We start from the raw sequence: 144,179 nt of genomic DNA, 5'->3' as shown, positions 1-144,179 counted from the left end.
TATATAATACATCTCTATATACAACTATATGTTTTACCATGATCCTGTAATAACTGTGTAAACCATGACACTGTGATAAATTGTATCTGTATCAACTGTATTTCTGAAATGAACTGTAAAACTGTATGTCATGGTACTGTAAACTGTATCTATATCAACTGTATTTCTATAATAAACTGTAAATCTGTATAATCATGGTATCTGAAAATGTTGTAAAACATATTCACTATCTATATATTCTGTATAACATACTTTGAAAATACTGTAAAACATAATCCTGTACTACATCTATATTCTCAAGCCACACAGTAATTTAAAACATATTAAATATACTTGATAAACTGTATAATTTCTGTTGTGAATAATAATCTAGTAAAATAGACATTTCGTACTAAATATCATTCTAAACTGCCTAACATAGTATATTTACCTTACCTGACAATTAAAAAGCCCTTATCGTATACCGGTCCCACCCCCGCAGGGCTTCCTACACGACACCCTGAAAACAACATTCACTAGAATAGAATATCAATATTTCTTTACTTACATCATTTCCTACAACTTCCAGAAGGCCAAAAATTGGCTAAAAGACCTTACCCTGATTCTGGGAAGAAATTTGTCTCGATCCCATCGATGATCTGCCCTAGTAGACTTGAAGAGAACTCCTCCAGGAGCATCGTGGTGGCCTCAGATCGTTGATCTGGCGACTAACGGGGCCGAAATCAAAGAGAGAAGGGGGAAGGGCCGTAAAGAGAGGAGAGAGAGAGAGAGTCTTTGCTAGAATTCTTACTTAAAAACTGAGTTTAAGCACTATTTATACTGCGGGATTCATTGACGAGCCACGTCACCTCGTCGACAAGTCCTCTAAAAAGTTTGTCGACGAACTTGCACCCTCGTTGACGAATTTTAGACTTCCAAAAATCTTCTCTCGGTATCTTCTCGTCAGCAAGACGGGACCTCGTCGACGAGATACTGAAGAACCCTCGTCGACGAAACCCCTATGTTCGTCGACGAGGTTTGAAAATTTTCTTGGAATTATCACCTCCAAAATGCAATGTCGTCGACGAACGCTTCGAAGTCGGCTACCTCCTTCTGTTAATGTTTCCATTTTCCCCCCCTCTTTATTATTTAAATATCATTATTTTTCAACTCGTTACACATGTAAATTGTTTCCTTGTGTATGTCATACTTATTTACACATACTAGCATGGTTAACCAATGATTTCATATTATGTATAATTGGCTCAACCAAGTGAGACTTGATGTCATCACAATGTCAAGATGTTGTGTGAACTTAGGCCTTGTGACACCTACCCACATGTTGGCATCACACTTATAGTAGAGTTTTTCTCAGGTCACTAGCTCAAGGCTCGAAGATTCAATTATTATATGTCATCAAAGTTCCATCCTCTTAACCGAACTAGCTCGCTTTGCCCCCTCTATCATCTTCATGAGATTTTGAGCAATTGGATCTTTGACAAAGTTCTTACTAGACTCCCACATTACCAAGGTAACATTATTTACAATCAAGTATGTTATCAGTTGTAAGGTCACAAGCTTGGTCTTCCTACTTAGTGCATATGTAACTTGTTTCATCTGCGCCACCTTGTGCATGAAAAATAAGTCAAACTTCATTGAAAATTCTTGCCATTGAGCTTGCTTGGAGAATAACTTAGGTTGTGTACAGAAATAAATAGTATTTGAGATATTTGTCTTCACCAAGAATTTGGACCCAAAGTAGCTTCCATTCTAGCTAAAAGAGCAAAAGTCTCATCATAATCTATTCCTTCTTCCTAATTATATCCTTGAGCCATGAGTCTTGCCTTATTTCTTACTACAATACCATTTTCATCATTTTTATTCCTAAATACCTATCTTGTTCCAATTATTGAATGATCATTGCGTCTAAGAACTAATTTTCGTACTCTATTTCTTTAAAACTGATTTAGTTCTTCTTGCATTGCTACTATCTATGAATCATCACTTAACACTTTTTCAATGTTCTTAGGTTCTTCTTGGGATAGAAATGCATAATTATTACATAGGTTTTTCAATAAAGATCTAGTTAATACTCCTCGTGATGGTTTTCTTGTGATTCGATCTTTTGGATGATTTCTTACAAATTTCCATTCTTTATGTAACTCGGAATTTTCAGTAGAATCATTATTTGGAGTTACTTTATTTTTCTCTTCTTTCACTTCTATGATTTCTAAGTCTTCTAGTTTTTGTGTAGCATCAGCTTTAACTTCTTCAATATCAATTGCTTGTGTAAATGGATTTACTTCATCAAAGGTTACATGAATTGATTCTATAATTGTGAGTGTTCTCTTATTATAGATTCTAATTTTTTTTGCTATTCAACGCAAACCCTAAAAATATTCCTTCATCTGATTTTGCATCAAATTTTCTTAAGTCATCTTTATCATTTAATACAAAGCACTTGCATCCAAATACATTAAAGTAAGCTATGTTAGACCTTCTTCCTTTCCATAGTTCATAGGAGTTTTATTTAAGGTTGATCTTTTGGAAACCCTATTCATTACATAACATGCGGTATTAACTACTTCAGCCCAAAAGTACTTAGGTAACTTGTGTTCATTTAATATGGTCCTTGTAATGCACCCCAAAAAAAAATTGTTACAGGAGAATGTAGTGATTTCAAAATCAGAAAATACCATTGGACTCCATTCTCCACCACCAACATTTCTACCAGAGCGAATTTGTCATAAGAGCAACGTGGACATATCTCCTGGGGTAAGCTCAATTCTCACTTTTACCTCAATTTCACGTAAATCTTAAGCCCAATTGATGATCGGACACCACCACAAGAATCTAGAGATGATTCTCTACAAGTCTAGCGGAGCGGATTTCTCGTGGGATAGTCGTAGGCAGAACCCCAAAATTAAGCTAAGGGGATTATTAAGGGGCTAATTATTATTTAATTATTTTAGATTTAGAAATGTTAAACATTGAGCATTCTGAGGTTGAATTAGGGTCATTTAATTCAGAGCTAGGGTAAGCGTCGTGGGTGTAATTTCATGACCTTGCGGGCATAGTTCAAGATAACCAAGGTAATTTGATTATTTTGCACTTTAACAATTTATTTAGGTTATTGGGAGCCTAGGAAATGTTTTATGGAAATTATGTTGGAATTCTATTGAATGTTTTGGGGAAATGAAAATTGTAGATTTTGTACTGAAAATGCCACGGGCTAAGGATTGAATTGTGTAGACATGTCAATAAGCCAGGTAAGGGGATAAACTAATTCAGTATTTTTTTTTTTCATAAAATTAATCATTATTTTATAGCATTTAATTTCAGGCGAATATGTAAACTATATAATTCTGTTTGGAAAATACCGCAGTTGAACAGAGATATGATTTTAATGGGTTACCATAAAATATGATTTTAGAATAAGTTTTATGTTCAGGATATTACCCATTTCTATGTGCATGAGTATTATTTATCATGAAAATTATGTTAATGGAATATCACGTTTTCCCAAAATTATCATGTATTTTCAGTTTTTAAGAAAATTATTAAACAGTGCAAGAACCATGAAATTATGAATACTACGTAAAATAGTGCAAGAAATTCATGTTCAGTATATCACGATATGCCGGCGCAGGTGTCGAGATTACATGCTATGTTATATTGGCACAGATGTTGTAATTCATGTTGGCACAGATGTCATATTCATGTATGATATTACAAAATTCATGAAATATTATCATGTCAGATATTATTATGAAACATGAAACAGTTATGTTTAGTATATGAAACATATTATATGTTATCAAAACTTAGATGGTATGGTATAGTTCGATTTTCAGGATCACGGTACCGTAGCTATATGTTCAGAATTGTGATAGTGTTACCACACAACCAGTAGTGTGGGAAATGGTAGTCGATGTGACTTTAGTGTAAAGTGGTGATGTCCCTTTGGCAGTCTGGGACCAGGTGGGGCAGACCCATCGTACTTACAAATTTATGTTTGATGTAGCATGGTCGACTAGTCATTGCTAGATCCCGCCTTCGGGCCGCACAACCCAGTCATGTGAGGGTAAGACATGACATCAGTTAGCTATCCATCATAGGTGTTATTTCAGTATAGTATAGTTATATAAGATGTTTTCCATGTACAGTATGCAATATGTTATATTATGAATTGACATATCATGTTTTACTCAATTTAGTACAATCAAACTTTTCCAATTATGTTTTATGTATTATTTGTATGTACAACACGAAAAATACTTATATTGCCACACACTGATACTAGTTTATTTCTCTTACTGAGAGGTGTCTCAACACAACATTAAAACATTTCAAGAAATTCGGGTAGAGAAGTAGATAGAGCTCTGCGACAGTAGAGTTGGACTGTGCTACCTTGTTAGAAGGGTGAGTTGTTGTACTGGGTCAGATTTATTTTGGGAATTGGCCCTAGGATACTTCCAGTATTTTGGTGGATGATTGTATATATATAATTAGCGGATTTAATAGAACTATGGTATTGTGATAGATTGGATGGTTGTATGTAAATTACGTTTCTTATTGCTTAGGTGTCAAAGTTGTTTGGTAGGTATGTCCCCAGTACCCACGGGTCTGGGTGGACCATGTTTATATCAGTATAACAGGAAAACAGGGTAATTATGAATAATGTTATGTTTTCACGTGGAAGAAAAAAAAAAAAATATATATATATATATATGGGGTAAAATAGGCAAGTTGTTATAGTTTGGTATCAGAGCTTAGGTTGCTAAGTTCTGTAGACTTTAAAGTGTAATGGAAACAATACCAGATTATAGGAAAGGAGTTGAGGTTTGGTTATGCAGTCTGGAGGTAGGACTTTCGTGATGGTTTCTGTGTCTTTCATGGGAGTTTCGTAGTTCCCCTGGTAGTCCGGCATAGGTGGAACATGGCCATCATACTTTCAATATTACCAATATTGACTTAGCATGGTTAGCCAGTCATTGCTAGGTCCAGCCTTCGGGCCGCACAACCCTGTCATGTGAGGGGTAAGACATGACAATAGCTAACTATTTATCTATCCTGGGTAACAATTTAAGTATGATATATTTATATAAGATGATTTTCTAGTACATGAATTTAGTACATTAAAATATGTTATGTTAAATCATGTTTTATTCAAATATGATACAATTGTTTATACCTCTTATGAATTATGTATTGTTTATATGTATATCAAGAAAAATACTCATATTCCCACACACTGATATTACTTTGTCTCCCATACTGAGAGATGTCTCACCCCAGCATTACAAATATTTCAGGAAATCTAGGTAGGAGGGCGGATAGAGTCCCGTAGCAGTAGAAGTGAACTGAGATACCCTATCTGTAGGGTAAGTGAGTGAGCTAGGGTCAATTGGATTTTTGGATTGAGACCCTAGGAATACATTTTGGTCTTTTGTGGATGACTGTATATATATAAATAACATATTTAGTGGAACTCTGGTATGGTTTTAGGTATTTTATGGCATGTATATGATTTTATGTTTTCCGCTACTAAGGTGTCAGAGTTGTGTGACACCTATATCCCTGGTACCCATGGGTCGAGGTTGATCATGATTATGACAGTTTAGTTGGATGTTAGAATTATTAATATTAGCTTTATGTGGAAAAAAATATATGGTAAATTAGGCAGGTCGTTACATGTTCGGTTGACCAAATTCAGAGGTTCGGTTGACTAGGTCATTTTTCAACTAGAAGTTTGCTCAACTAGGGCATTGGGAATCAGTCACGTGCTAATTCGGTCGATCGTGGATGATCTGTTCAAAAATGGTCATTCAAACGTACTAAGTCAAATTTTTGACTTCCATACAGTTCGATTGACCAAATCTTTTATACTGTATATGTTTGCTTGACCAAAGCTTAAGTTCCTCAATTAATAGTGCTTCGATTGACTAGCACATTATAACTAGGTCGATCGATGTCCTTTCAATGTTCATTTTAGGTCCTGATTTTGTATTAAAGGTCACCTCTGCTATTTTAAGTTATGGGGTACTTATCAAAGTGATGTGCCAGGACCTATGGTCAGTCTATGGTCTAGGCTTTTTAATTTAGCATAAAAACCTGGTGTCAGTCAATGGAAGTCTTTTCTATAGTCATTGATTTCCCTATGGTCATTTGAGTTTATAGTCCTACCATGCATGTCATGCATTAATTATTACAAACCAAGGACTTTTATAAACCCAAAGAAAATATAACGCAATACAATACAACTTGAAAGAAAAGTGAAAGAACTTCATGCTCCGCTTCTTTGCTATAGCATGAATTGCACTGAAATATGTGCTCATTTAAGTGCTTCTCTGCTTCCATTTCTTAATTGTCATCCGTGCTTAGAAAAGTAAACATATTCATATACTTAGCACACATATGAGATACTATGGTTTGTCATAATCAAAATAGGAAACGGACTCAAAAAGTCAATCAAGCCCCAAACATTGGAATGCACATAATCAAAAATACCTTTCGTATTGTGTATAGCTGGCTTGAATTTTGCCCTGTTTTGTTATCGAAGAACACAAATCCTGCAAAAGTCTAACTGATATTGTAACGACATCAAAATTTATATATATATATATATATATATATATTACCCTTTGCTATGAAACTCAGGCCTTAGCAGGTACAGGGGTAATCCTGTATACAATATTCATACCTACACAGTGGAAACATAAACCATACTTCCATACATACTATACAATACCAGAGTTCAATGCATTTAAACCATAGTCATATAAAACAACTCCCTCAAGTATCACCTATCCCAAAAATATAAAACTCAGTCACAAACTCACCCTAAAACTAGGGCTATCAAGAAATCACTCTATCTGCGAGCCTGATCTGCTCACCTAGCTGGCTCACCTGAAAAATGGTAAAATAATAGGATGAGACGATGCTCAATAAGTGGAAATAAGCTATTACTAGTGTGTGGCTATCGAGTCATAAAACTATAATAATAGTATGTAAAACTGCATAATCTGGTAAATCTATAAAACACATATATCACATGTATAGTAGCTTAAAACATATGTATCATTTGAACTTTCTATCATTCATACTGCTAATATCATACTATATACAACAAAAGCTGTAAAACTGCATACATATACATAACTGTGCTTTATTCCTAGAACTCTGTATGTCATGATTTGACCCTTCATGACAGGGTTATGCGGCCCGTAGGTGGGACTTAACTTGGTAGGCCCTCCAGGTAAGTCACTATACTCTACATTACCTCAGCTCGGCCAAACTACATACTCTCCTAGGCACGGGACTGGCTGCTACCTCGTCAAATCGGCCCCCTCAACCCGGCAAGTTAGGGAGCTGCATACTCTCCGAGCACGGTTGACGGTACCCACACACTATCTGAGATATATGGTTGCACTTTATCTATATTAGCAACGGTACCGTGCTCTGTATTCTGTATCTGTACTGTATCCGTATGTAATCTTTTCACAGGGATCTGATATCATATATATATATATATATATATATATATATATATATATATATATACTATACTCTTTATACTTTTTTTCATTATGTTTCCAAAATAACCATAACACCATAACTCTGTACCATAAATTCTATAATATCTGTAGCATCTTGATGCTATAACTGTATACTCTGTCTATACTTTCTATCCATATAATCTGTCTGTACTTTCTATTTGTATAATATGTCTATACTTTCTATCTGTACAATCTGTCTATACTCTCTGAGTGTTATGGCATTTAGCAAAACATAGCTTTCTATATACACCATATATACCGTTCTATCTGTATACTGTTAAATATCTATCTGTGTAATCATCTGAGTAAAACTGTATATGTATACATATTCTGTTTAAATAAAAATCTGTAAAATATCTAACTATATCAATATAGCTTGCTGTACTGAAAACTGTACAAAACTTCATATTAGGTAATATCTACTCCAACCACACATACTTTAAAAATTCATATTCTGTAATATAACTGGTATACATGCATATGTATAAATGTATAAAATTTTTGATAACATAAATGAATCTCCTAACATAGCATATTTCTCTTACCTTATTTCTGAAAAGTCCCTACTGTACTCTAGCCCTATACCCGTAGGGTTCTCCACTCAATACCCTAAAAACGATATTTCCCAAAACAAAACATCAGTATTTTCCTACATACATCATTTTCTATAACTACAAGGAAAGAATATTATGAATAAAACACCTTACCCTGAATTTGGGATGAATTCCAAACTAACTTTTCCAACGATCAGCTCCAACAGACTTGCAGAGAACTTCGCCAAGAGCGTCGTGGTAGCCTCAGATCTTCAATCCGGTGAGAAACGAACCCGGAATCGAAGAAAGAAGGAGTGGGAGGCATTTTAAAAAGAGAGAGAGAGAGAGAGAGAGAGAGAGAGAGAGAGAGAGAGAGAATAATTTTGCACTAATTTTTCGCTAAAAGATTTGGCTTTTCACTATCTATAGAGCCGGATTCGTCGACGAGACACATCATCTCGTCGACGAGTCCTTAAGGAATTTCATCGACGAAATTCCTCCCTCGTCGATGAATTTCAGACTGCCCTAAAAACCTCTCTCCATATTTTCTCGTTGACGAAACCTGTCCTCGTCGACGAGCTCCTCTTATATCCTCGTCGACGAATCCCTTGTATTTATCGACAAGAACCCTTCTAATTTTTGGGTTATTATAGATATGATTTTAAACCCTTCAAGAGTTTCCTCGTGTAATTCCTCCATACCATATTCCCCCATATGCCCAAGATGCATATGCCACAATATGATCTCATCAAATTCAGCATCTACGGCTACAGCTCCACCTATAACAGTAGTTCCCTACAATGTGTAGATATTCTCATCTAGCTTTTATCCTTTCATCACCGTCATATTTCCTTTCCATACTTTTATAACTCCACCTTCGAACTTGTAATTGAAACTATTACAATCCAAGGTTCCAAGTGATATCAAACTCTTTCTTAACTCCGAAATATGTCTTACTTTGCTCAAGGTTCTCACAGCATCATCAAACATTTTTCTATTAACATTTTCTATGCCAAGGATTTTTCAAGAAACATCATTACCCATAAGAACTGAACCTGAACTCACTAACTTGTAAGTGCTGAACCACTCCTTGTTTGGAGTCATATGGTAAGAACATGTCAAGTCAAGTATCCAAGAGTCCATAAGGTTATTCGACCCCGATGAAATTGAAAGAACGTCACCATCACCACAAACTGAACCTCCTTCTTGAACCACATTTGCTGATTTCGAAATCCTCTCATGCTTTTCAGCATTACTTTTCTTCCAATCCGGACACTCCGGTTTGAGATGCCCCTTTTTACCTCATTTATAACACCAGATATCCTTCTTCTTGGATTGATTATAGGATTTCTGACTTGACCCACTTTTAAACTTTCCTTTACCATGCTCATTGTTACCTTTCACCACAAGTCTTTTTCCTTCATCACATATTTTTAGCCTTTGATGAAAATTCAGTAAGGCACTTGCCACCTCTTCTAAATCAAGAGACTTTTTTCCCCACGTGAGGGTGGTAATTAGATTTTCATAAGTATGAGTCAATGGTAAGGAGTTTAACAATATCAAAGTCTTATCATCTTCATCAGACTTAACATTAACTCTCATCAAGTCACTTATGATTTGATTAAAGGCATTTATATGTTGATCTAAGTTTGATCCTTCAATTATCTTAAGCCAATAAAGACATTGCTTGAGAAAAAGTTTATTATTGAGTGATTTGGACATGTATCAGCTTTCTAGCTTTCATCATATAGCCGTTGTAGAATCCTCCACCATCACATGATAGAACACTTTGTCAGCCAAACAAAAGTGTATTGTAGAAGCGACATTTTCTTGCAATTCTCCCTATATTGCCTCATCCATTCCATCTGGTTGAATGCTGAGTAAAGCCTTTCCCATTCCTTATTGCACAAGTATGTCCTTAACTCTCCTTTTTCATAAACCTAAATTTCTAATTCCATCGAATTTGACAATGTCAAATCTTGCAAAAGATAATCCCGATATCATGACAACAATCGCTTTGATACCAATTTGTTGTATAATGATTGGATATAGGATGCACAGCTGAATAAGTAAATCAACAACAAGCAAATGAAGCACAACCAGAAAATTGAGAAACAAACAAGAATCAACACAAGGTTTACATGGTTCGACAAAGCCTACATCCACGATCAGCACAAGAATTTCACTAAGAAATGTCAAAGTACACATTAAACTTCACAATGATCTCTCTCTTATCTCAAAATATGCCCAGAACAACATATTTATCGACCCTTCGAAGGTTTCCCTCCAAATACCCAACCACCCCAACATTCAAATTTGAAATTCAAATATTTTCTCACAACCCAGGAGCACTCGTCGACGAGAACAGGGCACTCGTCGACGAGTCAATGAAGACCACTCGTCGACTAGTATGGCCACTCGTCAACGAGCCCATTTTTTTGCTCTCGGTATCTTAAAAACTTTGAACTTTTGGTCCTATCGGTATCTACTCATTGACGAGCACATGACACTCGTGGACGAGTCCCTGCTATGCATCACCCTTATGTTTTTCTTCCTTCCTTTGTTTATGAAACCTCAAGTCTAAGAGCCACACCATAAACAACAATATTTAATAAATATTTCTCACACCAACATATGCAATATTGCAAGATATCCAATATATTATTCATGTACTCTATTCCCTTGTAACATTCTTGACTAATGGTGCTTGCATAGAAGCATACAATTTTTTTAACTATATCCAAATAATTTTTTTTTCAAAACTTGCTCATTTACTCTCTTCTCCCATTCCTTTAAACATAATTTTTAAAAAAAAAATAAAGATAGAGAATGCAACCTAAAATTCATCAACAACATGCCTATCATCAAATTTGTTTTTCATTGCACAATCAAAAAGAAAATTTCAATAATAAACTAATTTTGTAATATGAAATACAATTTAGTTTGCATTTTGCACAATTTGTTTAAAGTTAATTGATTTAAGGACAAAAATATAGTTAAGATTCAAGTCCCTTCAAGTACGAATTTCAATTAAAATCAAACTTTGATAATTAATAATTAATCAAGTTGAGCGAAGGAGAGTAATGGACTAGTTGTTTGAATGAATTAGTTGAGTGCTCAAAAGACTTTGAGCATCAATATATTATGCTGAAAAATAACTATAATATAATGATAAATACGTTTCAAACAAATAATATAATTATTAATATTAAGAATATATTATGCACAATATAAAATAATATATAATATTTTAAAATATTTACTATAAAATATTTAATTTAAATATTGTGCCTTGAGCGGGTCTTCGATTTGAATCTTGTCCATGGGAATGTAATACTCATTATGAATATATATTGATGATATATGTATATATATAGACACACACATTCTAAATGGTTGTTTAACCAATTATAATATATTATTACATTATTATTATTATTATTATTATTATTATTATTATTATTATTATTATTATTATTATTATTGTGTGTGTGTGTGTGTGTGTGTGTCTATATATATGCATTAGGCAAGTCTATATTGTTAAGGAAAGAAGCAGCTTCCAAAATTTTAGGTAGGGAAGAAAGCCAACGAAATTTGTGTCACATGATCATTGGTTTACTAGGGTACCAACTGGAACACTGATATGGTACATGCTTGGTATCCAGTATTTTCTCATCTTCTAGAGGTAAGACAAAACTTTAAAAAAAACAAAACAAAACAAAACAAAACAAGACAAATAGAGAGCTCTAAGCCACACAAAATAGAAGTTAGTATGAAATAGAGAAGACCAGTAACATCAAAGAATGTAGAGTTAGAAGAAAACACCAAAATTAGTTTAAGTGGGAGCTCAAAGATTAAAGTCATGATCTTGGATCATCTTAACTCAATGGGATTGATAAATATTAATAACAAAGCAGCAATCTTGATCATGCCATGATGAAACTTGTAAATCCTAATTTAGGAAAAGGAAAATGTGCTAGTAAAAATCTATATATAACCAAACACTAGTTTAATCGGAGACTTGCATTGGCGTGCAATGTGTTTGATTATAAAGGTGAAGAGGTCAACATGTTCTTGTATAGAAGCCTGTTGATAAAAAGAAATGCTCTCTTAATTATGAATTCTTACACTAAACTTGGTTCCCACAGGAAACATAAAAAAAAAAAAAAGGAGAAAATCTATAGAAAGGGAAACAACATAACTGTAAAATGGTGAAAAATAAGGAAAACATAATTTTTGATATGGAAATAAGAGTGGTCACTACTATAATGAGATTCTTGACCAATTTCAAAGACATTGATAAGCTTTGGGCTTTTGTTGCTCAGTTATTGGATGCAATTTTTTTAAGAAAAGAGTGAAGCAGATATAAAGGTACACCACTCAATCTTAATTAGGAGACTATTGATGCTTAAGTAGTATGTTATTCATTTATTCTTTCAGAATATTGAGTTTAAGAAGTTTTAAGTTATTGTAGCTAGCTCAAAAACTTTATCAAAATGCACATTATAAAAGGAAAAAGAGAGATACTCCAAGGAAAAAGAGAGATACTCCATTTTCATTTTATTGATTTATTTTTTTTAAAACAATCACCCTATTTTTGTCATTCATACTATCACTTACACCATTATAAGTTTTATTTCAACATTATATCCTGAAGTAGTCAAGTGTATTTGCATATGCATTTCAAGTCTAGAGTCAATCAATTCACCAAATGCAATACAAAATCAAAATGAATAAAACTGTTTTGAAGATGGTGGTGGTGCTTAGACTTGAATGATGCTTAATGATATTTTCTTAGCTATTAATAATTTGGTAATGGTGCTTGTGCGTAATTCTAATAGAAGGATGATCAATACAGAACAACAAATGTTGAGGTTCACCTTAAGGTTGGTGATTATATTGTATGCAGATATTGTGAGACTAAGAGGATGAGAGCAAGTTAGTGGAGGGGCGAGAAAGAGGAGTTTAAATGGCTATCAAAGCTTAGGTTAGAAGCTATTAGATGATGAAAGAATCTAAAAATCTAAACTTTCCTAACTTAACATGCATCTTTTCTGTAATGTCACTTTAAAAATTTCTAACTCCGCCTATGATGCACTTAATGTCCTAATTTTTTCACACACAGTCGGTCCTAAGCCCGGGGAAAGGAGGAGGGTTGCGTTAGGTAGTTGACAGCCAGCGTAAAATTTGTTAAATCACTATGATATGAATCATTACCGAATATTTGTTAGGGCATCCCCTACAAGTGACGCGTTGCACTTGAACCACCCGGGTATAGCAAAAAGTGGGCGAGGGTAGGCTAGGTTGTCACCTCGAAGTGACGCACTGTGTCGGCACCCAGGTATGGTGTCAAATATGCAAGGATTCCTGCATCATTCTGGACGTGGGCAGGTAAAGACGTTAGTTTAGGAAACTAGGATTAAATTAGCAACTTGGAATATAGGGACACTTATGGGTAAACATGGAAATTGTGAATACAATGATCAGAAGAAGAATTAATACAATTTGCTTTCAAGAAACTAAGTGGGTGGAGGAGAAAACTAGAGAAATTGATAAATCAAGATTTAAATTTTAGTACATTGGAAAATAAAAACATAAGAATGAAGTAGGCATTATTATAGAAAAAAACTTAAAAGATAGAGTTGTGGATGTAACTAGAGTAGGGGATAAAATTATGAAAATCAAGATGGTATTAGGACAAGAGATAATAAATATCATTAGTGCTTATGCTCCTCAAGTCAACTTAATAGAAAATCTTAAGAGACAATTTTGGGAAGATATTGATAGTATTATACAAGGCATATCAGAGATTGAGAAAATATTTATAGGAGGAGATCTGAATGAGCACATTGGAAGAAATAATAAAAATTATGAGAGGATACATAGACGATATAGATATGGAGACAAAAAATGAGTCTTGGGAGATGATTTTAGACTATGCTATGTCATATGATTTTAGTATTGTTGGAATTGGTATAATCCCAAGATAGGGGGTGAATTGGGTATTTAAAATATTTTGGCTAAATTTAAACATTTCACCGATTCACGACAAATCATATCTCAGTCAATCTACACGCGTGTATGTAAAATAATTAAACTATGAGTTAAGGATACATGTGTGCAGTATATCTCATTTAATTTAAATGTGTGCATGCAAATAATTGTAACCGTGAATAAACAAACATACACATACAGAAATTTAAGTGCAAAAATATAAATGAAATAGAGAGAGAGTGACACATAGATTTGTTATCGAGGTTCAACCAAACCAGCCTACGATCCCGCCTTAGGCATACCCCCCAAGGATTCCACTATCCTTGCTCACTTAAACGGGCAAAGCAGAAGCCGTTACAACTTTTCTGTTGGCCTCACAAGGCTTTCACATCTTATTTTGATGGTAACAAATAAAGGATGGTTTAATAAGTTTGTGTTCAAGTGATGATATTTCAGGAACTCTAAAGTGACAAAGTACAAAAAGATCAAAGAGGAATATCAATCACCAAATGCTTAAAGCCATACTATATTTACAAAGTGATCAAGTGGAAGCTCAAGGAGACTCAAGATAGTCAAAGCAAATACAACTCAAAGAATGATCAAATTTAGGGAAAAAGAAAGGAGATTCATGAAGACTTCAAAGATCAAAAGAGTTTTTAAAAGTTTTAGGAAGCTTCATGTAAGTACTTCAATTCTAAATATCATTTTGAATGAGAAGAAGCTCTTTAAGGGTTATCATGGACTTAGAGGCTTTGTTTTAAAACCTTGGAAAACGTTTTTATAATTAATCAATGCAAGAGAACAAAGTGTTTTTGAAAACTGAACTAAAAATCAGAAATTATAATTGTCCAAACGATTGACGTATAAGTTCAGGAGCCTGAAAAATTTCCTTAGGTGACTGAAGATTAAGTACAGGCGCCTAAAGATTTTTTTGAAAGAATTCTGAAAAGGTAGTGTAGACTCAGGCGACTGAATTTGATCTCAGGCGCTTGACCCTGTTTTCAATAGAAAAAATAAAACAGTAGGATGAAGCCTCAGGCGACTAAACCTGTAGTTCAGACGACTAAACTTCGGCAATGGCCATATTTTTTAAAAGTTTTGATTTCAAATTCAAATTACATGGCCCCAATCTTTCTAAAAACTTGGGGGACACTCCAAGTAATCTTGGGCAGCACAAATTTCACTTGATATTTATATCATAATAAATTTCACGTAAAATATCATAATACCAATTTTTACTTAATAACTCAATCAGTATTTCTCAAATCGACTGCAATAACTTATTCCCCTTACCTGACTTACTCAGAGGTCCTCTAACACCTTAAATCATACACTCCTTAGCATTCACAGCCCAAAATCCTAAAAATCACATTTTTCCCAAGTTAAACAACTAAACTCCCAGAACATTTATCATTCAAAAATCACTAAACTCTATATTCTCCAAATTTACTTTAAAACCCTTAAAGTATCTGGCTTACCCTGGTTTTGGGATGGTGCCCCGAAACTCCAATATGAAAATATACTCCGGGCTATAACGAAGTTGGAAATGAAGAGAGAAGGTGAGGGTTTCAAGTTTCTAGAGAGAGAGAGTGAGAGGAGAGAGAAAACAATGCTAAAATGAGGGTTTCCACTATTTATAGGCCGACGTTCATAGATGAGTTTAAGTAATTCGTAGACAAACCCATGAAGGCACTTCGTCGACGAGGAGGCTATTTCATCAATGAACCTAAAATTTCTGTAAAACTCCCAAAACTCTCGGTATCTTCTCATCAATGAAACACGTGTACTTCATCGACGAGAACTATAAGTGCATTCGTCGATGAGGTCTCTAAGTTCGTCGATGAATCTCTGTTGTTCTCCCATCCCTTTTTCCTTCTCTTTCATTTCTTTTATTAATTTAATTTTTCGAGTCTCTACATTCTCCCCTCCTTATAAAATTTCATCCTCGAAATTTGTCATTTATCACATTTTCACTCTTAAAGAAAAACATCACCATTTTATTAATCACCCTCACTTATGGCGGAGGAATACCGTGGTTACATAAGGGTTCTAGGAGATTACAACAATTGAAATAAAATTCTCCTCAAAACCATTAAAACTAAAATACTACCTATACTATATTATGCAAATCCAATTACATCTTAATCCTAATTCCCACTGAACAGATGTGGGTATCTTTGGTGCATCTGCTCCTTTAATTCCCAAGAAGCTTCCTCTACTGCATGGTTTCGCCATAAAAATTTTACTAGTGGTATGCTTTTATTACACAGTTCCTACTCTTTTCGATCCAAAATTCGCACTGGCATTTCCTCATAAGACAAAGCAGCACTGAGTTCTAGTGTCTCATATTTGATCACATGGAAGGGATCTAGGACGTATTTCCCCAATATAGGAACGTGGAATATATTGTGAATTCTCGATAAAGCTGGTAGTAACGCCAGCCTGTAGGCAACTGGACTCACTCTTTCAAGAATCTCGAATGGTCCAATATACCTAGGGTCTAACTTGCCCTTCCTCCCAAATCTCATAACTCTTTTCAATGGTGCCACCCTCAGAAATATGTGATCCCTAATGCCAAACTCTAACTCTCATTGGCAAGTATTTGCAAAACTCTTCTGCCGACTCTGTGTTGTTCTGATCCTGTCTTTAATGAGTCTGACTTTATCCTGAGTCTGCTGTATCAGCTCTGGCACCAATATCCGTCTTTCCCCAATGTCATCCCAGTACAATGGGGTTTGGCACCTCCTACCATATAATGCCTCAAATGGTATCATCCTAATGCTAGCCTAATAGTTGTTATTATACGCAAACTCAACTAGTGGTATGTACCATATCCAACTACCTCCAATGTCCAGCACAACTACATGAAGTATATCCTCCAATATCTATATCGTTCTCTCTGTCTATCCATCTATCTGAGGATGAAATGTTGTGCTAAATGATAACCGAGAACCTACGGCTCCTTGCAAACTCCTCCAGAAATGGGATGTGAATCGAGGGTCTCAATCTGAAACAAAGGACACTAGCACGCCATGCATTATAACTATCTCCTGTATATACAACTCTGTAAGTATGTTTAAAGAGTAGTTAACTCTGATAGGTAGGAAATGAGCAGCCTTCGTCAGTCGATTCATGACTACCCAAATGGCGTCTTGTCCATGTAGTGCCGACGGTAATCCTATAACAAAGTCAATCGCTATATGTTCCCACTTCCACTTAGGAATATACAGCGGCTGCAACGACCCTGCCAGTCTCTGATGCTCAGCTTTCACCTGCTGGCATGTCAAACACCGCGCTACAAACTCAGTGATCTCTCTTTTCATACCGCTCCACCAAAAAGACTCTCGAAGATCCCTATACATTTTAGTGCTACCAAGAATCACTTTCTTAATCTCAGGGTTAGCAGGTACACACAGCCTGGTACAGAATCTCAAGGCTCCATCATCTGAGATACTGAAATCTGCGCCTCCTGACCATCCTGTACTTTCTCTATAAGCTTCACCAACTCTACATCACTCCTTTAAGCCACTTTAATTACTTTTTGTAGAGTCGGCTGCAACACCAGATTGACAATAAACACATGATGATCACCCTTTACGAGTTCTATCCCAAGTCTCTCCAAATCCATCTGAACTGGATGATGTATCGCAACTGTAGATACTGATGCACCCACTGATTTTTGGTTTAAGGCATCAGCCACCACATTAGCCTTTCCAGGGTGGTAACTGATGGTGCAGTCATAATCTTTAATCAGCTCCAACCATCTCCTCTACCTCATGTTTAATTCTTTTTGCGTGAAAAAGTATTTTAAACTCTTATGATCAGTGAAAATTTCACACCTACTCCCATAAATATAATGTTTCCAAATTTTCATCGTATAAACCACCAGTGCTAACTCCAGATCACGGGTAGGGTAATTTTTCTCGTATTCTTTCAACTATTAAGAGGCATACGCTATCACTCTTCCCTGCTGCATCAAAACACAACCAAGTCCTTTATGTGACGCATCACTGTAAATCACGAAATCCTCTTCGCTTGAAAGAATAGTCAATACTGGTGCAGTGATGAGCCGCTGCTTCAACTCTTGGAAGCTCTACTCACATTCATTAGACAATTCAAACTGCATCCCTTTCCTAGTCAATCTCATCAAAGGACTCAACAATTTAGAAAAACCATCAACAAATCTGTGGTAGTACCAAGCCAATCCTAGGTAACTTCTAATTTCTTGAACATTCTTTAGTCGTACCCAGTCTACTACGACTTCAATCTTACTCGGATCTACTGAAATACCACCCTTGGATACCACATGTCCAAGGTAGGTAACCTGCTCCAGCGAGAACTCGCACTTCTTAAGTTTCGTATACAATCTTCTTTCTCTCCGTACTTGTAGCACTATCCTTAGACGTCCCTCATGCTCTTCTGGGCTCTTCGAATATACTAGTATATCATCAATGAATACCACCACAAACTATTTCAGATACTGGTGAAAGACCATGTTCATCAAATCCATAAACACTGCAGGAGCATTTGTCAGTCCAAATGGCATAACCAAGAATTTGTAGTGGTCATATCGAGTCCTAAATGTCGTCTTTGAAACATCCTCAGCCCTAACCTTTACCTAATGATACATAGACCGTAAATCTATCTTCGAAAAAACTTGTGTCCCTTGTAGCTGGTCAAATAAATCATCGATGCGGGGAAGCAGGTATTTATTCTTGATAGTCACTTTATTAATTTCTCGGTAGTCGATGCACATTCTCATCGACCCATCTTTCTTTTTCACAAACAATACCGGTGCTCCCTAGTGTGACGCATTGGGCTGAATAAATCTCTTGTCCAACAGTTCCTACAACTATTCCTTTAATTCTTTTAATTCCACTGGTGCCATTCTGTATGGTGCTTTCAAAATCGGCACTATCCCCGAATTTAAATCAATAGTAAACTTTACCTCACGGTTAGAAGGTAGTCCCAGCAAATTCTCAAGGAAAACATCAAGAAAATCTCTCACTATTGGGATATCCTCTAACCTCAACTCCCCTTTTGATATCTCCTTTACACAAGCCACATAACCCTGACAACCCTCTAGTAGCAACCACCTCGCATAAAATGGCAAATAACAACTGTGGTGGGGTGCGCACACAAGACCCCACAAACCTGTACTCCTGTCCCCCTGGAGGTTTGAACACTACCTCCCTCTGATGACAATCTATACTGGCATAATAAGTAGCTAGTAAGTCTACACCCAGTATCACCTCAAACTCATGCATATCAAAGACCACCAAATCAGCTAATAAAGATCTTCTCTAAATGCATACTAGACAATTCTTGAGTACCCTCTCATATATCTCTACAACCCTTGTCGGCGTAGCCAACGAAAAACTGACCCCCAACTACTGTGTTTCTAACCCATAGAATTTCACAAACTCTCGGACGATAAAAGAATGAGTCGCACCTGAATCAAACAAAGTAGTAGCTGTAAATGACAAAATTGAAACTGTACCTGTCACAACATCTCCTATTGCCTCTACATCCACTAGTGTCAGCGCGTAGACTTGTGATGGGGCAATATTCCTCTATTGTCTGCCTCGGAGTGCCTGATGACCTCCTTGGTATGGTCTATAAGCAGGTGCAACAACTGTCGATGCTTTGCAGTCACTCGCTATATGCCCCAACTGACGACACTGATAATATACGATCTCCCTAACCCGACACTCTCCCAAGTGTCTCCCGTAGCATATAGGGCAAGAAGGGGGCATCTGCCTTCCCTGCCCTGCCTAATTTCCTCCTCCCTGTCTCCGTCCACCTCTGTTATCCTGCCTCCTCCAAGTCCCTCGGCTGGACCCTGCCTGAACATCCGAAGGCACAAATTTCTTTCCCTGGCTCTGTGCTACAGTGCCTCTTTGAAGGTCACTCTCTATCACGACAACTCTATCCACTACCTCTGTAAAGGTATGAGCTTGAAAAACTATAACTTGCTCAAACAGACTCTGCCCCAAACCCTCCTCGAATTTTCTTACCTTTCTTTCCTCATTCAGTACCAAATATGGAGCAAACTAAGACAACTCAATGAATCTAGTTGCATACTGCTGTACTGTCATTAGTCCCTGCGTCAAGTGCAGAAACTCTACTGCCTTCGCACTTCTGACTGTAGCGGGGAAGTATCTCTCAAAAAAGATATCCTTGAAGCGGCTCCACATCACTGCTACAAGGTCCGGTCTGGTCTCTTCTCCTCTAATAATCTCGCTGATCTCCACCTACGCTTTGCCTCCCCGATCAGCTTAAATGTCGCAAATAAAACTTTCTGCTCATCTGTACATGGAAGAACTGCCATCATATCCTCTATGTTCTGGACCCACTTCTCAGCCACAAGTGGGTCAGCTCCTCCAGAGAATGATGGAGGTCTCATACGCGTGAACTGCTCAATTGTGCAACTCTGCTCTCTTGAACCTCTAGTCATCTCTACCATCACCTGCTGGGTAACACTACGTAGTACAACATCAAGATCTCCGCTACCTATACTAGAAGGGAAGGCCCTGCATCATCACCCCCAACATGTGCACTACTACTCCCTAGATCCATCATACAAATGGAAATAAATGGTTTTAGAACTCTTTCATCATAACTCACTAACTCACCGAGTATACTAAAAACCCACAAAATACTCTGCTACAGACATTTCTCTTAACATTCTCAATCCCCATTTCAGATTCAATCCTATCACTTAGAATCAAGAATCAGTGATAGTATCTACGGTTTTCCTGAAATCGTCACCTTAGGAAAAACACAGAATTAACCACGAAACTCCTACCTCTAGGTCGCAAGATAGAATCCTAAATTCTAATCTCTTCCTTTAACAATGACTAACTCACTTCTCAATCTATCCATCCACAATTTTCATCAAAATTCATTCCTATACTCTGGTATTGTATTCCTTTGTTTACTAAATTCTGCAGAACCTAGCAACTTAGGCTCAAATACCAAATTGTGATGCCCCGATTTTTCATACCATTTTTTTTCATATAAATAACACATATAATCACATATCGGCCACGTTAATATATGATACTACAATACATAACCTGACCTGAAACTGGGTACCGGGTACACAATCATACTCATATACACAAACCTAATGGCAGAAGTCATTTTATATATATACATACCACAGCGAATACACATACCAGAGTGCCAATCATCCATAAATACAAGTTTACCACAAATCCTCTAGGGGAATCAAACCTCCCTAGCTCAAAATACTTACATTGTCTATCTAGGGTATCTACTCCCCTTTATCTCGGAGCTTTATCATTGGGTCTATCTCGGTTTTCTAAAATATTTAAATGTTGGGTGAGACACATCTCAGTAAGACGGAATACATTATCTACAGTGTGTGGCAGTATGAGTTTCATTTTATCATAACATATATTCATTTTAGTGATAATATCTTCTGAGAAATATACCATTTCCACATTTACAATCATATAGATATACAACACAAGATTTCATAAGCTTTTACTTTCATTTCCAAATATGTTCATATACAACCCATGTTTACCAGCGAAGTTCTTGAGAATAGGGAAGCTTACTCACCCATACAAGCAGCTTCCCTCTACCCTGACATCGTTTGTATTCTTACTCAAATAACTCGGGTTCGGCAACAATTGATACTTATCAGGGCACTCACCTTACTCTGTAAGCCCACAGGCGGAGTGTTTTACTTCACTTTAATTATTTATATTACTTACTCACACTATTTCATTTACATTTCCATTTTCATTTTCATTTCATTTCATTACAATTTCCATTTCATTTCATTTCACATCTAGCTCATGAGTATCCTTGATAATCAATACATCCGTGTTTGTAACTCATGGCTACCCTGAGGATATCACTCCTCATGCTTCCTCCTATGAATAAGCTTGTGCAACCTGAAGGCTGAATCTAACCGCAGTTGGCCGACCTAGTTAGATCAAAATATCATGTCATATATCTCGTGTTTGTAGTACGACTGGCCGACTTATAGCCTTGATTCGGACTCAGGGGGCACAACAACTCTACTAAATAGCTCAGTCGACCATCACGCCACATGCTTCATAAGTCTGTGTGGTTACACTGTCTCTAATAGCAACGGTACTGTGCTCAATATCATAACCCATCATTAGGGGTTCCATATCCATTATTAGGGTTATCACTACCATATACCCATAATCATTACGCGGTATTGACATTTCATCATTCACATTTCTGTACTCATATTGCAGAATTTTACATTCCAATATTTCCCATTCTCATATTCTCATATTCATATTTACATACCAGTATTCACATATCATTATTCTCATTGCAGGATTATCATTGCAATGTTCACATTTTCAGTAATCATAACTCATTTCATCATTTCAATGGTATTTCATCAATTCAATACTAATTGCATTTCATAAATACATATACATATCTCATTTCACATAATTCACATTTCTTAATCAAACATTTCCATATCTCATGTTTCATCATTTCTTAGAAGATATATTTTTCGGTACATAATCACTTTTTATCATTTCCCCATTTCAAATTTCATATCTCAATTTACATTTCATAATCTCATATTCACAGACATTTAACCTAGATTTAAATGTATCTCAATATAAATCATATGCCACATAAATTTCATCTGGTATTTATATCATACTAAATTTCAAATAAAATATCATAATACCATTTTCACATAATAACTCAATCAGTATTTCTCAAATCTACTGTAATAATTTATTCCCTTTACCTGACTTACTCAGAGGTCCTCTAACACCCTAAATCATACACTCCTCGGCGTTCACAGCCCAAAATCCTAAAAATCACACTTTTCCCAAGTAAAACAACTCAACTCCCAGAACATTTATCATTCAGAAATCCCTAAACTCTATATACTCCAAATTAACTTAAAAATTCTTAAAGTATCTTGTTTACCCTGGTTTTGGTGCCCTGAAACTCCAATATGAAAATCTACTTTGCCTAGGATGCAGAGAATCTTCCTAGGAACTTCGTGGCGGTTCTTGATTGTCAAACTGGGTTGTAACGAAGCCGAAAACGAAGAGAGAAGGTGAGGGTTTTGAGTTTCTAGAGAAAGAGAGAGCGAGAGAAGAGAGAAAATGACGCTGAAATGAGGTTTTCCACTATTTATAGGTCGATGTTTGTCGACGAGTTCAAGTAATTTGTCAACAAACCCATGAAGTCACTTCATCGATGAGGAGGCTATTTCGTTTACGAACCTAAAATTTCCCTAAAACTCCCTAAACTCTCAACATATTCTCGTCGACGGGACACGTGTACTTCGTCCATGAGAACTATAGGTACATTCATCGACAATGTCTCTGAGTTTGTCGACAAATCCCTATTGTTCTCCCTTCCCTTTTTCCTTCTCTTTCATTTCTTTTATTAATTTAATTTTCTGGGTCTCTACAAAAGTGTCCTCCATATGATGAGGGATGGCAATGATGAAGAATGATTTGCATCTCTTCTTCTGGCACACATTTTCGGATGATTTGATCAGGGGATATTTTGAATAGCAAAGGCTCATCCCAAAAATAATATTTCACATCTTGTAGAAACTTCTTGCGTTGATGGTAAGTGAGATCTGTTGGCAATACTTTGCAAGGTAGGTAGTTTACAATATCGGCGTACCAAGGAAGCTTGATCTCACATGCAAACAATTGCTCATCAAGGAATGCTTCTTGGATCATTGAATCTAGTCTTACTTCCTCTTGTTACAACCAAGAGAGATGATCAGCAACTGAATTTTCGCTTCCTTTCTTATCGCGAACCTCCAAATCAAATTCTTGCAGAAGTAGGATCCAACGAATCAACCTAGGCTTAGCATTGTTCTTGTCAAACAAATAACGAAGTGTTGCATGATCAATGAACACTATCACCTTTGTACCAATGAGGTAAGACCAAAATTTGTCACAAGCAAATACAACAGCAAGCATCTCCTTCTCAGTTGTTGTATAATTTAATTGAGCTTCATTCAATGTCTGACTTGCATAATATATGGCCCTAAATAGTTTGTCTCGCCATTGTCCTATCACTGCTCCAATTGCAAAGTCACTTGCATCACATATGACTTCAAAAGGTTGACTCCAATAAGGTACAATCATAACTGGTGCTGAAATTAGTTTCTCCTTGATTGCATTAAAGGCCTGCAAACTAACATCATTAAAGTCAAATGCAGAATTTTTTTCAAGAAGATTACATAAAGGTTTAGAGAGTTAAGAAAAATCTTTTATAAATCTTCTATAAAATCGCGCATGTCCTAAAAAGCTTCTGATTCCCTTCACATTCTTTGGGGGTGGTAGTTTTTCTAGGTTGCAATTTTAGCTCGATCAACTTCAATTCCTTTAGATAATACTTTATGGCCAAGCACGATCCCTTCTTCAACCATGAAATGACACTTCTCCTAGTTTAGGACTAGATTTTTATCTTCACATCTCTGTAAAACAAGAGCCAAGTTATGCAAACAATGATCAAAAGATGTACCAAAAACTGAAAAGTCATCTATGAAAATTTCCATTATCTCTTCCACCATATTAGAAAAGATAGCCCTCATGCAACGTTGAAATGTCGTTGGGGCATTGCACAATCCGAAGGGCATCCTCCTAAAAGCAAATGTTCCATAAGGGCATGTGAATGTAGTTTTCTCTTGATCTTCGGGGGCTATGGCAATTTGGTTATACCTCGAATAACCATCTAAAAAGCAATAATAGGAATATCCGGCCAATTGATCCAGCATTTGATCAATAAATGGAAGTGGAAAATGGTCCTTCCTTGTTGCTTTATTCAACTTGTGGTAATCCATACATGCACGCCACCCTGTGACTGCTCTAGTAGGAATAAACTCATTGTTGTCATTTTTCACCACTGTCATTCCACCTTTCTTTGGTACAACCTGCACTCGACTTACCCATGAGCTGTTTGAAATAACATAAATAATTCCTGCATTTAGGAGTTTCAAAATTTCAGCTCTCACAACTTCCTTCATTGTTGGATTTAATCTTCTTTGGTGCTCAATCAACGGTTTGTAAAGTTCCTCCATTAAAATCTTGTGCATGCAAATTGAAGGACTTATACCTTTTATGTCAGAAATAGTCCATCCCAAGGCTATTCTATGCTCCCTTGACACACGCAACAACTTTTCCTCTTCTTCAAATGTGAGTGATGTCGTGACAATCACTGGAAAGGTGTCACTATCCCCTAAGAATGCATAGTGAAGATGCTCAGGTAATTGCTTTAACTCTGGAGTTGTAGTTTGCTGCATCTTTTCTTTAGAAACTACAGAATCCGTCTTTGCTACCATAGGTTCTATCCTCCCCACTTCATTGCTAAGTGTTATAATCTGCTGCAAGGCTCCCAAGGCAAATACATAGTGGAGAAATTCCTTACTAGCAAAAGGTAAATCAGATTCACAAATAGAAAAGTTATTACAATCATAAGCATGAGATGAAGTGGTGATACATTGTTCTAAGTGATCAGCTGGTACATCTTCTTGAAAGGCTTCTTCTATACATTGTTGAAAGACATCTACCCGAAAGCAAGTGATTGGATCTTCTGGGAATCTCATGGCTCGGTAGATGTTGAACATGACCTCTTCCTTGTTTACTCTCAATGTTAGCTCACCCTTTTGAACATCAAATAAAGTCCTTCTAGTGGCCAAGAATGATCGACTAAGAATTAGTGTGACTTCTTGGTCTTCCTCCATATCTAACGCCACAAAATCAGCAGGAAAAATGAATTTGTCCACCTTTACCAATACGTATTCTATGATTCCACGTGGATACTTGATGGATCGGTCTAATAATTGCGAAGAAATGGTTGTTTGTTTCATCTCTCCAAGTCCTAATTTCCTACAAACAGATAGTAGCATAAGATTAATGCTAGCTCCAAGATCACATAAAATTTTATCAAAAAATGAATTTCTAAAAGTGCAAGGCAAAGTGAAACTCCCTAGATCTTTTAATTTTTGAGGTAATTTCTTTTGAAGAATAGCACTGCATTCTTCAGTAAGCTTCACTGTTAACTCATCCAACCTTCTTTTCTTGGAAATGATGTCCTTCAGGAATTTGACATAGTTTGGCATTTGTTCCAAGGCATCTGCAAAAGGAATGTTTATGTGATTTTTCTTTAAAATATCCAAAAACTTAGAAAATTGCTTATCTAATTTTTTTTTTTTGAAAACGTTGAGGATAAAGAAGTGGAGTAGAGAGGATAGGAGGATTTTCAGGAAATGAAATTGCTGGAGGCATGCCCGTCTCTCTTGGTGTATCATCTACAATCTCCTCTTCTTCCACTTTATTCTTACTTTAGCCATTATTTTCAACTGTAGGTGTGGACATAGTTTCCTTTGATGGTTATCTCTCAATTTCTTTTCCACTCCTAAGTGTGATGGCCATGCATTGTTCCTTTGGATTCACTTCTATGCTGCTAGGAAAAGTTCCTCTTTGTTGGGAATTTATGGTCGTGGCCAGTTGCCCAATTTGCATTTCAAGATTCTTCATAGTGGCTCCCATATTGCTACAATGAGTCTCAATGTTATCCAACCGTAAATCAGTTTTTTTAAACCTTGCTTTTGTTTCCTCAACAAATGATACCATAGCATCCTCAAGTGACATCTTCTTCTCGCTTTGTTGACTATAAAGTCCTGGAGGAGGTTGAAGCACATTATTTGTATTTCCATAAGACAAATTCTAATGATTTCGAAGCCCTGGATGGTAATATTATGGCACAGGATTACCACAATAGGTTTAGTTCCGATTGTTGATGTATTGAACCTATTCTTGACTCGTTTCATTGCTCGGATCTGTCCTACTTGTAGTTGCCACATATTTTGCACTTTGTGGTATCCTTTGGGTGGTCAAAGATGAAATTTGTTGGGATAAAGAAGCAACTTAGGCTGAAAGGGCAGCAAACAGCTCCAAGTCATAAATCTCAGCAACTTTCTTAGCCATAGTTCTTTCGGTTGGCCATTGATAGTTGTTTGAGGTAATTTCTTCCAAAAGAGAAGTAGCACCCTTAGCTGTCTTTGACATCAAAGTTCCCCCAGACGCAACATCAACTAATGTCCGAGTTTGCCCATTTAACCCATTATAGAACATCTGAATTTGCAACCAATCTGGCAATCCATGTTGTGGGTAGCGTCGAATCAAATTTTTATACATTACCCATGCTTCATAGAGTGATTCAAAATCATTTTGCTTGAATTGACCAATCTCACTCTAGAGTTGGGCTGTTTTTGCAGGTGGAAAGAATTTAGCCAGAAACTTTTCTGCCATGTCCTGCCAACTAGTGATACTTCCCAGTTGTAGAGATTATAACCAACCTCTTGCCTTATCCCTTAGAGAAAAAGGGAACAATCTCAGTCTAGTGGGGTCTTCAATAACACTATTGATCTTTACAGTGTCACAAATCTCCAAAAACATCACTGAATGAATATTGGGTTCATCAAGTGATGATCTGTTGAATTGGGCTTGTTGCACCATGCTGATCAAGGCAGGTTTGAGCTCAAAGTTGTTGGCATTAATGGTCTAGCGTTTAATACCCAAGTAGTTGTCATTCACAACTAGCCGTACATAATCCTTCAACGCGTGTGGCTGTACATTCTCTTTTCCGCTATCTATGGCTAGTACCTTCTTCTTTCTTAGTGCTATGAGAGTTCTTTCAATCTCCAAATCAAAAGGAGTAATGTCACGAGTTCTAACACGACACATCCAACATCAAAAGCACACATGAAATAAAAATAAAAATAAAATTAAATAAATAAAAAAATTCTAAATTAAAACCAAGATTACTTTGTACCGATATTGGAAAAAATAAGAATAAATCAATCATTGGCAATGGCGCCAAAAACTTGATCGGTGCAAAACTGCAAGTGCACAATATCATAGTTTTATAGTAAAGTGATGAAAAGCGTATCGTCCTTAAGGATTGGTGACTTACTTTTGCCAAGTACCAAAATTATACTAATCTTGACTTTATTTAGAAAAGAAATAAAGATTTTTGTAAGTGCAAATTGAAATAAAATCACTTTAAAGAAACTATTTAAAGGAAAAATAAAACTGTTTGCCAAATATCAAATTAATGAGAAAGAAAATTTTTAAGAAATCGATTTCACCTAATTTCTCACTATGCTTTACTCGTCTAACTAATAAGATTTCATTTTCTTTGTTTGTTAGCAATTCTCTAATTCTTCTTTCTTTCGATAGTCAATTAGAAACTATTTTTATTCATTATTTACATAAAAGTATGCAAATTAATAAAGTAAGAAAGCATTAAGACCCGCGATTTTAATACTACATAGGTTCATATAAGGCTTTCGATCTCTATATTTACCTATGCTAAAATATCCTCTATCTATCCTATAATTTCCCCTTTCGGTAGCAAATCACAAGATTAAGATCATCTAATTAATAGTCAGTTAGTCGAAAGTAATAAGCTCAGAATAAATCAGACGAACATAGAAGAAAATTACTTCAGATTAGTACAAAAAAAGCAAGCATAATTTAAAACTAGATTACATCGTTTTTCTAGAATAAAGAAAATTAATTCATGCTGAAAATTAAATTCCGCATAAACGAATTCCTCGTATTTTATTTTCTCATGGGGATGGAAGAAGAATCAACACATAGAGCAGCCATCGCGTGCAGCCCCTGTTCCTTTAATGATTATTATTATTATTATTATTATTATTTTTCTATGCAGCTAGCCACTCCCCCAAGCTGCTATGCGTGTTTTTCCTCATTTTCTTCAGCGCTCCTCTCCAGAAAAGAAGACCTTTGCCCCCCTTCGTAAGAAAACCCTAAGCAACCGGTCTTTATTAGTGCATGGCTAGGTCAAATCAAACCCAGTGCATGCCCTTTGTCTCCAGTGCACACACGCACAACCCAACTCCAATTTCATTTTCCCCTTTAATTCCAAAACCCAACTCACATCTTATTTTAATTAAAAACCCAGCTACCCGAGGCCCTTCTTCATGCATGGATATGTTCGGATGCCTCCAATACCAAGCCCAGCTAATGTGAATCTCATGGTTTTCCCACGTGCATGACCTATCTTCATGTTTAAATTCCGAATTTAATTTCCAGAAAAAATCTTCTTTCTTTTCTTCAAATTTGCGATAAAATTAAATGACCGTAGTGAGACCTAAAATCGGCAAAAATAAATAAAATTAGGCCAAAGTTTAAAGTTAAGCATTGATAATTTATTCTAATATATGCCAGTCATCAGTATGATCACTTGCAAAGTAGGTCACATAGTGCACCAATGAGGAAGAGTGACTTAATTACTGTGTGGGATAATAGAAGGGGTAGGGGTAAACCTAAAATAACTTGGGAGGAGATAGTGAGTAAGAATTTAATATCCTTGAATCTATCAAATGAAAAAGTTGATGATCGCATAAATTAGTTGAAAATGATTCATATAACCAACTCCACCTAGTGAGATTAAAGTTTGGTTTTATTGTTGTTGTTGTAACTTAAAAAAACTTTCTAAAATTTAGAAACACTTTAAAAAACTAACCTTCAATTCCCCTTATAATCAACATGTACCGTCAAAATAAATTTTAAACTTGTAACAAAGCACAACTCTAGTCAATCAAATTTTTAGATTCTTTTTGCATAGAGACGAGTTAAAAAATGAAATTTTAGTAAACTAAACTTTCATTTATGATTTTAATGATGGAATATTTTGAAAGATTATTATTTAGATTACACAATTATTAGTTAGAATTATGGAACTTTAATTTTGACATCTACTCTTCTTTTTTAATAAATTACACTATATTTAGTTATAGTTATTGAACAATAATTTTGACATCTACTCTTATCATATTTAATAAAATACTTACAATCATATATATTTAAATCACAGTATATACTTTCATAAATACAATCATTCAAATGCATTTTATAAAAGTGCACATCATTTATAAAATAATACTTACAGGTAATTATGTTCATAAGTTGTGAGAGTCGCACTAATAGCACTTCCATGTGCCTTTTCATGCACCATATCACTGCCTGCTGACTACTGAGTTTAAAAAGATGAAAAAATGAGAGTAAAGACACAGTAAGTTCCTGGCACTCTGCACACGGTTCTAGAATGGGAAAGCGAGTGAAATAGAAACTGATCAGGAGAGAGGATTATGACGATGGCCATTATCCTTGACAAAGAACTGTACCCAGATGGTCTGGGAGGGTATATAGGGAAGCGGTGGATGGTTTGATTCTTCATTCTTCACTGATCGCGATCTCCAGATGCTCTGCTGCTCTGACATACGCTGATGGCCCGTGGTGGTAGTGATGATGTGACAGATAACGGAGTGGAGGAGGAGCTGGAAGCCATGCGCGAGGAGGACTCGTCTTGGCACCCTTGCCGGGTGTCTCTCAGGTGACCCTTTTCTCAGATATCTGATGTAATCTTCTACCTTCGATTTAAACCTTTGTTTTGTCTTATTGAGAATTTGTGTTCCTTGATGCTTTGTTTGGCTGCCGAGAAAACCGAGGCAATGAAAAGGGAAATATTAAATTTTAGGCCTTTGTGTAATAGTAGGAATATGCTTTTGCTATTATTGGTGTTGGTTGTCTGGTTCATTAGGGAGCGGACACTCAGCTCACTTGAGCTGAGCATTTGCACAAAACTGGGTAGCTTTTTATTTTTTTAAAAGGTAGACAAAGCTATTAGAGTCTGATTTCATTCCCTTTATGGTTTAACTTGGACTACCTGAACAACTTTGACCCTCTATATGGAATGAGATTATCAATGTTCATTTATTATTTGATTCATTTTTGGTTATTGTATCAGATTATCTTCGTACATTAATTATTTATTCATTAATTCCTTGGTTGCTTGTTGCTCATATTTTAGTGTTTAGAGAGATTAAGCCTCTTTGTGTATTGATTGTGAGTTTTGACTGTGCGCGTGCGTGCATGCATGCGTGCGTGTGAGAGAGAGAGAGAGAGAGAGAGAGAGAGAGAGAGAGAGAGAGAGAGAGAGAGAACTAATAAACTTGAACACTGTATTGAATGAGATCGCTATTACTGATTAATTATTTGTTTCACTTTAGGTAACAGTATTGGATCTTCTTAGTTGTTTCCTTTTAGAAAAAAAAAAACTAATTTGGCTATTGTTCTTAGTTTGGATACATTTGAGATGACTTGGAAAAGTGAGTTGTATATTTTTTAACTCCAATAAATTACTTATTTTTATCTGTTTTGCTGAAGAAAAGTTTTGTAAGCTATAAGTAGTACAACTCATTGTCGTAAGAGATTCCAAATGCCTCCTTGTTTTGAACCTCTTTTTCTGTATTGAGTATGATCATTGAATGTGCTTGCAGCTCCACTGGAGTTGGTCTTGTTGTAGACTTTGGGGATCAGGAACCAGAGAACATGATATTGGACAAGGAAGAAGAGCTTTCATGCCTTCGTTTTCGCTCTGTTCCTCTACAAGGTGGTGATTGTTCTCACATCAAAGAAGGTGATCGTGTGCTTGCCAGCCATAAGTCACACTACAAGACCCTCTTCCTTGATGCGGAAGTGGAAAAAGTAAACTCCTCTCTCCCTTAATTGTAGTTTCAAGGGAAACTGTTTTCTCAGCCTTAGGCAATGTTTGGTTCACTTGATGAGCAGGTACTGGGATTTTAATCATATACTGTGGTAACATACTATCCAACTTACACAAAATTTGGTCAATGAACGCTAGATCAACTTGGACAATATAAATTCGTGACATCGCAGTAAGAAATGAAGGATTGTAGTGGATTGTTTGTTTTGTAAATGATTGATGACAAAGCCCCTATTAATGACCCTCAACTTTCTTGTAACAAAATATTTTAATAAATATATTAAACGCTCCTTACCTCTAGTCAAGTGCTCACCTTAGTCCATACTGAATAGGTGATTGCCTAGGTGGCTCTTGAGCCAAGAAACCTTGTCTCGAGTCTTCATGAGGCACCTTGATTAGGAAAGCAAACCGGCTGCACTCTGTACATGTGCATTCATGCACAAACTCAAGAAAGAAAAATGGAAAAACTGATCAAATTCAAGGTATACGCTGACCGACCAAGGTCAATACCCTTGAGATATCTAAGTAGGAAAAAGTAAATTTTTATACTTTTCCCTCAAGGAGGCTGTAATAGGAAAGACCTCAAATAGGTACTCTTCAGTTTAAAAGAAGGAAACTCCACATTTTTTAAACATCCGAAGGTGTGTTCCTTCCACATGCAATGAAAAAGAAAGGGAAGATTGATGCATGAAACTTTACTAATATGTCATATGAAACCTTCAACCACCACTTTAATCTGCACCCTCTGTAATTCTGAGTCAAAATTAATATGAATGCTGAACTGCATCAAGTATTATCTCATGTTCTCACTTGTATTTTGAAAGGCGAGACTGGGAAAGTTTGATATGAAGTCTTTCTCCCATCTTTTGCTCAAGGAATTATTGTAAAGAACTCATATATTTATCGATAGATCTCTTACCTAGTTGCATTGAGTTTTAGTTTCTTTTAAGTTACCACGCTTATGAGGCGTTTAACATGATTTCTGCAAATTTACTTTTACTCACGACTAGAAGTTATGTTGTTTTAATTTCTATTTTTGACTCCCATAAATTAAAATTTCTGTCTCACTTATTAATAAGTCAATTTTCATTAGTGAAACAAACATCACTTATAAAAAGGTAACTCTTTTGAATTCTAGGCCATGTATGTGTTTTGGATAAGCCATCCCAAGCACCTGTTCATAGCATGATGTTTGGTCAATTATTACTAAATTACTTTTTTGTCTATATTCCTTTTTTATCATATTGAACTTGAAGTGAATAATGCTTCCTTTTACGTTGAGATGTTGCCTCTCAAATTATAGACTGAGTAACTAGCTCTTTTTTGTTAATTTTTCATCCCTTTTCACTTTCCAAAGTCATTGGTTTAGAATAGAACATATAGTCAACCACTTTCTTTTCAAGGTAGTATGTGTGCATGCTTTAATTGCAGACAAGTATACGCTCTTTTAGGTTAGAATGTGAAAATATTGAAATCACATCAAAATGGCCATAAATGTTTCATTTAAGAAAAAAGATGAAGAATGTTCTAGCTTAATTTGAAGTTTGAGCTATTTTACTAAGAAGTGACTGTGCATTAGACACACACTTAACAAATATATGATATGATATGAGCGTATTCATATTTTTATAAAATAGGACACAGTATGCAGTTGAACTAGTGACATCAATAGAGAGAGAAATTTGCGCTCGCATGTATTGTGAAGATTTCCAAGATATATTTTCCTTGTTTAAAGTTTGAAAGAAGGAAAGAAGAAGAAGCTAGTCTGATTTGTCTCATATAGAAAAAGGAACAAACTTTTGGTTTCCCTATATATATGTATAGGTATATGCGGGGCAGTTTCTAAACATCTTTGTACAAAAGTATGGCCTTGTATGAGTACAATCATGTAGTCACTAATCACACATCTGTATATAGCATCATGAGACACATGCAAGTGCGTGGCACAATGTTTTTCAGATGGCACATTTTGCACTTTGCACGTGTGTCAGCGTGAGCTGTTGTATAGGTGCTTAAATTTATGCACTTTGGTTGATTTGCAATCCAATACTGCAAACACCCTGTTAAACTAGTCTATTGACTCAGTGGGTCCCAGTGACTGAATAGTGCGAGTTGGTGGTGCCAAAGAGGTGTGATCCAAGGGGGGTCTTGAAATGGTGTAGGCAGTTTAGTAACTGTCAGATCTGATGGCACACATTTAAAATATTCTAATGACTATAGCTACATGAAGAGCCATAATTAAGCCTATGAATGGGCAACAAACTGGGCATTGTAAAACTTAGTTAAATTCAGAGACTCAGAGCAAAATGCTACAATCAAAGTCTTTTCATTTCCTGCAAATTCTTCTTGTTTTCTTTCTGTAGTCATCCAAACTATTGTCTGTTGTGGGGACAATTTATTTGCTTGCAATTGTCTGTCAGTCCATCTCTGTTGGTGCAAACACAAGTGGACAAGGATTCACTGCATCTTAGAGAAGATTTGCTTGAACTGAACACACATGGCTTGTGTGGAGTGAATAAACCATTAAGGAAAGTGACTTATGTACTGCACCTTGAAGCGACTTTCTACTGTAAAAATTCTTCAGTGATTCACCTTCTGCATGTCAGTTGGATATTTAGTGTATTGAAGGTTGCATCTTGTATAGGTTTCTCTTTTGTCCCATGTTGAAGAAGCTAGATAAGATTTCATCAACTTATGTAAATTTGCACTAGTGATGGGCTAGAATGTGGGATTTAGGCTAGCTTTTATAAAACACATGCCTGCTGCCCAGCCTGGCTTCAATTGACATGTGTGAAGTCTTCTCATTTTTATTTATTGTTATTATTACTGTTGAAGAGTTTCTGATTACTAGAAAATCTATAAAATATTTAGGTCTCCCAAATTATAGTATACCTATGTAAATGAAAGGGCGATAGTACTAAAATAACACGGAGACTTGTAACACTCCCCCACAAGCTTGAGCATATACGTGCACACATGGTCGACACACGCATAGACACACACTCACACACGCATACACACACACACACACACACGCGCGCGCGCATATATATATATATATATATATATCGTATTCTTCTAGGTTGTTACGAGTTAACTTAATTTGGGTACCCCAAGAGTTGGTAAAGAAACTACCAATTGATATACAAACTTAATATGGGTGGTTTTAATGAGCTGTTGCAAAATCTTTTTTCCAAAAAAATGACAATCAAATTTGATGTGTTTTATCCTTTCATGAAAAGCTAGATTTTGAGCGATAAGAGCTACTTGATTATCAAACATCAAATACATAGATTGTGAATGTTGAATCCACATTCTTCTAACCTTTTCTTTTAATCAAATCAATTTACAGGTAGTGTGAGCCATGACCCAAATTAAAATTCTGCACTTAACCTTGCAAGCATTGTTTGGTACTCTTTCAAGACACCAAGTTGCCACCAACAAATACATATTTCTTCTGTTGAAGGGTAATCTAATGCAATCTGCAGTTGTGTATCCTGGAACATGAGTATTACCCTGATCTTGATGCAAGGGACTTTCTCTTAGCCCATCTTTTTGATATATAGAATAACAACACCCTTGGGAGAATCAAGGAATTGACTCAGAATGCCGGCTGCAAAAGATATCTAGCCTAGTGATAATAAGATAATTAAACTTTTGCAAGCCTCCAAAAATTAGCTAATAATTTAGCCCCACATTAGTTTAGTGTTAGGATCCATTAGTGGGTTTGGATCCCAACAAACCTATTTCATCCAACATATTGAAAACATATTTCCAATGATAAAATAGCCCCCAAATGAGATTTGGATACCTCAATTTCCAAGAAGTGCTTTAATGGGGCCACATTTTTGTTTGGAATTTGTTTGTAGAAATTGCTTTAGATGCTATATGCTTTGAGTATCATCATGCCTGATACAATGTCATCCACAAAAACGTTGGGGAAATTTTCCCTTCATCAATGGAACATTAGTGGAATGTTTTTTCCAATTTGTGAGATTTGACATGGGGAATGGAACCAATGTTTTCTTTTGGCATGATGTGTGGCATGAGAACAGTAATATTATAGCTTCCTTTCCTTCCTTCTACAACTTGGCTTGTGACAAAAATGCCTTTATTCGTTCTTGCTATTTGGGCTAGTCAGTTGTGTTTTCTTGCAAATCTGTTTTTGAATTTTTGATTCATTCCAACTCTTCTTTCTTGCTATACTCCACTATTTGGAAAGCTAAGGTTGCCCCTAAAATAAAGGCTTACACTTGGTTGGTTGTGCTTAATAAGATAAACACCAATAACTTGTTGCAAATTAGGAGACATATGAAGGCTCTCTCTCCTGATGTATGCGTGCTTTGTTACAAGAACTTTGAGACAACTTCACACCTTCTTTTGCAATGTGAATTTGCTTGGACTATTTGGAATATGCTTTTTGGCACTATGGGAGAAATCTGGGTTAGTCCTCCCTCGATGGAAGACCTTTTAGTAATTTCCTTCGCAGGTTTTGGCAGAAGAAAGGACTAGGCAACTTTATGGAAGTGTGGCTATTTCTCAGTATTATGGGGTTTATGGATGGAGCATGATACTCGGATATTTTCTGGGAAAAAAAAAAATCAGATATTGGTTTGGGAAAAAATAAAATATTTGGCTTCTTTGTGGTGTGTTTGGGTGTGGATTTTTTGAAGAGGCAAGTTTTTAGGAGTTTCAAAGAGATTGGGGGAACATGTTGATTGGATGATTTTTTCTTGGGCATTTTTTTGTGTTTGATGTTTTTTGTTTAGTTTTGGAGAGTCTCAGTTTGTCTTGAGAGATTTCTCATTCTCCCTCTTGTAAATTCTTGTTCCATTAATGGTATCTTCTTTTGTTATAAAAAATCCTTTTACCAGGAACGTGACAGATTGGGAACTTCATGCACTCTCTGACTTGGACAGAAATCTCTAAAATTTCAGTTACCAAAACATCCCCAATGAACCAAAATGGGCTTTCGAAAAAAATGGTGTTTCCACTGTTAAATCTTTCTACAAGAAGCTCTCCTTGATGAGAACAAATTGCAACAACTCCCCTTTGATTCATATTTGGAGAACAACGGCCCCTTCAAAAGTTGCTTTTTTTTTTTTGGGAGTCCACACATTGAAATATTTTAACCCTTGAGAATTTGCAGAAAGGGGGCTGACTATCACAAATAGATGTTTTCTTTGTATGGCTGATGCATAATCAGTCAACCACAATCTTCTCCACTGCCCCTAGATGAGGAACTTGTGGATTATGGTTCTATCCTTGACTAGATATCAGTGGGTTACAACAAATTACATTGGAGGGGAGATTTGGGCTTGGAAAGGCATTAGAGCCACCATGGAAAGGCGAAATCCTTTGAATCTCATCCCCCTTGACATCTTTTGGCGTGGTTGGAAAGAAATAAATAAGAGAGCCTTCAAAGATACAGCTACTCCGGTTTATATTTGCAAAGAGCAGTGGATTGCTGTTGTTTCCAGCTGGTTTAGTGGGCAAATTGTTATGATTCTAATGTGATCGTTGATGTTAGCAACATTTTACAGAGTGGTAGATAAAAAAACATAATATTATAATAAAAAATGATCTAGCTGGCATCTATGAAGACCAAAATCAATCGACACAACACTGAATTCACCAAGCCATGCTCTAGGAGATTGTTTCAAGGCATAAAAGACTTTTTCAATTGACAAGACCTTGACTAACCCTGAACAACGAACATAGGAGGTTGCTCCATCTAAATGTCCTCGTAAAGATTAAAGGAATTTATATATTAATAAAAATTAAAGGAATTCTTAAAGTACAAAAGCAAATATTTGATAATATTCTTTCATTATAGTAAACCAAGTTATCCTGAATAATCATCGACAAAGGTAACAAAGTAGCAAAATTCAAATTAGAGAGAGCACATCTAGGACCTTGAAGACTGGGTTCTTGAAGCGAGAGGAGATGCCACCTTGTACACGAGTATGTGGCATTCTAAAGAGGGCCCATCAGCCCAGAGATTAGAACTAGGCTGCCCTTTTGCAGCTCAAATGTGAATGGTGGCAGGTGAAACGGGTTCTAATGACTGGAGGTGTTGTGGTAGTACATTGCAAGACTGAGGTGGATGTGGGAATGATGTGATTGAAGGTGGTCAGTGCTGCTAGAAGTATTTTATAGAACACCAAACACCTTCTCTTGGGGACATCTGCATCATTTAGGCCATGGAGGAGGTGAATTCTGTTAAAGCTTGATATACTTTTCTTACCAATTTCTTCAATAATAAGGTCTATGCAATGAGCTGCACATGCTATCTAGTAGAGATTGGACCTCTTTTGCATTAATAATTTCCCTCCTGCCTTCTTTGCAGCTTCCTTATTAGTCACTAGGACCACATTTTTTTCTCTAATTTCTTCAACTACCTCATCCAATAATTTGAAATGAAATTATAGATTTAACAATTACTACTATTTAATTAAAAATATGCAAGTCATCAATTGACTCAAGTTAATCAAAATTAGAAAATTACCTGAAATAATATTTAGCTGTTCGACTCGGTACATCAAAGGCATCAACTGACTTGTGGAAAAAACAATGCCTCTATTACAATAAACTAAAAAGTTTATTATGTGTTTTCTTGTGGGCCCTGACCAACCATCACGCATAATGGTTACACCTTTCTCTTTCCAAATGCCAGCAAATGAACATATATAAATTTTCATTTCGGGATACTCTTGCTCCAAATATACTTCAGAGATCTCATAGGGTGATGGGCCCTTCACCCCCTTTCCAACCTCTGCAACGACATCAAGCATCGACTATATAAATGGAGAGTAAGCTACGTTCGTTGGAATTTGATTATAAATTAGAAATTTGTCCACTGCTTTTCCTAATTTACTCTTTAAACCCTTCAAAATTTTGGTATGTATTTTTGGTTGCTTGGCACTCCTACTTCTTTCTAGAGTAGGGTCCATTGCCCTTAATCTGGCTTCAGGGGCATCAAGGTTGATCCATTGTCGACCACTACGTCCAGCTTCTCGAACGCTTTGTGATCAAGCTCTACCAAAACCATCGACACTGTCACTACTAGAGCCACCGCCTTGTTCATAATAACTACCACTTCCACCGGTTCTTTCCCTAAATCTTTGCCTCTCTTCCCATTCTCACTGTGCTCATATGCTTTCTTGTCGAGCAAATCTCATTCTTTACTCATCTGAATCTTTATCATCGCTCAAATTTTCATAATCTCTTATAATTTGAGTGTCTAGTTCCTTGTGCCTTTTTTTTTTTTTGTTTATCTTTCATCTTTTCTGCATATTGTTGTAGGTGTTTCATCATTTCTTCTCTAACCTGCATGGTTACATTTGGATACGAAGACACCTGACTTTTTTTATGTGCCAAGTGTTGTGTCAATCATGTAATTCTTCCTTTAATTGTCTTTCCGCATAATTTACATAAGACAACATGTCTACTACCCTCCACTGGAGTAGCAAAATGCCAACCAATGTCTTCACTAGGTAGCTCTTCACTTCCTTTTTTATCATGCGGCATCTTGATGCTTGATTAGATGACTTCTACACTTCAATAAAAATAAAAAGTTATGGTCCTTATATAAGAAATTAGGAATAAAATGGTACATAATTAGCTAATTAGTAATTACATAACAATATAACATAAATGATGGATTAAATTTAAGGCTTTAAGTTGCTAACTATTAAAAATTTTGGTTGATTTATACATATATAATACAATTATTAATATTAGAATTTACAATTTAACAAAATAAATATAGAATTGTAGATCTTACAATTTAATTATTTAAAAGGTAGCGTACTTGAGTCACTTGACTAATTGTGTAGAAATTAGAATATATTATAAATTGTAGATCTAATATAAAATTATTAATTGTCAAGGTATTTAAAAAAATAAATATGTAGATTTATAATTTGCAGAAATTTTATATTAATTAATAATTTTTTACTCATATATTAATTGTAAATTTGTACTCTATAGATTCTATACCTTATACTAATTTTTTAATATTAATTAATAAATTTTACTTATATAATTATTTACAAATGAACATACATAAAATAAAATAAAATAAATTAAATAAAATAATAAGTATAAACTTACAAGTATAAAATAAACTAAATTGCTAATTTATTAGTAATTTAGTGGGCTACACTAGCATTGTATTAGGTTGGAGTGGCCTATTTGCTTCAAATTAAAAGAAATAATAGTAAAAAAAAGAAGAAGAAGAAGGAAGACTGTGTTGGCCTTTGTGGAGCGTAGTTGTGTTTGATTCGGATGATGACCCGACCCGAAATAATGTTGCGTGGTTTTTTAATGGGAGATTTTTCATCAGCCCAAGCCTCCGCTCCATGGAGTAAGTCTCCTGGGGGTCCGAGGGCAACACTGGGGGGAAGAATTTTTTGGCTCTTTTAGTAGTCCATTGTGAATCCTGTGCGCAGGATATAGAGACCGTTGTTTTGATGATTAGGGTTTTTTGACGCCGTTTTTTGAGAGAGAGATAAAAATGTACTGTCGCACTTTGTATTTTTTCCTTGATAATAGTGAAATCCCTGCAACTCTGTAGACGTAGGCAAATTGCCGAATACTGTCTTGTGCATGTGATTAGTATTTTTATTATTATTTCTTTGGCGTGTGTTTTTTTCCATTTTGTTTCTCACAAGTTTTTGGGAATTTCGTGATAATTTCCCTACAAATTGGAGTCTGGAAGAAGGCATACCGAAGTCTCGACAGCGGCCAAACCTACCAAATGGAGTGAGTTTGAGCTGCAAGCATCCAAATCCTCTATTTTTTTTCTTGATTTCAAGATTTCCTTGTACAATCTACGCTAAACTTTTCCAAATAACAGTAATTTTGCCTACAAATTGTGAAAATCTCCACAAATTGAAGAGCCGACTTAGCCAATCTGCGGAGCACAGCTTCAAACAACAAATCAAAGCTGATTTTTGGGGTTTTGAAGCTTTAGATCAGTAAATCTAAGCTAGACGAAGGAGACAAAGGGGGAAGAAGCAGCAACATGTGAAGAGAAACACAAAAAATGAAGCATATACGAGGAGATAAGGTTTCGAGCTTGTTGGCAGCAGTAACTTGGTGTAACGGCCTTTACGACCTGTAAAGTGGTATAACGGCCGTTACAACTTGCAACATAAGTGTAACGCCCGTTACGAGCTATTATGGTTCTGTAATGGTCCTTATGGCCATGAATTTCTCGCTCACCACATTAGCGGCCTTTAATGGTATTGGAGGCCTGATAACATAATGGCCGTTATTTAATACCATAGTTCGTGTCCTTAGTCTTCAACCATAGGGCCCTATATTTTTGCCTCCAAGATATTCCTCTACAGGGATGACCTCAGAAAGGGCTTTTTTAAAGGCAATTATTTTGGATATATTCTCAAAATTTAGGCTTCCTCTAATTTCTTGGTCATCCAACTCCCTTAAGTCATTTAGGATCTCATTCTTCCTTAGGGTGACATTACCAAAGACATTTTTGTTGCACCACTTCAATTTCTCTTTCTATAATTTTAATTTTGGCTTTCTTTCAAATTTTCAATCTACATGGAATGCCACCAATTCTTGATTAGATTGCCAAAACCTTCATGATTAAGCCACATGTTCTCAAAATTGAAGGGGGTTGAACCCCACTTAATTCCTCGTGTCAAGTATGATGGGAAAGTGATCAGAAACGGGCCAAGGGAGTAAGAATTGTGTAGCCTTAGGATCGGGAAGGGTAGTTATTAAGGTCAACAAGACTCAAGGAATTAGAATGGTATAGTGCAGACTCAAAGAAGGTGATATAGGAGACAAAGAATTAATGTAAATAGGTCTATAATATCAATATCTCTTTTGAGTACAAAAGTAGCCTATAGCCTAGAAAAATACATTTGACAGCACGAGGATTTAACTTATCCATTCTTGGACTTAACTTATGGGCAAAGGGGACACAACCAAATATATGAGGAGAAAGTTAGAACAAAGGAGCGTTTGGGAAGATATTGAATGTGGAATTTTAGCACCAAGGACAGAGGATGACATTTTATTGTTGAGAGAGCAGTGAGCATAGCATCACCTAGTACGAGTGAATTGGAGAATATGTGTATTTGCAGCTCCATTTGTGTGGAGCGTGAGCACAATATGACTTTCATACCATAGTTAGTCATATAGGTAATGACTCGAGTGAAGTAGCAGTATCAATACTAAGTATCCCGACTGTTACATCAGAGAGTCCTTATTTGAGAGCAGCAGGCACAAATGATATTAAACAAGTGAGAACAATCTCTTATTTAGTGCAAACTAGTCATACTAGAGAGTCATCGACAAATTGACAAAGTATCAAAACCCCAACTTTGACATGCCATGACTAGGAAGCAAAGGGTAATTGATGGTGCTTTCCTAATTGACAAGATTCACATTTAAGATTAGATGTAGAACTCAAAGCTTGAACTAGCTGTTTTAACTTGTCCAAGAAGGATGATCAAGGTGACAATGGTTTTGAAGTGGTGTTGCAGTGGCATTGCTGGCAATAGGAGGAGAGAACGACTCAAAGTACTAGAATCCACCTGGCATACATCATATGCCAATCATCTTCCACAAAATGAGGAAAGAAGGTTACAGAACAATTACTGACTTCATAATCTTAGTAGCAGACATGAGATTGAGGAAGTAGGATTTACTGAACCTATCCCCATAACTCTAGCAGTGGACCCACCAGCAAGGGTAACTTGAGGTAGATTTTAGAATACTGAGGACAGAAAAGAACTTGGTCACGCTTGTCATATGATCAGTGGCAGTGGGATTAATACTAGAGTTACTATATGGCATGACTGTAGGATTACCTTTCTGAGTTAAAATGCAATGTGATGAGATGCTTGTTGGGATGCTTGATACTGCACATACCTTAAATACTTCTCCTCTAAGATAGTTATAGTACGTTGCTCAAAATGGCTGAACAAGTGATTAACAAGGAAATATACTTTTGGGATTTAGGGACTCCATTCTAACACACAAAACCTCAACTACAGAAGCAAATCAGAAATACACAGTGAATGATATTCTTTTGGGATCCGTGGACTCCATCCCAACGCACACAACCTTCGACAACCAAAGAAAACATCAAACACATGACAAAAAAGATAAACAACTGAACAAATTGCAAACACAGCCATAATCACTGTTTGAGGCCATGATGAGCTCAATAAACATTCACAAAAAACTTTGGGCAGTACCAAACAATCATTATTGTAGTGCCGCACTTAAGCAAATAAGAAAGTGAGATCTGTGGACAAAAAACCATCACCAAAAACTCAATAACGTGTTTATAGAGGGATTTGAACCGTGTAGGATCAACTCAGGCCAAAAACATGTCTGTAAGAAGCTTCACCCGCCGATGATGGGGTCAGCCCTGCCTGCTTTTGGCTGGAATGTGAAGGTACGTGAGAGCAGCTCGAGCAATGGGATTTCAGTGGTGGGCAGTAATATATGTGGGTGGTTATGGTGTTGATTGAGCAGACTATGGGTTCTTTTTTACATTCCTAAACTGGCAGTGTCATCTGGGGAATTTCTACTGATTACTATGGCTTCTGGCAGCTGCTTGCTGGTTTTCAGGCCTACGGTGGTGCTGGCAATTATCCAACAATGGTAGATATGCAGCAGATTTAGGGCTTTAGGCTTTGGTATGATGGTGTTGTGGCAATCAGGGTTTATGTCTCAGAAAAATGCTCTGATTCCATGTTGAAGAATTCGGTAAATTGAAAGACCTAACGGCTGATAGGTCTCTCCCTCTACTTATTACCCTTATTAATTTATGCACTAAATCACATTTACTAACAGCAAAAACACACAGCACACACAGCAGTAACAGTAAAAAGCTACGGTAACTAATAACAGGTTCCAAGCTGTTCCTCTCTCCCAAAAATAGCTGTTGTTTGTGAGCAGCTCATCTTTACTCCTTGTGAGGTTAAACAAAGCTTGGAATATGTTTTTGATGGCTTTGTCACCACATCAAAACATCCCATTAGAATTGAACTCTATTGTCACTGGTCACAAGGAAGCCCACAAACTTAAAGAAATCTTTTTGCCAAGCATAATCCCTTTCCACAACCCAAACCTATAAGAGATTTTGGATCCTCATTTATTCATCCATTCATGTCTATCCCATATTTCATTGTGATTACTACCTCCCAAAGTCCATTTGGTTCTGCTGCAAACTTCCTGAGTCATTTCCTCAGCAAAGTCCTGTTAAATCTCTAAGTTCTATGATTCCTAGTCCTTTGTCCTGGATAGGGGAGTAGATTAAGCCACATGTAATAAAATGGAGCTTTCTTTCCTCCTCAAGTGCTACACCAAAGGAAATCTCTTCGTAATTTTTCAGATTTTCTAGCTACAGCTGCTGGAATGGTCAAACGGGACGTAAAACAAGTTGGCGAACCTGAGAGAGTCCTCTTTTTAAGTCTGAGCCTGCCCTCCTTCGAGAGCTATTCGGCTATTGCCTCGTCCAACTGGCCAATCTTCTTTCAAACTTGTCAATGATTAAATCCCAAACTAGTTTAGCTTTAAACTGTGACCCCAAAGGAAGGCCCAGATTGATGGTGGGAAGCTGTACAGGCCATTTCGTTAGTGAGGTGCTGCCTCAACTGCCCCACAAGGACAATCTACCTCGTCGTAACTACTTACCACTTCACCTAAAAGCTTAACCTATTTGGTGTTGGGCCAACAATGTATATCAAGCTTTAACACTTCACACATGTATAGCCTGGCAGCATGTGAGAGATAAACAATAAATAAATAACACCCATTACAGGAATACAATAATTTTTAAACACCAAAAAATAAACGCGGGCAACAAGACTAACCCAAGACCTCATGGTAACTAGCTTCGATACCATGTTAGATTACCACTTTACCTAAAAGCTTAAGCTATTTGGTTGTGGGCCAACAATGCATATCAAGCTTTAAAAGAAACATTGACCCTTAAACTTGACAATGCTTCAAACCACAGGGATAATTCCCTGTATTATCAGTGAAAAGAAAGTGAGAAGCCTTCACACTAGGCCTACCAGACCACTTCAAGACGCTGAAAAACACCACCCTCTAGAGACTTCCTCAACATCTTATTGAGATCCTCCATCACTAGAATGATGAGGTATGGAGAGATTGGATCTCCATATCTTAATCTTCTGGAGCTAGAAAACAATCTTTATGTTGTGCCATTGATCAGAATAGAAAATATGGCTATAGAAATGCAAAAATTGATTAATTTAATGCATCGCCTTCCAACCCCATCCTCTCGAAAATATAGTAAAATAATCCTAGGGGAGACATGATTGTAAGTTTTCTCAATACCTATTTGACAAATGGGGCCTACCTTCTGCCGTTGGATGAGCACATCCCGAAATTGTTTGCCATGCTTGAAGGCATTTTGATTCTTAGACTTGTGCTAATGACCTCCTTCAGCCTGAAGGCCACCTTTGCAATAATTTTGTAGACACCCCCAACAAGTTAATAGGTCTAATGTCCCTAGTATCCCTTGCCCTACCCTTTTTTGGTATCAAGAGAATGAAGGTTGTTTATAGCTTTTCTTGAAGTGACCATGCTAAATGAAGTGACTCAAGGCAGCCATAAGGTTATCTTCAAGAACTTAAATTTTGATTTTGATAGAAATTTTGATGGTCTCAATTTACGGAAATTTCGATGGAAATTTCGATTTCGATTTAAAGAAATTACGGAAATTTACAGTAAATGATGGAAATTTACAACAAAACTTTAGGAAATATTAAAATAGATGATTATGCTTAATATGGTATCAAAATACATTAAAAAAAAGGGCATATATGACATGTTTTTAGTGTGTAGGATATTAAACTGCATATCGCAAAACAAACTATGAAGTGAAGAACATTTAAATAATTATAAGGTTTTGAAGCCATTCCTTTAATGATTTAAGGCAACAAATTATCATTTAAACAACTACATTTTCAATAAATATCATACATTTAATGATCTAATACCACATGGACTTTCTTGGTGGCTCAAAGTCATCTCTCCTATACCTAACATTGGGATTTCAAGATGACATATATTGTTTACAACAATCACTCCATGTCATATAATTAGCAAAATATTGAGTATAGGTGGACATGTGTTGTTCATACTCCTCCATAGTCATTTGGTTCATGGAAGTTTCTACTAGGCCAGAAGATCTTCTTGTACTAGGATGTCTTCTTGTAGGTTCTACTTGTTGTGTATGTCCATAGGATTTTGCAATTGCATACTGGTCATACCCATATTCTTGGCCTGTTTGTCCATACCCATAGGCATGTGGTTGCCAATTTCCATATTGTCATGCCTGCTCATATGCATACGGAAATGGTTGGCCGTATGTAGATTGTGAGGAGCTGTTTTGTGTAGATTCATAACCACTATAACTATTAGAGTCATGCTCTGTTCCTATACTCATAGATTCCAAAGTAAGGGAAAAGGTATCCTCTTCTATTTGATGCGTCTTCCCTTTTCCCTTTCTACGACTGTATTGCTTATCAACTGGATGCGTTTCTCTTTGTGGACCCTCATCTTCTAGTTGGGGAGGACGTGCATATTCCACTTTTGGTCTATAATCTTGCCATCCCTCATTTCCTCCATAGTCCCCACCATCACCACCTTGCCCACTGCTATTGCCGGGGTTAGATCCGTCACCACCAGCATCGTCGTTGTCATTATCATCATCACCACCAGAGGGCATAGTGGATGAAGCTCCATATCGAGAGCCAAGATTCATTAGTGAATCATCACTACTAGATATTACTTCTTCTACCATCGCCTGATTAACATCAATGCCAAAGTCATCTCGTGCATGCTTGGCTATTCGTGGGTGGGGACTTCTTTCTCGTTCATCGAGATAGGATGGTCTAATCCACTGGAAAAGTGAATACTTATCCTCATCACCCAATTCAACTGATATGTCAAGAAGGTTCAGGGGATCTTGTTCAGGCACTTTGGCCTCCATATCTCTTATTCGAAGTTTCATGTTGTAATAACAAAAAACAAGCTGTTGAAGTTTGGTGTAGGCTAATCTATTTCTTTAGTTTGCGTGAATGAGTGCAAATTTGCCCCAATTTCCTTCATAAGTTGATGAAGATGCAGTTTGTAACAAAATGCGCAATGCTAGCTTCCTTAGGATTGGAGCACTTGATTCATATATCATCCACTAATAAGCTGTGCAAGATATTTTAAGAACATAAGTTAGTAAATAGTAGATTGTACTTGAAGTTTGTAACTTTGTATTGTACATTTATGTATAAATACTTACTGGGTGCCATGGTTGCCCTAGCTGCTTTAGCATCTGCTTCTCTGAAGATTCTTTTAGCATTTCTAAATAGAATAATCTAAAAAAAAAATTGTTATTGAATAATAAACTTGAATTAAGGCTTATTTTCTTTTATTTTTATTTTAAAAATATACCTCATTTCCAATTTGATCCAAGCCACAGGAATGTGGCTCAAGGATGTTAAAAACTTTATGAACTGCATCGAGAAAATAAGGATCTTTCCTAACACCTTCTTTGTATTGACATTTTGGATTTAAAAAATAAGTTGTCAATCAATTAAAGTAAAATGTAAATATGTACTAAGTAATTTGATATATGAATTTCTTGAAATTTATAAATATTTTAAACTTGTTGCATGAAGAGGATGTTCAAGGGTTCTTTCTCGCCGTTCATTGATTACTTTGAGAATCCATCTTGCACCTATTTCAATGGTCTCTTTCACCATCCTTATTGCTTCACATACAACTCATAATGTTGGTCACACTTCACTATCAACTATACGCAATACTCGATATATAGACTCATAAATGTTACAAACTTTTGCCACTCTATCCTAAAATTGATGGTTAAGAACTGTACTTTCAATTTATCTACCCAATTTTGTTCGACTAAGAGCATGCTCAACCCATTCATCAGATGTGAATATAGATTTTAAACCTAATCTTTTTTTTTTTGTTAGGCTATCAAGGGTAATGTAGTTTGTAGCAAATCGTGTGGCTCCTGGATGCACAATATCCCCTTGACAGTGCTCCCTCATTTTAGCAAGCAACCATCCATGGTTATATATAAAATTAGTGATCTGTCACCCCTGCAAGATCGGTGTGCTTATTGCCTCTTTTTTTCTATCTCCTGAAAATTGAGATCAATACAATGGCAGCGCAAGGTGTGCAATACAAGTTGAATTTTTTCATTAATTTTTGACCCGCTTTCTTGTAGGCGCTGCCGTTATCGGTCACCACGTGGACAACATGTTGCTTTCCTACCTCTTGCACAACATGTTTTAATAAGGAATATATGTATTCATGGTCTTTTATTTTGTCAAAAACATCTACTGATTTTAGAAAAATTGTGCTTCCTTTCAAGTAAACCATGAAATTTATGATGGATAATTTCGTAGGATCTGCCCATCCATCCCACATTACAGTGTAACCATACATGGCTCACTTTTTCTTCACTTCTTCTATGTGGCCTTCCATTTCTTTTACCTCTAAGTCAAGGTATTTTGTTTTAATTTCATAGGGTGTTGGTGGATCGACTCCCGTTCCAGTTGATTGGCAACCCCATACCATGTTTTTAAAATGAGGTGATTTTGCCTTCTCATGTGGAACGTTATCATATATAATAAACTTTGAAATCAACCTATTCATTTCTTCTCTTATTTTACTTCCTTTGAATAAATTTTTCAAGCTTTTTTGTTTTGCTGCGTCTGACTTGTAATATTGAGAAGGCTTTGAAATGCATGACTCTGTTTCTGGCTCTCTCACACTTTGAGATTGCGTCATCAGAGGTCACCCTCCACCACTACTAGCCCCAGAGCTGTCTCCTTGTTGGCTACCCGTGGACCTACGAGATTGGTCTCTTTCCAATTTCGTCTGTTTTGAAGCATAGAATGCTTGACGATATGCAGACCTTTCATAGGTAGAAATGTCAGGCGGGCATGCAATATCGTCAGTATCATCGTCTTCGTCAATTTGTCATGGTTGCATCAAGTTCCCACGCAATTCATTTTTTATTTCCTCCATTCTTTCTATTTTCTTTGCCTTAGCTTTTGTTTTTCTTTCTAAAACAATTCACTTTTCCTGCTTAACTTCTGGAGGTACTTTGTTGCAGAATTTTATATTATGCCGTGTGTCATAATTTGCTATGTGCATTTTTAATCTTGTTGCACCACCGCTCTTCATTTGCATTCCGCAGTATTTGCAAATAAATCCATTCTTTACATTGAGCATCGGGTGCCCATGTTCCCATGTTGGTTCTTGTTTCCTTCCTTTAGATATTTTTGCAGATAATTTTACTTTCCTATAAGGTTACAATGAATAAAAAATTAGGTGTTAAATTAGTCAACAATTTTAAAAGGAAATTATTTAAGATGTTGTATTGTCAATATTAAATTAATAAATTAGACAAACATTAAAATTTTAATTTTAATTTACAAAATTTAATGATAATGTACAAAATTACTAATAAATTATGGAAATTAAATTAGTCAAATAAATGAAATAATTTAAACTATATTAAGCTAATAAGTAGTAAATTATTTTAATTTATTTAATTACTAGGCTATAATGAATAGGTATTAAATTACTCTAAATTTGCAAAAAAAAAAAAAAAAAATTATTTGAATGTTACTCTACAATTTTAAAAGAAAAATATTTAGATGCTAAATAAAGATATTAATGACTAAGAGAAATATTAATTTATTAAATTAAAATTACAAAATTAATCATAATTTTTACAAAATTACTATTAAGTAATAAATTTTGGAAATTAAAATATTCAAATAAATGAAATAATTTATTAATTTATACTATAATAACTAGCAAATTATTCTAATTTTATTTAGTTACTAAACTTACTATTTACTAGATTTACTAGCAATGTAGGATTAAGGGGGTAAATGGGAGAGGAGGGCAATCTTGTAAATATATTGTGGAGAAGGGAGATTTTGAGTAAATAAAAAAAATATAAGTTAAAACATGAAATTTAAAACTTAAACCCAACAATTTGCCTTTCATGCTTTCAGCCCTTTCTTTTTTCGTGCTGCTGGCTGCTGCTGCTGCTTGTGGGGGTGGACTTGAGTCTTGAGTCTCTCGAGTGGGTCATATGACTCGTTTCTTGTTTGCAGCTCTGTGAGAGTCTCAGCCGAGAGGAAGATTGCAGCAATGGGAGTTCTTGCTGCTGGCTGCGAGTCTGCGACGACAATGGAGTTGGAGGGTGAAGCTGAAGGCTAGAGGCAGAGCAATTGTGGTAGCCCGTAGGGTCTTAACCCTTTGATGAATTTGTGCAATTTTTGACTTGAATCTGCATAGCATCTCTACAAGATCTCGTTTTTCCATTGTATACTCATGAGTTGCACAACTTGCACAAAAAGAGCCAACAAATCACATGGGAAAAGCAAAATAAGGTCAGAGAACAACATTGAAATTCCCCCCCCCCCTCCAATTTTTCTTTTCCCATGATTTCCAGAAAATTTTGGAAGAACAATCGAAATTTTGGAAAATTTCATTTGAAATTGACCAAAATCTCAAAATTTTGGTCGAATTTATGCAAACTCGAATTTGTATGTCAATTTTGTTTCAGGATCCCTCAAAATTCAAAATTTTGGTCAAAATTTTGACATTTCTAACGAAATTTAAGTCCTTGCTCACACGCAAGCCCCTAAACAAGCTTGGCTTGTTGAAAATATGTGGTTGAACGAGAATGTGTTGATTGAGTGATTGAGGAACTCGCGGAACTCTTATGAAGTAAAAGGAAAACCGAGCCTATGCCTAGCAAAGAAACTAGAGCTATATAACAAGGACCTGAAAAAGGGGTATAAGGATGTTTTTGGCATACCTGAAGTGAAGCTTGCACAGACTATGCAAAGCATAAGGGATTTTAATATTGAGGAAGACAAACAAAAAGTCATATGATTTAAGGGATGAAGCTACAAATATGTTTGAAATGGAGGAAATATTGTGGCATCAATAGTCTAGGAATATGTGGTTATTGTTAAGGCTTGCTATACTTTATTGACACGCAAAATAACAGCTTAAGCTTCTAGATAAAATGGTAATCTAACACGGTGTCAAAGCTAGGTTGCCGTGAGGCCTTGGATTCTAGTCTTGTAGACTACATTTACCGTGTGGTGTTTAAAAAAATTATTGTATTCCCTTTAGTGGGCGTTATTTATTGTTTGTTTATCTCTTCACGTGCTATTGGGCTGCATGTGCAGGGTGATGCTAATGCTTGATATATGTTGTTGGCTCACAACTTAACAACTTAAGCTTCTAGGGTAAAGTGGTGATCTAACTGTTATTTAGGGAAAGAATACTAAGGTTTTCCTTAGCATCGCAAACACCCACAAAGAGCCAACTACTTTCCATGCATCAACATCGAAGGAAGATCATATTGTGAGGAAGATTTGCATGATGGGGCTGTTAACTACCTTAAAAGGCTTTATATTGAACAACTGCTGGTAAGGCAAATGTTAATCACTTTGGGTTTTGACCCTATTAGCAAAGAGGGTAGCCTATGCTTGAAGGCCCTTCCAGGCAAAAGAAGTGGAAGCTACTTTGAATTCTTGCCACGGGAATAAAACTCTTGGACAGATGGTTTCATGACAAAATTCTTCAAATGTAGCTGAAGTTCAATTGAGGATAACCAAGGACTTAAATTTCGAGTGGTCCCGAAACGAAATCGACATACAGATTTGAGTTTGCATAAATTCGACCGAAATTTCGAGATTTCGGCCAATTTCGAACGAAATTTCAAAAATTTCGGTTGTTCTTCCTAAATTTTCTAGAAATCATGTGGAAAAAAAATTTGGAGGGGGGAATTTTAGTGCTGTTGTCTGACTTTATTTTGTTTTTCCCATGTGATTTGTTGGCTTTTTTTGTGCAAGTTGTGCAACCTGTGAGTATACAATGGAAAAAAGAAATCTTGCAGAGATGCTTTGCATATTCAAGCCAACAATTCCACAAATTCATCAAAGGCTTAAGGCCCTACCGGCTACCACTACCAGTGAAAATATCTACACAGTTTTTCTATAAATTAGCTTCATACTTGCTGTAGGATACATACCTCAAGGACCATGAAAAAAGCCTTCTTCTTCATCTTCCATCTTCCATCTTCAAACTTTAAAAGAAAAATAAGCCCCTAGATTCCAGCTGCCTCCTGCCTCCACATTCAAACTCCAAAAAGCCCTAGCCTTCGGATCCCCTCTAGTGCTCCAACCCTTCGACCCTTTGCCTCTAGCCTTCAGCCCTTTGCCTCTAGCCTTCGGCATCACCCTAGCTCCATCATCGTCGCAGACTCGTAGCCAGCGGCAAGAACTCCCATCGATGCAATCTTCCTCTCAGCTGAGGCTCTCGCAGAGCTGTGAACAAGAAACGAGTCATACGACTCAGTCAAGAGACTCGAGACTCGAGTCCACCTCCACAAGCAGCAGCCAGCAGCATGAAAAAAGAAAGGGCTGAAAGCATGAAAGGCAAATTGCTAGTTTAAGTTTTAAATTTCATGTTTTAACTTATATATATTTTTTATTTACTCAAAGTCTTCCTTCTCAATATATTTACAAGATTGCCCTCCTCTCCCATTTACCCCTTAATCTTACATTGCTAGTAAATCTAGTTAATAGTAAGTTTAGTAAATAAATAAAATTAAAATAATTTACTAGTTATTATCTTATTATAGTATAAATTAATAAATTATTTCATTTATTTGAATATTTTAATTTCCAAAATTTATTACTTAATATTAATTTTGTAAAAATTATCATTAATTTTTTAATTTTAGTTTAATATTTCTCTTAGTTATTAATTTATCTTTATTTCACATCTAAATATTTTTCTTTTAAAATTGTAGAGTAGCATTCAAATAATTTTTTTTTTACAAATTTAGAGTAATTTAACACCTAATCATTATAGCATAGTAATTAAATAAATTAAAGTAATTTACTACTTACTAGATTAATAAAGTTTAAATTATTTCATTTATTTGACTAATTTAATTTCCATAATTTATTAGTAATTTTGTACATTATCATTACATTTCCTAAATTTAATTTAATATTTTAATGTTTGTCTTATTTATTAATTTTATATTTCCTTTTAAAATTGTTAACTAATTTAACACCTAATTTTTGATTCATTGTGACCTTGTTCAAAGTAAAATTATGTGCAAAAATGTTTGAAGGAAGAAAACAAGATCCAACATGGGAACATGGGTACTCGTTGCCCAATGTAAAGAATGTATTTATTTGCAAATACTATGGAATACAAATGAAGAGTGGTTGTGCAATAAGATTAAAATTGCACTTGGCAAAGAAAATAGAAAGAATGGAGGACATAAAAAATAAATTGCGTGGGAACTTGATGCAACCACAAAAAATTGATGAAGAGGACGATGTTGACGATATTGCATACTCGCCTGACATTTCTCCCTATGAAAGGTTTGCATATCGTCAAACATTCTATGATTCAAAATAGACGGAATGGGAAAGAGGCCAATCTCGTAGGTTTGTAGGTAGCCAATAAGGAGGCAGTTCTGGGGCTGGTTGTAGTGGAGGGCGACCTCTGATGAGGCGATCGCAGAGTGTGAGAGAGTCAGAAATAGTGCCATATATTTCAAAGCCTTCTCAATATTACAAGTCAGATGTAGCAAAACAAAAAAACTTGAAAAATTTATTCAAAGGAAGAAAAATAAAAGAAGAAATGAATAGGTTGATTTCCAAGTTTATTATATATGAGAAGGCAAAATCACTTCATTTTAAAAACATAGTATGGGGTTGCCAATCAACTGGAACGGGAATCTCGATCCACCGACACCCTATGAAATTAGAACAAAATACCTTGATTTAGAGGTAAAAGAAATGGAAGACCACGTAGAAGAAGTGAAGAAAAAGTTGGCCACGTATGACGGCATTGTAATGTGTGATGGATGGACAGGCCCTACAAAATTATCCATCATAAATTTCATGGTTTACTCAAAAGGAAGCACAATTTTTCTAAAGTTAGTAGATGCTTCTGACATAATAAAAGACCATGAATACATATATTCCCTATTAAAACATGTTTTGCAAGAGGTAGGAAAGCAACATGTTGTCCAGGTGGTGACTAATAATGGCAGCGCCTACAAGAAAGCAAGTCTAAAATTAATGAAAAAATTCAACTTGTATTGGACTCCTTGCGCTGCCCATTGTATTGATCTCATTTTTGAGGAGATCAGAAAAAGAGAGGCAATAAGCATAATGATCTTGTAGGGGAGACAAATCACTAATTTTATATATAACCATGGATGGTTGCTTGCTAAAATGAGGAAGCATTGTCAAGGGGATATTGTGCGTCGAGGAGCTACACGATTTGCTACAAGCTACATTGCCCTTGATAGCCTACAAAAAAAATATAGTAGGTTTAAAATATCTATTCACATATGATGAATGGGCTAAGCATGCTCCTAGTCCAACAAAATTGGGTAGAGAAATTGAAAGCACAATTCTTAACCATCAATTTTGGGATACAGTGGCAAAAGGTTGTAACATTTATGAGCCTATATATCAAGTATTGCGTATAGTCGATAGTGAAGTGTGGCCAACATTAGGAGTTGTGTTTGAAGCAATAAGGATGATAAAAGAGGCCATTGAAGTAGGTGCAAGATGGGTTCTCAAAGTAATCAATGATCAGTGAGAAAGAACCCTTGAACATCCTCTTCATGCAGTAGGTTTAAAAAATTTATAAATTTCAAGAAATTCATGTATCAAATTACTTATTACATATTTATATTTTACTTTTATTGATTAACATCTTATTTTTTAAATCCAAAATTTCAATACAAATAAGGTGTTGGGCAAGATCCTTATTTTCTTGATGCAATTCATAAAGTTTTTAACACCCTTGAGCCACATTCCTTTGGCCTAGATCAAATTGGAAATGAAGTGTATTTTAAAAATAAAAATTAAATAAAATAAGTCTTAATCCATGTTTAATTATTCAATAAATTTTTTTTTTTTAAAAATTATTCCTTTTAGGGATGCTAAAAGAATCTTTAGAGAAGCAGCTGCTAAAGCAACTAGGGGCCTAGGGCAACCATGGCACTTGGTAAGTATTTATATATAAATGTACAATACAAAGGTACAAACTTCAAGTACAATCTACTAAGTACCAACTTATGTTCTTAAAATATCTTGCATAGCTAATTGGTGGATGATGTATGGATCAAGTGCTCCAATCCTAAGGAAGATAACATGACACATTTTGTCACAAACTGCATCTTCATCAACTTGTGAATGAAATTGGAGCACATTTGCACTCATTCACACAAAGCAAAGAAATAGACTAGCTTACACCAGGCTTCAGCAGCTTGTTTTTTGTTATTACAACATTAAGCTTTGAATAAGAGTTATGGATGCCAAAATGGACAAAGTGGTTGAACAAGATCCCCTGGACCTTCTTGACATATCAGTTTAATTGGGTGATGAGGATGAGTATCCACTTTTCCTGTGGATTAGACCATCCTATCTTGATGGACAAGACAAAAATCCCCACCCACAAATGACCAAGCATGCACGAGATGACTTTGGCATTGATGTTAATCAAGTGATGGTAGAAGAAGTAATATCTAGTAGTGATGATTCACTAATGAATCTTGGGTCTCAATATGGAACTTCATCCACTATGCCCTCTGGTGGTGATGATGATAATGATGATGACAATGCTGGTGGTGGCATATCTAACCCCAGCGGTAACCGTGGGCAAGGAAGTGATGGTGGGGACTATGGAGGAAATGAGGAATGACAAGATTATAGACTAGAAGTGGAATATACACGTCCTCCCCAACTTGAAGATGAGGGTCCACAAAGAGAAACGCGTCCAGTTGATAGCAGTACAGTCGTAGAAAGGGAAAATTGAAGATGCATCAAATAGAAGAGAATACCTTTTCCCTTACTTTGGAATATATGAATATAGGAACAGAGCATGACTCTAATAGTTATAGTGGTTATGAATCTATACAGAACAATCCTCACAATCTACATATGGCCAACCGTTTCCGTATGCATATGAGCAAACACGACAATATGGAAATTGACAACCACATGCCTATGGGTATGGACAAACAGACCAATAATATGGATATGACTAGTATGCAAATGCAAAACACTCCTATGGACATACACAACAAGTAGAACCTGCAAGAAGACATCCTAGTACAAGAAGATCTTCTGGCCGAGTAGAAACTTCCATGAACCAGATGACTATGGAGGAGTATGAACAACACATGTACACCTATACTCAATATTTTGAAAATTATATGACATGGAGTGATTATTGTAAACAATATATGTCATCTTGAAATCCCAATGATAGGGATAGGGGAGATGACTTTGAGCCACCAAGAAAGTCCATGTGGTATTAGATCGTTACATGTATGATATTTATTGAAAATGTAGTTGTTTAAATGAGAATTTGTTGCCTTAAATCATTAAAGGAATAGCTTTTATAATCATTTGAATGTTCTTCATTTCATAGTTTGTTTCGCGATATGCAGTTTAATATCCTACATACTAAAAAGTTGTCATATATGCATTTTTTTTAATGTATTTTGATACCATATTAATCATAATCATCTATTTTAATATTTCCTAAAGTTTTATTGTACATTTTCATCATTTACTATAAATTTTCGTAATTTCTTTAAATCGAAATCGAAATTTCCATTGAAATTGAAATTTAAGTCCTTGCCTATGAATAGCTTTGACTGACTACTTAAGCTTGTGTGCTACAACTAATGCTATGCAGCCCTACACACTCTATGGAGTTTTCAGCTTATGATAGTTGGTATCAAACTTGGTTAATTGCTTCGTGATTCAATTTCCTTCAAGTTGTGGGATTGTGTGAAACATAGGTGCAAGAGCCATGTCGTGCACTATACAGAATAATGCGCTAGAGCTGCAGGGTGTGACTATCAACCATGTGGTCATAGAGGTGGCTCAACTTACGGAACATGTTGATTTATTGGAAGGATTCCAAAATAGAAATAAGGTTCCATTGATGAGTTATTGGAAGATTTTCGTGTTATGGTGGAAACAGTACAACACCGTATGGGCGAGCTTAGTGCCAAGTTGTGTTCTTCAAAATTCCAGTTGTACAATGGTGGAATATGATAGAGCAAGGGTGCCAAGACCAAGAGCATATGGCGGTGCTCGTGATGCTAAAGAGTTGGAGAACTTCTTATTTGACACGGAACAATACTTCCTGCTAAGGCTTCTGCCATTCTTCCTTCTCCTTCAGGCTAGGGTCATCAACAATGCTTCCCCACCTTAAACCTTGCATGCTTCTGCTGCTTGAAGCTGTCAGCCTCTTCAATCCTCTTCATATTGAAGGTCACCCCCTCATCAACTGCAGACATTTGCAACTCCCTTTTATCCTAACAGGTTCGCCAAATTATTGCGTCCTAAAAATTCAATTTTGAATCTCCTTTATACATTATTGTCTGTCCTCATTTCCCCATGTGGCTTGCCTGTCCTTTAATCATTAGGTTCATATGCCGCTGTCTTCCTCACCTCCTCTGCCGTAGTCAAGGTTCGCTGGACTTTCTTCCATATTGGAATTTCTACTGCCCAAGATCCATCCTCCTGTCTCACCATGGCTAGAATTTCAGCCTACTTCAATGTCACTGAGCTTCTAGCCCGCTTGAGATGGAATCTGTTCCTTGCACCATTGTCCTCCCCTAAGAAGCCTCCACAGAAATCCCCAAGAGCCCAAAACAACACCTTATCCAATTGGTACTTGGTAGCTGGTAGACCAATGATAGATATCCAATGGGAGTTGGCTTCCTCTGTTACTTTACTGCAGCTTGTTGTGCCAGGCACCCCACTTGTGCCAAACACCAATACTACAACTTTTGCTATTGAGCATATAAGAAACTAAAACAATGCATAAACTAATAATAAAACAGTAAAAAGAACAAGACAAGAAATTAACGAGGTTCGGTATAAAATTACCTATGCCCTCGGGCACCGACGATCAATCCACTACTTCTTGACAAAGTACAATTTTGAGGTGTGTTTTACCAATGGAGAGTTGAGCTCTTTATATAGCTTCAACCTCAAATCCAAAAAACACTTCTCTCCAATGTGGGACAAATAATACAAAAAATTCAAAACATCTTTTTATGCCAATATGGAACTATTCTACCAATGTGGGACAAAAAACAATAAATCTCCACCTTGACGATAACAAATTTTTTAGTCACCAACATTTTCTAGAGTTCCACATCATTGGTGCTTTCCAAAAATATTCAAACTTGCAGGGTATTGATCAAGTCCAAACAATGTTTAAACTTGATTGTTGTTACAATCTTGGTCAACATATCTGTGAGATTTTCAATTGTAGTAATCTTCTGAAGAAGTATCTTGCCTCCATCAATAATATTTCGCATAAAATGAAACCGAACGTCAATGTGCTTTGTTCGTGCATGGTAGACTTGGTTCTTTGTTAAATGAATAACACTCTGGCTATCACAGAACACAACAATGTGCTTCTGAGCAACTCCCAAATTTTCAAGTACACCCTACAACCAAATAGCTTCCTTTACAGCCTTTGAAGTTGCCATGTACTCTGCTTCTATTGTAGACAAGGCAATGGTAGATTGTAAGGTAGTCCTCCAACTCACTGGACCATTAGCAAATGTAAAAACATATCCAATAGTTTATCGATGTTTATCTAGATCACCTGCAAAATCAGAATCCACATATCCAACAACACGTTGATCAATAGTATTATTTTTCTCAAATACTATACCAACATCAATCGTATTTATAATATATCTCAAAATCCATTTCACAACTTGCCAATGTCCTTTCCCCGGATCATGCATATACCTGCTCACCATACTAACAGCTTGTGAAATATCAGGTCTAGTACAAACCATTGCATACATCAGACTACCAACAGTACTTGCATAAGGAACCTATGACATATACTTACGTTCCTCATACGTTTTAGGAGATAAAGCTGCACTAAGTTTGAAATGAGAAGCAAGAGGAGTGCTTACTGGTTTTGACTACTCAGACATGCCAAAATTCTGTACTACCTTCTTCAAATACTATTTCTGAGACAAACTAACTCTTCCTCTCATCTTGTCTTTGCGAATCTCCATGCCAAGTATCTTCTTTGCTTCACCAAGATCTCTCATCTCAAACTTTTGATTTAACTGACTTTTCAACTTGTTGATTTCTTCCCTGTTCTTTGAAGCTATCAACATATCATCAACATATAAGAGTAAATATATAAAAGATCCATTTTGTACTCGGCGAAAATAAACACAATGATCATGTTTATTTCTGATGTACTTCTGACCCATCATAAACTGATGAAATCAATTGTACCACTATCTTGGAGACTGTTTTAAACCATACAACGATTTACCTAGTTTACATACCCAATTTTCTTTTCCAGCAACCTGAAATCCATCTAGCTGAGTTATATAGATTTCCTCTTCCAAATTACCATGTAAAAATGCAATTTTTACATCAAGATGAACTATTTCAAGATCAAATTGTGCTATTAAAGCTAACAAAATTCGAATGGAAGAATGTTTAGCAATTGGAGAAATTACCTCATTATAATCAATGCCTTCCTTCTGTGCGTAGCCCTTAGCTACAAATTTAGCTTTGAAGCGAACATTATTTGCATCTGGAAATCCTTCTTTCTTTACATAAACCCATTTGCAACCAATTGCTTTCTTACCCTTGGGCAGCTGGGTTAGCTCCCAAGTTTGATTCTGATGAAGAGACTGCATTTCTTCATCCATTGCTCTTTTCCACTTGTCTGATTCAGAGTTCCTCATTGCTTCTTTGAAAGTGTAAGGAACATTATCATCCACAACTGGAAGTGCATAGGCCACCATATCAGTATACCGAGCAGGTTTTCGAATTTCTCGTCTTGGCCTCTGAGAAACAATTGATTCTTGTTGCTGTGAATATTCTCGAATTGAAATCTCCTCCTTTTGTACACTATTCCCCACCGTAACTGGAGAGTTACCTTGTGTAGTCTCACTTCTCACTGGGTTTCCAAAAATTGTCTCAACCTCCACTTCTTGTTGAGTACCACTGGTCTTCTCTTCAACTCGTGACTCCTTGCGTATTGTTTTCTTCATCATTGCAAGTTCATCAAAAGTCACATCCCTGCTTAAAATCATTTTGTTCGTCTCTAGACACCAAAGATGGTATCCTTCGACTCCTGCACTTATTCCCAAGAATATTGCTTTCGTGGCTCTTGGATCCAACTTAAATTCTTTAACATGATAATAAGCCATAGTACCAAATACATGTAAAAATAATAATCACTAGCAGGCTTTCTAGACCATACCTCATAGGGTGTTTTTCCCCCTATTGCAGATGATGGTAGATGATTGATGAGATGACACTCATATCTAACATCCTCAGCCCAAAACCTTTTGTCTAACCCAACATTAGACAACATACATCGAACTTTCTCCAACAAAGTTCGATTCATGCGCTTTGTCACCCCATTCTGCTGTGATGTATCTCGAACTGTGAAGTGTCAAACAAAACCTTCATCCTGACATAGACATACCTTCATAAATGGGTCACTCATGTATTCACCACCATTATTTAATTTGAGCCGCTTAATCTTTCTGCCAGTTTGAGTTTCAACTAATTTTTTCCACTTAAAGAAAATATCACACGCTTCATTTTTATGCTTCATAGAATACACATAAACTATTCTGGAAAAATCATCAACAAAAGTGACAAAATAATGCATACCACCCAACGAAGCCGTTTTTGTGGGCCCTTATACATCCGTGTGGATGTAGTCTAAAATACCTTTAGTCTGGTGGATTGCAATGCCAAATTTCACTCTAGTCTGTTTTCTTAGAATGCAATGCTCATAAAATTCAAGTTTGCACACCTTTGCACCCTTTAACAAATCTCGCTTAGCTAATTGTTGCAAAGATTTTTCTCCTGCATGTGCTAATCGCATATGCCATTACCTGGTTGTATCTGAACCTGCATCTTTCTCAGAAACAACAGCTGCTGAGCCAATAATTGTACTACCTTGTAAATAATACAAGTTAATTTTTCTTATTCCTTTCATCACCACCAGCGCACCTAATTTAATCTTTAAGGTTTCATCTTTCAAAGTGATAGTGAACCCTTTAGATTCTAAGGCACCCAATGAAATCAGATTCTTCTTTAGGCTTGGAACAAACCTAGCATCGGTCAAGGTCTTAATAGTTTCATCTTGACATTTCAACTGTATTGATCCTATTCCAGTTGTTTTACAAGTATTATCATTTCCCATAAAAACAACCCCACCATCTAATTCTTCAAAATTAGAAAACCATTCCCTATTGGGACACATGTGATAGGAACAACCAGAATCCAAAATCCACTCACCAAAATAATGTGACGAAGATGTTCCAAAAAGAGAAAAATTTGACTCACTTTCATCATCATTGGCTATATTGACATTAGAATGTGCTTTTCCCTTATTCTTTTGCTGTAATTTAGGACAATCTTTCTTCCAATGACCTCTCTCACGACAAAAAGCGCATTCATCTTTAGCAGGTCTCCCATGAGATTTACTCCTCCCATGAGATTTACTCTTCCTTCCAGGCTTACGACTCTGAGAACGTCCCCTTATTGTTAGTGCTTCTGCTGTTTCCTTATGGACCCTCTGATCCTTCTTTCTGCATTCGGTACTAATCAATGCAGTACAAACGTCATAAGTAACTTTATCTTTCCCATACAATAAAGTGGTGGTCAAATGTTCATACTCATCAGGTAGAGAATTTAGTAACAATATGACTTTATCCTCATCTTTCACCTTTTCATCCAAATTTAACAAATCGGCCAAAATTTTATTGAAAGCATTTATGTGGTCATTAATCGAAATAGTTGGTTGATACTGGAAGCGAAACAATTTCTTTTTCAAATAGAGTCGATTTTCCAGACTCTTGGTCATAAATGTGTCTTTCAATGTCTTCCACAATTTCTTTGCAAATGTCTCCCTCATGACACAATATTTCTAATTTTTAGCGAGACACAGACGAATCGTACCACATGCCTGACGATTGATCTTTTCCCAATCTTTGTCATCCATATCTACTGGTTTATCATCCTAACAGAGGAACACTTCTGTATCGACACTATTCAATCTAGCTCTGATACCAATTGTTGTGCCGGGCACCCCACTTGTGCCAAACACCAATACTATAACTATTGCTATTGAATATATAAGAAACTAAAGCAATGCAGAAATTAATAATAAAACAGTAAAAAGAACAAGACAAAAAATTAACGAGGTTCGGTATAGAATTACCTACGTCCTCGGGTGCCGACGATCAATCCATTACTTCTTGACAAAGTATAACTTTGAGGTGTGTTTTACAAATGGAGAGTTGAGCTCTTTATATAGCTTCAACCTCAAGTCCAAAAAACACTTCTCTCCAATGTGGGACAAATAAAACAAAAAATTCAAAACAACTTTTTATACCATTGTGGGGCAAAAAACAACACAGCTGGCAGTGAGGCACCACCAATCAAGGAGGAGCTCTGCTCTCTCTTTTTATTTTATTTTTATTTTGGGTGTTTCCCCTATCATAGTACCTCCATAGCTGCTTCCTTTGGAGAAAATTGAACGGGGTGGTTTCCTGGCATTTCAAGAACCTGCACTCCAAATGGGGTTTTCCAGGCCTTATTAGGCCAGTCTTCTACTTGTCTTCTGAACCAAGCGAACTCCTCTCCTCTATCAAACCATCCAACCAAGGCCTAGGAAGCTGACTAGCCATGACTGAGACCCGGTTGATATTCTTGTGCCTTTTTTTTTCTTTTTTCCTCTTAAGATTTGGTTTACATTGTTCCCCCACAACCTAACAGCATAAGCTTTAGTTGAAGTGGTTGCTTAACATGGTAATAGAGTCATCTCACAAGTTCCATTCTTGCTGCATGTGTTTTATCGTCTGTTCATATTAAAAAAATAAAAAAAAAATCTATGTTTTTCCCCATGGTGAGTGGCATTCACTGTTTATCTCTCCACGTGCAATTGGGCTAAATGGGTGTGCTAAGGCTATACATTGTTCGCTCACAACTTAATGGCTTAAGCTTATAGGTAAAGGCATAAAATGTCTGCTTAACAGTTTCCTTTTCTGCATCTCGTCTCCATGTTATCTGCAAGTCATGAAAGTTTTTGGCTGTTTCACTGTAGAGCTTTCCCTTGTCAATAATAGTGCTCCTCTGCCTTTTTTGCAAACTCCAAGAAATTCTATGCCACGGATTTTCAAACCTTCATGTCATACTGAATTGGAATCCAGATTCCCTGCTTCCTTCCATTACAGATTTTGGTAATTGCATACTCACCTCCATCCCTTCTGCCAAAAAAAGCTACGAAGACCTTCTTTCTGCCCCTGCAAATCTCCATGAAACTTTCTAGGATTTTCTTCTTGCAAGCTTCTTCTGGACAATCACAGATCTGAAGCAGCTCCTTATGTGTCGATCAGAATCTATCAAAGATAATTCCTCACTTGATGAGACAGAAACTCCTCTGGCAATTACCATCACGATTGATCAAGTAGAAGGTTTTCCATCCAGCTTGTGCAAACACATGGTCTCTCATTCTGTGAGAGTTTTTGTGGGGGGAACGCCAAGTGATCTATAGGGGATTGAGAGTTCTATCATCAATGGGAATCTGAAGTTGGTTGTTTTTTAAAACATTTTTTCAAGATTCATTTTCTTTAATCAAATGTACTTTCCTGGAACAATAGTTTTGAACGTGCTTGAGGATCCTATTTATGTTGTTGGTGGAATATCCTTGCTATTTATGATATAAGAACTCTTGCAATTCAAGCAATGTATAAAGATCTGGAAAGCATATGAAATTATAATTGAATTTTTCCAGAAATCATTTTTTATTTTTGATTTATATTGTACACTATGGCAGTCTACTACAATTGACAGATATCTGTACTACATTTTGTATGCACACACTGCTCTGCTAATTTGGTTACGCATGATGCTGGCAGACACTAAGGGTAAGACACTCAGCAAGGATCCACTGTAGATGTACTTTCATGATCAAATGGCTTCAGCAAGATCTCAAAGTTGGAACAGAAACCTTGACTGTTCCATCTACTTCAATCCTTAAACTGGCCTCAAAAAGTGTCAACAATCACCCAACTGTTGCTGCATTTTTAAATTCACTGGAAAGATCAAGTTGCTATGATGCCTCTCTTTTTCCAACTGTTCCTGAAGACATTGATTATGAGACAAACCTTCATAAATTGCTGGAAAAGCAAATAAAAGAAATTAGCAATTTATCCGAGGCATCCAACAAGAAGGTTTCGGAAGATATTCTGCTGGAGTTTAAAGGTTAGCAGTCCTACCTGTAGCTTTGCCCTTGGATGTTACTACTTTGTTGGTCCTTCTTTTTGCTTTGCTTTGTTTTGTTTATTATTACTATTATTAGTTATATATTATTTGTGTTGAGGGTTAGGGTGCAAAACTAGTGACATAATGTTGTGGGTGGAAGACTGTAAGCTATTATTTTGCACGATTGACTTGCATCTGAGCCTCAAATTTGAAATAGTAGTAATGTGGAAGCTCTCTGGATGGCTTCTTCTATAAGCCAAAGATGATCATGGATTTTTTTTTTAAGTTATTCTCTCTCTTGATCCTAGAAGTCTTATTAGTAATGAAGATATATCGATTTTTCAGTATTGGTACTGAACAATAAATATTTTGGATTCTATATGCCCCACCTGTAAGGAGTTCGTGTTGGTTCTACACATCAAGATTTTGGTTCGACTTCCAGAGAAAAAAAAATTGTCTGCTATTGTTTTATAATGCTCCCATGTTAGCATTATCCAATCAGTTTTGAGGTGAAAATTATGTTCAGCTCTCAGTAATCAATATCAGAAGGTTCAGTATAATTTAATTAATCTGATCCTATACTGGTTCCTGCTTGGAACCTATTAATGCTTTGTCCTGCCACTCTGCTTGCAAAGCACATGAATATATGGCACTTAAAGAGTTATAACTAGTCATGTCTAGTATTAGCAATCAGAAATATACATGTGTTGTTGCAAAGATTAATTATGCCCCTTGTCTCTATTTACAGTTGATACCAAGGGACAATTTGTATGCAAGCCGGATGGCGTATCCAAAAGAAGCATTTCATCTCTTCAAGGTCCTGCTGAACGAAATCACACAAGGATGTCTACTCGGAGTAGGGGCAAACGGCAAGTAGAGATGGAAGTTAAGGATCTACCATCTTCAGCTCCAATCATGCGGGAGGAGCGTTCAGAGAACAGGGTTCATCTCAGTCCTCTTGCAGCTCGTGCTGCTCTTGCTTCATTCCGATCAAAACTTCCTCTTGATCTTGAATTTTCTGTCTGCTCCAATGAAGGAAAAGTGACTAAATCTTTTAATTCCTGTGGCGGGAACTCGTCAGTAATGGACCAGACCTCCTCTGATACACTGACTGCCTTTGCTCCAGTTGTAGAACCTACTGACATTTTTCAGTCGCAGATGTCTCTTGCAATGGGTTGTTCAGGAAATCTGCAACATGTCAAGGAAAATTCTAGAACTTCGGCCAGAAGGAGGAAAAATGAAAAGAAAACCTCAGAAAGCACTAATTCTTGTGCAGGTATAGCATGTTCAACATTGGAGAAGAGGTTGAGTGAGTCCAGTCAAATTACTGGGTTAACTTTCTCGGGAATTCAGATAAATACTGATAATGCAAATAACAATTGTGAGCTGATGGCCTGTACTGCAGAGACGAAGTTAGGTCCCGTAACCAGGACAAGAAGGTCAACTCGTAAATCAGTTCAGAATGAAGTAGGGAATTTGACAGTGGAAGTGAGACAGGAGCTGGAAAAGACTAAGTGCTCTCAATTCACAGCGTCAAAAAATTCAGAAGGAAATGATACATTCAGTGGGAACGATGTGCCAGAAAAGAGCGAACTCATCTCTTCACAACTTGATTGTGAGACTGACTCACACCCTATTGAAAAAAGGAATACAAAGAGGAAAACGTCCAGTGCTGTGAAAAATGCCACCCCTAAAGATAAAGGTTTTGTCAATAAATTCAATAATATTGTCCATTATTATTGTTATTATTATTATTATTATTATTATTATTATTTGAAATCATGTCTCCGTGTAGTCACTATATTTTAACATCCAACCCTCCTCCCAATTGTGTAGCATCTGTTACGTGGGTCCTGTAATACATTCTTTTAATATTTGTATATATTTTGGCATTACTCTGGTTAAGTCTCTTGCTACCTGTTGAATAATTGGGTAGAATGGAAGAATTAACTTCAATGATAGATTTCTCCCTTTATTTATAATATATGTCAAGTACAATTCTGATGACCATAATACCCTTACAAACTCACACTTACCACATAACTCTTAACACATACAAATAATGCTAAATGACCAAATAACCATTGACACTCCCTCTCTAGCTGAAGCATATATATCAAATGCTCCTAGCTTTTTATGAATGAATTCCACATGAACACCTCCCAAGGCTTTAGTGAACAAATCAGCAAGCTGAAAATCAGACTTTAGATGAGTGGTTGTAATGAGCTTTGCTGAAAATTGAAAAGAGTTATATATTGATCTGAACATTACATGTGAATATATACAACAATCCTAGCATTCCTAAAAAGTAAATTAATAAATCAAATCCCATGATTTATGGGACACCCTAACAGAGTAGGGAACTTACCCATATAGGCCTAATTCTAAGGATACAATCTGTTATTAAAAGAATATCCTAAAATAGCTAACTAATTATACACGGTTTTCTCACACTCCCCCTCAAGCTGGTGAATAGGTATTCTCCATTCCCAGCTTGGAAATGATAGTTTGGAAAATAGAGCTACTCAACCCTTCAGTAAGGATATCAGCAAGTTGACCATGTGTAGACACGTAAGGTGTAAAAATTAATCCACTCTCCAACTTTTCTTTGATAAAGTGTTTGTTAACTTCAATGTGCTTCGTTCGGTCATGTTGTACTGGGTTATGAGTTATGCTGATTGTAGATTTGTTGTCACAATAAAGTTTCATAGGGCCATCCCACTTAATCTTCAAATCTTCAAGGATGATCTTCAGCCAAAGTAGTTCACACACACCTTGAGCCATTGCCCGGAATTCAACCTCTGCACTTGACCGAGCTACCACACTTTGTTTTTACTTCTCCATCTCACAAGATTCCCACTGAGAAAGGTGCAATATCTTGAGGTTGATTTTCTATCAACAATTGATCCAGCATAATCAACATCAATGTATGCCTCAAGTACCAATCCTCCATTTCTTCTGAACATGATACCTTTCCTTGGTGTTCCCTTGAGATACTGTAGTACTCTATGGGCTGCTTGTAAATGAACTTGCTTCGGGCTATGCATAAACTGACTAATCACACTCACTACATATGCTATATCTAGTCGTGTGTGAGACAAATAAATGAGTCTTCCTACCAGGCCTTGATACATTTCTCTGTCTATTGTGACATCCTCCTCAGCTTTTCTAAGTTTTAGGTTAGAATCCATGGGAGTACTTGTTGGTTTGCATGCTGTCTTGCCAGTTTCCTTGAGAAGATCTATGACATACTTCTGTTGAGAGATAAAAATTCCCTGCCTAGAGTGAGCAACCTCAATCCTGTGAAAATACTTCAATCTCCCTAACGCTTTAATCTCAAACTCTTTAGCCAAATATTGACTCAAGACCTGTTTCTCCTTAGCATCATCTCCTGTCACTATTATGTCATCAACATACACTAGAAGGACTGTAACTCCCCCTGAAGGAGAGTGTTTAATGAACAATGTGTGATCCCCTTGACTTTGTTTGTATCCCATAGCCAACATAACTCTTGCAAATCTCCCAAACCATGCTCATAGTGATTGCTTAAGGCCATACAGTGCCTTTTTCAATTTACACACAGTGTGAGCAGCCAAATTCTTCCCATATCCCGGTGGAACCTGCATATAAATCTCTTCCTCTAGTTCCCCATGTAAGAAAGCATTCTTGACATCAAATTGTTGCAACTCCCAACCATAATTAGCTGCTAGTGATAATAATACTCTAACCGTGTTCATCTTTGCAATAGGTGCAAAGGTCTCTAAATAATCAATCCCGTAGGTTTGAGTATACCCCTTGGCTACCAACCACGCCTGATATCTCTCAATCGACCCATTTGCCCTGTACTTCACCATATATACCCACTTATAGCCCACCGGTTTCTTTCCTGCCGATAACTTCACCAACTCCCAAGTCTTGTTCTTTCCAATGTCTCCATCTCCACATTCATAGCTTGTCTCCATTTTCCATTGGACAAAGCCTCAGATAATGTGGTAGGAATGGTGATGGTATTTAAGCTTACAAGAAAGGTTCTATAGGATGGTGAAAAATTCTTAAACAACAAAAAATGTGCAAGAGGGTACAATGGTTGCTTTGTGCATTTTCAAGTTCCTTTCCTAATGGAAATTGGAAGGTCTTGGTCATCATTATCAACATGAGATTCAGTTTCATCTTGCAATGGATGGTTAACAATTGTTACCTCATTCAAACGATCTGAGTTGGACTCTTGGACCTGCATTGGTTCAGCAACAGCCATCTTTCGTCTTGTGAAAACCTTGCCAAATATGGTTTTTCTAGGAGCAGAATCGGTCTTTCTTTTGGTTCATTTGGTGTTTCAGATATAGGTTCAGAAGAACTCTCAGGTACATGGTTGGAACAAAATGGACAAGGAGGTACAGGTATAGGGTTTGAGGTTTTAGACATAGGAATTGATGGCAAATCAAGCAAAAAATCTTCCTTATCTTCCTTAGTTGAATTCTCCCCCTGAAGATAAGGATTAGTGAAATAAGACTCTTATTCACTGAACGTAATGTTCACCGAGACATAGAATTTCTTTGACGGAGGGTGGTAACACTTATATCCTTTTTGAGTCGAAGAATAGCCCACAAAGACACATTTTAGAGCTTTCGGATCTAATTTCCTCTTGGTGTGACTATGAACATGGACAAATGACACACACCCAAAAATCCTAGGAACAAGGTTGTTTGTAGTGGTTAGGTCTGGGTAGAATGTGGAAAGTATGTCCATAGGACTCTTGAAACCCAAGACTCTTGAAGGCAAACGATTTATCAGATGAGTGGCTGTCAGAACTGCTTCCCCCCAAAAAAAACTTGGACACATTTTTTTTGAAACAAGAAAACTCTGGTTTTTTCAAGGAGATGGCCATTTTCCCTCTTTGCTACCCCGTTTTGCTGTGGGGTATTGACACAAGATGACTCATGTACTATTCCTTCCATTTGAAAAAATGGGGTAAGAATTTGATTGAAATAGTCCCTGGCATTATCTGACCTAAACCTTTTGATATCGACCCCCAATTGGTTTTTGATCATGGAATAGAAATTTGGGAACACAATACTAACATCAGACTTATGTTTAAGTAGGAAAAATCCAGGTAACTCGAGTGCAATCATCAATAAGAGAAACAAACCATCTTGTCCTAGAAACATTAGAAACAGTAGATGGACCCCAAATATCACTGTGAATAAGATAGAAAGGAATTGAGTTTCTTTTGTAACTAAATGGAAAAGGTACACGCTTGTGTTTAGCAAGTTCACATACCTCACACTGAAAGTTTTCAACATCTAAATCCTTAAACAAGGAAGGAAACATAACTTTAATAACCCTAAACGATGGATGTCCAAGTCGGCAATGATGAAGTAAAATTTTTCCTTTATTGGATAAGACAAACTTTGACATAAAGGAAGAAGATAATCTGTCCTTGGTCATGTGCAATTGACTTGGTGTTTCAAGATAGTAGAGGCTATTCCTTTCCCTAGCACGTCCAATCATCTTCCCCGAATCCTTGTCTTGAAATATACAATTACTACTGTCAAAAATCACATTACAACATAAATCTTGAGTGAGTTTATGTATAGAGACCAGATTTGTGGACAATTTAGGAACATGAAGGACACTTTCAAAGTTACTGATGGTCTTATTTTCACATCCCCAAAACCAGCTACTGTGGTCAAGGATCCATCTGCTGTGGCTATTTTCCTATTGCTTGGGCATGGAGTACAGGTTGAAAAAATATTGGATAAATGGGTCATATGATCGGTTGCTTCTGAGTCCATGACCTAGGAGTTGGTAAAGGTTTTATCTGAGACATTTAATCCAATAGAAGACGGAAGCTTACTTGAATATGCCAAAGAACAAGTACCTGGAGATCCTTCAGGTTTTTTAAGACTGTTGATTAGTGATCTCAGCCTCTCAATCTCTTCTTGGTTGAAACCAAGGTCTTAAATTTGGATTTCGACTAAAATTTCAAAGCTCCAAAAGTACGAAATTTTCGACGAAATTTTCGATTTCGATTTGAAAAAATAATGGAAATAAGTAGTAAGCATGGAATTATTTTATAAAGCTTTAGAAATGATTAATAGACATAACAAATTAAGTTTTAGGACTTATACATCACAAGTAAATACATCTATGTTGTCTACGTGCATATAATATGTGCATCAAACATATTTGTAAGATAATGTCCATTAAACATATTTAGTGATTAGTTAATACAAATGAAATTCATTAACCATTTAAATATTATTTATTATACAAATAATGATAATTTAGACATGAATTGTTAAATAAAATGTTGTTGTAAATTTACTTTTTCTTAAATTTCAAAAGCATTTGTAATAATATTTTGTTTCGATAAAAATAAATAAAATAAATTAAGAGAGAAATTTCACTTAATTCCAAAATCTCTCATTTGCATTTTCGGGAAATTTCATTGCATAGTTCCAATTTCGACAAGTTTCGCTAAAATTTTGAGATTTCGATAAATTTCGGATGATTTGTTGAAATTTCGACGGATATTATACAAGACGGAAATCGACTACCATTTCAATTTCGAGGGTGACGGAAACCGGAAATTTTGATTTTTTCGTGGAAATTTAAGATCGTGGTTGAAACTACTCAGCTCCTGCGATGTTGATTCACCTTGTGGTCCTGCTGCAATGTGGACTTGTCCATTGTTCCGTGGTTGTCCTCCTTTTTGGCCCCATTCTCGGCTTGGAGGCTTTCCATGAAGTTTCCAGCATTGTTCACGGGTGACGAGACTTCTTGCAGTAAGTGCACCATAATCCGTCACGATTTTGGGTTTTCGGCTGGCCACCTTTTTCTCCTTTAAGTGTTGCTCCTCTCTCCATGTTTGTGGCTGATTTATTGTTACCACTAGCCACCATAGCTGAACTATCATTGATTTGTGGTTCAAGCATAAACCCTCTTCTACTTTCTTCACTTTGGATTATAGCCACTACTTCGTTAAAGCTTGGAACCTCCGGCTTCCTAAGAATTTGTATCCTCACTTGATCAAATTCTGGATTAAGTCCAACCAGAAAATTATACACCCTATCTTGTTCAATAAAGGCCTTTAGAACCGCTGCATCATCGGAGCATTTTGTTATTATCACCTGGTAGTGATCCAATTCCTGCTACAAGGATTTAAGTTGATTTGCATATTCAGTGACTGTTTTATTCCCTTGTTTTGCAGCCATAGTTTTTACCTTGACCTCGTACACTTGTGCTGCATCATTAGCTTTGGAATAGGTTTGCTGAATTGCATCCTAGATGTCCTTTGCAGTAGCCAAAAACATGCATGTGTCACTTATTTCTAGAATCATGGAATTCCACAACCACGCCATGATCAAAGAGTCTTCTTCATCCCATGCTTCAAACTTAGGATCCCCTGGTTTAGGATCTGTACCCATGAGATGGCTAATCTTTCCCTTGCCTTTCAACATTGTGCAAATGAGTTGAGACCACTTAAGGTAGTTCCATGGTTTTAAATAACGGCCGTTACGTAGCGTAACGGCTGATACGTAACGTAAATCAAAGGCTCCGAAACCGATTCGGGCCGATAATGCGGTTCGGGAAAAATTCATAGCCGTAACGGCCGTTACGTCTCCAAAGAATAGCAATCAGAGTTCTTAGTCAGACCATATCAGCTTCAAACTGTGAGCGTAATCGGAGCACCTTTAGCCTCATCCATACGAAAACAAGAAATAGATTAAAGTACATGAGACTACAAAAACTTGTTTTTGTACATTACAACATGAGGTTAAAGTTAAGACATACAATGAGAAGAAGCCAACGAGAAATTGAAGAGGGTTTCAATCCTATCAATTTGGACTACATTTTCGAAGAAGATGATCCTTTAAGTCAATGGTTAGAGGAGAGAGAGACACCACTACTCGACGGTCAGGACAATTCAAATTGGTTAAATGAAGAAGTTGGTGGTACTACAGAAGGAGGTGATCAACCACCAATAAACGCGCATGATGATTCAAGTTCAAGCCCTGAACGTACACAAAGTGATGACAATTTTGGTTTGAGCCCACGAAGTGATGATGATGGTAATAGTGGTGCTGGAGTTGGGGTTGGGGGGGGGGGGAGTGGTAGTGGAGGCGGCGGTGTAGAATATAATTATGAATATGACACAGGGACATCATTTGTAAGGGATATACATCCTTCTGATCCTTATGGACTACATGACATACCTGAAAATGATGACTTAGGTATTCCTCCAGGGAACCAATCTTCACAACCCAGGAGAAGGAGTGCTCGTGGTGACCCTAGTGATTCTACTGAAGATTCATATGGTGTGGTTCGTAGTTTTGGCGACTTTGGTTTAGATGGTTCATCATCACAATCATATGGATCTCATCCAGCATGTCCACATTATGCATCTCGTGACTCACATTTTTATTCTAGTGGATCAGGAATCTCAGGATCTAGTGAGTCTTCTTCTAGACACTACCCAGAGCTAGCCCCTGCCTTAACTTATGGATATTATTCAGGAAGATTTTCACCACTAGTACATTTTCAAGAGCCACAACAAAATGACGCAAACTTGGGTTTATTCAACTATGTATTTCCACAAGCATGGGGAGATAATTTCCCATCCCAATCTCAAGATACAGATGCAAATTATGAAGACCCTCTACATCATTCTTTTTGGTGGTGACATGTGTTATGTTATAAATTTGTGATATTGTATTCATGTATTTTCAACTATTTATTGATATTTGATATTAATCACTTTTTAAATTCATGTATGTGTAATGTGTATGTTGAGTATTGAGTCTATTGATTCATTTTTAGTAATTTTTTGACTTTAATTAATTGATTCTTACATTTCTACATCTTTTTACTCATTAAAGTAATGTAAATTATAAAAAAAAAAATATGCTTTTTTTTTAAAACAACGCACTAAAATTAATATAAAAATCATAATGCCTATTAAAAAACATTTGTAGGTTGAATGAAAACCTTCAAAATTCATTAAAAATCATGTATTAATGAATTTCATGCTTATTTTTCGATTTTGGCATGGTTGTGCATGCGTGAAAAAAATTCACGACCGTTACGCCCGCTTCCCGTTACGTAACACCCGCGTCTCCTGCAGCCCGCGACACCCGCGACCGTTACGCGACGTTACCCGCGACCGCGATTTTGAACCATGGGTAGTTCTTTCCATCTAACCTATAGGAGGCATGAATATTCTGCAATTCTCCTGCTTGTTGGGGTCGGATTACCTCTTCTGATTGGGCTGTAGTAGTAGTCTCCATGATTTCTGACATCTTGAAGGCTTGAACAATTAGCTAATCAATGATGATGTCAGTCGGAAGCAGAAATGATGATGACAACTGGGCAAAAGTGAAACCCACAGAAGTGAAAAATTGGCAATGAAGGCAAACATAAGTTTTTAAGGCTTTGACGAAACAAGCCCTGTTTGGCAAAAATAGAGGTGCACAAGCTCAAAAAATAGAGTAGGACATAGGTCTGCAAAGACAGGAAGAAATCGAAACCCTAAGGAACCTAATTTGGCATTGATTCCATGTCGAAGATTGAAAAGAGTTATATATTGATTTGAACATTACATGTAAATATATACAACAATCCTAGCATTCCTAAAATATAAATTAATAAATCAAATCCCATGATTTATGGGACACCCTAACAGAATAGGAAATCCCATGATTTATGGGACACCCTAATAGAATAGGAAATTTAGCTGTCTAGGCCTAATTCCAAGGATACAATCTGTTATTAAAAGAATATCCTAAAATAGCTAAGTAATTGTACACGGTTTTCCCACAAGCTTCTCTACAAGTTTGACCCAAACAAAGTGAGAATCAATTTTCATGTGCTTTTCCTGCTTATGGAAGCAACGTCGGTGGTAATATGAATAGCATCTTGATTATTACACAAGAACTTCACAGGCTGGGAATGTTGAAAATATAGTTCTTCCAACATGTTCTTCAACCAAACAAGTTCACATGTTGTGTGAGCGATAGCCCTATACTCTGACTTAGCTCTTGAATTTGCCCCAAAAGTTCGTTTCTTACTCTTCCAAGAAACCAAATTACCACTAACAAAGATACAATACTTGGTTGTGAATCTTCAGTTGGAAGGTGATCCGTACGAATCTGCATTTGTATATCTCTGAATATGAGTGTGATCCCGATCCTGATATAAGAGACCTTTCCCTAGTGCATAGTTGAGATCTCGATACTTTTATACTCGAGAAGCATTTCAATGATCCCAAGTCCTTGGTTTGAAACTCTTGTTGTTGGAAAAACTTGTTCTGGATGCCTTGATCACTGTCACTAGTGATCACAATGTCATCCACATACACAATAAGCAAAATCCTATTGAATGGAATTGTTAGCACTGGAAGAGCCCATGGGTGGGCTTGATACACATGGATGAACACCAACTTGACCCAAAAGCTTTAGCCTATTGGGTCTTGGGCCCAACCATGTATATAAGCACCCATCATCCACTCAAATTTTCCAATATAGGACAAACTCACAAGTGAAATTCTCAACAATCTCCTCCTCATTTGTGAGTTCCAACTGCTCCCCCTTGAACGGAAACCATCTCTCTTATGAAAGTAACCCCAATTCTCCAATAGTTGCTCAAGTGGGCCTTACCACTGACGCCTTATGTGCGTCGGATTACATTCCATGTGCTTCCGAACCAATTCTACCTCTCACGTCTTGATCCTATTTGGATCCATCCCCAGCCTAGATGATCCTTATTGGCCTTGGCCACACACTTGGCTCCCAACTGTTAGCACATCAGGAGAATTAGATTCACGTCTCGACTTTTTACGATATTGCTCACCCAAAGTTACGAACCGTTGGTTTTGATACCACTTGTTAGCACCAGAGGAGCCCATGAGTGAGCCCATGTATGAATGCCAACTTAGTCCAAAAGCTTAAGCCTATTGGGCCTTGGCCCCAGCCGTGTATATAAGCACCCATATTCCACTCAATTTTTCAATGTGTGACAAACTTATAAGTGGAAATCTCAACAGGAATATGATGATAAAATACAAAGTGTGGCTAAGGAGATGAACAAACGTACTGAGGCAAGGTTAGTGATTGGAGAGAATCCGTTTGAATAAACCAAAACGTACACCTTAGTATATCCCTTAGCATCAAGGCGGGCCTTCAAATGAGCCATAGAACCATCATGATTGACTTTCACATTGTACACCCGACGACAACCAACCACAGACTTTGTCAGGAGGAAGAGGTACCAAATCCTAAGTATCATTATCATGTAGTGCACACACCTCTTCAACTATTGCAGTTCTCCACCTAGAATGGGATAGGACTTTAGAAATATATTTTTGAAGAGCAACAAAAGACAAAGTACGAACAAAACAGTTGTATGAGGGTGACAAGAAATCATAACAAACAAATTAGAGATTGGTTGTTACGTATGTTTACCTTTTTGAACAACAATGGAGGATCAACATCTAGGGAAATTAGAATCGTCTGGCGAGTGAAGGCGTAGAAGTGGAAGCTACATGAGGCTTTCCTCCTTTAAGTCGCAGTGTGTATACCCGCAAATTACGATGATCGAAGTGATGAGAAGGACTCAAAATGCGTGAAGATGTAAGAGGATTGAACACATTTTATTAGGTTAGGATCTAGAAGGCAAAGCAGAGGAAGGGACTCATTAAGGTCAACAAAACTCAAGGAATCAAAGTAGTATGGTGTAGACTCAAAAAAGGTGATATCAGTAGAGAAAAGGAGTTGATGTAAAGTAGGGCTATAGCATCAATATCCCTTTTGAGTATAGGAATACCCTAGAAAAATACATTTGATAGCATGAGGGTTCAACTTATCCGTTGTTGGAGTTAACTAATGGACAAAAGATGCACAACCAAATATACAATGAAGAAGGGAGGATGAAGGATCCTTAAGGAAGATATAGGATTTTACCACCAAGGACAGAGGATGACATTTAATTAATGAGAGAGCAAGTAGTGAGCATAGCATCACTCCAAAAAACTTTGGGGACATTCGTTTGGTACAATAAGGCAGGAGTGATTTTGGCAATATGTTTTTTTTTTTTTTTGTTCTACAGCTCCATTTTGTTGTGGATTGTGGGCACAAGATGACTAATGGATCATACTAGAATTAGCCATTTAGGTATTGAATTTGGTGCTGAAACACTCCTTAGCATTATCACTATCACACCGAGTCTTTATTTGGGCACAGGAAAGGCACACAAGATATTAAACAACTTAGAATGATCGTTCATTAAATACAACCAAGTCATCTTGAAGTAGTCATTGCTAAATGTAATAAAGTTTCGAACCCGAATTTTGATGTGACACAACTAGGACCCCAAACATCAGAATGGACAAGCATGAAAGGACTACTTCTCCGTATTTTGCTCAAGAAACAAAGGGCAAATGATGATGTTTTCCCAACTAACGAGACTCACACTTAAGACTAGACGCAGAACTCAAGCTAGGAACTAGTTGTCAAGTACAATAACAATGAACATAATATCCTCACTAACTCACAGTCTTAACACGTATGAATAATGCTAAATGACCAAATAACCATCAACACTACATTATCCACCAGATAGCATTGTTTGGTTTTCTTTATACACACTTAGGCTTCCATTGATCTATTTCTTAGCCAAGAGTTGAGTTAATATGAAGTTGGGGCTTCCTATTTTCTTGTTTGTTGTAACCTAGCACTTGAAATATTGAATACATTTTCCTAGCATATTCCATTTTTCTTGCGTATAATTCAATAATTTAAGAATATCATAAATATGGAAAATTGGCAAGTAATTCCTGAATTATGTACTGGAATCATGAAAATGTTTCAAGTATGATGGACACTTTGTGTTTTGACATGTATTTTCTATCCAGCCCGAATCCACTATTGAAGTTTGTTCTTTTCATTTCTGATACACAAGCACACTTGTGGGTGTGTGTGTGTGCATATATATATTATAGATACCAGTGGATTCATATTTCTTTTCCATGACATTCCCTAATGCATTTTAGCAAAGTTTTTACCTTTCCTAGTGCTGAAAAATCACCCTTCATGATCTTAATTTTGTTATACTCATTTGTGATTATTTTTTCCTTAAAAGTATTCAAATAATCTAAAACATGTCTTTCCTCTTGTATTTCGAAAGAGGGATGAACCATAGAAAATTTGCTCCTCCTTTTCGCCCAAATCAAGAATTATAGCCACCCCCTCCCCCAGCAACTTAAAATTTTTTTTAAAAAAAAAAAGAAAAAAAAAATGAAAAAGAAAGGATGCGTGCATATTTTGAGCAATTGTTTCAGCTAGTTCCAGTAGGCTCTTGACCATTCCATCAAATTTTAGCGTAATGCTATTGGGAAATTGTTTGATTGTTGCCCATCATGTGATCGTGCGAAGATTAAAGGAGGTTCTTCATTAGATTTGTTTGGTATATCTGAATCATGGGCAGTATGCCTATGCTACTGGCTTAGCCTTGGAATAAAAATAAAAGGTAGCATAGTATGGAATCTGTAAGAGCTACAAAATTGTTCATTTTTCTAAATAAATTATTCCCTTTGTGCAAAGATTTGGTTTTAAGGTTTCCCTAAACTCAACATGTTGTTGGTGCTGCAGGCAAAGTTTCAGCCACAAGTAGTAGTCAACGGAAGAGGATGTCTGCTCCTTCCAAGGGGCAAGAATTGCGATCTTCACAGCGACTTAGGTTTCTCCCCCGGACTCGCTCACAGAACAGGTCTTAGTCTGAGCAAAGGATGCGTGGAATGGTAATGGTTTACCTTTTTTTAGCTATCTTGCTTTGCCTAATCTCAAGTTAGAAAAAAAATTCAATTTTATTTCTTGATTACTAAGATCAATTTGTTATAATTGGAACTCTACAAGCTAATCCAAGATATGTGGGAGATCGTAAACCGTATCTCTTTTATTAGTATAATTGAATTGTTATTGCAACTTCTAGAACCATGCTATGCATTATGATTTCCCTGCTTCTATTGTGGAATTATTAAGATCTAGATGGAAGTGGACTGTGCAGTTAAGAGTAATTTTGGATTGCGCAAAGAAATACCCTACTTCTATACATTTTAAGTGGTCGTATGGGTAGAAATAGGATTCTATTTTGGATGACTGCACAGAGAAGCACCACAATTCAATACCTTCATTTATGTGGATGACCATAACTTAGGATGGGTGCCTCTTATCCTAGGAAAACTCTTTGAATTTCTGTATCTAATTTTAAACTGAAGTCATGAACCGTTAAGTAATGTTCTCCAACTCAGTTTACATCTTATTAAAAATGTTGACAGATGGGAAGAGGGTTGGTCTGATAGGGGCCTATCCCACCCTGCATTTCAACAGAGTCAAACCTCACTGTATGCGTCCTAGTTATCTATAAAGAAAATGTTGAGAAATGAGTTTCAGCCAAGCTGCCATTTCTTATTTTAGCTTTAAATGACTCAACAACTACCGTAGAGCTTCAGTCACATGGAATTCTATGCTTTTCCTTTATTTTATTTTATTTTATCTATTGTATCCCTTAGTCACATGTCACTAGGTTGCTTGATGGTGGCATGTTCTGCCTTAGGCATTTTTATGAGACACAGGCTTAGGAAATTATGAATTTTATATGGATTTGACAATTCAATTGCTTTGGAATATTATTTATTTTGAGTTTTTCTTGGTAACTTCAATTAGATTTTAGGTATCTTACTTGCCTATAAATATTGGTTATAATTATAAGGAATTTATTTTGGTGATTAATTGAGAAACAACACCCTAATACTTCTCACTCCCTCAAGTCTGGTTTCTATCCCTCTTGTCTGCACCTTTCCTCCTTCACTTGGTCTTTTGTCAAAGCTTGATATACATTGTTGGCCCAAAACCTAATAGCTTAAGATTTTAGGTAAAGTGATATTCTAACATGGTATTGGAGCTGGTTACCAGAAGGTCCTGGGTTTTAGTCCCATTGCCTGCAATTATTTTGTGGTGTTTAAAAAATTATTGTATTTCCTGTATTGGGTGTTATCTATCGTCTGTTTATCTCACCATGTGCTGTCAGGCTGCACATGCAAGGGAGTGTTAAAGCTTGATATACATTGTTGGCCCACTACCTAATAGCTTAAGCTTTTAAGTAAAGTGGTATTCTAACATCTTCCTCCCGTTCTCTCTCTTCTTTCTTTATCTTCTTTTTCTATTGGCTGTGTCTAACATCACTGCCCTCAATTATGATGGCATAAGCATGTTAGAATAGGTGCATTCCATTTCACAGCATTCCAAATAACAGTAGGACCCCTAATATTCAGCAATCAAGGTAAACACATTCTCTTTTTTACAGGTTATTATTTCGAATTTAACTCTCATTTCTGTTTTCCCTTTCATATTGTTCGCATCCTTTTAAAGGTCAAGCCTAAAAACTCTACATCTAGAAAATGCCATTTTTTCAAGAAAAGAATAAAGAAGACTGAATCAGTCAATTAGTTTCTTATAACTACTTAACTATGTTGAAAGTTTAGTTTGAAAGGTTTGCTTTTAGATTTTCTACAGCAAGCAACATATGAAATATATTATCTTCTAAACTGTAATTACTATATATTCTGTAATATTGGTTATAAATTTTTGAATTGGAATGACTTTTGTTTTCCACTGGGGACAGCTCTATATGGACCCTTAGCAGTACCAACTTCAATGCCCAAATGGAGGATTTGGGTAAGCGGGTGTGGGACAGGGACTAGGTTCCACAACATCCCTCCTTGCCAAGATCCCTCTGGGTAGTCCAGGGCCAATGGATTTCCCTACTGACCAAATTCTACACCCTCCACAAAAAGGAAAAAATGAAGAAGAAAATGAACCAGTTTTGTCCCTTAAAAAACCTTGTTTGTTAAATATTTTTTTAGAAGAGATTGTTTTTGGGTTTTATTTTTAGGTTTTATTATCATTGTGGGAACTTTGGATATCAATTAACTTGCTAAGCTTTTGCTTTGGCTGCTCTGGAAAATTGAATGATTCCATTGTAACATGATTTCCAATTGCTTTGTGTCAAAAAGAAACTTTATTTCCCTTGTTCTATGTAATTGTATGAGTTATTATTATTTATTTTATAACAAAAAAAGATGATTTCATTGGAAAAGAAAGATACAATGAGGAAAATAAGATGTCATCCTGCCAAAAAAAAAAAAAAAACCAATTAGAATAACAATGCTTGCCAATCCCACTATATAATATCTGAAAATTTCACTCCTTTAAAACAACCAGTGGCAAAACACCAAAGCAAGGCCAAATAAGGAATCCCATAACAAAGAAGAAGTCGGTTTTTCCCAAAAAATATGTGCAGATTCCATTCCAACCAAGTTTCCCACAACACTGGGAGAACCCCACATCTCCACAATGCAGAGGCATCTTTACTCCTACCAAACCCTGAAAATGATGAGGCCTGCAATTCCCCCACCAACTCTGGACAAACCCAATGCTTTCCAGATAAACCAAAAGTGTTATCCAAAATTTACCAGCAAAAGCACAATGCGAAAAAAGAGAAGCTACTGTTTCTCAACTATCAAAACATGAAGAACACATCTGGATATAGTGCCTTCAAAGGTCTCCTTCCCTACACATATTGTTGTATGTTTTAGGGAAAAATAATCTTATATATTAAACCATGCTGGGAAAAGGCAAAAACAGCCTTATAGAGTGACAAACAACCAGCAGAGGAGAGACTGGCAGCTGAAAAACTTCGAAAAGCACAACAACAAACAGAGATACAATTTCCAGCCTTATATCAAACCTCAAAATCAATCTTCTTCATTCAAGAAATCACAACCTTTTTGCCCAATTCAAACAACCTTTACATCCTCCACTGCTAGACTCGCTATCAGATCGGGATAAACTTCGGCACCTTTGAAAATAAAAGCATTTCTAGCTCTCCAAGAATGATAAATGATAGCGGCCCATACCATTTTGTAGATTTCCTTTTTCTTTGAAGTACCCAATGCAACAAGTCTTGACAATTTATCTTCCCAATTCATCAAAGCTCCTTGCAGCTTTAGAGTTGTAGCATTTTGATAAGCCTGTCTTAATATCATGCATTGAAAAAACAAATGAGTTTTCTAGTCTCAGTGGCATTTCCACTTAATCTACTATGAGTATCATTGCTTCTTCCCCAAAATGCAATATTTGTCCCAGACAACATCAGCCCATTAAAACTGTGTTTTTTTTTTCTCTTATGTGTTCCCATGCTGATTAAAAAGTAAAATTACCCATACTTCGTCTTCTTGAGCTATATTTGGATTGGAATTCAAACTTTCTTTAAACTCATTTACGTCAACTGTTGATCTCCCTGGCCAAACCCATGAGGTATCATTTATAGTAGCTTCAACTCTAGAGTTTTCTTGAACTCTCAGCTCAACAGAAAAATGATAGCCATAATGATTAAGAAGAGGACAATGTAAGTGCTGGTTGTCATTCAGCAAATAATCTTTCTTTCCATTTCGAATTCTGTATTTAATGTGTGGATATGCCAGATATCTTGCTCTAAGAATAGCCCTCCATATCCAAGAACTACCTGAAGTCTCCTTTACTGCCCATAGATTGCTATCTTCCAGTTTGTATGTATGAATCCAAACAACCTAAAGGAAACTTTTTGTGCAAATGAAGCATGTCATCTTAACTGCAGTAACCAGACTCCATTCACTGCAGTAACCAGATTCCATTCAGTTAGTGACTTTATTCCTGACCCCACCTCTTTGAAAGGCTTACAAACATTTTTCCAACTTACTTTACACCTTTGAGTATCCCAGACATTCCCCCTCCATAAAAATGCTTTAAATTTCCTTTCAAACTCACCCAAAACAAGTTAAGGTAAGAAAAAATAGATGCCCTAAAACCATAAGTATTCTGTAGTAAAGATTTAATCAGTTGAAGTTTACCTGAATATGATAAAAAGTTACGAGTCCATGTATGAATTCTACTTGAGATTCTTTCAGTCAAAATAGCTCTACTAATTTTCTTAGGGCCAATGGTAATCCCAAGTACCTAACGGGGAATAAACCTCTTTGACTATGCATTTCTTGCAAAATAGTTTCTGCTACTTTATGATCAATTCCAGCATAAAAAACCTCAATACTTTAATGGATTTCATTTTAGACTAGTCATCTTGTAAACATATAGAACATTTTTTTTTATAATCAAGGGATATTAGATTGGGAAAGAGAAGTTACAACATAAGGGGACAAGAGGTCCACCTGAAAAAAATCAAGAACAGAAACAGAACAAAAGATAATAATAAAGATGAAAATTAAAAACTAACAAATAAAAAATAAAAATAACTGAATAGTACTCCTATCCAAGAAAACCCCTTTTCAATCCCTTTCCATCATAATTCACTGAGCACTTTAAATTTGCAAGCTCCCTCTGACCCTTCTTCGCCTTGTACTCTTCATCAAAGCGCACTTCAATCCCACCAGCATCAAACATTTTTAAATTCAATTTATCCATCATATCTTGGCCTTCTAAGTCCTTCCTAGAAATCACCTCCACTGGTCTAGGTAAAATTCCATCATTGCACTGCTGTTTATTATCCAACCATCGTTCTCAAAAATAGGAACCCCCTCCAATCCTTCCATCGGGGCAGGATGTACATATGATAGATCCTTGAAAACATCATAGGAATCAGAAACATAACCATATTGTTACCAAATTTCATCCAACAGCAAACCACCACCACAGTTAAACCTGCTGATGTCATCACTATTATTATCAGAACAATCTCCCCATTTCTTAGCCTTCTTTCCTTTGCTAAGTCCATCACTTGCTCTATCCTTCATCTTAGCAAGTGTATCTTCCACAATGCTCAATGGTCCTTCAGAATCTCTCCTTGTAGTCTTCGGCTTTATCTCACTGGAATGCTCTCTTGCTGCTTCATATAATTTCTTCATTTCCGCACCTATCATTGCAGTATTTCGATGAGCGTACACTTTAGAACCCTTAGATTTTTCAGAATTAAATCCTGATGCGCCAGATTTCCTACCTTATCCAGCATCTTCCTTTTTATTAATCCTGGTGACACCAGCCTCTAAGCCCTCTTGATTTCCTACTCCTATTGCCTGCTCTTTGATGTTTCTGGAACACCCCTCCTGATGCCTGCCAAGGATGTTGTTTGAAGAGGATCACAGCTTAAGGTTATCATCCAGTGTCTTGAATGAAAATAACCTCTGATCATCTTGCTTCTGCTTCGAAAATCTATGACTCCCCATATTTGAGCTCGAAGACATCCTTTTGGTTTGGGACCTGTAAGGTCTTATGGGCCTGCTCTTGACCCGTCTGCATTTTATCACTGCCCAAGCCCAGTGTTAAATCTAGAGACTGCTCTTGGGCCTCCTTCATCAGCAATCCCAGCAAAGAGTTTAAAAGAGGCTTATTTTTCTCTAACAGCAGGCCCAAATCTAAATTCATAGTCAGACCAGGCCCAGACCACTCAATATTCGTCAACCCATCGCCCCTGTAGGAAACTCTAGCCGCCTCTGATCTCAGCTGCTCATCCAGAAGCGATACCGTTCCCGTTGTCGATTGGTTATACAAAGCTGATAAGTGAACTTCTCATTCTTACCTTGCAGATAATGCAGATACCCTTGTGCGTGCTCTTAGGAATCGAGTGAATTGTTGTGCCGGGCACCCCGCTTGTGCCAAACACCAATACTACAACTATTGCTATTGGATATATAAGAAATTAAAGTAATGCAGAAACTAATAATAAAACAATAAAAAAAACAAGACAAGAAATTTACAAGGTTCGGTATAGAATTACCTACGTCCTCGGGCGCCGATGATCAATCCACTACTTCTTGACAAAGTACAACTTTGAGGTGTGTTTTACAAATGAAGAGTTGAGCTCTTTATATAGCTTCAACCTCAAGTCTAAAAAACACTTCTCTCCAATGTGGGACAAATAATATAAAAAATTCAAGACAACCTTTTATACTATTGTGGAACAATTCTACCAATGTGGGACAAAAAACAACAAATCTCCACCTTGACGATAAATTCAACAAATTTTTTAGTCACCAACATTTTCTGGAGTTCCACTTCATCGGCGCCTTCCAAAATTATTCAGACTTGCAAGATATTGATCAAGTCCAAGTAATGTTTGAACTTGATTGTTGTCACAATCTTGGTCAACATATTTGTGGGATTTTTAGTTGTAGCAATCTTCTGAAGAAGTATCTTGCCTCCATCAATAATATCCTGCATAAAATGAAACTGAACGTCAATATGTTTCGTTCGTGCATGGCAGACTTGGTTCTTTGCCAAATGAATAGTACTCTGGCTATCACTGAACACAACAATGTGCTTCTGAACAACTCTCAAATTTTCAAGTAAACCCTGCAGCCAAATAGCTTCCTTAACAGCCTTTGAAGCTGCCATGTATTCTGCTTCTGTTGTAGACAAAGCAATGGTAGACTGTAAGGTAGACCTCCAACTCACTGGACCATTAGCAAATGTAAAAACATATCCAGTAGTTGATCGACGTTTATCTAAATCACCTACAAAATCAAAATCCACATATCCAACAACACGTTGATCAATAGTATTATTTTTCTCAAATACTATACCAACATCAATCGTATTCATAATATATCTCAAAATCCATTTCACAGCTTGTCAATGTCCTTTACCCGGATCATGCATATACCTGCTCACCATACTAATAGCTTGTGAAATATCAGGTCTAGTACAAACCATTGCATACATCAGACTACCAACAACACTTGCATAAGGAACCTGTGACATATACTTACGTTCCTCATCTGATTTAGGAGATAAAGCCGCACTAAGTTTGAAATGAGGAGCAAGAGGAGTGCTTATTGGTTTTGACTGCTTAGACATGCCAAAACTCTATACTACCTTCTTCAAATACTGTTTCTGAGACAAACTAACTCTTCCTCTCATTCTGTCTCTACGTATCTCCATGCCAAGTATCTTCTTTGCTTCACCAAGATCTTTCATCTCAAACTCTTGATTTAACTGACTTTTCAACTTGTTGATTTCTTCCTTATTCTTTGAAGCTATCAACATATCATCAACATACAAGAGTAAATATATAAAAGATTCATTTTGTAGTATGCGAAAATAAACACAATGATCAATGTTTATTTCTGATGTACTTCTGACCCATCATAAACTAATGAAATTGTTTGTACCACTGTCTTGGAGACTGTTTTAAACCATACAACGATATACCAAGTTTACATACCAATTTTCTTTTCCAGCAACCTGAAATCCATCTGGCTGAGTCTTATAGATTTTCTCTTCCAAATCACCATTTAAAAATGCAGTTTTTACATCGAGTTGAGCTAGTTCAAGATCAAATTTTGCTACCAAAGCCAACAAAATTCGAATGGAAGAATGTTTAACAAATGGAGAAAATACCTCATTATAATCAATGTCTTCCTTCTGTGCGTAGCCCTTAGCTACCAATGTAGCTTTGAAGCGAACATTATTTGCATCTGGAAATCCTTCTTTCTTTACATAAACCCATTTGCAATCAATTGTTTTCTTACCCTTGGGCAGCTGGGCTAGCTCCCAAGTTTGATTCTGATGAAGAAACTGCACTTCTTCATCCATTGCTCTTTTCCACTTGTCTGATTTAGAGTTCCTCATTACTTCTTTGAAAGTGTAAGGAACATTATCATCCACAACTGGAAGTGCATAGGCCACCATATTAGTATAACGAGCAGGTTTTCGAATTTCTCGTCTTGGCCTCTGAGAAACAATTGATTCTTGTTGCTATGAAGATTCTCGAATTGAAATCTCCTCTTCTTGTACACTATTCCCCACCGTAACTAGAGAGTTACCTTGTGTAATCTCATTTCTCATTGGGTTTCCCAAAATTGTCTCAACCTTCACCTGTTGTTGAGTACCACTGATCTTCTCTTCAACTCGTGACTCCTTGCGTATTGTTTTCTTCATCATCGCAAGTTCATCAAAAGTTACATCTCTACTTAAAATCATTTTTTTCGTCTCTAGACACCAAAGACGGTATCCTTTGACTCCTGCACTTATCCCCAAGAATATTGTTTTCTTGGCTTTTGGATCCAATTTAGATTCTTTAACATGACAATAAGCCATAGTACCAAATACATGTAAAGAATCATAATCACTAGTAGGCTTTCTAGACCGTACCTCATAGGGTGTTTTTTCTCCTATTGCAAATGATGGTAGACGATTGATGAGATGACACCCATATCTAACAGCCTCAGCCCAAAACCTTTTGTCTAACCCAGCATTAGACTACATACATCGAACTTTCTCTAGCAGAGTCTAATTCATGCGCTTTGCCACCCCATTCTGCTGTGGTGTATTTCGAATTGTGAAGTGTCAAACAATACCTTCATCCTGACATACCTTCATAAACGGGTCACTCGTGTACTTACCACCATTATCTGATTTGATCCGTTTAATCTTTTTGTCAGTTTGAGTTTCAACTAATTTTTTTCACTTAAAGAGAATATCACACACTTCATTTTTATGCTTCCCAGAATACACCCAAATTCTTCTGGAAAAATCATCAACAAGAGTGACAAAATAGTGCATAACACCCAACGAAGCCGTTTTTGTGGGCCCCCATACATCTGTATGGATGTAGTCTAAAATACCTTCAGTCTGGTGGATTGCTGTGCCAAATTTTACGCTAGTTTGTTTTCCTAGAATCAATGCTCACAAAATTCAAGTTTGCACACCTTTGCACCCTTTAACAAATCTCACTTAGCTAATTGTTGCAAGGATTTTTCTCCTGCTTGTGCTAATCACATATGCCATAACCTGGTTGTATCTGAACCTGCATCTTTCTCAGAAACAACAGCTGCTGAGCCAATAACTGTACTGCCTTGTAAATAATACAAGTTATTTTTCCTTATTCCTTTCATCACCACCAGCACACCTGATTTAATCTTTAAGGTTTCATCTTTCAAAGTGATAGTGAACCCTTTAGATTCTAAGGCACCCAATGAAATCAGATTCTTCTTTAGGCTTGGAACATACCTAGCATCAGTCAAGGTCTTAATAGTTCCATCTTGACATTTCAACTGTATTGATCCTATTCCAGTTGTTTTACAAGTATTATCATTTCCCATAAAAACAACCCCACCATCTAATTCTTCAAAATTAGAAAACCATCCCCTATTAGGACACATGTGATAGGAACAACCATAATCCAAAATCCACTCATCAAAATAATGTGACGAAGATGTTCCAACAAGATAAAAATTTGACTCACTTCCATCATCATTGGCTATATTGGCATTAGAATGTGCTTTTTCCTTATTCTTCTGCTGTAATTTAGGGCAATCTTTCTTCCAATACCCTATCTCACGACAAAAAGCGCATTCATCTTTAGCAGGTCTCCCACGAGATTTACTCCTCCCATGAGATTTACTTTTCCTTCCAGGCATACGACTCTGAGAACGTCCCCTTATTGTTAGTGCTTCTGCTGTTTCCTTATGGACTCTCTGATCCTTCTTTCTGCATTCAGTACTAATCAATGCAGTACAAACATCATAAGTAACTTTATCTTTCCCATACAATAAAGTGGTGGTCAAATGTTCATACTTATCAAGGAGAGAATTCAATAACAATATGACTTTATCCTCATCTTTCACCTTTTCATCCAAATTTAACAAATCGGCCAAAATTTTATTGAAAGCATTTAATTGATCATTAATCGAAATATCTGGTTGATACTGGAAGCGAAATAATTTCTTTTTCAAATAGAGTCGATTTTCCCGACTCTTGATCATAAATGTGTCTTCCAATGTCTTCCACAATTTCTTTGCAGATGTCTCTCTCATAACACAATATTTCTGATTTTTGGTGAGATACAGACGAATCGTACCATATGCCTGATGATTGATCTTTTCCCAATCTCTGTCACCCATATCTATTGGTTTATCATACAAAGCAATATCTAGTTCTTGTTGATACAAGATGTCCATCACCTCACATTGCCACATACCAAAATTATTGGTACCATCAAATTTCTTCACCTCAAACCGAGCATTAGCTATCGTCTTCAATGATGATGTCGAAGCTGAAGGGGTTGGAGTTCGTGTGGACAGATTTCTTCTATTTCTGCAATAGTTTCTACCATCTTCTATATATTCAATAGCAACCAACAAAGCAAAATGCTTAGGATGAATAGTACATACCAACTGTGTCTACTCTATTTTGTCTTATGAAATTCCACTTTGACCAGGCCAACCTCCAGGGAGCGACTGAGCCGCAATGGTCTCTGAGCACTCGCTTAGACAAGGTCTTTCTTAGGCATCAAACGTGGAATCAATGATCCTAATAGAAGAATACCTCCGTATCAACACTATTCAACCTAGCTCTGATACCAATTGTTGTGCCGGGCACCTCACTTGTGCTAAACACCAATACTACAACTATTGCTATTGAATATATAAGAAATTAAAGTAATGCAAAAACTAATAATAAAACAATAAAAATAACAAGACAAGAAATTTATGAGTTTCGGTATAGAATTACCTACGTCCTCGGGCGCCGATGATCAATCCACTACTTCTTGACAAAGTACAACTTTGAGGTGTGTTTTACAAATGAAGAATTGAGCTATTTATATAGCTTCAACCTCAAGTCTAAAAAACACTTCTCTCCATTGTGGGACAAATAATATAAAAAATTCAAAACAACATTTTATACTATTATGGAACAATTCTACCAATGTGGGACAAAAAACAACACCTCCATCATCACTTGCGCTGTCTTAGACAATCTGACTCCATGAACGATTATTATTCCTCTTATTATCTGTTTTATTAGATCCAGACTGACATGAACTCTCCAAAGCAACAAATGCATCCCCAAATTGAGACCATCCATCCCCTTTCAGCCCTTCAGGAACAAAAATGGAAAACCGTTTGCCCCTCCATCAATGCCCTATTTCCATAAACTTCCCTACCCTAGTTGCATGAATCCCCATCCCGTAATCTGCATACCCCACTCGGGCTCTTTGAAAACCCTTGTACAACCTACCTTTGTGAGACGAGAATCCCCAAGAAAACCATGAAGCTGCAACTGAAAGAGAAATACCCACCAATTGCACTTACGGTTCTTCTCAAGGACAAACAGAGCTCCAACTTTCCCTATCTTATCCATTCTCAAATCGAAGGACTTCGCTTCGATCTGTGTTGAACAAACACCGACCATCAGTTTGTACCATCACCATGATTTTGACCACCAGTGAGCCGTGCGAAGAGAGGGTTTTTCGCAAGAGAGCAGCACCATCACGAGTCAGCAGATTGGTTTTAATTCCTTTTAGATTGTTCTTTTTGACAAGATAAAAATAACATATAACAAGTTTAAATCCCCTTTTTTCTAGAATTAACAAATCATATGCAACGCATATATTCAGTAAGTTTAGCCTATTATATTTTGGATGATAAGACAGAGTACCACGAGCAGTTGTATGCTGGAGCAGCTTTGTCAAAATTTCCATGATCATCACAAATAAGTAGGGAGATAATGGAGGGGCCTTTTACCCCTCTTTCCCTTGAAGAACCCTTCTAATGGTCCATTAATCTTTATTGAAAACATAGGAGAGGTAGCACACTCATTTACCCATTCTATAAAGTTCCTTGGGAGTTCCAATACTCTTGAACATTTGAATAGAAATTCCCAATTAATTGAATTAAAAGCCTTCATCAAGTCAACTTCATAGCCATTCTTGGAGATTTTCCGGAAAAATGATACCCATGCAGAAGTTCCTAAGCCAAAAGAATATTATCATGTGTACTCCTTCCTCTAATAAAAAGCTGTTTGATTTGTATTGATGAAGGAGCTTAAAAAATTATGCATTATATTTGCCAATATTTTGGTAATACACTTATACACCAAATTGCAACATGCAATAGGTCTAAAGTCTTTTGGGTGCATAGGAGATTGTCTTTGGGACCAGAGTTAACATGGTAGCATTAACTTGCTCCAATAACTTTTAGTAGTTGGTTTCGTCCTTGCTAGTGATCCTTTTACCTTTCTAAACTTGGTGCAATTAGTTCAGTCCCTACCGATGGTTCCAATCCTAGCATAGTTGGTTTAATCCCTACTAGTGATTCTTTTTAAATTTTTTATTTATTATTATGTTTTTGATAGAAGAAGAAATTCATAAGATAAAAAGGAATTTACAAGCAAGTGAGAAGACATATCCTTAGCAAAGTTTGGTAAAATTTTCTCGAAAACCGAAAAAGAAAATTGCAAAAATAAAAAATAACAAAGAAAACTCAAGACGACTTAAGAAAAGACTTCCAATCGCTCTGAACATCTGAAAAACACATTCCTTTGAACTTTGCATAGCCCAAACACCATAAAGAAGCCATAAAAAGAATATTTTCCCACACCAACCAACATGGTAACTTTCCCTGCAAATATACGCAAATTACATTCCTTCTACATGCCTCAAAACACTGCAAATAAAGCACAATTCCATAATGCAGTTCCTTCCTTCTTCCTCCCAAATTGCATGAAAGAAATTGCTTAGAACTCCTCAATTGTTTTATTAGGGTAAGATATGCACTTCATCGGGAATGAAAAAAAAAAAATTTCTACCTTGTGGAACAACGACACGTTTGATTGCAAATGCCAATGTGGCATAAAGGCATATATCTGCGCAGCCAAATCAATAGTTCAAGTTACCGTTCTCCCTTTGCTTTATTATTAATTAATTCGATTTGAATCTGAACCTGAATTTTACTAGGGTTGAATCTGCTTTGAATCGTTTTTTTTTTTTTTTTTTTTCCTCAAGACAAACTCAATTTTCTTCAAAGGAATTGAATAACTTGTTCCAAACCTTCCATGCAAAATCGCAGTGCAAGAAAATGTGTAAAACAGATTCTGAACAACTAAAGCGAAGCATACTTATGTCAAGAGGGAGAGCCTATAAAGATCTCCTCACCTGTAACAAGTCAGTAGTATTTATGCTATTAAGCAACCAACCAATGAGAAGCTTTGATTTTAGGGTGGATTTTGATTCTCCATATAACTTTGTAAAAAGAAAAAGAGAAATTTGTCCCAACCAAGAATTCAAAGAAAGATTTACAAGAATAGATTCCCAATGAATCCAACAACCAACATTGACTATCACTTTTGGAAGATACCCAACAATTCAACATAATCAATTAAGAAGGTAACTTAATAGTTTCCCTATCATTCATGGTTTTCCTGAAGTGAAAATCCCATGAAGGTAAAGGACCACCCAAGTCCACTCTAAATGAAGAAGTGGGATCATTTTGCCCTTAGCTCAAGGGAAAAAGATGAGGGAAAGAGGTGGACAAAGAAACATTCCCCATCCATAGATTTTTCCAAAAATAGATATTACAAACCTCACCCAAAACAAATTTAGTATGGGGAATAAAGAGAGGGTAAATATGAGATATAGCTTTCCATGGACTTCCTGAAGAGCATTTAAAACCCAAATTAGGATCCCATCCATTCCCATCAAGTCCAAATTTACTTCTAATAACTTTATACCACAATGAAGAAACCTCTAGTGGGAACTGCCAGAGCCATTTAACCACCCTCCTTCTTAGTCCTATAAACCACCTCCAAACTCACCAAATGATCCCCGGAACCCGCTACCCCTGACCGAATAAATCTCTTATAGTTCTTTAAATCCTACTAGTGATTCCCATTGGAATTTTAAAAATAGAAAGAAAATACAACGGGATACTAGAAAGACAGGCTTGAATTAGAGTAATCCTCCCTCCCAAAGAAAAAAGGGCTCCCTTCCACCCACATAAACACTTGGACGCTCTCTCCACCACAACATCCCATAAACTAGATGATCTAGGATTACCTCCCAAAGGAACCTCTATATAGGACAATGGCCAACCTAGCTTAGTGCACCCAACCTCCATGGCTAAATCCCTAACACATTTTGCAGGCACGTTAATAGTTGTAATGCCAATCTTACCCAAGTAATCTTAAGCCCCAAAACCCTTTAAAAGATTTTGTATAAAAACAAATGTATAAAAAGTTGTAAAACAGAAAACGCTTCAAGTCACGTTACAATGTTGTTTTCCTTAAAACGTTATTTGCCCTTACCAGATTAGTGTGTATTGAGTCAACGAATACGTTTTCAGGATACAATGAGGCTTGAAATGTAATATGATATCAGTTTGCGTTATATACAAATGAAAAGCTGATCACAAACACCCTTAGAGGAATCTCTGCAAAAAACATAACTCAGGATTGAAGAAAATATAATTGTGAAAACCTTATAAGAGAAAGAGGAAGAGAGAAAGATTGAATATTTCTATATATTCATGGAGTAAATTTTGTCTTTAAATAGAAAAAATTATGCTTTTTTCAAAAGGTTACATCTGTTCAAATCTGTTTCATTAACCGCCATTCGCGAAGAAGATTTCTGAAGTCGACTAGGCGTCGACCGGGTCGCACCCTGGTTAAGCCTTGGTCGACACAGTTTGGAATATTTTTAATTTTTTCTTCGTGTTCAGTAGATCTGGTCGCACTTTCAAGGTCTCCTAGTCGCGCTCTGGTCGAGACATTATGGAAAATCAATTATTTTGACTGTTAGATTATTTATACGGTTTAGATCGCACCACTTGATCTTATAAAAAATATAAGATCAACGATGCAATCGTGCAAAGTGCTAAGTGCTTGTGTGCCAACTAAATGCGCTACTAGCGCCCAATAGCCCACGCCACGCGCGTGTGTGCGAACGGTGCGAAGTACCGTTTTAGGGTGCACTAGAGTACACACTAGCACTATCTCTTAACGAACTTTAAGAGATTATTCCACCTTATCATTTATTAATGACTTTTCCTTTTCCACTCTTTCCAATGTGGGACAAACCCACATAGCATTAAATACTCCTCATGAATACTTTAGAGAATTCATAAATGGAAAACTTTGAAAACCCATAAAATTGATTATTTTAGAAAATATTTCAGTTTATGCACAGATTTCAACATGTGATCAACTACACAATATTAACAATATTCACAGAAAATCAATATTAATATAAATATGCTTAACTGCACAATATTAATAATATTCACAATAGATCAATATTAATAGAAATATGCTTAACTACATAATATTAATATGCTTAAAATATAAAAGATTTAGGGAAAAGAGTGACACCAGATTTTTATAAGGTTCGGCGACCGTGCTTACGTCCTTGCCTCAAACAACCTTCTTTGAGGATTTTACTATCCCTCCTTCAGTAGGCGGAGAAGCTTCTCCCTTTTAGTAGGCAGAGAAGCCTTTTATAAAACCTCCTTTAATAGGTGGAGTCTCCTCTCCCTTTAACTTAGGTGGAGTTACCTCTCTCCTCTACTTAGGCGGAGTAGCTTCACTTTTTCACTAGGCAGAGTCGCCTCTCTTCTTCAATAGGTGGAGAAACCTCTCAAGCGAAAATCCCCTTTCACTTGTACAAAGAAATAATCAAATAATTGATTTGTACAACGTTAACTCTTTGAAAAGAGTAGATGTGTACACAATAAAATCTAATACACTCTCAGGATAATATTGCTACGAAGCTCGAAGAGTTAGGCTAGGTTTTCTGGTTTTGAAAAGCTATAAGCTTGAAAATATGAACACAAAAAAACTTTTAGCAACAACGGCGCAAATCACACTTGATGTTCAATAATTTGTGTAATCTTTTGTCTAAAACACGTTTAGGATTAGCTATTTATATGTGGGTTTGAATTATAACCGTTGTGCGTATTTTAGCAACTTAATATTTGAGAATCAAAAAAATTTTCTGCCTTTTGCAAAACTTATCGCAGCGCTTCAGTCGACTAAACTGAATGTTCGGTCACTCGAACCAATTTAAATCAAGAATTTCAAAACCGGCAGTAGCCATTTAGTCAACTGAACTCTAAGTTCGGAACTCCCTAATGCTAGACCAGTGTTCAGACTATGCTTCGGTTTGTCGACTGAGCACCATGCCTCAGTCACCCGAACATCTGGAAGTATGAATTTCTTTATGTTTTTCATTCTAAAAATGATTTTAACTTTTTGAAATAACCTTTTTAACTTGTAAAAATATTTTCCAAGAATGTAAAATACCTAAGGTCCAACTAGTCACCTAAGTGCTTCGTCACAATAATCAAGCGAGATGTACTTACATGAATCCTATCTTACAATACACACAACAAACTATTTAGGTCTTAACGTCGTTAAGCCTGGTCTTCATCCAAGCTTCATGTTAACAGCCATACATGATTGTCATGTATGCTTCATGGATTTCCATTTTGCATCTTCCATTGTGCTTTAATACCGTAATACATGTATACACACTTAATGGCCCAACTAGATGTCTTGGTTTGTTATTATCAAAACGAGATTAAGCCTTGTTAGGCCAACAAGAGGGCATGCATATAGGTTACATTTACATGAAAAAAATGATGCATAGATGTGTGGTAGCATAGATGTGTATGTACCAATGTTTTGGAGTGCTTGTATAAGTATGTGTATGTGAGCGTGTGTATGCATGAGAATAAGTATGTGTCCATTTATCAATATGCATGTGTGTAGTTATATGTGTGTGTTGTGGTGCATATAAAATACTAGCATGTGCTTAAAGTATGTATTCAATTGTCTATATTGTTGTCATTATTGTAAAAGTTTGAAAGATAGGTGTTTGTTGTATAAAATGAATCTAACGATGGAACTTGAAAGTGGGGCAATGCCATCCTTTCGAAACTCTACAAATTTGAATAACCTCCGCATGGCAGGACTATTCAATATTAAAAAATGGTAAGTTAAATAAATATGGAAGAGTCTGTTTCTTAATTGATTGAATTTAAGAGGTACTCATAGGTTAATCAAGTATCATTCGTTAGGACGTGTAGGGGGGGGTGCTAATACCTTCACCTCAAATAACCATACTCAAATCTTTTTTTGATTATGCAGACCAAGACTACTGGTTCCTAACTTAGGTTTAGCTTAACAGCTAAGAAATCAATAGTAATTAGGTGACTTAACCATACCTAGGAAATGACAAATTAGTGGCAACTCCTTTGGATATTAAAAGACTCATTAGCTGACTCACAATCTCTCGGTTGCCATTCGAGTTGAGTTGGTTTAGGTTGACCCCAGTCCAGGAAATGTTGACAATGATCAAACACTAGTCTAGACAAAAATAGGTCGTGAAAGATAAAAAATTTCATCCTCTCAATCACTAGAAAACAAAAACCTATCTAAACAATTGGTAATAGCTCTCTCTCCACCTATTGACCAAGAGAATAATGCATTATCCAAAGGAAGACCCCTCAAGCAACAATCCTTAATAAAGCTAACAAAATTTTGCATACTCAAGGTTGTCTTCCCCAGCTCCCTCCCCCTTTTTCTCCCCTGAAAATCTTACTACATTAAAATCACCACGTATAATCTACCTCAGGGAACAAAAGCAATAAACAGCGTATGCCTTGCCATAGGAAAGTGAAAGAAGAAGAAGAAGAAAAAGTGAACCAGCACTGCCCCCTACCTTTCACATCTAATTGTATTTAAAAGAAAAAAAAAATACCCTACAATGCAATCAATTCTTGAAATCCTTGGGAAGGGAGGAGCTTCCACTCTTTACACCGACCCTCCCAAATACTCCTCACTACCCCGCCTCCCCCATCTACATTCTAATTTTTCTTCAAAGAAAACAGTGTTAGGAGAATGTCCGAAACATCCCTAATGAGCCTCTTTTCATAACATCCTTAATGAGCCCCCTATTCTTAACATCCTTGAAATCCCTAACATTCAAACCATAGCTTTAAAAGGAAAAGGCATAAGGTGAGGCATTTTACCCTAGATGAGGCAAGGGGTAAGCCTTTGTGGATTTTTTTTTTTATTTAAAATAAAATATGAAAAATTATACATACTAAAGATAATATAGACTTTGTTAAATAATTAAAATAAAACATGTTATATAAACTTTACCCCTAAAAAAAGAACTTAGAGAGTCTAAACTCAAAATTCAAGCTGCATGTGGAGTACTTGCCTATGCATTATAGGGCTACTACCAAGTCCTTATTTAATTACTCCCTTCTTGGTTAAAAAATAGGCATTGGTAAATGAGAAACAAAAAATTTAATGCACCATTGCGTTACAGTCGTTGGGTTGTTTTAGTCTTGCCTTTCAATTTACTTCCCTTTGTGGATACCCATCTATTGTTGTTTCATTTCTAGTTGATTCTCACATTCTCGCCTTTGCTTTTTAGCAATGAAGCAAGACCCCTCTGGTTCATCTTAGGCCTTTCCTATGTACTTCTTTAGCCGCAATAGGCTTGGCCAAACCTAGCTCTGATTCCAATCCCTCCCCCCTTGGGCTTTAGTTGGTCTTTTCATTCAACCCTGTAGTCCCACCTAGAGAAGGCATGCATGTTATTTGGCCCATTAACTAAGGGCGCAACTTGGTTAGACCCATTTAATTTATAATTCAAATTAAAATTCCATCTCCTTCAAAATTGCAAAAATAATGGAGTGCATCCCTGATTATTAGCCTTGAGTCCCTACTGTTCCAGATAAAGAATGTTTTAACCTCTTGGCTTCTAGTGATGACTACTTTGTTGGAGGTTTCTTGGGCATGTCGTGTAACTCCATGCAATAGCCTTTGAAAAATACTCAACCTTCCTCCGTTATCATTAACTCTCCTAATATTTACTACCACAATCACCGCATTGTAGGTCATAATCAATGTTCTTCTTCACTCCATTTGAGCATGATAGTCACTATTCCCTTCAATGTTTGGAAAAGCATCCACTCCTTTTGGGATTCAAATAGATTAATTTGATTCAAACTACGTTTTGCTCTGAACTTCTCCAAGCACACAAGTAGACCCCTATCGTTCAATAATAATTTTTGACTAATGAATCCTCCTGATGCCTTGAAGATTTGACCTCCTGGATCTTTATCAAAAGCACAAGATCTAGACCAAAATAAGATTACCTTCCTTAAACCCACTAAAATTTATCATTTCTTAGTAGTATTATCATCATATACTTTCCTCAAATTCATAAATGTGACGTATTTGCTTTAAAAGTATGATGATAGTCCATACTAATTCATCGAAAATCCTCCTACCCCATACTAAACCCATAAACATAAAGAGCATCTACAGAAGGTGTTCAAAAAATTAAAGAACAACCTAAATGAAGAGAAAGAGAAGAGCTCTTTTGCTCAGAGGAGAATCAAATTCCTTGGTCATGTGGTTGAACAAGGTCGCATCCAAATGGATATGGAGAAGGTGAGAGCAATTCAAGATTAGAAGATCCCAACAATAGTCAATGAGCTGCGTTGCTTTCTTGAGCTTGTTAACTATTATCACAATTTTTGGGGGATACTTGAGGAGGTTTGCTCTATTGATAGAGCTGCTAAATAAATGCCATAAATAGAACTGGGAAAAAGAGTATGAAGCCTTTGACAACTCGAAGGAAGCCATTATGCAAGATCTGATACTTGCTTTTTCAGAAATCATTAAGCCCTTTGAAGTGCAAATATATGCATCAGATTATTGCCTTGGAGGAGTACTGTTATAAAATGGACATTTTTATGTACAAGAAAGTTAAGCTTGGAAAAGTTGAGTTGAAATACATAGCTTAAGAGAAGGAGATGCTAGTGGTGATGCATCATCTATGCGTTGGCATTACCTACTTGGGTATAAGTTTGTGGTAAAAACTATTAACTCAAATTTCAAGCATTTCTTTACATAGCCTAAGTCACCCCAAGCAAGTCCATTGACGAGAATTCTTAGTGGAGTGTCATTTTTCTTTTTAAGCACGAGGCAGGGCGTATGAATTGAGTTGCATATGCATTGAGCTGGAAGGCCAAGCTTAAGACCTTACAATTGGTAACACACTTAACAATAAAGGTTACCACAACAATGTGGGAGAGCATTGAGGAGAACCTTGTCAAAGATCTAGTTGCCCAAAATATCATAAAGTAGGTGTAAAAGGGAAAAGCACGCTTGGTTAGTGGATGGATTGCTAACCGACTCTTTGTGCCTCGAGTTGGGGACTAAGGCAAACATTGTTATAAGTGTGTTATGACACCTTGTGGACAGGCCATCCAAGATGGCATCAGAGTTTGGCATTGTTGAAGCAAAGGCATTACTGGCCACCACAATTTGTTTGTTACTCTTCCAAGAAACAAAATTACCACGAACAAAAATACAATACTTGGTTGTGGATCTTAGGTCAAAAGGCAACCCGACCTATCTGCATTTGTATATCCCAAAATATGAGTGTGTTCCTAATCTTGATATAAGGGACCTCTCCCTAGTGCACCTTTGAGATATCTCAAAATGTGAATTACTACATCCCAATCAGCTGTTCTCAAAAAATCGAAAAACAGACTCATAACACTTGTTGTGAAAGATATATCTGGTCGAGTAGCTATGAGATAATTCAACTTTCAAACAAGTCTCCAATACCATCCTAGGTTAGGCAACAAATGACTCATATTTGACACTAACTTAGTATTGGGATCCATTAGTGTATCAATAGGTTTAGATCCCAACAACCCCGTCTCATCTAAAAGATCAAGAATGTACTTTCTTTATGACAAGACTGTTCCCGTACGAAATATTGATGCTTCTACACCCAAGTAGTTTAATGGTTCCAAATCCTTGGCCTGAAATTTAGTCTATAGGAAAATATTTGGATCTTGGATGTCTTGATCATCATCTCCAGTAATCACAATATTATCCACATACCGAATAAGAAAAATCCTACCAGTTGGAGTGTAACAATAAAAAATAGTGTTCCACTCCACGTTGTTGGAGGCCAAACTCAAGTACGACAAAATTGACCAAACCATGCTTTTGGAGATTGTTTTAAATTGTATGATGATTTCTTGCTCCATATAGATCTCCTTCTGAAGATCACCATGTAGGAAAGCATTCTTCACATCTAGATGATGTAAAGGCTGGCGAGAAGTAGTGTCTAAGGAGATGAACTTACATACTAAAGCAAGTTTAGGGATTGGAGAGAATGTTTATGAATAATTCAAACCATACACTTTGAGTATATCCCTTAGCAACAAGGTGGGCCTCCCAATCGAGCCATAGGACCATTTGGATTGATCTTCACAATATACACCGAACAACAACCAACCACAAACTTATCAAGAGGTGGAGGTACCAAATCCCAAGTATCACTATCCTAAAGTGCATTTATTTCTTCAATCATTGCAATCCTCCACCCAAAATGGGATAAGGTTTTAGAAATAGATATTGGGAGAGTAGCAAAAGATGTAGTGCTAAAAAAATAGTAATATGAGGGGGACAAGAAATCGTAACAAACAAAATTAGACATTGGATGTTGGGTACAACTGTGGTTACCTTTCTGAATATCAGTTGGAGGATCAAGATCTTGGGAGATTGTATCATTTGATGAGGGAACTAAAGGTGTAGAAGTTGAAGCTAGAGGAGGCTCTCCTCCCTTCAGTCGCAGTGTGTATGCCTACAAATTGGGATAATCCATGTAGCGAGGACTCAAACCAAATGAAGATGTAGGAGGATTGGGCACATATACTAGAGTCTCATTCTGTCTATGCCCTTTCTTCTTACTTAGCAATGGGGTTCACTCCATCCATAAAAGGTCGGGCTTAGCCCTTCAACTAAGCTCTTCTCTTCTGCTCTTTAAACACAAGACAGAGTGTTAGGTCTCACAGTCCCAAGCCAAACGAAAGGGAAGGCTTGTTTGCAAGCGCAGGCTAGCCTTTTCAGTCCGGTTGTTTACGATCTAGAAGGCAATGCACTTAAGGTCAACAAAACACAAGGAATCAGAGTAATATGGTGTAGACTCAAAAACGATGATATCAGCAGACATAGAATTGACGTAAAGTAGGACTATAACATTGATATTCTTTTTGAGTATACGAATATAGCCCCAAAAAAATATATTTGATAACATGAGTATACAACATACTTGTTCGTGGAGTTAACTGATGGTCAAAAGGCACACAACCAAATATACAAGAAGGAAGGGAGAATAAAGAAGCCTTTGGGAAGATAACTGAATATGGGATTTTACCACCAAGGACATAGGGTGGCATTTTATTAATGATAGAGCAAGCAGTGAGCACAACATCACTCCAAAAAATTTTGGGAACATTCATTTGGTACAATAGGGTATGAGTGACTTTTAGAATATGCCTGTTTTTTCGTTTTACAACTCCATTTTGTTGTGGAGTGGGCACAAGATGACTGATAAATCATACTAGAATTAGTCATATAGGTTCTGGATTGGGTATTGCTCTACTCCTTAGCATTATCACTACAAAATATCTTGATCGGTGTTTCAAACTAAGTCTACATTTGAGAACAAAAGGCACAAAATATGTTAAACAAGTCAGAACAATCTTTCATTAAATACAACCATGTCATCCTGGAGTCGCCATTGACAAATGTAACAAAGTATTTAAATTGCAATTTCAACGTGACAGGACTAGGACCCTTAACATGAGAATGGAAAAGCATGAAAGGATTATTTGCTTGTTTGTTGGCTTGGGAAGCAAAGGGAACACGATGATGTTTTTCCAACTAACAAGACTCACACTCAAGACATGCACAAAACTCAAGTTGGGAACTAGCTATTTGTATTTGTTTGAAGATGGATAACCAAGACGAAAATGGATTTGAAATGGTTTAGTAGCGGTCATGTAGGCAATGGGAAAAGAGAGCAACTCAAAGTATTAAATTCCAAAAGCTTCATGTCTTGTGCCAATTGTCTTTCTCGTCTTCAGATCTTGAATAACTAGAGAATCAAGAAAGAAGGTTATAGAACAATTTAGTGCCTTTGTAAGCTCATTAACTCCACATGAGATTTAAAAAGGACTCAAGAATGTACAAAATAGAAGAAAAAGAGATGGAGGGAGTAGGATTTACTATTTCTATCCTCTTAACTATAGTTGTGGACCCATCAACAAGGTAACTTGAGGTAGATTTTTAGGATATTGGAGGACAGAAAAGAAGTTGCTTACACTTGTCATATGGTTAGTAGTAGTAGTGTCAATAATCCAAGGACTTGTGAGAGATACCAGATGATATACGAATTGTAGGACTACCCATGGTTTTAAAATGTGGTCGCGGGTAATTTTGCGCAATGGTTGCGGGTTTTGCAAGATGTAGGAGATGCAGGCGTTACGTAACAAGAAGCGGGCATAACATTTGTGATTTTTTTTTTTTTTTATGCGTGCACAACCATACCAAAATTGAAGAATAAGCATGGAATCCTTTAACGCAAGATCTTTAATGAATTTTGATTGCTTTTTTTTCAACCCATAAACAAATTTTAGTAGGCAGCATGATTTTTGTATTAATTTTAGTGCACTATTTACAAAAAAAAAAGTGGTACATTTTTTTTTTTATAGTTTGCGCTACTTAATGAGTAAAAAAATTTAGAAATGTAATTGAAATTGAGAACCAATTAATTAGAGACATAAAATGACTAAATTAGTCTATACACACGCCACCGCCATCAACCCCAACACCACTACCACCACCTCTAAAAATTTAGAAATGTAATTGAAATTGAGAACCAATTAATTATGAGACATAAAATGACTAAATAAGTCTATACACACACCACCGCCATCAACCCCAACACCACTACCACCACCTCTACCATCATCATCACTTGATGGGCTTAAACCACGACTATCATCATTTTGTGTACTTTTAGGACTTAAACTCAAATCATGCACATTTACTAGCTAATCAACTCATTTAGTAGTACCACCAGCATCTTCATCTAACTAATTTGAATTGTCCTTATTGTCAAGTAATGGTGTCTCTCTCCCTTTTAACCATGGACTTAAGGATCATCTTCTTCGAAAATACAGTCCAAGTTGATGGGGCTAAAGCTCTCTTTAATTTCTTAGTAGCTTCTCTTTATTGTGTCTCTTAATGTTAGCCTTATATTGTAATGCACGAAAACAAGTTTTTTGTAGTCTCATGTACTGCTATTTCTTGTTTTCATGTGGATGAGGCTAAAGGTGCTCCAATTATGCTCACAATTTGAAGCTGATGTGGTCTGGCTAAGAACTCTAATTGCTATTCTCTGAAGCTTAGGAGCACACATGCCATAGTGGATCCACCATTTGGTTGCATGGAATAATTGAAGAAGAACATATATCAATATAGTGTTTATTTGTAATGTCAAATTTGAACATATGATAGAATGAATCCATTCATCCACTATTTAGCTACATTTACTAGGATTTGTTTGTTTGACTACCCTTTGAGCCAATGGGGTTCCAAATGCTTCATGCCTATCTCGATATAGCAATAGCTAGAAAAGGATGATTGTGAAGTATAATTAATTAATTAGATATATTATAGAAATTATTATAGAATATGCAAATAATTCACTATTCAATTGAATTAATACTTGATTAATAGCTCAAATTTGAGTATTTATATCGGGTACTAACTTAGTTATCACTTTTTTAACCTTATCCATGATTTCTCTAGCAACTTCAAGAGAGGGTGGAGCACCATGAAGAAATTGGGGTTTAAAAAATATCCTAAAATTAAATTCACAAACATATTAATCAATAATAGTATTTTAATACAAGCAAAGTCATAACAATATAATATTTTATATAATTTAAAAGTTACAATAATAAGAAAGTGCATTTTGTTTACGCTTACTAGTTGCATGGAGGTCTTGATGCAACGGAAAACTCCAACAGTGATAAATTACTTTCCAATAATATTTGTAGAATCAGTAATCTTTCTGAGTGGTCAACTTTGCCCTATCAATTACCTCGTATATGAACCTATGTTTGGTTTTTCATCATCAACAACCAATTTAAGAACTTTCACCAAGGGTTCTTACTTTAATGATGTCGAAGGTCTTTCACCAAAACAATTTCCCTAAGATAATCTTCTTTGCATCATATGTTGGGCTTAATTTTGCCATCCCAAACCTTGAATTTTCCTAAGCATCAAATGCGAACATTTCCCTCAATGCTTGTTTATCCCGACAATGATTTTCAAGGCAATAAAGTTGGTGGAAAATCAAGTGACAGCAGGACAAACCAATTCTCTATTATTTGTGAATTTCTTTATGAAATTCATTGTCTATGTGTCATTGTAAATAAATGAGGTTATTGTTTGTAAGATCTTTTTCACATTACTTTTCTTACCAATGCTTTTAAGAATAAGGTCTATACAATTAGCTGTCCATGCTATTCAGTAGAGATTGGGCCTTTTTTGCATTAACAATTTCCCTCCTACCCTTATTCCAGCTTTATTATTAGTCATTACTTGGACAAAATTTTCCTCTCCAGTTTCCTCAACAATCTCATCCATTAATCTAAAATGAAATTATAGATTTAATAATTATTATTACTAATACCTAGTTAAAAATATACAAGTCTATAACAAAGGCAATCAAAATTAGAAAATTACCTGAAATAATGTTCAATAATTCGACTTAGCGCATCAGAGGCATCAACTGACTTATGGAATATGTTGTCTTTATTGCAATAAACTAAATATACAAATCTACAACATAGGCAATCAAAATTAAAAATTACCTAAAATAATGTTCAATTGTTCAACTTAGCGCATTAGAGGCATCTATTGACTTATGGAACACAGTGTTTATTATGTGTTTTCTAGTTGATTTTGACCAACCATCACACATAATGGTTACACCTCTCTCCTTCCAAATTCTAAAAAAGAAGATATGTAATCCTTCATTTCCCAATACTCTTGCTCCAAATAAATTTCAAAGACCTTATAATTTGATGGGCCCTTCACCTCCTTTTCAATTTCTATAGCAACATCAAACATAGGTTGCATAAATGGAGAGTAAGCTACAATTCTTGCAATTTGATTATAATAGGAATTTTCTAATTGCTTTTCCTAATTTACTTCTTAAACTTTTCAGCAGTTTAGTGTTTGTTTTTAGTTGCTTCCTAGTTGCTTCTTTCTAAATTAGAATTCATTGCCCATAGTCTAGCTTCAAGGGCATCAGGATTGATCCATTGCCGTAAACTACCTCCAGCTTCTTGGACATTATGTGATTGAGCTCTACTAAAATCACTGGCATCGCCACTATTAATCACCCCACTCTTCATAAATGTTATCCCCTCCAATAGTTCTTGCCCAAAATCTGTCTTTCTTCCCATTGTTGCTGTGACTGCATGCCTATTTGTTGGGAAAATCTCATTCTATTGTCTTCTGAGTCTTCTTCATCACTCAAATTCTCAAAATCTCCTTTAATTTGAGTTTCCACTTCTTCTTGCCTTTTCTCTCTCTCTCTCGTCTCAGCATATTGTTGCAAGTATTTGATCATATGTTCTCTTATTTGTGTGGTTACATTTGGACATACAACCTCTTAACCTTGCTTATGTGTCAAGTGTTGTTTCAATCATGTAATACCTCCTTTTATAGTCTTCCCACACAACTTATACACAATAACATGTTTGTTACCCTTCACTGGAGTAACAAAATACCAACTAATGCCCTCACTAGTACCTTTTTAGTTCCTTTTTTGTCACGTGACCTCTTGATAGACTTTATTTGATGATCTCTACATCAAAACACATAAGAAATACAAAGTTGTGGTCCTTATGGAAGAATGAAGATATAACATAATTAGTAAATACTAAATAGTCATTATAATTTTAAATATTTTTTACATAAAAAATAAAATATAAACTTAAAAATAATATATAGTCTAGTAGTACTATAATACTCAATTTCTCATGGTATTTTTTAACTTGCTTAAATAAAATAAAGAAACTTACTAACTAAATAAATAGATAAAGTAAGTACAATTTTAAATATTTTTTATATAAGATATAAAATATATAAAAACAAATATAATATTTGGTTAAGGAGGATAAATAGTTAGAAGTTAGAACTAGAATACCACTTGGTATTTAAATTTTAAAATCTTTTAACTTGCTTAAAAATAAAGCAACTTACTAACTAAATAAATAGATAAAGTTTTTAAATACCTTAAAACTTTAAATTTTTTTCACATAAGATATAAAATAAAATAATATAATTTTTGGTTAAAGGAAATAAATTGTTTACAACTAGAATATGACTTGGTATTTAAATATTTAATATTTTCACTTGCATAAATAAAATAAAAGATTCAAAATCTTTGAATAATTAAAATTTTAAAATATTAGATCTTTCATCTATTAATAAAATAAGACAGTGTTAATTAATTGTTTATTTATTTCAAGGTCAGCGGTCTTAGCAATCAACACTTTAGCCTAAGGCCCTAAAATATTATAAATAAATATTAAACAATAAAAAAGGGGGGGAAAAAAGAGGAAAAAAACGTACCTAAAGAGGGAAGGAGTCGTCGAAGACCATACGGGAGCTCTTGTACTGCTGAACAATCAAGGAAGTTTGAGCAAGGGCTCGAGTGGTCGACTTGCAAGATGAAGCCTCCTAACTCAAATTCTTCCTGAAATAAGAAGAAATGGTTCGAGATTTGGAAATTGGGGAAACAGGAGGGAGAAAATGTTGGCTGTGCTGGAAACTGACGGGTTCTTCTCCTCCTTCAGCTTCAAATAGTAAATAAGAGGTAAATTTCTTTGTTTATAAGCTTTGGACTAGTAGATCTAGCGTAGACGAGTAGTTGGGTGAGGGAATAGGGAATCATGAGAAACATACAGGAATTAAACATGATATGAGCCGCAACCCACTGTTGGCAGCATAAAGATGTGTAACGGAATGTTACGGCCCATAACGAGACTGTCCATAATAGGCGTTACGGCCATGAATTTCATCCTCCCTGCAATATTGGTCTGTAGCGGATTCGGTAGTTCAAAATCCTATTATGTAACAGTCGTTATGCTACGTAATGGACCATGGGATTACCCTTACTAACTCTCACTCACTAACATTACTCTAACTCATACTAATAATGCTAAATGACCAAATAACTATTAACAATCACCAACTTGCCCTGAGTCAAGGACACAGCCTATACTTGTGGTTATAGATAGGTTCTCTAAGTGGTACTTCCACACTAGCACCACAATACTACATGGCAGAAGAGCCCACACAATCGTGCGTCAAGCACATTGTCAAGTATTGGGATGTTCCCCTATACATTATTAGTGAATGAGATACAAGATTCACAAGGAACTTCTAAACAAAAAGCTTTTCAAAATCCTTGGCTCACAGTATGACATCTCTTCAACCTACCACCCACAAATAGATGAGTAGACAAAGAGAATCAGCTCTAGTTGAAGAATACTTGTGCGATTTTGTCACCACCAACCAAAAGAATTGGGCATAGCTACTTGACACAGCTAATTTTGTTTTAACACCCAAAAGAGCTCAACAACCAACATGAATCTTTTTAAGCTTGTAATAAGCTAGTAGTTGCTATTATCTCACACAATGGACATGTTGTACAAAGGAAAGAGTCCAAGAGCCTCGCCTGAGCTTACCTAGAGAAAGCTTCAAAGAGGATAAAGAAGATCAAGGGAGAAAATTGTTGCACTTCAACATGGATAACTTAGTGCATATTAAGCTCCATTTAGAATAGATCAAGTCACTATGAGGTTGAGATAGGAGACTACTTTGCAAATATGAAGGACTAGTTCCCATATTGGCCAAAGTCGAGATGGCACCTTACAAAGTTGATCCTCTATGTTGAATAAAGGAGCATCATGTTTTTCACATTGTCAAGCCATTCGTCACTGACAGTGAATATCCCAACTGAAGGTAGTCAACCAAAGCACCACTAAAGATGTAACAACTCAATTGACGAGAAGTTGAAGTTATCCTTACATACCAAGTTCACATCATGAAGGAAGAAGCAACACGAGTTCTTAGTGAAGTGGGAGGCCCTCAGAGATTAAAATATGGATGTTAGGAGAGGACATGGAACTATTCATGGACAAAATTGAAGAGTACTTAATGTCTAAATATATGAGGACGTCGATTGCATAAGTGGGGGAAAATGTCACAAGCCAAGCTTGTTCAAGACATTATGGTTGCTTTTGATTGCTTGTCTTGTGTGAATGGACGAGTAACCATCATGTAGATAATATTGTAGGTTTTATTATTTGAGTAGGATAATGCTTTGGTAAAAAATGGGAGTGAATTCTTGGTTAGTTTGATATTTCCTAATGCTAGACGTAGAATAGCATAAAAAGCTCTTTAGGGTTGGGGGGGGGGGGGGTGAATGTTCATCAATCATCAATCATTATTAAGCTAACTAGCTATTATAAACATGTTTAAGTTACTTGCATCTCTCACTAAACATGTTTTCTACATAGTTGTGATAATGAATTGTGTTGCTTTACAATTTATTGTCTCGCTCATTTGCTTTTATGTTTGCTCAACAATTCTGCTTTATTTGCATTCAATGGTTGTAAATTTGATCATGTGGTGAAACCGTGGTATACTTTCAGATGACTAGCTAAGCTTGTGTGCTATAACTAGTGTCATACAACCCTTCACAAGGTGTGAAGTGTTCGGCCCATGACATTAGGTCAAGTGCTAAATCAGAGTATAGGGTCATGGCTCACACTACATGTAAACTTGTTGGTTTGAAGAACTTGATTTTCTATATTCTTGGTCTATGGAGTTGATGTGTGATAATCAAGCTACTATTCATATGGCCTCCAAGCTCCAACCCAGTCTTTCATGAAATAGACAAAACACATTGGGGTTGATTGTCACTTTGTTTGAGAGAAGCTTGTATTGAAGCTCATTACTACCACTTATGTGAAGTTCAAATTCCAACTTGCTAATTTTTTCAGTAAAGCTTTGGATAGAGTTAAATTCTTTTGTAACAAGCTAGGAGCATATGATATGATATATATATATATATATATAAATATGCGCTCTAGCTTGAGGGGGAGTGTTAATGATTATTTTGGTCATTTAATATTATTAATGTCTTATTTTCATTCACTGGTTGTCTTTGTGAATTTAAACTTAAATTTAAACCTAAGAAACATTTATATTCTGGATGATCCTTCATAAATCAATAACCTAGACTATAAAATGGAATCCTATGCTCTAGCATGATGCATCTCCAACAAAGTGACACAATGCGCCACTAGCAACCTACACAGCCCGCAGCCCAAGCCTCGCAGACGGGTGCACCTTATAGGGGCCCATGTGGGCTATTTATAGATCAGCCAATGAGTTACAGGTTATAAAAAACACGCATTTATAAATGCATCTTCCGTTTCCTAAATGTGAAACCGTGTTTCTCGTCTCTATGTAAGTTTGGGGTGGTGTGGTTTTGAAAATGTCCTAGGAGAATGCTTGTAAACCACAAACAACTATAACAGTGATGGGAGCAGCAGTTGTCATGACGGCGGCGCCATAGTTCATTTTCTTGAAGCACTGTCTTGGCATCGGCCTCATTGCAGTATCTGAAATACTACCTGATAGTTTATATGCACATTTCCTTCCTTTCCGGAATGATTTATTGATCCTTCAGTCAATCAGATTGGTTGGCTTTGATTGTAGGTAGCAAGCCGAGGTGTCGAGACTAGGAGGTTTAATAGAATACTGCAGGGGAATTGACTGCTGGGCTGGCATCTTGCTTCTGCTGCAAAATGCCTGCGTTTTTAATGTCAATTAAGGTAACTTTTTCAGCTCAAATGTTGTTGCTCCGTAAGGTAAGAATCTTTCCATGATATGATCCTTTTGAGTGCTGATGATGTTTAGCATATAGAGGTCGTCTTCCCCAAATTTTTCCTTGCCACCTGGTTGCAAAATTAGATATGGAACTCGTGTGTAATGGATATTGCAGCCACGCCGGTGCAGCATGATACCATACCCCGCCTGCATGTGCGCATGTGCATGCATGTTTTTTTAGTCTTCGTCTTTTTTCTTCTCGTTCTTGTATTGCATTTCAAGCTTAAACATGGCGCTGAACTTGTGTTTTAATTTTTTAAAATTTATATCAAGTAATATTTAGAATTATGGATTTTGGGGTTTGATTTTGAATTTGTGGATTTAGAAGAAATTTTATACATAATCTGCCCCAAAATTAGAATTTTATGCTATGTGGAAAGTAAGAATTAGAAGTTTTAGAAAAATAAAGAAAATTTAATTGGAAAATAATGTGATATTGTATTTTTTGTAATTATTTGAAAAATCAGAAATGCTAAATAAAATTATTTTAATAAGAAAATAGTAATTAAATTGTTTATTGTTCGTTTATTTTATACAAATATTGTAAAAATGAAAAATTTACTAATATTTTTGTAATCTTTTCGAAAATGAAAATTATTTTTTAAAAACTAAATGGATTCTAGATTTTGAGTCTTGATTTGAATTTGAAGTTGGATTTGTGTGAATTTTAAATTTTCTATGTCACAAAAGTTGGGACCTTAAGTTTAGATATGTGTAGATTTGGCTTTAAAGACCTCTTGAGGTTTGTTAAAAAGATAATTTTTTTTTAAATATTTCATAAAAAAGTAATTTTTATAAATAAATTTTGAATAAATTAAATGTTTGAACCTGAAACTTTTATTTGGTTTAAAACTAAGGGTGAAATCTAGTAATACTCTAATTTTTTTAAAAAAATTACACTCCATCCCTCATTTTCTTGAAAACCATAAAAAAAACTGCCTGAAATTTAAATTTAGTAGCAAAATGAACCTTGCTAGTTGATCGTTAGTTACCTGTTGAATATGGATAAAATGATATTTTTATCATTTTTATTCAATTGTGATTAGATAGCTTAAGAAAATAATATTAATTTAATAATTTAAGTTGAAATAATTGTTAGAATATGTTTAGGAAGTTGAATTTATAAGTGAATTGAACACCTAGTTTTTGACTTAATCGTTGTCATAAACATAATAATATAATTAAATTATTATTTTTAAAAAAATTAACGATATATGAAAATAAATCATATAATAATTCAAAAAACATGCTTAAATAATTTTATTGTTCCAAAATTTGTTATGTGCAATTTTCATGCAAATTATATTGAAATGAAGAAAAGAAATCCCACTGAAAAAATCACAAAAAAAAAAAATAATAATTAAAACTGTTTTTCCAATCTAAAACTTCAAAAGAATGAGTCCAAAGGAAGTAAGAAAAATAACTCTTTCCCAAAGTAATCTTGGAGAATTGGGAAAATAAAATTTGGAACCCACTAATAGCATGAGTGTGTATTAAAAAAAATTTGATTATATAAAAATATTTAAATTTCAACTTTGTGAGTTATGTTTTGTGGATTAAAACCGTGAGGTTTAATTGAATCAAAGCGAACAATATCTCATCATAAAAAACATTATTTATTTGTTCACTATGCTCAAAGGACAATTTTACACCTAAACCAAAATTATAAATAGATCATTCATACTTTATATATTACATGCAATTTTGAAACTCTCGACATTGCCTAAGTTATACCATCATAGTTGTAAGAAAGTAAAGATCTTTTATGACTTGAGGCGGAGGACGCTAATCTGTAGATTTGGTGTCATATTAGGGGGTCCGAAGGGTTCGTTGGTGGTTGAAGTTCCTATGTAATAAAAAAAAAAAGTAAAGATCTTTTATTCTTTCCTCTCCCTTAAATATGACCACATGACAAGTGTCAATGATAGATGGATTCGGTATGTAAAAAGTTTATTGTTTAGATCAAGTGATGTTAAATTAAATGATAATTATATATAAAATTAATTTTTTATGAAGTAATGTTATATGTTAATAATACATAAAATTAATTTTTTATTGATTAACATTTTTTTTTTCTTTTTTACTTTCCTTCATAGCTAAATATAAAAAAGGAAATTAACTTATATTTTCCTTTCCTTTCTTTAAATATTTTCCAAGTTCCAACTATATATCTTTAAAGAGTTTACTAATTTTGGTAACATGCATATTAAATTATAAGAATTCATTTGAATGAAAGGATTTTGTGAGAGAAAAGAAAAGAAAAATGAAGAAGTCATAGATCAATTCTTCGTATTTTTTTTTAAGCTATCTCAAATACAATTACAAATAAAATTGTATTTAAATTTAATTAAAAATAAAAAAAATATTGAAGCATTGTATAGAGGTAATGGAACAACTATTTTATTTCCTTTATAATCACCAAGCTTCAATGATAGACTTAATGCATAATTCATTACTTTATGCATACCATAGTTTCATAAATACCTCATCGAAGTCAAGTCTACATATTGATAATTAGGTCAATAAATTACGCCTTAATTAAGAATTAGACGTTAAAACTTAGAATCCTCCATTTAAAATGTTTGTGCAGAAGAAATATCAAAGTGATTTTGATGAGATAAATTATTTAATAAAAAAATAATCGCAAAATTACGTATAAATGAATGAATTAATTGATTGACCTATCTATACACGGAACAACCAAACGTGATAAATACTATCCCAAGTCAAGTGTACGTTCTATTTTACATCATCTTAATATTTTCATAAAAATAAGTCATGTATTGAATTAAATAATTATTGACTCCATATTTTTTTCATGGGGTGGGGCCGAGGCCCCATGATTAAAGTGAATAATATTTCGCTAGAATTATTAGAATATATTAATATCTCAGCATCAGCACTGCTACTTTAAAGTGTTTGGTTGCTTTATATATGCAAACACAAACGAAGTTGGAATTTGAATTCCAATGGAATCAACACAATACAAAATTATAAGGAATTTAAAACCTAATTTTTTTATACATTTATATCTTGCTTGGAATTTAGAATATATTATTTAAGGAAAGTAATATTTTTTTTTTCATATTTGACTATTAAGGAAATAAAATAAAATATATAACAAATTAATGTTGAAATTTTTAGTTTGTATATCGCTAACACTAACTTCCTTAGTTTTTTATCATATTATAAAAAATATATATATATTTTACTATTATTTGAAATAGAGGAAAAAATACAATAAAAAATGAAGATTTTTTTTCCTTGTTTTTCTTTTCTTTTTCCTTTCTCAAATAAAATTCATGATCCAAATAGGATCTTAATATCCAAGTTATCTTGATAATATTTGTGACGACCTGCTTATTTTCACATTTTTTTTATATAATAAAATCAATATTACAAATTTCAGCTCAGCAGATCATAATCCACCTAAACCCATGGGTACCAAGGATACATCAGAACACATAATGGAAGCCTAAGTAATAGGAAACATAAATCACAAACACACATAATGGAAACTTAAGCAACAGGAAACATAAATCACAAACACCTCATTATATCATACATCACAATACCAAAGTTATTACAATCACTGTATACATATATACACAACACTCAACCCAAAAAGATATCTTATGGTCATTTTTACAAAATACATCCGACCCTATCAAAATACTTACCATTCTCGAAGAGCAAATCTACTGTACTAGATCAGTGGGGCTTTACCCGCTCTCCTATCCAGGGCTCTTAAAAAATTTATAAAATTTTGGGGCGAGACACCTCTCAGTAAAGGAAATAAACTAATGTCAGTGTGTGACAACATAAGTATTCCGTGTTATATATATATACCATATAGAACATATTCAGTAATTGTTTTGTCAAAATCTGGGAAAACATATTTATATCATCAAAACATGGCAGAATATTTTGTATTTTCATAAATATATTTTATCTCATATAATAGTAATACGAAAACATTTCTGGTAGGTTAGTTGGTTGTTGTCATGTATTACCCTCACATGACAGGGTTGTGTGGTCCGAATGCAAGACCTAACAATGGTTGGTCGACCACTGTCAAGTCAAAAGTACAGTTTGTAAGTCTGATGAGTTTGCCATACTTGGTTCGTACACCAGGGGCACTCACACACTTCTTAAAAACCACATCAACCATCCAATCTCACACTACTCCGTACAGCGGCGTTAACACAAATATCATGATCATGATGACCATAGACACATAGTAACGGTACCGTGCAAGTGCTAACCTAGACCAAGCCAACCAGGTTCTGATATCATATAACATATACTGAAACTATGATACATGAATATTTCATATCATTAATTATCAAATCAATCATATCATTTTGCATATATACATATATCATGAAAATCATTGGCTCGTACGCCGGTATTACACATTTTATCATAGTTCGGCCTGTACGCCGACAAATCATAGTACAACCAGTACGCTGGCAAATCACATCCATAGCTCGGCCCGTATGCCGGCAAATCATATCATAGGACAGCCCGTATGCTGGCAAATCACATCCATAGCACGACCCGTACGCCAGCAAAATATATCCATAACTCAGCCTGTACGCTGGCAAATCATACACATAACACAGCCGGTACGCCGACAAAACATATAAAAATTTCGACCCGTACGCCGGTTTTCCATTATAAAAATCCATCTCATTAACACATTTCCAAAAAACAGTATTTCATAACAATTTCTACTCATGCCACACTAACAGGTTTTCTGCGTATTCAATATATCATCATTTTTAACAATGTTTTCTCAAATATAAATCATATATATGAACATATTTACTTTCCTAAAATTAAATGTTATATATATACATACATTTTCTCAAAAAGAACTAGCTTAGTTTATCCCCTTACCTGATTCCTGAAAAGCCCCTAAGAAAATCTATCCCACTCCCGTAGGGTTCCCAACTCAATACCTTGGAAACAACATTGTCCAGAACTAAAGTTCAGTATTTCTACGCGTATAACACTTCCTACAACTGTCAAAAATTCAAATACTGAGTAGAAAGCCTTACCCTGGATTTGGGATGGTTTCCACTTTAGCCCCACCGACGATCCGCTCCGATAAACTTGCAGAGAACTTTTCCAGGAGCGTCGTGGTGGCTTCAGATCCTCAAACCATCAAAAATCCAACCTAAAATCGAAGAGAGAAGGGGAAAGGGCCGTAGGATGAGAGAGAGAGGGTTTATGCACTTAATTTCCATAAAAAATCCGAGTTCTTCACTATTTATAGGGCTGGATTCGCCAACGAGCCATGTCATCTCCTCGACGAGTCCTTTAATAATTTCGTCGACGAAACCCACTCCTCGTCGACAAAATTCAGACTGCCCAAAACCTCTCTCGGTATTTCCTCGTCAACGAATCCTGCCTTCGTCGACGAGGTCCTCTTATACCTCGTCGATGAATCCCCTGTGTTTGTCGACGAGGCCTTGGTAATTTCCTTCGGTTATTTCTTTCCAAAATGCAATGTCGTCGACTGCCTCCTTCTGTTTCCGGTTTCCATTTCCCTTTCTTTTTATTATTTAAGTACCATTATTCTTCGGGTCGTTACAATATTACTATGTGAAAGGATTCTATGCGGAGGTAGAGGTGTAGGTGTAGATTAGATAGAGAGGTGTTGAGTCACTTTGATGAGGTTGTTAGAGATCAGATGAGGAGTTTGTCGAAATTTCATTTTAAGAGTGTTCTGTTGACGTCACCTGCTACAATAAATTCAAAAAAATAACATAAAATATAAAATATCAGCGTCATGTGTTACCATCGCTGATTGGCATGTGGCAACCCTCTTCCCCAACCGAGTCAATTTAGTTTAACCTAGATCAATTTGAGTTGGCCTTGTCGCAACATCCTGTTGAAGGGTCTCAGGATTGGTGGGGTAAAATAATGTTGAAAACATGATGGAATTGCCACTAACCTATTATTTACCTAGATCTAATTAGATCGCCTAATTACAACTTGTTAATTGGTCATATAGATTAAACGTAGGCTAAAGAACCAATAGTCTTTGTCTGCTTTTACCAGAATTGGGATCAGGAATTTAATTTTGCAAGGGAAAGGTATCAGCATTCCCTAGACACCCATTCTACGAACGGTACTTAATTAATCATAAATTATCCCTAAATTGAATGTAATGGTCTTTGATTAACAATAATCTTAGACATCATGCCAGAAATTGAGACACAAACACTCATTGAACACTTTATTACAATTGTAATGCCCCGGCTCATCATTTCATCTCACAAGACAATTTTATATAGATCAATGAATATTGAATCAAACACTAATCTCGGGCATCATGCTAGGAATTGAGACACAAACACTCATTGAATACTTTTTTTTTTTCTATGACGGGGGACTCCAGCCACCAATGAGCCCTTTAGACCCCCTGGTGTGATACCAAGGTTACAGGACCCAATCAAAACCTGATCAGCCATTTGCTCTGTTTGCGCTGAGTGCATCAACCAGAATTTGAACCCCCAATGCTTCTACTGGATTGCCCGGCTCCTTTCCACTGTGTCATGCTCGTGGGGGTAAATGCTTTATTACAACTGTAATACCCAGCTCATCATTTCATCTCACGAGACAATTTTATATAGATCAATGAATATTGAATCATATGTGTAATGTATCCCCACAAATAATGTATGTTGTACATACATTATTAATAATTTAAAAAAATTATTTTTTTTGTTTGTATGGCCAAAAGAAAGACAATAGCCATTATTGAAGAAACAAGTCTCTTTCATTGAAGAGAGCCCCCTTCTTTTTCTTTCTTTCTTTGCTCCCTTTCTCCTTTCTCTTCTTCCTCTTGCAGACTCCTCTTTCTTTTTCCTTCTTTCTTTTCTCTCTTTCTTTGTGATTCTCCTATTCTTTACTGTCTTTCTCTCATGCGGGCTCCTCTCTCTCTCTCTCTCTCTCTCTCTCTCTCTCTCTCTCTCTCTCTCTCGTATTCTCCTCTTCTCTGCTCTCTTTCTCTCCTATGTTTCTTGTAAATTCTCTCTTTCTCCTCTGTTCTTTTATTTAAAAATTGATTTTTCATTAATTTTTTTAATTTTAAAAATTGAGAAAAATAATAAAAATCAGAAAAAAAAAATAGGAATTTTTTAAAAAAAATAATTAGAAATTATTTGAGTTATTTTGACTAAAATAATAAAAATTAGAAAAATAAAATAAATAAAATGGAGAAAAAGTCTTTAAAAATTAAGAGAATTGTAGAAAAATGTTGAAAAAATTTCAAAATATTCTTTAAAAATTTTGGAAACTTGGGAATGTTTTAAATACTATTTTAGCTCCCATTTGATGAATGTATTTGTTAATTATCTATATACATTTTATTTTGCTATGTGTGTATCCCAATGATTAAACAAAGGGTGAAGAGGTGTTTCAGACTTCACTTATATTAGTTTTGAGGGAAGTTTATCTAATAAGATCTCTTTTCTAGAATTCTTCTTAGACACTCCTAAATTGCACCTTATTTTATATTTTGTTTTAAAATTTTCAATGTTTTTTTTTTATTTATTAAGAAATTAATTAAAGACTATTATATTTAGTTTATGAATAATTCACAATTAATTAAGTACCGTTTGAAAAACGGGTGTGTATGGAGTACTAGTACCTTCCTTTCGCCTAACCGAACTTTTGATCCCAACTCTAGTAAATGCAGATCGAGACTACAGGTTCCTTAACTTAGGATTAGTCTAAAAACCAATCAACAAGCAGTAATTCGGTAAACTAATCGTACCTAGGAAAATAACAGGTTAGTGGAAACTTTATTGAACCTTTAATATTATTATTCCTTATCACTCCAAACCCTTCTCCAAAACGTGGAGAAAAGTGTGCACATGTAGTCACGCTATTAAAAGAAAATAAAATCAAAATTCTCATTCTACTTTTCCCTCTATCTCAAGTACAATTATAAACAAAAAAAAAAACTCAAAATTGATTGTTTACTTAAATTTAAAAGCCCTAAGAACCCACTTAGGTGGCACCAAATCGAGGGATGAAAATACTGAACATGACATAATTACCTTAATTACCTATATGTATATATGTCTATGTAATATAGTAATATAAATTTGAAATGAGATAATTGGGCACTATTTGTTTACATATACAATAACAAAGATAGACTCTTTGCATAGGTGACTAGAACAATCACTCTGTCTCCAAGTGGGAGATTGTTAAGTTGAAATGGAAACGGGGAAAATATGAAAATGAAGAAAATGGAAATGCCTTGAAGAGGATGAGCTGCAGCAGAGGAGAATGAGTGTGCCAAATTCATTCCATCAAAAAACACAATTATCACGTGCTCAAATAATCCATTAAAAACCATGTGCTTATTATCCATTAGAATGCAATAACTCCTTTCCTTCTATATCTATCCTATGTATCTATAAATAAGAACATTTGTATTGTGTGAAGAGTGCAAGTGAAGTGAGTGAGTGAGGAGCGTGAGAGTGTTGAAGGTGTGAGAGAGAAAAGTATGAGAGGAGTTGAGTTGAGTGTGTGTCTCCTCCTCGTATTTTTCTTTCATATTATAGTATATTTGTTGTGCTCCATGGACGTAGGTCAGATTAGACCGAAGCACGTAAATTTGGTGTTCTTATTTTGTGTGATTATTTTGCTTGTGTGTGTGATTATTGTTCCTAGATCCCTAACATGAATATCAAATAAAATTGTGTGGCATATGATTTATACTGAATTATGATGTTTTGGGATTTGAAATATGGAAAATGATGAAAAGTGGTAAATAAAATTATTTTATTGAGAATGATGAATTATGTTATACTAACGTGTATTTTACTAGAAAGTGATGGAATATGAAATATGAATATAGAAATGTTTTCTATGATAAATAAGGAAATGTGAAATGATGACATGTTTTATTGAGAAATGTTGAAATACGTGAAATATAATATATACTGAAATGTGAATACTGCAATGTGAATACTGAGTTGTGAATATTGAAATGTGAATATTACAACGTGAATACTGTAATGTGAATAATGGAATGTGAATACTGAATTGTGAAAATGGAAATATGGAAATGAGAACCCTGATGGACTGGAGTATTTATGAAAGTACAATACCGTTGCTAGTGGGATGATATGTGCAACCATACAGTCTCGTGGAGAGTGTGGCGTGACAATCGATTGAGCTAGTGAGAAGGGTAGTTTTGCCCCTTGAGTCTGGACTAGGGATAGGTAGGTCAATCATACTACAAACGAATTGATGGATTTCTTATTTTGATATAACCAGGTAGGCCAACCGCGGTTTAGATCCAGCCTTTGGGCCGCACAACCCTGGCCATGGGGAAAAACATGGCATGGTGAATATCCTCAGGGCAGCCATGAGTTACAGATGACATATGAATGGATTACAGTGGACATTCATGAGTTAGATTGTGAAATGAAAATGAGAAGTGAAAAAGTGTGAGTTTAATTACATAAATAACTAGGGCAAAATAAAACTCTCTGTCTAAGGATTTACTGAGTAAGGTGAGTGCCCTGATAAGTATTAGTTGTAGTCACACCCAAACTATTTAGGCAAGATCACAAAGATATTAGAGCAGAGGGGAGCTACATGTATGGACATGTAATATCCCCTATCTTCGGGAACTTTCGCAAATAAATATGGGTTGCATATGCATGAATTTGAGAAATGGAATAAAACTTATAAAAGATTACGTTATATATATATATATATATATATATATATATATATATATATATATATATATGTTTATGAATATGAATTTGTATATTTTCTTAGATTGTATTATCACTTAAATGAGTATTTTGTGATATAACAAAACTCATACTGCCACACACTATAAATAATTTATTCCGTCTTACTGAGATGTGTCTCACCCAAATATTTAATATTTCAAGAAACCGTGATAGACCAAATGATAGAGCTCCGTGATAGAGGGGAGTTGGTACGTTGATAGACAGGGTGAGTGTTTTGTTTAGGGATATATGATTCGTAGTGTATATTATGGGTTTTTGGGGATGCGTATGGTTGTATAGAACTCTGGGTATTTGTATTCCGAATGGTTTGTAAATATTGATTTCCGCTATTAGGAATGTGCGTATATGGTGAACTGATTACCTTGTACCCCCACTCAGATCGAGTTATGTTTAAATAGTATCAGAGTTTTTGACGTGGCCGATGTTTGATTAATATTTATTATTTATTGAAGAGGAAAAAAATGGTTTGAAAATCAAGGCGTCACATGTATTATTGATAATAATTTTAGACAATGATATTTAGCTAAGAGTCACCATGGTTGACTGTTAGAGTATCAATTATCATATTGCAACTGTGAGTCTGTAGACACTCCATTTTATCGTGACCTTATATAACATAAAATTGGGCAAAAATTTATTAATATAATAAAGTAAGAAAATATAGGGAAATTAAAAAATATAAGGAAAATGAAGTTTTTATATTAAAATTATATATATATATATATATATATATATATATATATATATATATATATATATACATACATACATATATATCCTCCACATTTTTGAACTTCCAAACTTTGGATAGCTTGTTAGCATAGTACCATAGTCATTGATGTAAGCAAAAAAATCAATTAATTATTTGACTGAACCAAACAAAAGGCTACTATGATAAATGCCTCTCCGAAGTCAAGTCTACATACCTTAACATGGATAATTAGGTCAATAAATTACACCTTAATTAGGAATTAGAAGTTAGAAACTTAGTCCTTCACTTAAAATCTTTGTGCAAAAGAAATATCGAAATGATTTTGATGAGACAAATTATTTTTCTTTGTGTAGTTTGAACTTAATAATTTTTTAATCAAAAAATAATCGCCAAAATTATGTACACAAGCTAATAAATGAATGAATTAATTAATTTTGACCTATTTATAGATAGAACAACCAAAGGCGATAAATGTTGCCCCAAGTTACATAGTTAAAGTGGACAATATTGTGCTAGAATTAGGCTTAAATCGTTACATTTAAATCTTGCTTGTAACTTAGAATATATTATTTAAAGGAAAGAAAAACATGAAAAAAATATATATATATGTTTTCATGTTTGACTATTAAGAAAAGAAAGAAAGAAAATAAAATATATAGTAAATTAATGTTGAAAATTTTATTTTGTATATCATTAACACTAACTTTCTAAGTTTTTAATCATATTATAAAAAAAATCCTATTTTACTACTATTTGAAACGGAGGAAAAATACAATAAAAATGAAGATTTTTTTTTTCTTTTCTTTTCTTTTCTCAAATAAAATCCATGATCCTAAATAGGATCTTAATATCCAAACTATCTTGATAATTTAGTTTGTTTATCATTAACACTAACTTCAAAAGAATGAGTCCAAAAAGAAGTAAGAAAAATAACTTTCTCCCAAAGTAATCTTGGAGAATTGAGAAATTAAATTTTGGAGTCCACTAATAGCATGAAGTTATGTAAAAACATGCGTCTCTTCATTGCACTGTATTTTCTTTTACCCACACTAAAAACTATGAAATATTTGGAAGGAACAACCAACTCTCCTTAATATATTATTAATTTATGTAAATAAAGACATCTAAAATTTATTTAAATTATCTAAATATATTATTTAATATTATTGTCTTGTCTTGTGTGAACTCCAATCTAGGCGAGCCCTATGAACCCACCTAGGTGGCTCCAAGTGTAGGTAATAATTAAGGCCTCCAGTTAAGTCACTATTATTATATTTGATATTTAAGCAACTTTGATATTTTGTTATGTGGATGGATACTTCACCAAGATCTAGACCATACCACTTTGATAAGGACGGTAGAGATCAAACAAGGAGCTTGTCATGATTTCACATTGAGTGTGTTTAAATTTTTTTTTTTTTATCATATAAAAATATTTAGACTTCAACTTTGTGAGTTATCTTTTAGTGGATGGTAATTATCAGACTTTCATTGTTAGCTTGGTGATCCAGTCGATATTATTTGAGAGAATTAAAGCCACGCAGGCTAATGATGCGGAGTTAGTCGAGGTTGTAGAGAAAGTGCAGCAAGGGTTGGCTACTGACTTTAACATCTCTAAGGGAGGTGTGCTAAGGTTTGGAACTAGGCTGTGTTCCAAACGACGAGGGGATAAAAAGGACGATCCTGGAGGAGGCGCATCGTTCTTTGTATACGGTACATCCGGATAGTACAAAGATGTATCGAGATTTGCACAAATCTTTCTAGTTGAGTGACATGAAGAGGGAGATTGCTCAGTTTGTGGAGCAATGTCTGACGTGTCAGTAGGTAAAGGCTGAACATCAGAGGCCGGCAGCCGTTACAGTCAATGAGTATGTCATAGTGAAAATGGGAGCATATTTCCATGGACATTGTCACCAGGTTACCACTAGCACTACACAAGCAGAATGTCATCTGGGTAATCGTGGACAGGTTGACTAAATCTACTCACTTTGTACCGATGAAGGTTAGCTACTCTTTGAGTAGGTTAGTAGGGTTGTATGTGCAATGGTTAGTCAGAATGCACGGGGTACCAGTATCCATTGTTTCAGATCGAGACCTGAGGTTCACTTCTCAATTCTGGAAGAGTTTACGGGAAGCACTGGGGACAAAGCTTACTTTCAGTACAACATTCCACCCCCAGACTGATGGACAGTCAGAGAGGACGATATAGATCTTGGAGGATATGTTACGGGCTTGTGTATTAGACTTCTGTGGTAGTTGGATTCAATTTCTACCATTAGTGGAGTTTGCCTATAACAATAGCTTCCAGGCTAGTATCGGGATGGTACCGTTTGAGGCATTGTATGGCTGGAGGTGTCGGTCTCCTTTGTATTAGGATGAGGTCGATGAACGGCAGATATTGGGTCCCGAACTCGTATAACAGGCATCTAAGAAGGTCAGATTGATCAGGGACATGATTAAATCAGCTCATAGTAGGCATAAAAGTTATGCGGATGTTCACCGTCGTGAGTTGGAATTCGAGGTTGGGGGTAAGATATTTTTTAGAATCGTTCCAATGAAAGGGGTGATGAGATTTGGAAGGAAAGGCAAGCTGAGCCTGAGGTATATCGAATCATTCGAGGTACTGGAACGAGTGGGTCCAGTGGCCTACAAGATTGCACTACCCTCAGCGCTCTCAAGGATCCATGATGTGTTCCACGTATCCATGCTGAGAAGGTATGTGCTGGATCTGTCGCATTTGATTAGTTATGAGTCCTTAGAGATTGGGGATGCTTTGACATATGAGGAGATACCCGTTCAGGTTCTGGACCGCAAAGTTCAGAAGTTGTGTACCAAGAAGATACCATTAGTGAAGGTATTGTGGCGGAATCACGCAGTTGAGGAAGTTTCTTGGGAGTCAGAGACAGAAATAAGCTAGAAATATCCGCAGTTGTTCTGAGTAGTAGTTTTAATAACAGGGTCGGTATGGGTATGTATGTATGTATGTAATACTCTGTTATAGTAGTAGTATTGTGTGGTTAGTCTCTGGGAGAGTATGTGATATTGTGAGCTCCTGAGACAGTGTATGTATGTAACCACGATATTCCTCTTCCATAAGTGAGGGTATGTATGTATTGGGACGGGGCTGCTATGTGGGTGGCCGCCGACTCTTCCTAGAGTCAAGTATGCGTTTGGGTATGTAGTGAGTTGATAAGTGAGAGATTACAAATTTTGAGAATGAAATTTTTGTAAAGACGGGAGGTTGTAAGAACCTGACCCAAGATATGTAGATTGACAAAATAGCAAAAGGGTAAAAAGGTAAATTTTTTAGGCTTCGTCGACGAAGCCATTGTTCTCATAGAAGAAGGCCCTCATACTCTTCGTCTCTGAAATTCAGAGTCTCGTCGACAAAGAGATACCGAACATGTTGTAAAATATCGGAATAGGGTTCGTCGCCGAAGGAGCCGATTCGTCGACAAAATGTATGGATGACTCGTCGACGAAGGCGCCATCTTGTCGATGAGGTTGGCTGGGTCAAAGAGGTTATAAATATCCTATTTCATTGGTTAGGTGCTAAAAAACCCCCCTCTCTCTCTCTCTCTCTCTCTCTCTCTCTCTCACCAACGGGATCTCTCTGTGTGACAACCCGAATAATAATGGAATTTAAATAATAAGAGGAGGGGAAATAGAAACGATTTTTGCTTTGACACCGGGCGATGCTAAGGCGGCCGGTGATGTGGTGATAGGTACTGTTACTATGTTTTCATTTAAAGTTATTACACTTTTTTATTCTTGTGCCACACACTTGTTTGTGTCCTTGGGGTGTGTTAAATTATGTGGGGCAGAAACGCAATCATTAGATGTTGAACTGTTAGTGGCTACACCGACCGGGTCAGCGATGAGATGTAGTAGGATGCTCCGTGGTTGCCCAGTTGATGTTCAGGGGAAAATTTTATCTACTGATTTGGTGATGCTGGATATGCACGGGTTTTACATTATCTTTGGCATGGATTGGCTGGTAGTTAATTCTACTATTATAGACTGTCGTGCAAAGGAAGTGATATTCAGACATCCAGGGAAACCAGAATTTAGATTTATAGGGTCACGAGTGCAATCCTTACCTCAGATGGTTTCAACTGTTCAGGCGAAGAGACTGCTCCAGAATGGATGTCTAGGATTTGTGGCTTTTGTGAAAGAAATGTTAGAAAATGAATTGAAACTTATGAATACACCTATGGTAAAAGAATTTACAGATGTGTTCCCAAACGAATTACCAGGTTTGCAGCCTGATCGTGAGGTAGATTTCTCTATTGATCTACTTCTGGGTACAACGCCGATTTCTAAAGCACCATACCGAATGGCGCCAGTAGAGTTGGCAGAATTGAAAGACCAATTACAAGATTTGCTTGATAAAAGTTTCATACGACCTAGTGTATCGTCGTGGGGAGCTCCAGTGCTATTTGTAAAGAAGAATGACGGGTCTATGAGGATGTGCATAGATTACTGAGAGATTAATAAGGTGACCATCAAGAACAAGTATCCTCTACCCCGTATCTATGACTTGTTTGATCAGCTCCAGGGTATACGGGTATATTCTAAAATTGACCTCAGATCAGGTTACCATCAGGTGAAGGTGAGAGCAGAGGATGTATCGAAGACGGCTTTCAGGACCAGGTATGGGCATTATAAGTTTCTTGTTATGTCATTTGGTCTGACGAATGCTCCTGCAATATTTATGGATTTGATTAATCGGATTTTTCATCCATATTTAGATCAGTTCGTGGTTGTTTTTATTGATAATGTACTGGTCTATTCGAGGAGCTATGAGAAGCACAAGATACATTTGAGGCAGGTTTTGCAGATGCTTAGGGAGAAGAAGTTGTATGCAAAGTTCAGCAAATGTGACTTTTGGCTCGAGAAAGTTGTGTTTTTGGGGCATGTAATCTCAGGAAGTGGAATTTTTGTAGATCCCAGTAAGATTAAGGCGGTGGTGAACTGGGCTAAACCAAGGAATGTTTAGGAGATTAGGAGTTTCTTGGGGTTAGCCGGGTATTATCGTCATTTTGTCGAGGGGTTCTTAGCTTTATCAGGGCCTCTGACACGACTGACGAAGAAGAATGCCAGATTTGAGTGGAACGACAGCTGTGAGTAGAGTTTTCAAGAGTTGAAGCAGAGACTAGTCACAGCGCTAGTATTGATCATCTCGTCTAGGGGTGAGGGGTATACTATTTACAGTGATGCGTCCTTAAAGGGACTTGGTTGTTTGTTGATGCAACATGGCAGGGTAGTGGCATATGCATCCAGATAGTTGAAGGAAATCTGAAAAGAACTATCCTACCCACGATATTGAGTTGGCTGCAGTGGTATATGCGTTAAAAATTTGGAGGCATTATCTGTACGGCAAGCAATGCAAGATTTTCTCCGACCACAAGAGCTTAAAGTATTTCTTCACCCAGAAGAAATTGAACATGAGATAGAGAAAGTGGTTAGAGTTGATTAAAGATTTTGATTGTACTATCAGTTACCACCTAGGGAAAACAAATGTGGCAGCTGATGCACTGAGCAGGAAGTCTGGAGTATCAGTGTTGGCAGCTATGGAGATCCACATCCAATCATAATGGATCTGGAGAGACTCGGCATTGAATTGATAGAGAGTAATACTCCTGTATGTATCGTCAGCCTAGTGGTACAGCCTACGCTACAGGAAATAATTAAAGCTGCTCAGAAGGAGGATCCAGAATTGGTAGAGGTGATAGACAGAGTGCAGAGTGGTCAGGGGGAGGAATTCTACATTTCAGATGACGGAGCTTTACGATTCCGTTTCAGATTGTGTGTTCTTGTTGATGCTGACATTAAGAAGACTATTTTAGATGAATCTCACAAATCTTTGTATACAGTTCATCCCGACAGTATGAAAATGTACAGAGATCTGCGAGAGTTTTACTAGTGGAGTGAAATGAAGAGAGAGATTGCTGAATATGTAGCCTAGTGCTTGACATGCCAGCAGGTAAAAGCTGAGCACCAGAGACTAGCGGGTCAGTTGCAACCACTATTTATTCCAGAGTGGAAGTGGGATCATATATCCGTGGACTTTGTTTCAGGGCTGCCATCGACATTGCATGGTCAGAATGCGATTTGGGTGATAGTAGATCGGTTGACTAAGTCTGCTCATTTTCTCTCTATCAAGATTAGCTATTCCCTCAGCCGATTGACAGAGATTTACGTTCAGGAGATAGTTCGTTCTCATGGGGTACCTGTATCTATTGTATCCGATCGAGACCCACAATTCACGTCACGATTTTGGAAGAGCTTGCAGAAGGCTCTGGGGTCGCAGTTATCGTTTAGTATGACATTTCATCCTCAATCAGACGGACATACTGAGAGGACGATACAGACACTAGAAGATATGCTCCGTGCATGTGTATTAGATCTTGGGGGTAGTTAGACTTAGTTTATGCCACTGGTGGAGTTCGCGTATAATAATAGTTATCAGTCCAGTATTGGCATGACACCGTTTGAGGCACTATACGATAGGAGATGTCGTTCCCGTTTATATTGGGATGAGACAGGTGAGCGAAGAGTTGTGGGACCAGAGCTGGTACAGCAGGCGTACGATAAGGTATAACTTATCAGGGAAAGAATTAGTGCAACTCAAAGCCGACAAAAGAGTTATGCCAACCATCGCCGCAGGACTTTAGAGTTTGATGTGGGTGATCACGTATTTTTGAAGATAGCTCCGTTAAAAGGAGTTATGAGGTTTGGTAAGAAGGGTAAACTTAGCCCTAGGTTTATCGGTCCATTTGAGATTTTAGAGAAAGTGAGGCCGGTAGCTTATAGGCTAACTTTGCCACCTATACTATCCAGAATACATGACGTATTCCACGTATCTATGTTGAGGAAATACGTCCCAGATCCTTCTCATATTATCAGTTATAGTGAGTTAAAGCTCAGTGACTCACTAGTCTATGAGGAGATACCAGTACAGATTCTGGACAGGAAAGAATAGGAGCTACGTAGTAAGAAGATTCCTCTGGTAAAAGTTCTATGGAGAAATCATACGATAGAAGAGGCTTCTTGGGAGCTTGAGGAACAGATTCGATAGAAATATCCGCAACTATTCCAAGAAGTTTAAATGTAAGTAGAAATGCGAGTAAATATGTAGTTTTCTTTTGCAGGTACATGTAATGTTTTAGTAGTAAAAGGTATTTTAGTTTGGGAAAAATTTTCTTTTGGTATATGTAATCTCCCAGAACTTGAGTTGTAACCACGGTATTCCTCCATCATAAGTGAGGGTCAATAATAAAGTAAGTAGACCATTTTGCCTAAAAAGGATGATGAATTATATGAATAGTAAATTTCGAGGACGAAATTTTATAAGGAAGGGAGAATGTGACAACCCGAATAATAATGGGATTTAAATAATAAGAGGATGGGAAATAGAAACGGTAACAGAAGGAGGAAGTCAACTTCGTTGATGAGAGTTTAAGAGAATTCGTCGACGAAGACTGAATTTCGTTGACAAAGAAATACCGAGAGAGTTTGAACCGACTGAATTTCATCGACGAAATTATTGAAGGATTCGTTGACGAATAACGTGGCTCGTCGACTAATCCAATTCTATATATATCAAAAATCCAATTTTTAACTTCATTATTAAGCAACCTTCGCCCTCTCTCTCTCCCCTTCGGCCCTCTCTTTCTCTCTCTCATCATTTTTGGGCCAGATTTATGCCGGATCGACAATCTGAAGTCACCACGACGCTCCTAGGGAAGTTCTCTCCAAATCTGCCGGAGCGGATCATTGGTGAAAGCTAGTTGGAAATCATCCCTAAATTGAGGTAAGACTTTTTAAGTTAAATTTGGTATTACAACAGTTATAGGAAGTGATGCACACGTAGAAATACTAAAGTTTAATATTGGGAGTTTTCAGTTTTAGGGTATTGATCAGAAAATCCTACGGGGGTTAGGTTAGGATATTTTAGGGGCTTTCTTAGTAGTCAGGTAAGGGAATAAACTAAAGTAGTTACTTTTCACGCAAATTATTATTATTTATGAGCAAATTGATTTCCTGAAAATACGTACGATGTTCGAATATTATGGAATTAAAGCATGTTTGAGAAAAATACTATTATTATGTTGAAACGTGTATATATATATGAGATGCTAGAAATTATGATTTTCAAAATACGATGTATAGTTTTATACAGCAAATGTGTGGCAAGAATATTATTTTACATAGAGAAATATTATGAAATGATAATGATATGAATGCGGTATGATTTGAGAAGTTATAGAAGTGTACAGTACATTATGATTTGATAAATGCATGACAAAATGACTATTTTTAGAATGATGTATTTATGTATAATCGGCACGAGGCCGTATTTACGTATGATCGGCACGAGGCCGTATTTATGTATGATCGACACGAGGCCGTATTTATGAGATTATGAAAGATGCTATACTATCATGTACTATATGTTATCAGAACTCGAATATTAGTTTAGTTCAGTCTAGGAGCTCGGTACCGTAGCTATGTATAGATCAGATATCTATGTTTAGGTTAGTGCTAACCACCCCACGAGGGGGTGGGAGATGGATAGTCGATGTGGCTTTTAGTAGAGTGTGGACGTCCACCTAGCAATCCGGACCAGGGTGCGACGGGCTCATCATACTTACAGACATATTTGACTCAACAGTGGTCGGCCAACCATTGTCGGGTCCCGCCTTCGGGCTGCACAACCTGTCATGGGGGGTAATACGTGACATTAGCTAACTATTCATCCTGGGTATGTTTTCAGTATTATCAGTTATCACAGATATTTCATGTACGATGTGATTATTTAAAAAATATGAAAGTATGTGATTACCCAGTATAATAACATGAATGTTTACAGAAATATGAAATATATTGTATATGTATAAATGCATTAAATGTTCATGTTGCCACACAACTGTATTTAGTTTATTTTCCCTTACTGAGATGTGTCTCACCCCCAACATTAATTAATCTTTCAAGAGACCCTGAGTGACCGGTAGGTCGTAGCCGCCGTGGAGTCAGTGATATTACCCTGTTAGGAGGGTAAGATTTTGCACTAAGATCAGGAGTATTTTGTGTTTGATCTTAGAGTTATTTTGATATTTTGGGGGATGTATATAAATACAATATCATGACGATTGTAGTAAACTCTGGTATTATGCTTGATGGATGGAAGATTTAAATTTTATGATTACTGCTGCTTAGGTTTCCGCTATGATTGACAGGTGTCCCCGTTACCCACGGGTTCAGGTTGACCGTTCCATTCATTATATTACATTTTATGTTAAGGAATTTGAGGGTCGTTACATCTTTTCGATTCTTCGCTATTTGTCGTTTGATTCATTGATCCGACGTTATTGCGTTGATCAGGGGAGGGATCTCTACGTTTTTAGCATATCGAAAAGTCATTTCGAGGATTTTCGGGTTTTGATCCAAAACGAGGTAAGGGTACGATTTCAATTTTGTTTCGATATATATGTAATAGTAAGAATTGTAGTGAAGTATAGTTCTTGGATGTTTAGGTTTTGGTGTCTCGGTTCATAGTTTTGGAGCCATAGAGTTCGTATTTCGGTATTCGGGAAAGGTAAGGGGATTCTGTTTATATCAGTTATTTTTGAAATCGGGATCGGTAAACCTGTAGTTTACGATTGTATTTATGTTTTGATTACTTATTTGGGAAAATCTATTGGGTGAAATGCAGGATTTTTGGGTTACAGTTTTTGAAAAAATTTGGGGGTTTCGGGTATCATCTCTATTTTGTTGGAGAAACTGTATGTTGTATTAAAATTGTAGTATTGAGATGATCGTACCCATATTTGTATTAAACTGTATTCTTGAACTGAAAACGATATGATTTGTTGTATACTCAAATAAATGTGGAATGAAATGTCGTATGTAAATGTTCTAAGTTTTGTAAAAACAGCTAGGGGAGGCTAATTATCGTACGCTAATGAGTATAGGGACATGAGTTCCAAAATTGTTCCAGGTTTTGTAAATTAGTTAGGGGCGGCTAATTACCGTACACTGAATCAGCTAGGGACGGCTAATTACCGAACGCTGATGCCATGTCTCGGCTAATTATCGTAGGCGAGAGTGTCCGGTTCTATATCCAAGGGTGTGAAATATCGTTTGTTCTTACCGGCTGGTCATCGATGGGTATGAGTTACATCGTACTGGCAACGATATCGCTGTGAGGCTTCGGTTATTGTAGGGTATCGGGTGCTTAAGTGTGACAACACTGACCGTATGTTTGGTATCGTATGTACTCGAACGGATTTGTAAAAAATACTGGAACTGTATTGAACTATATTGTACTATATTGTATTGAGTTATGTTTTACGTCAAAATAACAGTTGTATGTCACACACTAATATAACTTGTTTTCTTCCTTACTGAGAGATGTCTCACCCCGAATATACAAATATTTTTCAGGTCCTTCGGGTAGCCAAAACAAGCATCCTAGCATCTATAAGCTTGGGTGTTGGTTAGCTACGTTTAGTACCTGTGTAAGTACGAGTTTTGTAGCCGAGTGGACATTGTTGGATTTTGTAGACACTTGGAGTATGTACTATAATTTTGGGAATGTATATTCTAGTTATGTATAGACTCTAATATGGTATGATGTATGTATAGAAAGAACATTTTTCGCTATGTATATGATGAGTATGGATATGGATATGAATGTGTATAAGGTTCACATGTACCTCACGAAGTCGGACCCTCATTCAGTGTTGTATCATGTATGTTTAATTGATATAGAGACAGGTTAGGTTACTATATTCACACCTGAGAACCATTTGCAGGTTTGGGGCGTGACAATTACAAACATTTCAGGAAATCCAGGTAGGAGCGTGGATAGAGCCCTGCAACAATAGAAGTTGACCGAGCTACCCTGTTAGAAGGGTAAGTAGTTGAGCTAGGATCATATGGGTTTTTGGATTGGGACCCTAGGATACTTTTTGGTTTTTTGTGGATGATTGTATATATATGACAAATTCAGTAGAACACTGGTATTGTGTTTGGTGTTTTATGGTATGCATGTAATTTTATGTTTTCGGCTACTTAGGTATCAAAGATGTATGATAGTTATATCCTTGGTACCCATGGGTCCAGGTTGATCATGACATAGCAGTTTAGCAGGTAATTAGATTATTATAAATGTTATTATGTGCGGAAAAAACAGTAAAAATAAGCAAGCCGTTACATACTGAAAATTAAAGAGAGTAAGGAAAGAGAGTGACACCACATTTTTTACGAGGTTCGACTTATCCCCAACCTACGTCATCACCTTTAGCCAATACCACCAAAGGATTCCATTATACCGTTCCCTTCAGGGCAGAACAAACCTTTTACAAGTGATACCCCACACTCAAACACTCCTTAAGTAAGCTAGAGCAACGCCTCTCCTAGTACCCCACACTCGATCACTCCTTCAATAGGCTAAAGTAAGACCTCTCCAAGCGATACCTTACACTCGGTCAACAATCTAACAACCTGAAATCGTCAAGAAATAAGACACAATAGCTGCATACAATAATACTTTCACAAAGAGTAGATTAATACAAATTCAATCACTGTGTACTTCAATATTAAATATCAATATGAAATAAGATTGAAGCTCAAGTATAGATTTCATCAATATCCTTTTTAGATGAAGATCAGTAGTAGAAATTAGATTTGTATGATCAAATCTTTCAGAAATTCAGTAATTCAGTTGAGCAAAGATTTGAGCAAGAGGGTTCTTTAGCTTTATGATCATATTTTTCAATTCTTTCTTTCTCCGTGTATAATTTGATTTGCAAAACTATGTATTTATAGGCTTTGAAAAGTGATTTCGTGTTGCCCAAGATTACTTTTACTTGGAGTATTTTCCAAGTTTTCATTAATTTTGGGGCTCAAAATACCTTTATTTGAAATTTAAAACATTTAAAATTTCTAACCGTTTACAATGTTCAGACGACTGAACTATCAAGTTCAATCTTCTAATGTTTCTTAAAGTACTGAAAATTATAGTCTGGACATAGGGTCAGATGACTGAACTTCAAGTTCATTCTTCTTGAGTCCCTGCTCAGACGACTAAACTGAGGGTTTAGTCTTCTGAGGGTGTTATGTCTGTTCTGTGTTTCAATAGATAAATCTTCAGTTGACTGAACTAATTTTTTAGTCTTCTGAAGAAATTCTTCAGACATTGTCGTTTGAGGGTGATTCTTCAGACTTCTGAGGGTACACCTCAGTCATCTGGGCAGACCAACTTCAGTTTTTTCAGTTTTGTTTTCAAAAAACATTTTTACTCTCTTGCTTTGCTTCTTCATAAAATATTTTTTAGGGTTTTAAATAAGGTATCTAAGTCAATGAATAACCCCTAAAAGAGTTTCAAAAATATTTCCATTATGACCTTTGACATTCTAAACACTTAACTCTTCGTGCTTGTATTTCTTTGAGCTCTCTTGCTTTGTCTTTCTTTGGCTCCATCTTGTCTTCAAGTTTTAATATACTTTAAGCTTTTTATCAAGTCCTCTTTATCATCCATGCTCTCATAATCTTCAAGCTTTATTAGGACATCTTTTGAATCCATCCCTTGACTCTTTAATCTTCATTTGTTCATCTTTCTTTGCATTCATCCTTGTATTCATATACTTGATTCTTGAAATATCATCATTCAAGCAAATATGTTAAGTTTATCTTATTTGTTATCATCAAAAATAAGATTTTAAGTCTTGTAAGACCAACACTTTTAAATTTCTTTTAAATGAAATTTAAAGACCTAACACCCTAAAATACTCATTCCAAGAATGTTAATTATACTTACCTTGTGTATGTATATGTATCCCATTTTGAAGATCATTTTTTTAAGAAAAAGAAAAGATCAAAAACAAGAAAAAAAAAAAAAATTAAGTTGTAGTAATGCACAATCGACAGTGTAGAGATTGGTTGACTATCTGCTGCAACTTTCCTTTCCTTTTTTTTGTTTTGAAAAAATAAAAAATTCTAACATAAACTTCTTTTGAAAATACTTTTGTAGTGATTTTGATGGAATCCCTTATATCACTTGAAAACCTTTGAAGTTTTGATTAAAAAATTTTGTTTTTGTTGTAAAACTCTGACTTTCCATTTAATTATTTACAAAAAAAAAAATAAAAACATAGATTTGAAACCTAGTTTAGGTTTGAAAATATAGTGTTGTAAAACTCTAACTTCCAATTAAATTCTCTAAAAAAAAACATAGATTTGAAACCAAGTTTAGGTTTGAAAATATAGTATTTTTCCACCCCCAAGTCATTTCATAGATGATTACTTTGAAAAAAAATGTTATTTTACTTTCCTTGACTTGAAAAAAGTATGGATTTTTTTTTATGGGAGAACCATAAACCCATCTTGAAAACTTGATTTTAGAAAGCTTGAAAATTCTAGTGAATGAAAAAAAGCCACTTGAAATCTTTTGAAAATTCCCTTTTAAGATGAAATCTTGGTTATTTATGAAAAAAAAAACCCATGAAATCACATCACAAGTTTAGCATTTAGACCCAATCATAAACTCAAGTGAGCATTTGGACTTAAAGAAACTATGAATAACTCAAGAAAATCTAGAGAAAATGGCCAAATATCTAGCCTTTGGATAGGGTGGTCGACCATGCCTATAAGTCGGTCGACCGTTGACTTGTTACCAACAACTACTTTCAAATGTATAAAGGGTTGGTCGACCATCTGCATGCTCCTTCCATGAAAAATGCAATATTACTAAAATCTAATGCAAAATTTTCATGAATTATACTATGATTTCAGTCATTTCTCTTTTCATAAAAACTTACAATTTCATACCAGGACTATGATTTACATAACAAACATTGCCACATATATGATTTCAAAACAAAAATCAAAACACACTTGAATTATAAGAGAAGAATGAGAGAACTGACCTTATGTTATTACAATGAGTGTGATCAAGTGGTGATACATTCAAGAATACTCACACCCACCAAAGGATTTCTCAATTAAGAAAATATCAAATGAAATTCTCTTCAAACCCCAAAACAAAAACTTCTTAAAACTCAAAATAACTTTTAAATTTCCCTCGTATCTCTCTGCAAATTGCTTCATTAGCCCCACTTGGATGTGTCCGAAAAATCCTTCAAAGGAGTCTATTTATAGACTACCCAAAAGATGGAGTAAAACAACCACTTGAATTTGAATTTCAAAAATTCAAATTTAAACTGTCAATTACTAACTATCATGATGGTTCCCTAATACATGGCAACTTTCAAGATCCTTAGCATTCCCAAATTCATTAGCCAATCAAATGAGAGCAACTCAAAATTTTGAAATTTCACTAAGTCAATCTGCGGGTGCTGATGGACTGCTATCGAATGATGCCAAAGCTAGAGAAGGGAAGTAGGGCTAGTCGGCCACCAATAAGGAGTTGATCGACTATCTTATGTTGTAATTTTTTTTTCTTTGGTTTTAGCTTAATTTTTGTCTATATTTAGTTAAATCTTGTTATTTTTGTTAGGTAAAGAAATAACTATTGACAACAAATAAAGTGGTGTTTGGCTTGTAAATAAGTACTTATTGCAAAAAGTACTTTTCTAGAACCAATTTTTAAGAACTTTCTAAGTGAATTTTGAGAATTAATGAAAGATAACTTCTAAGCCACTTAAAAGTGTCACTATTCATAGGCGGATCAATTTCATAAATATATTTAATGACTATTTTTAATTAAAAAATAAGTAAAATATATATTAATAGATAATTATATATTAGTTTATCATGCATCATAACATATTAACTATTAATGAAACATAATTCAATCCTCCAATGAGGAAGAAGACCATCTATCAATTTAAATTAATATTAAAAAATTAAAATACTAATTTAATTAATAATATTATTTTAGGATAAATTAATATAATAATCATATATTATAAATATACATTAAGAACAAGATTATTGTTAAAAAATAATATTGCATTATTTTTACTTACTAAAATATTTAAATATGAATTAAAAATAAAATTAACAAAATTAATAATTTAATTGTTAATTAAAATTATTGTATTTTTTATTTAAATATATTAGAAAATAATTACATATTGTTTCATAATGTATTATAACATATTAATTGTTAATAAAATTTAATTCAATATTGTCTAATAGACTCAATATGAATAAAAATTAACAAAATTAATAATGTAATTGTTAATTAAAATTATTGCACTTTTAATTTAAAATATATTAGAAAATAATTATATATTGTTTCATTATGTACTATAACATATTAATTGTTAAAAAAATATAATTCAATATTGTCTAATAGACTGTATTAAGACTCAATATTTGTGTGGTGTTGTATTTAAATCTACACACACAAATTCAAGATTTGAAAAACCTTTTGAGTTGTGTTTGATTTGTACAAATACCCATTCATAGTAATAGGTCAATTTTCTTATCATAAAGTAAACAACACAGCAAAATTATTAACAATAAATAATTATTCCCAAATTTCATGAATCTAATTTTCTCCTAATAAGACATTGTCTTTTTTCCTTACCAAAACAAAACAACATACCAGCAAACTTGATTAGTACCTCAATCATGAATTTGAATGACACTAAGTTTGACAATTTTCTTAATCATACATTTTAATAAACTTTGGATAACCTCTAGTGCCAACCTCAATACACCAAGGCACTACTTCGGCTGAACATTCAAGGCTGTGTATATGTCAAAAAAACACATAATTCAGAGCAAGCAAGTATCAAGTATCAATGTATAGTCCACTAAAATACATAATTGCGAGACAGAGGCTTCAACTACATCAAAATGATTCCGATTAGGGGAATATTATTTGAATGAAACTGACAGTACATCTCTCTTCTGCAGTAAGAACCTTGGGGAAACACTTTAGTTGCCTTCATATTTAGGGTCAGCCATCACAAAATGGTAAGCAATTACCAGTACAAATACAAATATACCAAGAAAATTGGCAAAGAAGCCTAAGTCTTGATCGTCGAACATCTGAAAAATCACATGAAAGCATGACACAATGTATTAGTACCGTTATTTAGATCATCAGAATTTTTCAGTTGTCTTTCTCTCTAATGGGCACATCTTGAAGAGGCTACAAGCAGTAACTCTGTACTATTATGTAAATACAGTTTAAAGCAAATAACATTTCCCAATGGCAAAGAAACAATCATATTGTAGCTGCTCTAATACGTGTGAAATCTAAAATAGTTAGCAGGCATAATTAAAACCTGCTAACACAGGATAGGGTAATTTTGCAATAGTTATTCATTTGCCATTCCAACGGCTAAAGATGGTTGGAGACAGAGAACAATGAGCATTGGTAGGTAATTATTTTACAAAAGGCCTAATTACAATAAATAAATAAATACAAATAAAAAAAAAATTTAAAATAATTTTACAAAACCTGCAATTAAAACCCAAACTGTCAACTCTTGCAATTTACGGTGTAGACCACCATTAGTGTTGCAATGTGGGGAATCCACTTAAATCTAGGATTGAAATTTTGCATTAAAATGCATGAAAATTTTTGCATGTGAAATGCATGTGTGAAATCCAGAAAACATAAAATTATAGCCGCTAATTTGAAGTTCCAGTCATTCTATTTCACTGCCAATCACACCCAAAAGTTTCAATTATTAAATATTGCCCAATTATGGGCCAGTTTTTTCTTACTGAGTCAATAATGGAGGATCTTTTGTGGATAACTCTAGGCAATCATTTTTCGTTTGAAGATCTAAAAATCAGGGTTTTGTTTTAAATTGGTTAATCTAGATATTTTAGGAGTCTTAGTAAGGTTCGCGTTATTTTGAATATTTTAGATCTTTTAGGGTAATTTTTCTCCTTGCTTGTTTTATTTTAATGTTGGATGTACAAGTAAATTGTGCATTGTACAATGTTTGGACATTTATCATGTTTGAATCCAGAAAGGGTTCATCTTCCCTCTCTCGCCATGTAGAGCATCCCCCTTATCCTTCTCTTCTCTTCTCTTCTTTCACTGTGCCCCATATCTCTTTCCAGTGTCTCCCCTACCATCATCGTACATCACTCAAACTTGCCCTATGCCCTTGTTTGTTGCACATCTCCTGGGCACAAATTACAGTAACTTTTTTGTTGTCGGACAAGTTTTCATGGAATAGGTTACAAAGATTTGAGATACATATATATATAGATAGATACATATAATTAGGATGGCTGATAAGCTTCCGATAAAGACAACCATGGTGGTGTTTTCCAGAATCATCCAGTGGTGGTCTACATGACTTCAATAGGTCATATATAGATAGATATATATAATTAGGATGGCTGATAAGCTTCCGATAAAGACGACCATGGTGGTGTTTTCCAGAATCATCCAGTGGTGGTCTACATGACTTCAATAGGTCATTTGTATTTTGCATTCAAAATTTCCATCAAAGATTTATCACTCATTAGATCTATTCCCCAGATTGCAAGATAACGATATTCTAGGTCTTTTATTGCAATAATTTTAAGTTTTAATTAAAATTTTTATAAATTATGTGGTTTATTTTGTAATTAAGACTACAACAAATTGAAACTTCTTCGTAAAACTTTGGTTATTCAACTTCTTCGATGTTGGGGGAGAGTTTGGTGATGAAGACCTTTAAAAAAGATATTGAGTTAGTTGAGTTGGGGCAACATATGATCAAAAACAAACTTAACACGACAGAATATCCAAAAAAAAGTTAGGCCAAATAATGAGAGAGATGATGATAAACTTAAGTATCATCTATCAAAATCCAGATGGTAATTACCGGGGCATCACATGCATCTCAGAAAGAAATAAATTTTAAAGCAATTGTCAACACTTATTTTCTTTTTTCTTTTCCTTGCTCTTCACAGTATCAAAACAAGGCATAAAGAGTTTATTTTTTCCTCACCATATGAATTCTTTCTAATTAGAGAAACTAGACTTCTAGAAAATTCAGAAGCCCTTGCTGCACCGCAAAGGGGTAAATAAGGGACAAACCTTCACAAAGGCTTCCAAAAATACAATGTGTGTGTAAAAACTGATCAGATGGACTTTGGGATATACAAAGATATGCAGGTCAGCAAAAACATGCAGACAATCATCCAAAGTCTGTAAGATCAACCCTTCTACAAGATTGCCATGTCCATGATGTATTTGGTTTGGACGCCACACCTTTCAGACAACACGTATCAGGCACTTCAAGAATGAGTCAACAATTTTCAAAGAGACACACTTCTTAGACACTATAGGATACTCATTTCATACTTTTTAAACATGCTTTATTTGAATGAATTAGAGGCTTAGGGAGGTAGGCTGGGCTAAAGTCTCTACATCTCAGTTTGGTGCAAACAACATACAGGATTGGGCAAGCTAAGAAAAGATCCCAAAAGCGCGCCCCCCCCCCCCCCCCCCGGCGCAGCGGGGCAACTCTCGAAGGGGCCACCAACCGCCCGAATCACTGTAGCAAACCCTCCCTTTACTCAATGGATAGCGCTTAAGCTAGGGGCATCTTGTAGGAACAAAACCAAAAAAGAAAAAAGAGTCTAGTCCAATCTAGTCCTACAAAACCTTACCCACCCATAATAATGCATCCCAATAAAAACTTTCTTTCATTTTACTCATGAGATCACAAATATTATGGAAGGTCAGCAACATAGGTCTTTGGAAAAAAAGAAATTTTACAATAACTTCCTATATGTTTATAATGAAAGAAGAGATAGATTCCAAATATCTATAAATTTTTTCAAAAAAAATAACACTCACACAGATTTTTTTTTTTTTTTATTAAAAAAAGAATATGAATTCATTAGATTAGAAAGAATACATAAAAAGGAGAAGAATAAATTCTCACACATAGAATTTTTACTTAGAAAGTGTTATATAAATATTTAAACTAGATGTTTATTACAAGTAATATTTAACTATAATATTATACAATTATTAGTCCTTTAAGATTAGAAGAAGACCAAATACAATGAATCCTTAAGGGAAAAAATAATCAATTAAACAAATAAATAATAAAATTAAAATAACAAAGCCCTCCAGCCTCACTGCGCATCAACCAGCTGCATCCCAGGAAACAGATAACCAAAAGCAGAGTAGCACAAAAACGCCAAAAAGGGAATCTTACTCCACATCAAATCTGAAGCCACCACCTCCACCCTCAAAATTAAGTTCCAACCAAATACACCAAACAACAAAAGTAGCACACCTTCGAAGCATTATTGCTTCCCTGCAAAGGTGCAACCTCCAAATGACTTATGCTTCGGATGGAAAAATAATTCCAAAGAAGGGTGCACCCCTAAAAACTGACAAAAAAGCCTGCTCCATATGTTCCAAGAAGAACGACAATGCAAAAATAAATGTATTTTGTTTCTCCATTATGGAAACAAAGAAAGCAAACATCTGGAGACAGCTTTCAAAAGCCTTCTAGCCTAAAGCCAATCATCAGTATTGATCCTATCAAGAACAGTAGATCAAATAAAAAAGTTCATTTTTAAAGGACTTTTAGCTTTCTAGATCATGAAGTGTGAAAAAAAAGTGGGAGACCCAACAAAATAATTGTTAAGATGATAAAAAACAAATTTGCAAGAAAACTCCTTTGAACCATCCAAAGCCTAAATTCTACAACCAAGGCAAGGACTCTAAGAATCAATTACATCTAAAAGTTGGGCAAGCTCACCTGCCTCCCTCTAAATTAAATTCCACCCCAAGAAAAAAAATCCTGGAAACAGTGACCTCTCCAAGAAACAAAGAAATGAGATATTTGGCCAATCATGTGATACTATAAAAAACAGCAGACCAAATAATTGCGCTCATTTTGGAAGGACTTTTAGCCTTCTAAATCAAAAGAGTAAAGAAAAGTGGGAGACCTAACAAAATCACTTTTAAGATGATAAAAAAACAAATTTGCAAGAAAAATCCTTGGAACCATCCAAAGCCCAAACTCAACAACCATGGCACGGACTATAAAAATCAGTCAATCAAATCTAAAATTTGGGCAAGCTCACCTGCCTCCCTCTAAATTAAATTCCTCCCAAAGAAAAACATCTAGAAATGATTAATTCCCTAAAAAACTAAGAAATCAGACACTTGGGGCATCGTGGCAAATCAAGGGATGACAAAGATGAAGATAGGGAGTGCATAAAAGATCTGTACCAATCCAAAACTCCTCCTAGAAACAAGCATTCCTCTCCATTACCAACACAGAATGTAACTCAGGGAAGAAAAAGAACCATAGTCTGAGAAATAAACTACAAGGGACTCCATGAATAGCATTAAGACTAATTTTGGCATCCCACCCATTCCGATAGATCCCATGTTTGCTGCAAGTGACCCTACGCCGTAAGAATCCAAGCTCCAAAGGAAATTGCCACAACCATTTATCCACCAAGGAAATATTCGTAGAAACAAGATTTTGCAACCCTAGACCACCCTCACACTTTGTCTTATAAAGCCTACCCTAACATCACGCAGTTCATAGCGTGTCCCTCCTTACTGTTTCCTAATAGCTTCAAAATTTACCGCATCGTTGATAATTGTGTTGTATCCGTGTCCAGTGTCTGTGGTTCATGGTCCACAGTACAAGGAACGGTCTCAATTTAAAAGGTGGTCAGAAGTGAGACTTGCACCGACATCAACTAGAACAGCATAACAACGAGCTCATAAAAACCATTAGAATAAACGGAAAATTAAAAGTTCGAATTCTAATTGAACTTTCCAATTACCATAAGAAACAGATATAGCAATATTTTTCTGGACCTAATTTCACTCGAGCGACAGTTAATGACAACCTCCAAAAGACTCCAAATTGACAAAAAGAAACCCTATAATTTTCTTCATGAAAAAAAAATTTAAAAAAAAAAAAAAAAAGAGAGAGAGAGACTGATAAATAAATTAAAGATCTAAAAACCCTAGAACAGAGCACTGAGAATTAGAGAAGAAGAGATCAGAGAAAAAAAGGAAAACATAAATCTAATTATAACAATAAATAAATAAATAAAACAGATCAAGAGTGTCGTACTTTGGCACGCAGAAGATTATGCGAGTATGTTCTTCGATCGAGCTCAACAAGTCTCCTCTCCTTCGACGCAGCAACGAACTCCTCCCGCTACAAAAGATTTACCTTTTTTTTTTTTTTTTTAAGTCACATTTTGTGTGCATGACTCTGTTTTCCGCTTGTGCATTTGGGCCTGAGGTCAGTTCCGGGCCCGATCTTAGTGGTTGGGCTGCGCCTCGGGCATGGCCCAGCTGGAACAGTTTCACGATAAATTTGAGATACTACTGTAAAAATAAATAAATAAAAATTAAAAGATAAAAACTAATTTTCTGTTCAGTAGTATTTTAAAATTTTAATATTTCTTAATCAATTAAATGTCCACACTGCACTTGAATTATACGCAAAAAGCAATACATTTCCCATCCTACATTTCTTTACTGTTTTCTTATTTTATTTTATTAATGGCTCCAACCCTAAACGTCTAATATATTCAGTCCCAGCATTGAACCAGCACAAAACTGTGGGATAATAGAATGGGAAGTAAAATGAAATTATTCTACGGTAAGCTGGAGCAAAATGACATCATATTGGGTTTAGAAAAAGTGGGATTTAAAATGTGTGGCTGCTGGGATTCGAGCCCAGGTCTCCACGGCCACAACGTGGAATTCTTACCACTAAACTACAGCCACCGAGAGTCCGGGGTTCGGTATTGTTTATATAATCCAAAAAGTTTTCTAGTTTCACATAGGTACAAGCCGCGAGTCATGTTTTAACATTAATTTACTATCTTAAGAAATAATTGATAGTTAAAAAAAAAATAGGAAAAAGTTATAAAGATTTATTCAAATTTTCTCACTTATCTAAGTTTACAATTTTTAGAGGATAATGTAAAATTATAAAGATGTATTTTAAATTTTGAGATAAAATAATTTTATAAATTACTTACAAACTCACAATTTATAAATATTGCAATCATAAGATAACTTCTAAATTGGAGGAAATGATTGAAGAAAAAATGATGATGAAAATAGTTTAGGTTTCTTTCATTAATAACTAGTTGTTAATACATACTGCGTACCTCATGTTTTTAAATTTATTATTTTTTGAAGAGATAATGAAAATTTAGATACACACTATTACATACATATATACACACACATGCATATTTAGGTACATGTGCATACATATTGAAATTAGGAATAGCTTCCAAAGAGGAAGGTGAATTGGTTTTTGAAAACTTTCTCTTTAGTTCTTTTAAAGTCCTTAACTTCTTTTAATATTTAACCAATTCTTTGACTTGTTTATTTATTTTTTCAATCAAACAAGAACTTGATTTATTTTGAACAATCAATCAACAGCACAATTAAACACAATTAAACATTCAATCTTCAACCACACAAATAATTAAACAAGTCAAGTCAACCATAATGCTCAAACTAACAACCAATTTGATTGTCAAATATAAGTTCATCGCAACACTATTAGATTGATCAAATCATTCAAGATTTAGTACTCTTGGAATATAAAACAAATCTTTATACCATCAAATCACAATCAATATAATATATGTAACTTTTAGCTTTTGATGTTTTCAACCCTATGGTGAATGTGAGTTTTGAACAAAGCCCTGTATATATGAAATTTCTTCTTCAATATGATGTTCAATATAAAATACAATTACTCATTCCAAACTTCAGAATTTAAATAAACTCTTAAGTTAATTTATCTTTGGGATGTTTAGCCAAGTAACATACTCTCGTATGGTTTTTGAAAAAAATGATTCTACCAACGTACTCCCTTTCGGTTTCCGCTACCTAAATCAAAATCAAACTTTAAGGTTTACTCGATTTCCAAATATACGTAGTTTATATGATTTTAAATTTAAACCATCCACGCAATTTAAATATGTACAGAAAATAAAGAATAGAGAAAGAGAGAGTGAGACGGAGATTTTTACGAGGTTCGGCTTATACCGAGCCTACGTCCTCTCCTTTGGCAAACCACCAAAGGATTACTAAACTTGTTCCTTTAACGGGCGAAACAATACCTTTACAACACTCCTTGGATAAGGCTAAAGCCCACCTTCTCCAAACGATATCCCCTCGTCTGGTCACTCCTTACCTAGGCTAGAGTCCACCTCTCCAAACGATGTACTCTCGCTTGGTCACTCCTTAACTAGGCTAGAGTCCGACTCTCTAAGCAATACGTCCTTGCTTAGCCAACGATCCAAACGGTCCTTGGATTCGTCAATCTACAAGATAAAAATCAAATAGATGTGTACAACAAACTTGCTCCTCAAAGTGCTAGTTAGTACAGCAATTACAACACAACTAATATACTTCAAAGTAAATCACAATATGAAATATAACTTGAAGCTCAAGGAAGTATATCACCAATTAATTCTTTCAATGAATGAAAGATTTAGAATTTGTGGCAAAATTCCGGTGGAAGAAGATCAGCAACAACTCAGTTGAATTCGTGCACAATATGTGAGCTTGAAAGCAAGAGAGAGCCTTGAGAATTTGAGAGCAATTTGAGAGAGACTTTGAATTTTTTTAGAATTTGAATTCTTGGTGCCTTGATTCAATGATCTTTGAGGCTTATTTATAGAATTTAAAAAGTGTATAACATGATCCCCAAGTGTCTTGGAGTATTCCCTAAGTTTTTACAAATTTTGAGCAGCCCCAACCAACCTCTTTTAAAAATTTGATCATTAGGAAAAAAAAAATCAAAACAACCGCGTGGCAGTACACTATTTATTTGTGGTAGTCGTCTGTCTAATTAAATTAAAGGGGCAAAAAGGTGGCAGTCGGCTGTCCAAACCCACATAGATGTCTCAAAGTGCACTGACAGTCGTCTGTCAAGTTCTTGACAGTCGTCTGTCATGCTGTCAATTTCAAGCACCCTTCAGTAATTTGGTCTTAACTTTTTTTGGTATAACCCCAAATTTTATTATCTTGGTTTCAAATGAAAGATAAGAGAAAATACTAAAACTTTCATGTTGAACACAGTTTAAAATAAGGATTTTTTTATGGTGAAAAATGTACATCAATGCATATGTAGAAAAATTGACAGCATTTAAGAAATCCTCTTTTTGGTGCTTTTCATTCAAAAACTAATTCTAACCTTTTTGAAACAATTTTTGACCTTATAAAAATATTTTCCAAGTATGTTCAAAGGTATTTAGGTCCAATAAATTTACCTAAGAGTTTCATGCATTCATATTAAAATTCTTTGAAGTACTTATATGAAATTTCCTACACTCTTTCAAATTTCCAATCCTTGAATTCCTTGAGGTCTTCATGCTTGCTTCATCTTTCTTTCAGCTTTCCATGTTGATCACTTGGGCTTTCATTCTTGAAGCTTTTTCTTTAATATCAATGCTCTCATGATCTTCAGGTTTTAATCCATGCCTCAAACTTTGATATAATAATCCTCTTTTGAAATACAAGCTTTCATGAATTCTTTAACCTTACATTCATCATTGAGTCTTGAAAATATATCACTTAAACAAAGCATGTTAAGTTTTACTTGTTTGTTAGCATCAAAATAAGATGAAATAAGATGTTAAGTTTTGTAAGGCTAACAATCTCTCCCTTTTTGATGATGACAAGCAAGAAGTAAAAATTGGAGTGAGTCTTAAAAAACTCCCCCTTTTTATAAGCATCAATTTCAAAACCTCTTTTACAATCATGCTCATCACTATCAAATACTTCTCCTTTTGATATATATTATATTCATGCTCAGTTTTTGCAATTTGTAATATTATGCTCAATTTTTGCTTTTAAAACTTCTCCCCATTTTGACATCCATCAAAAAGGGAAAAAAAATGATTAAGTTTAAGTAAAATCACATGTTGAGCTTA

The 144,179-nt window shown here is 35.7% G+C and overlaps 2 protein-coding genes and 1 non-coding gene across 5 annotated transcripts; 1 reads left to right on the top strand and 2 right to left on the bottom strand.

Annotated features, from left to right (window-relative positions):
• The first annotated feature begins 30,091 nt into the window (after positions 1–30,091).
• LOC131159375 (uncharacterized) lies at positions 30,092–109,064 on the top strand. Of its 3 annotated transcripts, XM_058114246.1 has the most exons (7): positions 30,092–30,496; positions 31,443–31,650; positions 63,747–64,092; positions 64,841–65,368; positions 65,498–65,794; positions 77,736–77,884; positions 108,606–109,064. In XM_058114246.1, the coding sequence occupies exons 1-6, from the start codon at positions 30,390–30,392 to the stop codon at positions 77,858–77,860; spliced, it is 1,611 nt and encodes a 536-aa protein (XP_057970229.1). In that variant the 5' UTR covers positions 30,092–30,389; the 3' UTR covers positions 77,861–77,884; positions 108,606–109,064. The 3 variants fall into 3 exon arrangements, with proteins under 3 accessions (XP_057970229.1, XP_057970227.1, XP_057970228.1); XM_058114244.1 differs by having other exon boundaries at positions 30,114–30,496; positions 64,841–65,794; XM_058114245.1 differs by having other exon boundaries at positions 30,114–30,496; positions 64,841–65,794; positions 108,585–109,064.
• Positions 109,065–134,912: 25,848 nt separating this feature from the next.
• LOC131159373 (dolichyl-diphosphooligosaccharide--protein glycosyltransferase subunit 4A) lies at positions 134,913–140,470 on the bottom strand. The gene is made up of 2 exons (XM_058114243.1): positions 140,339–140,470; positions 134,913–135,314 (listed from the first exon to the last, which is right to left on the bottom strand). The coding sequence occupies exon 2, from the start codon at positions 135,312–135,314 to the stop codon at positions 135,201–135,203; it is 114 nt and encodes a 37-aa protein (XP_057970226.1). The 5' UTR covers positions 140,339–140,470; the 3' UTR covers positions 134,913–135,200.
• Positions 140,471–140,931: 461 nt separating this feature from the next.
• TRNAH-GUG (transfer RNA histidin (anticodon GUG)) lies at positions 140,932–141,003 on the bottom strand. The gene has a single exon. It is a non-coding gene; the product is annotated as a tRNA-His (tRNA).
• Between the last annotated feature and the right edge of the window lie 3,176 nt (positions 141,004–144,179).

Source organism: Malania oleifera, chromosome 7 (assembly GCF_029873635.1).
Source record: "Malania oleifera isolate guangnan ecotype guangnan chromosome 7, ASM2987363v1, whole genome shotgun sequence".
In the NCBI taxonomy this organism is placed as follows: Eukaryota; Viridiplantae; Streptophyta; class Magnoliopsida; order Santalales; family Ximeniaceae; genus Malania; species Malania oleifera.
This window is presented reverse-complemented; position numbering and strand designations above follow the sequence as displayed.

Excerpts from the sequence above, each read along its gene's own strand:
- LOC131159375 (XM_058114244.1), top strand. The coding sequence starts at position 30,390 with ATGGCCCGTGGTGGTAGTGATGATGTGACAGATAACGGAGTGGAGGAG. Across the intron at positions 31,651-63,746 it reads TTGATGCGGAAGTGGAAAAA|ACACTAAGGGTAAGACACTC; the intron begins GTAAACTCCTCT and ends TGATGCTGGCAG. Across the intron at positions 65,795-77,735 it reads TGCCACCCCTAAAGATAAAG|GCAAAGTTTCAGCCACAAGT; the intron begins GTTTTGTCAATA and ends TTGGTGCTGCAG.
- LOC131159373 (XM_058114243.1), bottom strand. The coding sequence starts at position 135,314 with ATGTTCGACGATCAAGACTTAGGCTTCTTTGCCAATTTTCTTGGTATA.